General features: G+C 41.7%; 5 protein-coding genes across 7 annotated transcripts in view; 2 read left to right on the forward strand and 3 right to left on the reverse strand.

Moving 5' to 3' along the window:
- Positions 1-6,874, reverse strand: part of lrrc32 (leucine rich repeat containing 32) — a 10,447-nt gene extending 3,573 nt beyond the window's left edge. Inside the window, exons 1-3 of the mRNA XM_040151255.1 lie at positions 6,722-6,874; positions 4,093-4,186; positions 1-1,127 (exon numbers count right to left, since the gene is read on the reverse strand). The exon at positions 1-1,127 is cut by the window's left edge and continues 3,573 nt beyond it. Coding sequence (XP_040007189.1) covers positions 1-1,127; positions 4,093-4,186; positions 6,722-6,864 — 1,364 coding nt within the window. The 5' untranslated portion in view covers positions 6,865-6,874. The remainder of the gene's footprint in view (positions 1,128-4,092; positions 4,187-6,721) is intronic.
- An 8,990-nt stretch (positions 6,875-15,864) lies between these two features.
- Positions 15,865-30,503, reverse strand: mpzl1l (myelin protein zero-like 1 like). 2 transcript variants are annotated; one of them, XM_040149726.1, is made up of 6 exons: positions 30,384-30,503; positions 28,001-28,182; positions 23,816-24,026; positions 22,175-22,304; positions 19,131-19,236; positions 15,865-16,002 (listed from the first exon to the last, which is right to left on the reverse strand). In XM_040149726.1, the coding sequence occupies exons 1-6, from the start codon at positions 30,454-30,456 to the stop codon at positions 15,907-15,909; spliced, it is 798 nt and encodes a 265-aa protein (XP_040005660.1). In that variant the 5' UTR covers positions 30,457-30,503; the 3' UTR covers positions 15,865-15,906. The 2 variants fall into 2 exon arrangements, with proteins under 2 accessions (XP_040005660.1, XP_040005659.1); XM_040149725.1 differs by lacking the exon at positions 15,865-16,002 and having other exon boundaries at positions 18,790-19,236.
- A 3,690-nt stretch (positions 30,504-34,193) lies between these two features.
- Positions 34,194-71,106, reverse strand: rabep1 (rabaptin, RAB GTPase binding effector protein 1). Of its 2 annotated transcripts, XM_040150053.1 has the most exons (19): positions 70,958-71,106; positions 66,468-66,596; positions 65,983-66,186; positions 63,320-63,480; positions 61,398-61,517; positions 58,849-58,984; positions 58,145-58,323; positions 57,597-57,707; positions 55,773-56,234; positions 54,716-54,820; positions 54,373-54,489; positions 50,527-50,625; positions 48,169-48,309; positions 44,471-44,660; positions 44,228-44,239; positions 42,114-42,169; positions 41,186-41,284; positions 40,376-40,492; positions 34,194-38,279 (listed from the first exon to the last, which is right to left on the reverse strand). In XM_040150053.1, exons 1-19 carry the CDS (start codon positions 71,001-71,003, stop codon positions 38,178-38,180), a joined length of 2,586 nt encoding a protein of 861 aa, XP_040005987.1. In that variant the 5' UTR covers positions 71,004-71,106; the 3' UTR covers positions 34,194-38,177. The 2 variants fall into 2 exon arrangements, with proteins under 2 accessions (XP_040005987.1, XP_040005988.1); XM_040150054.1 differs by lacking the exon at positions 44,228-44,239.
- On the forward strand, positions 70,502-83,204 carry LOC120802344 (titin-like). Its single transcript, XM_040150055.1, has 5 exons — positions 70,502-70,549; positions 73,396-73,514; positions 77,484-77,532; positions 79,552-79,628; positions 82,375-83,204. Exons 2-5 carry the CDS (start codon positions 73,403-73,405, stop codon positions 82,800-82,802), a joined length of 666 nt encoding a protein of 221 aa, XP_040005989.1. The 5' UTR covers positions 70,502-70,549; positions 73,396-73,402; the 3' UTR covers positions 82,803-83,204.
- A 6,296-nt stretch (positions 83,205-89,500) lies between these two features.
- On the forward strand, positions 89,501-118,638 carry vps37d (VPS37D subunit of ESCRT-I). Its single transcript, XM_040151192.1, has 4 exons — positions 89,501-89,750; positions 95,415-95,586; positions 107,872-107,954; positions 116,972-118,638. The coding sequence occupies exons 1-4, from the start codon at positions 89,628-89,630 to the stop codon at positions 117,509-117,511; spliced, it is 918 nt and encodes a 305-aa protein (XP_040007126.1). The 5' UTR covers positions 89,501-89,627; the 3' UTR covers positions 117,512-118,638.
- Positions 118,639-129,592: the final 10,954 nt, after the last annotated feature.

Raw genomic sequence — 129,592 nt, forward strand, 5'->3', positions numbered from 1 at the left:
GCACAGATTTTCAGATTGTTCTGCTGGAGCTGCAGGTATAGGACACTTGGAAGTTTTTGAAACACTTGATGGTCCAGGGTGGTGAGGTCGTTTCCTTGTAAGAACAGCTTCTCCAGCGATGGTAGAGTGTTCTCCCCAAATGTCAGACTCTGCAGGGAATTGTAGCTGAGATTGATAATCTTCAAGTTGGGCAGAAAGCCTTTATTAGCGAGGGCAAACGAGCCAATACAGTTGTTACTCACGTTCAGGACTTCGAGTTTTCCCATAAAGCAAAAAAAGGACTCTGGTATGCTTTTGAGTTGGTTGTAACTCATGTCCAGGTATTTAAGTTGCTTTAAGAGAGCATTTGTCCTCTTTTCAGGACTTCCTGAGACGTTGACGCTCTGAAGGTGGTTTCGTGAAACATCCAGATATTCAAGCACGTTTACCCTGGGGAGAAATGGAAAGTAAAGCATTTTGTTTTCACTCAAATCGAGATAGAGAAGGTTATACAACTGCGATGAGCTTGCGCTTTGGAAAAGCTCCATGCTGTTCTTGCTCAAATTGAGCACTTTTAAATTATAGAGATTGAAGTCTGTGATGCAGGTAATTGAATTCTTGGACAAATCGAGTTCAGTCAGATGATGCAAGGAGTCAAAAGCTCCATCTTCAATCTCCAAGATGACGTTATTGTGGAGGCTGATTTTTTTCAAGGACGAGGATCCACTGAAGGTATTTTGTGCTATTTTGGTGATGCTGTTGCTGTTCAGAGAGAGGTTTGTCAGTGACGGAGAATCAGCCAGGAAATAGTCCGACATCCCCGTGTACAGCCCATTGCTTGAAAGATCAAGTGACTCTACAGCTGTAAGAGGCCCAATGTTGTTTTTGGAAAGAGTGAAAACATTCAGATGATTCCTGGACAGGTTCAGAATTTTTAGGTCGGTCATGTCTTTGAAGAGCCCCGGCTGGATGAAGTGGATCTTGTTAGAGTGAAGATTCAGATGATGGAAGCCAGTTTGGTACCCTAGAGTTTCCTGGGTGAGATTTTGCACCTGGTTGCGGGAAAGGTCGAGTATTTGGACGTCGCGGGGAAGGTTGACCGGTGCACCTCTGAGGCTCAGATCGCTGCAAAACACATCCATCTGGACCTACGAACAAAGACAAACACACAACTCTGATTATGTCGGCGTTCCGCCAGGATTGACTGACCATGACACAATGCAGACCAAATGTTCAAATTAGGTTGATTTATGAGTCAGCGTGCCTACGGCATGTTCTTGGCAGCAAGACAGTCCTCCGAGGTTTATAATAAGTTGTCCCGATGACAAAAAAACCTTTTACACTGGCTTTTTCTCTTTCAATTAATTCAAAAAGTTAAGTCCTATTTAGAGACAAGTGACAAGTGACGTAGCTCTCATTCTCCTCAAGTTCTTCAACCCAGATAAAACTTTTAAGAGAAGGATTTTTCAGTTTTAATAAAATATGCCTCACACCTTTATTACCAGTCCACAGTTTTCATCATATTCTCCCCCTTTTCCCTCAATAGTTTCAAATATTTAAGTCATTAAGTGTAGTTTATAATTGAAACCATATGGCTATGAGGACCCCCCACACACACACACACACACACACACACACACACTCCCCGTCCAAAAACAGCTCATAAAACTGTCTCTGTTTTCTCTCCGAGGTTTTAGCTTCTTGGCATAATTGTGGAATCCATAAAGAGTTGCTTACAAGCCGGCCATTAACAAACACACTGATTTATTCAAAAAGAAAACAACTTGTGTCTGTTATCAGGCACCGAGGAACGAATCTGGCATACTGCTGAGAATCAACAGAACAAGGATGATCTTTCCTCTGTGACTACTGTGAGTCACAGAGTTGTTATCAGTGATATCTTCACTGCCTGTGTGCACTGCAACTGCTTACATTCCTGAAAACCTTGGCAATCTAAACCTAAATCTTTGTGTGTATAACATGGGATTCATGTGTGAAGTGGTTTACAGCAAATGCCGTGGTAGTAATACTGTAACAAATGGGCTACGAGTTCAGTAGGAGGGAACCGAGGCAAGAAACCAAAAGCTGAAGCTGAAGTAAGGCTTTTCATAAAATAATACTGACATGGCCATCGAGCTGGTGGTCATTCCTCCTCTCCGTCCTAGACCGACTCTGGTGTAAACGATTGTGGACAAAATCAGTATCCAAATCCCTCTTTCGTGCAATAGTATGTTCTTAAGGTCAGCCGAAGGTAAAATGAGGCCTCGGCAGTCAGAGTTAGACAAATCAAGCGAGCATCCTCCAAATTTCCAGTCCTTCCCCAGAGACTCGACAGACCGCTACCACATGTAAAGGGAGAAATCCTCGGCCTGTCTTTGAGACACCCCGGGGTGCTGCGGCGGTCACTTCGGGAACCGCTGGATTCAGGGTTCAAGTCCGACCGGTAACATTTGTTTTTTGTTTTTTTTCTCCCTCTTATTATCTTTATTTTTGGCCTGTGGCAGCGGAGAAATGACAGGAAATGAGGCAGAGAGAGGAAGAGAGAGAGAGAGAGAGAGAGAGATGGGGAATGACATGCAACAAAGGTCATCAGGGCCGGGCTCGAACCAGGGATGTTGCCATTCATTGCCCGAGAGCAACGGGGGACGCCCTTGACCGTCGTTGTCTGTCAAGCTGCATCTGAGTCCTCTCGTTTCCTGTCATCTCGCTGCTGTGAGTTTTTCGCTTGCTTTGTATATTTTTGACCATTTTTGCAAACTCCCTGTACGTGAAAACCTAGTCGGCAATAAACCTGGTTTTCACCTGATTTTCTGATTCTAACGGAGGCGTGAAAATGCACAGTATGTACAGATTGCAAAGGAGGAATGATCACGGCAAACCCACAACGCTTTGAGTGCACTGAAAGCACCTTAAAATTTCTTCAGTGTGTGTATAACCCCCGTGTGACTTTTGCATGTCTTTTTGCGACGCGTATCGTCATTTCTAATACATGTACACACACGAATACGCGATGTACAGCATGCACGCCCCTGAGCGCTCGATAAAAATTATGCTTTTTTACCGAGGGCCTTCTACACTGGGCGGATTTCCACAGCGAAACCCTACTCTGTTTGAGGTTTGGACAATTACAGAAACAGTAGCCACCACATTAAACACAGCTGACGCATTATCAGTTCCTGATCAGGCTATTTATGGAAAAGTTGATTTGAAACAGGGTGAGAGCCTGTTTCATAAGAAGGCTCCCTTTTTCTTTTTTTTTATTCATCCTCTATGCGTCATTCATGTTGAATTCAGTGGATCTCTGACAGGATTCCGAAGTATGTATTACAGGTTCAGACCAACCGTCTGGTAAAGTTTAGGCGTTACTATGCGACTGGTGACACTCAACATCGCTCAGCGGTTTCTCCGTCGCCGACCGCCACGACTCTGTAGGGATTCAACCCGCGGACTCTTGGTGAAAGCCCTTGCGCACACTTGCCGGTCTTCGGTGGGACGCGAGCGTCCTCCAGCACGCACAGGATGTATGTCACGTTTCCAGTTTGGTTACAGCAATTACAACAAGAACCACTGCAGCCGGTCTGCGCGACAAAGCTAAACCCTGAGTCGTGACCCCCCCCACAGACACCCCGAGAAAAAGACGTACGACACGGTGATACGCTTGACTGACAAGTGACCTCTGCAGTCTTGTGTAATACAAAAACACTTTTTTTTTTTCTTCTCAGTCAAGCCATATAATGTTTCACCGTTGAAAAATGAAAGCTTGGAGGTCTGTTGGAAGCACGGTTCAAGAGCTAAAACCAATAAACCGGTTCTGCTCGGGTCAAAGGCTTTCAAATAAACTATCTGCCTATGGTTAATCTGGAAATACCTCAAGCACCTGATGGATTAGGTGCCTCATCTCAGTTGCCACGGGCAACCCGTAAAAATAAACTGGCACCAGATGAAAAAGCCCACACGTATTCAGTATTTATTTATCTGGAAATGTGTTGGAATGTGCCTGGAGGAGGCCATAAAACTGAGGCAAAAAAAACAAAAAAACAATTTAAATGCCAATGCCAAAGCGCTGAACAAAATTCTAGACGTGTGTGTCTCTGTTTACCAGGCTTTACTTACAATTTGGCACGGCGGGAGGCTTCGGGCAGGACTCGCGGATGCCGCCGCGCAGCTGACCAACAGCGGGAAGAGCAGCTGGAAGGCGGCCATGGCGCTGCAGCACAGAGAGTCCAGGTCACACGGGTTAGAAACAAATGAATGCAGGAAGCGTGCCGCGAGGTGATATGACTCTCGAAAAGGGAAGGAAGAGGGAAGTGGCCCTACCTACTATGTGACATGCTGACCTATGACGGTGGTATTTGTGCCCTGAGATACGGCAGAGGAAAGGGGCTTTCTGTTACTCGTAGGGTTTACAGCTGCCGAACTTGTAGAACTGAGAAAGGATGACTAAGCAAAATGGAGTTAAACCGTTTCCATCAGTTCTGAGTAAATGTAATCAATTCAGAACTGTAGGTTATTGTTTGGAAACAGAAAAAAAAAAAAAAAAAAAGCAGAGATTGTTTTCTCAGGCCTCGGTGAGTCATCTTTTTATGAGACGCAAGGTCGGTGCCTCGTTATTATGCGGAAACCTGCGAAAAATATTTCCTGATAGGTTCCCCCGAACCGAGCAAAACAACGTGTAACCTTGCAGAGCAAACAATGTGGGAGTAATTAGCGGCGTGGTAATGGCAAGCACCCAAGGGGCTGATAAGCACGTGGAAATTTACGTGAGCCGAAAGAGGTACTACAAAAGATTACCAGATAGTGAAAAGAAAAAAAAAGAAAAAGCCCCAGTCTGGTTTTTGAATCAGAAATGCTACAAGCTGTCGCTCTAAAAACTCGCCTACTGTTCACTTCAGGGTTGAAAATGCCAGAGGTTTAGCTTGGTTCATGTAAAACCTTCGCTCGACAGATTTCCTCCCGGACCGCGTGCAAGAGCGGGCCCGGCCGGGTCAAGACGTCAGTCACGGTGCCCCCTCGGCTGGCGCCCCTCAGCCAATGCCGACTCCGAGCGGACCAAGAGCGCCTGGGGCCGCATGAAAAGAAAAAAACAACAACACAGAAACGTCGCTCGTCCAGAGCTACTGGAAAGCATTTGGATTCGGCGGCGGCCGACAAATCACACGTAGAGAGAGGTGTAAAACAAATTTTTGCTCAGGGAGCACCGTGAGAATCAGCCAATTACTTGCCATTACTCTGCTGTTTAAGGCTGCATGGCCTCTTTGTGCAGATGCGGTGGGTTAAACATTTACAGTCTGCTAACACATTGTGGTTGTTTATCCACAGGCTGACAGCTCAATACTCTTCCTCTCCATCACAAACAACAAACGCTCTCCCAGCTACTGAATATTATTTTGAGGTACTTGTACTTTACCTCAGTATTTGCATTTTATGCCAGTTCTTCCTTCTACGTCTTCACAACCTTTAAGAGGTAAATATTGTACTTTCGACTCTGCCACATGTATCTAACGGCTATAGTCACCTCTCGGATTAAGATTTTACTTTAAAAAGATATCAGAATAAACTCGTACAAATGTCATGCATTTAAGGATCAAACCAAAAGCAAAAAAAAAAAAAACCTTGTCATGTTTCAGATGTGAAAGTCGAATTGAGTTGTTAGCAGTTCCCGAAGAGACATTTCTCCTTCCCTTAACTTCTCACGTGGTTTGATTTCAATAACTGTCCGAAGCCCCAAAGACTTTAAAATCATCCAGTATTTCACCAAGAGAAAGAGAAAGACTTAAAAAAATGTAAATGTGGATACAAATTCGCTTTCCTCTCCCATTAATCATCTCACGGCCCCTCAGACTTTTTTCGTGACCCCTTTGGAGGGGCCCGACCCCTCGGTTGGGAACCACTGGACTAAACAACTGAACTGTGTACAGAAGGTACTTAAAACTACTGCTACCGAAGCACTGAGGCGTCAGTATCAACAATCTAATGGTGCAGTTTGCAGTAATAAATCCGTCAGGGGGGACATTTCTCCGCGGAGGGAGTACTTTTACCTTTGATACTTTAAGTACATTCCGCTGATAACTCTCGTCTACCTCCACTGTCGGCCTCGTGTGGCGGTCAAGCCATTGCCTGGTCGGCTGTACCGTGCGGATTTGAAGCAGGTCGACCAGAAAGGCTTTATTTTGGCGGCACAATGACCTGCAGACTGTTTTAAAGATCAAAAATCCCGTTCACACGTGGAGTCATTTCACTCTGAGCGCAGGGCTTTTTATGCGTTTATGTATATATTTCAAATTCCTTCTCAGACAGGTTAATGTACAGGTGTTTACAACCACTGGCAGAAGAAGTATTTAGATCCTTTACTTAAGTCAAAGTAGCATTAACACAGTGTAAACATGCAGAGATATGATCTGAAATATGTTCTTACATCATATGTTGTATAAATAAAACCTTCTCTGCAAAGTAGCAATAACAACATCACTTCTGTCCTTTTACTTAAGATGGAGTTCGCATGCAGGACTTTTCCACGTGATGGAGTATTTTGATCCTGCCGTTCTGGTACTTTTACCTAAAGAAAAGGACCTAAGTTCTGCTTCCACCGCCGCGGTTGTACGCGCAGAGAGCAGCATCTGCTCCCCCACCCCCCCCACCCCCCGGGTACGGTCCGGTCCGGTCCGGAGCGTCCCCTGGCCGAGCCGCGCTGCCGCAACCGACCCAGTCCTCAGAAACTTCGGGTCGGGCCTCGCACATTTACCTCGCTCTCAGCCGACGGCCGATCTGACGGTCCCTCCCGAACATCTCGCTCTCACATCCTCGGCGCGCGCGCACACACCCACTCGCGGATCGATAGCGACCGGACGGGCCACGAGCTCCTCTCGGCTGACTCTCCCTCCGCATCGCACGTCTCCGGCTGCTGTCCAGCCATCACATCCTGTGAGAATATCCTGCATAGACCCCCCCCCCCCCACTCACTCTCTCACACACACACACACACACACACACCCACCACCCGCCCCACTGCTCTCAGGGAACTGCCTTATAAGGGGATTGGGAAGTCCAGTGCCCCCCCCCTCCAAAAATACCCCCTTTTAATCCAATAAAATTCGATGATTTCTAAGAAATACTTGGGATGTTCTCACACGCCAATCTCCATTTGGAATTTGGGGTATTTTAATATCGTTGACCTCAAAGCGGACTCGAATCCCCATGTGGTGTATTATCTTTGAATTTGAGAGTTTTCAGAAGCAACCTTTTATGGATGCATTTTTGAAAAGAGTCTATGTTTTTTGGATTCACACATCCCTTTCGAGACTGTGGGAGCAAGTCGGATTTGTCATGTGGCCTCGCTCGGGTTCGCCGTGCTGTAAACATACATCACGGTAATTACAATGAGTAAGACCGGTTTACACACACACACACACACACACACACACACACACACACACACACACACACACACACGGACAATAAAGTTCGACACGACTGTAAATCCGCCTCGACCCGCTGGGAAAGTGAATGGGTAGAAGAACGGCGGGGAGGCGGGGAGGCGGGGAGCCGAACCCCCCGGATGCTTCAGGGTCCGCTCTGCCGTGGAAATATGAAACAGGGGGAACACTGGGTTCAACAGGGTGAAATTATTTGATGAGGAGTCCGCAGTCCTGTGGCATCATTTCACGCCAATTCACACTTCCCCTGCCTCTCCACTGCTTATTTATTTATATATACACATGTGCATATATCTATAGATATGGTTATCTATATATCTAGATATCTATACAGATATACACATATATTTTTTTTTTTCTCTGATATTCCTTTTCTGGCTGGTTCACAACAACGAACAGATGTGCCTGCAGCCAGTAACGGAAGAACCACGTTGGTCCTCTGCGTTTGGTCAAGTAGCAGTAACGCGCCATACGGAAATAAAACGCTGCTGCGAGCAAAAGGTTGCGTTTCAGACTTGAGCAGCGAGTAAAAGCACGGACGCTTTATCCGGAAAAACGCGGACGAAGTATCAAAAGTAAAAGTACTCAGGGTGCAAGGGGTGGCCTGCGTCAGGGTGTCGCATTATATCACGTTACAGTGCATTACGCTGCTGCTGTATCATCATTACCGTGGATGCATTAACGTGTCAGCAGCATTTACTTTTTTTTGCGCTGCGTTGTAGTGCAGCTATCCGGGTACTTTTGTTCTAATCCACGGGGCCAGATTCACACCAAAACTACTGCCGTCGGATTACGCTGCTACGTAGCTCGAGCAAGGAGCGCGGCGTCGGCCCCCCGGGACGCGAACGCAGCGCGTCACCCGTCGGAACCGTTTCGCAGGTGGACCCGGCCGCGCCCCCGTGGGAAGAGACCCCGTCGGTCCCGCGCTGTTACGTTTGAGGCGGCTTGAGTTTATCGTGCAAATGCGTAGTTTAGATCTTTACTTTGAAATATAACCTGTAATTAAGTCTAATATGAGTCTCTTATGAGTACTGCAAATTATTATTATCAATAATGTATGAGGAGCATTTCACTGTTGTACCTGGTCGAGGTCGAGCTCATTTGAATTACTTCAACAACATCCCACGGAAGATAAGGACGACGGTCTCCATCTCCATCTGATGCGGATAAAAGCTCTGGTAAAAAAAAAAAAAAAAAAGCGAGTAAGTGGGCTTTGAGTCGGGGCGGTTGCCATTCACGGGTGGAGAATCGACTTTGACCTTTAAATTTTGGAGACAGGGAGACTGAACCTGCCGCCGGTGCTAACGTGAGAGCCGCCGAGTTAACGGATCCATCTCCATGACAACCGGGCCAAAAAAAAAAAACTTCATCCGACGACGAAGGCCGTGCGCTACGGTCGAAAGCTCAGGAAACAGTTGGCAGGGCGGGTTTGATGCTCGACTTTCCGCAGTACACTGTCGTTTAATCTGTCGTGTTCCGTGTTGATGTGTCGTGTGTGAAGCGTGAAGTCAGAGAAGTAACGTGCGACCAGACCCGTCAAATTCACGTAGCGGAGCAGAGAGTACAACATTTTCCCGCCGAGATTGAGAGCAGGAGGACGTGCAAGTACCTCAAACTGGTGCCTAGGTACGGTACTTCGGCAAATGCATTAGTTATTTTCCACATCTGGTTAAAAAAGGGGGGAAAAAGAGAATTTTAAAAATATGTATTGTAAATAATAAAATGGGGAAATGAGAAGAAGCCTCACCTGGTCTCTCGTCTACAGCGTCTCGAACATTTGTGGCAGGTTTGGTTTCACCTTCACCTTTGTTTCATCCTTCACTATGTTTTATCAATGGTGTCGTGTTCGGCTCTAAAACACACGCACACACACACACACACACGCACACACACGCACCCGTCTACCGCACTGCTCGATATCGCACATGAAGCGGACACCATATGATGGTTCCCCGGGGGATTGTCCCCGTTTACCGGGATTCCCAGACTTTTTGTTTCTCTTTCCACGGAGCTCAGCATCATCACTTGAGGTCGTCTGGAGGGTTTTTTTTTGTTTTGTCTTGTTTTTTTTTTGAGTCTCTTTTCCCCCCAGAGTTTTGTTTCCTGGAGGGAAACAGTGAGGTCAGTGGGATGTTGTCCCAACACATTAATCGGTAATTCGGTGAGGGAGGCGGGGAAGGACATTGACACGAGCGATCAAGATCCAACTCTGCCTCCTGCTGCTCAGACACCAACAATGCAGCGTTTATTCCTTTTACCTTTTCTTTTCTTTCCACTGCTACTGCTACTTCATTTTGTCCTGACTTTCCAGGAGTTTGCCTCACTGGCTGCTCGTAGCTTCACAGTCAGGTTTATATGCAGCGGTGGAAAGTGACAAAGTGCATTTACTCAGGCACTGAACTCGAGTTACTTGTGCTTTATCCTAACGTTTCCATTTTATGCTACTTTATACTTCTATTCCACATTTCGGGGGCAAATATATATCTTTTTAACTGCACTCCATTTATTTAAACTGCTTTCATTAGTAGTTACTTTGCCGTTTCTGACTTATTCTTACTTCCACTTCCCGGACCAGGAATAATTGAATTGGGCTTTAGGACTTTTACTTTCAGTTGAGTATTTTAACAGTACAGCATTTGTACTTTTACTTAACCTTTACTTCTACTTGTATCCTCATTTTCATGCAGACTATTTGTTATTGTCATGTGAAAATAGACAAAAAAAATGATATGACCGAGGAAAAATGCAAACATGACTCAAAATATTATGTTCTTGCCGGGATTAAATCATAACAACTAGGTAATGGTGTAACAGCTCGATGTGTTAGGAAAGAAAAAAGTGCATTAAGTATTAAGATCTGGGCTTGGTGAGAGTATAAGAATCAGAACAAACGCACAGATAATTGGCCAGGAATAGGTTTTATATATAAAATTTGAACAGTGGATACAGAGGCGATATTATGTTTATAAAAAAATACATACAATAAAAAGGAAAATAAATGAATCTTATCTTTTCTATTTCGAGCAGATGTTCAAGTTAGCTGATGAAATGTAAAAGGCACTAAATGTACAACATTCCAGTTTTAAGGACGTTAAACAGAGGCCAAGGTCATTCAGAGATGAACGAGAAAAAGGAAAAAAAAAAAAAATCACAGGGCATTTGTTGTCTTTGATATGCAAGACATAGTGCAGATTTTACAACATAACATACCAAACAATTCTCAAACAACACACAACTATTTACCATCGAAAAACACTAGGCACGCACTTTTAAGACTCGTCCGTGAGTGGAGTGAACGCCGCAGCCCCGCATTCACCCGAAACCTTGAAGACCCCAACACACCCTCGCGCGTGAACTCGGTCGAATCGGAAATCTTTCATAATTTATAGTTTACAACACAATTTCTACGACAGCACTAATCACGGCAACAAGTCACAAATAGGAGCAAAGTGACCAGCAGGAAAGGTTTGTCGGTATCATACAGGTTGTTTTCTTTTTCATTTCGGCGACTACCATGAAATACATGCTAACTAATAAAATAACAAACATAAACAGACAGAAAAGACTCGAACATTAAGATAAAACACACCTGGAAGACTACAGAGCTCCTGCATTATCTGGTGTCGAAGCCACAGTCAAGTCAAAATGGACCCGAATTTGAGATTTTTTTTTTTTCTTTAGTCAGAAGGTAGAAGGTGTATAAATTAACGATACAAAGTGTTCTGAGTAAATAAGTCTGAAATAAGTTAGAGCATAAACGAGCTGAAATGACTCCAGAGAAACGACTGGTTACATTTTTTAGACGCAAGTGTAAAATGGGAAAACGACAAGGAAAAACGGTCCAGAGCTGTGTGATCGTGTCAGGTGCTTAGAAATCACTGAAACGATTCCCACATTTACGAAAAAAAAAAAAAAAAAAAAACCACAATGTGACAGTAACTCGAAGGTTCGGTAAAAACACTCAATAGTCTCCAAAGGATGAAGCGTAAAGACTCTGTGTTCCCTGACTTCTAGCGCCACCTACAGCAAAAAAAATCCGGTAAACCTTTACTCTATTTAGTTGTAAGCAAATATAAAGGCATGTAAGTGTTTATTAATGTATTTGTCAGCAATTAAAACCTCCCCTATGAAGACATATTTTATATTACTACTGTGACTATATTGTCTTTCCTTTTGCTGTTTATACACCAGCCTCCACTCACGGGTGCCCGTAAATACATAAATACATTAATAAACACTGTTATCAACCGTTTATTAAATGTTCGTATACCGATTATAAATGCTAAATAGGGGGACGTGACATGTTGCAATGTTGAAGAAAAAAAAAAAACTCAGCAGCGGCTGAAAGCGTCAGCGTTTTAACAGCTCACCGTGCCGCGGTGAGGTAGAGGTGTACCTCAGGGCGTGTCAGTACGCTGTGACGCCGCCGGTGGGTGCGGTCAGAGGGGCCGCGTTTGTGACCGCACCCCCAACACGCCTTCGAGTTCGAGGTTCCGCGGTGTCAAGTTACTCTTTGACGAGTTAACGTACTTGGATGAAAGACACGCCGTATTCCGACTCGGGAGCGTTCACGCTTTAATCCAAGTCTTAGCCAGATACACGGCCTAAGTTGGGTTCTCTGGCTGTGTTGTGGATTGTGTCAGCGTTACTACTGGATTTTATTTTGATGTAACCGCCGGTGTTGGTGGCATTTGCACCGCAGTCTTGTTGACACTGCCTGTAGTGGGACATTCGCACTTCGCTGTCAGAGATTTTTTGCTTGTCATAATTTAAGAGCTATGACGCGAACGCGGCGTCAACGTCAGCATGCCAACGTTCTAGTTACAGAATATTGGGCACGTTAAGGCTGCACGATAAAATTAGCACGCGGTGAAAAATCTACAGGATGGAAAAGTTCTCTCTTCCTTTCTCATCCGTCAACTTTTACACATAATTGCCATCATGGCTACAGACTTTTAGTCCTGTGAGGTACATTCACATTGATGCTATCAACCTTAGGATAATGAAGCAATGCTCACCGCCAGTGGTTTGTGTTAAACATTCTCCATCGTGCATGTCGCTTAGTGGGTTTTTACTTGTTTGTTTTTTTAAATTTTATCATATAATTTCTTTCATGTTCAAGCAATGGATTTTTTTTTGGATTGAATATGAATGTGGCATTGAAACAAACATGGACTTAAAGCTCAAGAAATGTCACATTTAGTTTTTTTTTTTTGTTTTTTTCTCTCTGTACACACCGTTGACTGAAGACAGTTTAATTCTAGGCCATTTTGAACTAACAGGCTCAACACCTCCGGCAGGCACTGTACACGTTGGGAGTGTCCCGGCGACAAAAATAATTAAGACTAAAAAGAGAAAACCATTAAGCATGCCACCAACTGTCTAGAACTTCTACAGCAAACTACTTTCCTTCTCTGGAAAGACATCCACAGCCATGCCACACTGGAATGAGTTACAGTAAACAGCACTATATCTTACATGAGCGAGAAATATATACAAATACTGGTCAACATGGAAAGTTACTGCATTCGGAATCACAAGCGGAAGCTGAAGGCATTTAGACTGGTTGCAAAACAAGTATCATTCTCATAGGTAACAAACTAATAATTTTGGCTTTTAAACGCGAAGGAAAGTCATACAAATTTGGAATGCATTATTAAAGCTTAAAAGCATCTGAAAAGAACTTACCTAATATTACTGCTGATATCAGATATTTGGCCCATTAGTTTGGAAAAAAAAAAAAAAAAAGAGCTTTACATAATACATAGATGAAAAATAAGGATGGATATTTTCATAATAATCATTGTTATGTTAGTAAATTGCATGCAAACAGTGTATTTAGCATTTCTTTCGTCCAACAGATAACAGCTCCCATGTTTTCATAGGAGGACACATTTCACCTCAGTTGAACATTTTGTTTTAACATGCATATTTCAAAACGACTCGAAACTAATCTGAAAAAATGAACTGCCCGGGTAATTACCACTAGCAGCAAACTCCCCCCCCCCATTCTTTTAAATCACACTTATAACTGGGCAGAACACAACAATGTCCCTGGGTTGCATTGCCCCCGTGTTTAAATGCACTTTTTTTTTTTTTTGTTAAAACAAGAGAAATACAGACTCTCAGAGCAACAGAGGCAAAAAAAAAAAAAGAACATGTTCAACTGAGGTGAAAATCAAAAGGGAGGCAGTGTCTTTTAAAAGGTACCATAACATGCCAGGAGTTTACAGAGAACTGAAGCATTCACAGTAACACGATGTCAGATTGTTTGGTCTGTTTTACAGCTGGGTGACAAGTACCAAATTTAGCTCGTAGATGTCATTGTGACGGCATGCAAAGTTACTGAAGGCAATGTAAAATCTGACTCTACATTATTAGCCCCACACAAAACAAAATCACTATGGAACTTCCCAACGGCAGAGATGCACTGTGGCTTCAGCTCACAGTTGCACCAGCTGTGGATATAAACGCAAACGTAGCTAAGTTGGAATGTCTTTGAAAATTCAGAATATTAATATTATTTATTGATTTATTTTATTTATTTTTTACAGAAACCGGCTTCACCCGTAAAGGTGAGTTACAAATTGATCTAAGGTTAAAGTTCAAACTTGGCGTAACGCTGGACAGACGCTGTGCGGATCAAGATCACTCCGCCGCCGTGTCGCCTCAAGCAGAGATGACTTCTGTGACATCTGTTGTCGCACCCTACTGTGACAACAGATGAGGTGAGTTCGTCTTACTGTCTTCTTTTGACTGATAGTCGTATTTTACATGTTGCGGATGACTGCTGTGTTGACCCACACTGTGCCGCGACGGAGATCAAACTGAATTTTGCTGGGAAACAGCAGCAGCAGCAGCAGACTTCTCCCCATCGTCCAGACCATGTGGCTTGAATAAATATTTACTGGATCTGTCAACGGACAAAACCAATTATGGGAATTGTGATCGGTCTTTTGTTGTCTTGAGCGTAGATGCTGGATGTTTTGGACACGCAGAAGGGCTGATGAAAGCATGTATCAGGAGTTTACAAAAAACACACAGGATGGGTAAATTCCTAGGCGTCCGCTCATCTTTGGTGGGAGTGGTTAGAATCACAGACTGATAACGAAAGCAGGAGGGGGAATTTTCTTTGATATTTACACCCGGAGCAGACTGTTTGACGTAGACTACATCGCTTTAGATTTATGACTCTGACATGCATACTTGGTATTTGGGGGAATTTTCCGCTGCCACCAACACGTCGTTTGCAACAGAAATCTGTCACAGCTTAGGTGCCGCAGAGTGTTTTAGGAGTGTGTGTTTTTTTTTTTTTTTCCACCATAGACTTTTGCTAATGTTTGTTTGTTCTTAGTTAAAAAACACCAAATTACAGCAGAGGCGACTGATAAATGATGAGGTGATGTTAGTCGGACGAATTAGTGTCATATCATATAGCTAGTTCACATGTGATAGGATACGTTGTTAGTAGTGGTTTTCTCTCCCGTTTTATTTGAATGGTGCTCCGAATAAAACGTTAGTTTCTGCAACAATGCTTTAACTAGTGTTGACTTGGGTAGGATATAAGTACAGTCGGGAAAATGAAGCACGCCCCATGGAAATGGACTTTTTCAAAACATTTGAACAAGCAAACATTTGATCCTCTTTGAAACTGTCGAATTTATGAAAGGTGATATACTCAAACAAATGAGATATGAAATCGACTTTTTTTTTTTTGGTCCTCTTCATAATTTAAATAAGCAACGGCCCAGTCAAAGCCCAGATTTGAACCCTCTTGAAATGATCAATCTCAAGAGGAAGAGGAATACAGCTATTGATATTTTTGTTGAACAAACCGTTGAAAAAGCCGACTCTCCTGGCGGTTTTGTTTACGTGTATCACCTTCATCTGTAGGCCCTGTGCCAAAGACGATAAAACGTTTGCTTGTTCAAATAAGATGAGAAAGTCAATCATTTCCGCGGGGTGTGCTTATGTTTCACTTGACTGTAGCTATGACAGTTTGAGTTGACATTACGCTCAAACTTAGGCCGAAACTTGTGTTCAGCTGGTGCAACAGCTTGCAGAACCTTTTTTTTTTTTTTTTGTAGGCACAAAGCTACAATAATTAAAATTAAATATTTTTTACATGTGAATTGATATCTATGAAGGCATTCTTATTTCTCACTGTGTTGGAGAACAATTTGATGTAGTGTTCACTATGTTGGACGCTTTTGTTGGACTCTTTGCTTTTTTTTTTTTTTTTTTTGTCTTTGCAATAAAGCACATGGAGAAATTACTTTATCTTGTAACAGCATCATGCTTTCAGAGGAGAAGAATTAAAAAAAAAAAAAAAAAAAACTGCACCGATTATGTCCCTGTTGAAATAATCCCACCCTTCCCAAGAGCAGCTGATAGAGAGGTCTGATACTTCACTGTTTTTTTTTTTTTTTTTTGTGTTTTGTTGGTGTTTTTTTTTTTTTTGTTTTTTTTTTTTTTTTTGGTCCCCAGTTCCTCTTCAGTTTTTACGAATGTCAGCATAGACCACTGGCTCCATCTTATGGAACGAGTTTTTGCTGCCTGAGTGATCCAACTGGGCGTATATCACCGGGCCCTGGAACACAATAAGAAAAAAAAAAAGGCAGAGGGGAAAAGAAATGAAGTCAGTAAAAGACACAAATATATACTAATGAATCAGAGCAAGATGCAATAACCTTAATATATGTAGAGGAGCTTTGGTTTTTACCCTGGTACAAAATTTCTGAACTCATGGTTAAAGGTTTGCTGATAAGTTATATATTTTTGGTGTTTTTCCAGTAGCACTTCTGAATGGCAGATGTGTGCAATTTTATGTAAGGAAAGAGTTTCTAATAGAGACAGAGACCTGACTCTGACATGTAACAGCAAAAAAACACCTTCTCGTGCACACAGGTGATTGTGAAAAGTAGCAATCAGTTTGTTAATCGATTAGACGAGTGCAGAAAATTAATGGGCAAATATTTTGATGATTGACTGTTTTTATACAATATGTGGGAATGTTTGTGTACATGTATATGTGTATATGGTATTTTATTTTGTCCTTTGTTCTTTAACCATTTAATCTACAAAAATTTCACAGTTTTCACTTTGTCCTTTGTAAAGCACATAGTAATCACTGATTCTTCTAAGTGCTATATAAATGAACTTCGTTATAATTATCAATAAACTTTTTTTTAAGCTGGTTTCAGCTAATGAAATGAGACGATTCAATGTTTTTCTGTGTCATATATGATGGTAAATTGAATATTTTGAGGGTTTGAGTTGTCGGTCAGAAAAAAAACAAGCAATCGGAAGACGTCATCTTGACGTCCGGGAAAATTACAATTTGTATTTTTCACTGTTTTCTTACCCCTTATAGACAAAATGATTACTGAATAATTTAAGAAAATAATCTAAAGATGAATTGGTAATGAATATAATCATTAGTGGCTGCTCTCTTTTTGCTAAAAAGCAAATTTTGATACAACTGAAGTTTCATTTTGACATTACAGAATTTTCACCGAGAGAATATGGTATTTTCATTGATAAAGGGATGCACTCATCTTTATAGAATATTTGCACATCTAAATGTTCATTCCTAACATATTGTAAAATACTTGTGCTCACTGGTGGGGGCTGTTCTTTTATTTGTTTATTTGTGACTAATACTATAATTGTTTATAATTGTTTTTTGTTATAACAAAAAAACAACAACAAATGCCTAATGCTCTGATTATACAGGGCTCAGTGTTTCAAAACAGTAATAGAAGCAAATTCCCTAGTTGTTCCTCCTTAGATATAAAATGTGCACACACAGTGATTTTGGTTTCACAACTTTTAGCTTTATGGCTTTTTACTTGACCACAAACCTCATTTCTAAAGAAAATGTGGCGAATGCCTCTGTTCAGTTCCACTTCTCAATGCATCGCGAACGGAGACAAACAGATGGCGCCATACACTCAGACAAAGACACGTCAACTCGAGTTGAATGCGTTTCAACTTGAGTAAAAGAAAATTAGCGATTATTTTGAGTTTATGACTCTGAATGTACAGCTACAGAAGCAGCATAAAATAGAGGTTTTACAGGCAGATTTGAACATGAACTTCCTGTATAACAGTGTATCTTCAGTGGTGAATTCATGATGCACAAGTTTGTAACGCAGCAGTCCAGCCAATAAAGTCATCACATTTCTCAAAAATCCTGACTTTTTTGTCCCTCCTCGTCATCTTCACTAATATAGTATAGTATGCTGATCCCTCACTGTCTCATGTCCTGCCCCTGCAGCCTGTTTTAAAATACTTTACATCACAGAATCAATGATGCCATTTAATGTCACCTTTAAAGGACGGGTTCAAACAGTTTTCAACTGTGTCTTAAAACAACAGCTATGTAAATATAAATAAAAAAAATAAAAAAAACCTTCTGGTAATCATTCCTTCCTATTCATACTGGCCTTTAAAAGATCCCTTCCTAATGTGCTTCCAATGTAAGATATGGAGCCCAAAATCCACAGCCCTCTTTCGGTGCAAAAATACATTCCAAAGTTAATCAAATCAAGTGGATATCGGCCAAAGTTATAGTCTTTTTAGAATAGAAGTTCCTCTTTGTGTTTCCCTGTACACAGTGCTTCCTTGCTGCGTTGTGGATGGACATCTTTTAACGGCAAGCATGAACAAGAAAACTGGTTGCAGCAGGCGAAACTTGTTTCAATGTTAATATGGGCACCAGACTGTTGATGTAAAACACATTTAAAAAAAACAAAATGTCAACCTGTCCTCTAATATACCTTGTCTTTTGCCACGGAAAAACAAACAAAACAAAAAAAAAAACACTCACACCTTGTGCAACACGAGATCAAGACTGTGTATGTTCAGATTCTTATCCACCGTGCAATACTATCAGGGAGATGTCTGTTTGGTCCTAAATTCTTTCTGCAGCGGGACAACGGGCCCAAACATACAGCCAGAGTCATAAAGACCAATCTTCAGAGACAGGAAGACAAGGCCTGAAACAGATGGTCTGGGCCCCCGCAGAGCCCCGATCCCAATACCACGGAGTCAGCCTGGGATTACTAAATCCAAGGAAGAACTGAGGCAAGATCTCCAAGATGCTTGGAACAACCTACCAGCCAAATACCTTGAGAAACTGTACGTAATTGTGCCAAGGAGAATCTGTGCTGTTTTAAAGCCAAAGGGTGATAAAACCAAATATTTGATTCGATTTAGGTCTTTTCTGTTTAATGCACTTTTTAAAAAGTTAATTGATAAATAAATGAAAACATTTAAATGACAGTTTGTTTTTTTTGAAAGCATCCAAAAAATTACATCACTTTTTCAAAAGTGCTTAAAATGTTTCTGCAGTACTGTATGTGTCTTGTATTCCTGTTGTTTGTTTTTCTGTTATATTTCTCTCCCGGTCCTCATTCCTGGTACTTTCATATCATTTTACTGTCCTACGTCTCCTTTTATTTTCACAACTGAATGCTGCTTTTTACTTTTCAATAAAGCACCGTGTAATGTAGGTTTCAGTAACTACGTATTTTGCTTAAATTAAGGTTGTTACGACTGATCTGAACCAAGCACTGTTTATTACATTGTATCAGTGGACAGGGATAAAGCCGTATGTTTCAGGTGCATTCGGATAAACAACAAGGCCACATAAATGCAACACTTTCCCAGTAAAATGGTGGCAGCCAGCGGATTTCTCGGTCCCCCAGCTCCTACCTGTAGTGGACCCAAGGGAATGGTACACTTGGAGCCCTCCAGACCAGACTCCACCTTCTTGCGTGGCTGCGGAGCCTGAGAGCCCACGCTTTCGAAGGACGTGCATCTAGTTTAGGTTAAGGTTTGCCATCGTGTCGAGCAATCATTGGTGCACAGTCAACACAAATAATGGGAAACAAGACAAAAATAAAACAATGAGAGATGAGCACATGAAACACTGGAAGCAAACAAAGTGAATGGCAGCTCCCAGTGGTTTGACAGAGATAATGAAAGCAGTGACACACCCTGGGAGGAGACTAGAGTCGCACCAGCGGGATTTAAAGTACTATCCAACTGGAGCTGATGCAGCTTCCAAGTACTTGGTCTCAAATTTTAAAATGGAGCTAACGTAAATCCTCAAAAATGGCTGGGGGCTTCGTTTACCTCAGCGGCATAGAGAACCAGGCCTTTATTTGAGACAGCCTTACATTAGCAAAAAAAAGTACGTGAACCTTTAGGAATTACCTGCATTTATATATAAATTTGTCTTAAAATGTTGTCAGATCTTCATCTAAGTTACAATTATCAACAAACACAATCTATTTTAACTAATAAACAAATCATTGAATCATTCTTGTAAATATATATTGAATACATCTTTAAAACATTTACAGTGAAGGTCGGAAAAAGTACTTTAATGGTAATGACGAATAACAAAGCTAACTGGAGTCAGGAATCAATAAACCTGGAGTCCAGTCAATGGGACAATGCCTCGCAAAAGAGAGATCTCAGAAGACTTATGATCAAGAATTTCTGATTTTCATAAAGTCGGAAAGGGTCAAAGATTTTAGATATTGATCAGTCCACAGTCGGACAAACAGTCTATAAATGGAGAGGATTTAGTTCTGTGGCTACTCTCCCTAGAAGCGGTCGCCCGGGCTAAGATGACTCCAAAAGCAAAACGCAGACGCTCAGTGAGGTAAAAAAGAAGCCCAGGGCGACGGCTAAAGGCTCAAAGGAATCATTGGAGCTGGGTATCATCTCTGTTCATGAGTCTACCCTACGCAAATCATGGCGTATGGCCGCGTGGAGCGCGGCGTAATCGTTAGCTGCAGCGCTGCTGTTAATTGATTTGTACTTGGATTGATAACTGCATCAGTCCGTCCATTAAATTATTCAGTCCTTGGACTGTTTTAAAAAAACGGGTTATCAGTGCACCTCTATATATAAATGTATGTACAGTTAGAGAGGCTGTTTACCTGACAAACTCAACTTTGGCTATATGAGCTTAATTATGAGCTGTGGCTGTTTTTTCCTGTCATTTCAAGGTAACTGAACACCGTCAACAAAACACCATGAACCATTTTTGTTTACTAAACATGTTTCATCAAAAAAAAAAAAAAAAAAGCTGCTGATGGAGGTAGGATAGCTTGACAGAGACAGACGAGGAAGACGGTGCATAGTTTTGGGTGCTGGAGGCAAAATACGATGGACAATGATGAGACAACATGCTGACAACAAGCTAACTGAGGATGTTAATAGAAAGCGTTGCTGTGAAATTAGTTGTGTTTACACACTGTCATGGAGGAATGTGACTGGCACCAGTGCAAAGAGCAACCCCAAAGATCGCTGGTTCTTCAGCTGACAGGCTCAAACCATCCACCAGCCAAGCAGAAGCCTGCAGCGCCTTGATGCTAATTTCAACATCAATGGCAGCTCTCGTACTTATGGTTCAGTATGTTGTTTTCTCATTGAGAATGAATGGAGTGGCAGGAGCATGTTAGGTAGACATGGTCAAACTACCTCAAGCATAGACGGGAAAACTAAGTCTAGTTTCTGACAATGTTTTAAACAAAGATGTTATTAATTAGTAACAACACCAGGTCATCCAAACAGTGCAAAATGCACAGTTTTTGTCCAAAGGTAAACACGGAGACTGTGAACCCTGCTCCCATGCAGAAAGCGTTAGTGAGGTGTTACGGTTCGATGATTACATCTCTGAAGGAGAGAAAGAAAGATTACTGGGGGGGGGGGTGATTCTGGGATTGAGCAGGTTTCCTCAATCACAGAACCCATCCGTGGAACTTACCTTGCATTTCAACAATTCCAATAACAGCAAACATCTCTTCTATACGAGATTCACTTGCTGAGAGCTGAATTTTTTTAGACAACAGCAGGGCTCTGTGATGTAGCATCCTCATCACCTTTGTAATTCAACATTCATCATTCAGGAAAATACAATTTTTTAAGTGTTACTCATCTTGGTTTTCCCTGCTTGTAAAATAACACTTTAATTCCTCTAATTAAGACTAGTTAGTGTGTGTTATTTTTACAATGACCACGTGGCTCTTTGAGCATTAACTTTACACACGTTGCTGGCAACTATCAGGTTGTGTGACTGCAGTGAACTTTTCCTTTTAATTCATCCATTCAAATTGCTTTACCTACAACTTTTTATACAACAGTGTAACAAATATTACATTAAATTGACAATAAAAACTGGCACTAAAAATAAAATATATATATATATATATATATATATATACTTGTTCTGGTAACACATTACTTTAACTCTCCTATTAGGCATTTATAAGCAGTGTACAAACATTAAATAAATGGCTTATAATGCACTATATCGTAGTTGTACGCAGATATAAGGACATTCTTAAGTGTTTATTTATGTACAGAGGTTGTCAACGATTATAGCTTTTCATGTAAAGATGTTTTATATTAATATAACTGTGTCTTGTCATTTATTATCTGTTTATACTCCAACATCCACTCAACGGGTGTCCACAGGAGTCGCTGACAAACACATTCATAAAGACTTGTATCTGCTCACAACTACATTATAGAGTGTTATAGACCATGTATTAAATGTTCATATACTGCTTAGAAATGCTCAACAGGAGGCTCAAGGTAACAATTTTCTTGTGAGCCTCAAATTTCTTTCTGAATCCCACTCCTTATTTTTTTTTTTCGGAAGCCGGGTCTGCCGTTGTATTGCTGTAGCGGTGGTAATGTGAGATATCGGCCATAGTGGAAACAAGTAAGAAGGCACTCACCCTTCATAATCATGGCGGTTGTGCAGCACCCTCATGACAACGCAGGCACCTACAGCAATGAGGATGAGCAGAACTAACGCGCCACAAACTGCTCCAACTATAAGGGTAGTGTTGCTCTGAGGCAGCGATTCTGGACACAACAAACACAGAAGCGACAACATTCATTCATTCATTGTTCAAACAATAGGAACACTACTGCTGTACTGTAGTGTAGCAGATACTGTCCAGGGGGGTTTTGACTTCCAGTTTCAATCCCCAGCTGGGAGTTTCACTTATACCAGGCTATCTGCCAGCAAACAAAAGGTCTGTGTGTTTAGGAAAAATACCGAGGAAGTTATATAGTTAGAGCTAGGAAAAAAAAAAAAAAAAAACCAACAACCACATTTTGATAAATACACAAACGTGTTCTACTTTGGTACTGTACTGCTTTCTAGACACAAATGGCTGACAAAGAGCAAACTCTCCTCCAGAGGGTGGAGCAACCACTGATGAGCCAAAAGATAACAAGTCGTCACATGCACGCGTGAGCTTCATGTAACTGAAAACCCGTTACAAGAATGTACCTGTGTGACTTCTCAGAGTTGGAACGGCTTTTATATTTCGGGTATACCCGGTCTCACGGTGCTATTATACTGCCGGGTGTGTGAGGAGCAGAGAAGTTTACCTTGTCCTTGGCTGGAAGGTGTGTATTAACTTTTAATAGCCGGACACCTGTGACATAGATGTTTCGGGGGTTTTTTTGCTGTTCAAAACTAATGTGGCCATAATAAACTGTAGGTAAATACAACACTTTTATGCTCAGCTAATGATGATGGATCTAGTATTTTTTTGTGGGGGGGGGGGTTCTTAATTTAATTTTAAAGCTTTTAATACCCTTTAGGGTCTTTTTTGAGGGAGCTGAATTCAGTTTTTTCAAGACATTTCAAGACCTGCAGATACCCCGGCATCACAAATTCACGGTGTCCCAACCCAGCTGATTTCTATCCTATTCTGCAGCCTTTCACAGTTAACTTCTAGTTGCAGGTCTTTTGTTTTACATGACTGATTAACTAGATTTAGAGATGACTAAACTGAGATTTAGAGAAGTTTTAAAGGTAATACTTTTTGGTTTACAAGTAGATTTAAAGTGTGGTGCAGCAGCATTTTAAGATAAACCATGTCTTGCTCCTGGTTTTCATTAGGTGTTGCAACCCACCTACTGTGTCCAAAATGGCCCCGATCCAGTCAGTTACATTTGATTATAGTTACAAAATTGTAAACCTCGGGGAAAAAAAGCCACATTAACAGGGAAAAGTTCCCTCTTTGCCTGGAAACAGAAAAGATTCAGCACAGTGAGGCAGACTGCAGACTCAGACTACTCCACACACTGTTTTCTCACAACGTCCACACAGCATGCATGCGTGTGTGTGTGTGTGTGTGTGAGTGAGTAGGTGAACACATCTGACAAGAGTCTGGTAAAGGCCAAAATCCTGCTCAAATGGTACCAAGAAGCAGGAACATTTAAAAAAGCATCTTTGTATTCCTCTGTTTCTTAAAACACAGTCTCAAACTTCAACTGAAAAACAATTTAAATTTGTTTCAATGAATTCCGCATTCGGTTGGTTTCAGCGCATCAATTTGAAAAGAAATCTGAGCATTCACCTTTCACGACGACCCTGAGCTCTGTTCGAGCCGGTGTTCCAGTTATGTCTGGCGGGTTCCTCACGTCGCAGAAGTAGGTACCGTTGTCGCTGAACTGAGCCGGACTCAGCTGTATTGACACGTCCCTCTTGTTGATGTCTCCAATAAACTGCACTCTGTCTTTGAACTCAAGTGGTCCCTGGAATTCTCTCCCACTGGTTAAATAGAAAATCTACAACGGGAAGGAACATCGGGTTAAACCTCGTATACTGGAAACCCATCTACAAGTCGAAAATGAAACTCAAAACGGAAACAAAAACTCACACCTATCAATTAGTCGAGACAATTCACCATTTGTCTAACAAATATTAGTGAGCTAGTTAGCTAAGCTTTATCTAACCAGGAAATCTCACTGAAATCAGAATCTCTGCTGCAAGAAAGGCCTCAGTTCAAACTACATACACACAAGATCACAACAATAAAATTGATTCACACAAAACAACCATCATACACGCACACACACACACACACACACACACACACACACACACACACACACACACACACACACACACACACACAAATTAAAACGGTAACAAATATTATTAGAAATGTAAGATAGGAAAGCTTTAAAGTCTCTCAGAGGACTGAGTGTTTCTAACTTGTAAAGTGTGCTGAAGCTCACTCCGGAAGTGAGGTGCAAAGTACCGGAAACCAGTCTTCCCCAGTTCAGGGTTGGTACCTGAAACTTTTCAAGTCAACCTACCCTGTGATCTGGCGTCACGGTTTTTAGCTCTGAGCTCGGCCGAGGATGTTAAGTATCTCGTCAGCTCAGATACCTGGGCCTCATAAATGAAGGCGCAGGTATGCCGATGCCTTCTGGATGCCACTGCCGCACAGCCAAGCTTTTCATAAAACTCACAGCGGTGAGTGCAATAGCTGTCTCGTGTAATTGATCAAATGTTACTGTGGTAGACAGTGTCCAGTGGTCTGGACCAGAACAAATATTTGTAGTGACCTTTTATTATAAGGTATTCTATCATGATAATTTACTACATTAATTATTAAAGCTGCAACGATTAGTCAATCGACAGAAAATTAATCAACAACTATTCCGTTAATCAACAAGTTGTTTCTGATGATTTTTCAAGCAAAAAATGCCAAACCAGTCCCCTGGTTCCAGCTCCTCAGATGTGAAGATTTGATCATTTTATTGTTGTATATGATAGTGAACTGAATATCTTTGGGTTTTGGACATTTGGTCGAATATAACAAACTATGTGATTACATCACCTTGGGCTGTGGGAAATTATAACTGCCGTGTCTCACGATTTTCTGACATTTTAAGACCAAAGATCAATCAATTCATTGAGAAAATAATCGGTAGATTAATTGATCGTGATCAATAATAATGTTTAACTTCAGCCCAATTTATTACATTATTATAATTTATTTATAATTTTAGTTTCACAGTCAATGCTAAAACTCTGTTAGATTTGCACAGTCAAATCAATCCGATTCTGGCTTTGTGGACCTTTTCTCATGGGAGAACTTTTGACTTGTCGGATGTTACTAATAACATCAACAATGGCTCCATTTTACTGAAGTGTCTCAATAAGCCACGACAGTGTGACAGTGAGCCGGCATGAACAACACCGGGACCATGAGAATAACGCTGCTCTACGCAGCATTCGCTCACGCCTACCGTTGGCTCTGCAAGTGAGCTGAGGGTGCCGCGGTTAAAAATAAAAACAATTTGATTCAAGTGTCCTCAACACTAATCTGGCTCCGGTTCACACGGGGAGGCGGAAGCCAGAGTGTTTGTGAGGCCGCGGCCTTGTTACTTAGAGCAGTGTCAGCTGTGTTAACAGAACTCTAGAGGCAGTGTTATTTGTATTGTCATCATTTTTTTTCCTCACAGTCTGAGGATAACTTTACTCAGCGATGCAGTCCGCTATCACTTTCACATGACAGTAACAGTGAAAATATTATGAGTGTTATGCACGTGCCTGATATCATATGGAGCTACCACGTATCCTGTTTTCAGATCCTGCCAGCATCGGTTTAGCTTGACTGAGACTACGTCCACATTACGCCGTCTAAAAAGCTCCCTTTAAAAAATTTTTTCTTACTTTGGGAATGTTTTTTTTTTTTTTAATACAATTAAAGAAAAACAGAGAATGCACACAAGACAACTAATACCACTGCAGCAAGTAACAGAAAGAAAGGCAGTGGAGTCGAACCCAGAACTCCAGGAAAAAGTCCAAAGCTGCCAGTCCACAGCAGTAGCAACAAAACAGGAGTTCGCCCTTCCACCAGGAGGTCCAGGAGACTAAAACGTTGATTTTAAAATTCTATTTTTGTGTGAAAACGATTTTGCATCCACTCTAGCATTTCCAGCTCGTTTCTGTAAAGACCTCGATCCACAGTGACACACCTTAACGACGTAAAAACGCCTAAAGCTCCTCTTCTTTGCCAGCTGTTCGGCTGGCAAAACAACAAAACTATGCATGACAGCCAACATCTGGTAAGGAGGAAGACAGGCGCAACCCTGCTGACCAAATCATTATTTCACGGTCGTGACTTTGTCTGACAAAAATCAACACAAATCGAGATTAATGGCCACAGCTGTGCTGTACGATCGGCTATGTCGTCACTCAAAACGCTTGATCGCAGAAAAAGTTGGAGACACAAAGTTGTCTTCTTAACTTCAATGACACACCGCCGACTGAGTCCGGGTAGGCCACAGTGACAGTTGGTTACCGTTACTTTGCAGAGTCACAGTTCGTTGCACCTCCGTTCAGTCTCCCCCTGCTCTCTGTAGTCACCTATACCGAGTTCTGATACAGCTGAATTCACAGTATAGTCGTTCTCATTTACATAGTTTTCAGGCAACCGAAACTGAAACAGTGACTTAAAATCACTGCAGTCTCGTAAATACTACCTGTTAACCAGCAGTTATTCCTTAGCTGCTGCTCTGCGGTGCTTACACACTTATTTTAGAATTGTGGTGTGGTCTGACACAGAGACAGTTCGAGGTACGCGAAAGTCCTCCTTGACATTACTGCCACACAGTCTCCGTCCCTCAGTGGGCAGCTGCCGTCATCGTTTTTTTGCAAAATATCAGTTTTCCCTGAACACACTGAAACCTTTGGAAAAGTTTAGTTTTTGGGGTAGAAAACCGCTGCCTTAGTCCAGATGGAGGGACGGAAACGGAGGAAAAAAAAGATGAGTTTACAAATTTAACCGGCTTAGAGTTGACATACTCGAAGTGTCGACTGTCCGTGTGTGTGTTTTGGCGTGACTACTCTGCAAATTAAAAACCTTACGGCTTTGTCATTATGTTTGCGGGAGATCACAGCGGAGGGGCAGGCCCCTGCTAAGCTTGACTGATCTGTAAATACAAAGGAGTAGGTATTGTGGATGGGACACAATCCACAGTGCTCCCCGCCCAACAAACTTTATGGATTCAACCCATCCGCCTTTGCTCTCTCGGACAGACTGTTTACGTTTTGCTCCAAGTCGGACAAAATGGAAAAATTCCTTAAATGTGATGTGAAGCTCAGTTTAACGTGACTCTTTTAGATCACCTATTAATCCTGTATATTAAATATTATATGTGTACAGTAATTCTCATCTTTTCTGGCACTTCATTGTCTCCGATTCACAATCATATGTGCAATTATTTATCGTCACTGAAGCTAAGACAGTTTGAGCACTTGACAGTACATCTTAATTGTTTGAAAACGACATCTGTGATAATCACCAGTGCTTTGTGTCGTCAGTCTGCTACAAGGATAAGTAATAAACAGGAATACTAAAAAGCATCATAGAGGAGGATAGAGGATAGAGCAACAAAATAAATACCTGAAAGCGAAACATGACAAATACAGTTATAGTCACACGAGGTGGAATGGAATATGCATAAAAACAACACAAATAAAAGAAAGTAAAGTTGAGACGGCTGAAAGTGTCAATAAAATTGCATCTAATATAGTGCATTAATAAATGTCTGGCAGTGAGATTGTTTCAAAAATGAAACTGAGTGAAAAGTGTATACTGAAACCATGTCATCACAACGAGCTTAAACCCCGAGGAACAGCTGAGGCCTTTCTTCACATGTCAGTGCAGATAAAACAATCGCAGGAAAACATCCTGGAGCTGTGGGAAATCTTCCCAGAGCGGATGCGACCGGCCAGGACTTACCACGTACGGACCTTTGGAGAACTGATTGTCGGGCTGACTCGACTGAAAGCTCCAGGTAACTGAGGTGGAGCTGCTGACCACTTCATTGGACTTGAAGGTGCATCGAATGATTCCTGTGGTGCCGTTCTGCATCATCACTTCGGGGTCGGCATATATGTCGATCGCCGATGTTGGTTTTGTGACTGGAATAAAAAATACGTTTCCCGGTATAAGTTACAATTTTTAATACACCACGGTCCAGTGGGATGGGATAGACTGTGGGAAATACCTTATAACAGAATCTCAATGCAACATAACTGTAAATACAGCCTCACCATATTATAACAGCCCTGCATTAAAACAGTGCAGGGGGCTGTGTTGGTGGGGGTGTGTTGTTAAGGGACCGCTGAGACCATGAAATATGATGCAGAGAGTCCAGTTTGAGAAACAGATTAATGCGTTTAAGGCTTATCAAACATCAAAACACTGCCAGGGGTTTGTAATAGAGAGACTAAGTGAAACCAGGACTTCTGGGTTTTGTTGCTTAAGTAAGAAAATCTCATTCAAAATCCCATTGACGTTTGTAGCGACTTTAATAACTAAAGATCCAGCCTGGGTACAGTCTGAAGAGTGCAGCTCACTTCATATGTTTGGATAAGGACACTAGTTTTTTGAAAAGCGATCTAAGAGCGTTGTTCATTTAATATTTCTGTCCCATGAGGCCTTGACGTACACAGGCTAAAAACCTCACAGCTCGACAAGTCACAACCATAGCAAACACAGACACCTTATTTTCCCATCTGCTCCCACAACAAGAGGGTCCAACAGACCGGATGTAAATGCAACAGGAGCATAAGATAGCCCCCTTCCTCTGAGACCTAACTTTGTCCAGTGAACAGCGACAGAGATTTAGACTCCAGCAAATGTTGTGCATTTATCGGAAAAAGAAGCTGATATGACAGTAGCCAGTCATGAAGACAAACTCACAATATGAAAGAGGAGGAAGAGTTTGTCATCCATTTCCTCCTGTCAGAAGTTAAAAGCCTGAGATTCAAAGCAGGAAACCACCAGTCCAGTCCACTTCTCCAAAACTCAGGATATTGCTACCACTTATTTCAAAAAAGCAGAAATTTGCACTATTAAAGCAATCTAGTCTGGGAATGGCCTGTTAATGAGAGATGCGTGCTGTTGCTGGTTTTAATATCCAGTTTGTCCCTAAATTACAGGTAAAACTCCTCAGTCTAGTGCTACTTCTACAGTAGCTGAGTGATCCAGAAATGCTCTTAGCGTGATTTACAAAAAAATCTATATTTAAAAAAAATTTTTTTTTTTTTTTAAAAAGCCAGCCATTAGCAAAAAACGCTAGTGTTAGCAGCAGCAACACGAAGTTAAAGTCGAAGCGATTATTGTGCTTACAGCCAAGATATTACAGTAAATCTGGTTATTTTAAGATTCACTCTGGACAAAATCACATGCTTGCAATTGTGCAGATACTCTGATCACCGGAATACATAATTATATAAGACGGTTACATTACAGCCTGGGTCAGGAAAAGGTTAGCCAACGAGGAAATTAGATGTTTTCCTTTGGTCTTGAACGCTAAGATAGTCAAGGTAGGAAGTCTGGCTACCTAGAGCTGATGCGTTGGCACGGTTTTAAAGCCAGTGTGTGTTAACAAAATGCAGTCGCTGTTACTTAATAATAAAGACACACCGGTCTGTTAATTACTCTAAATAGTGTTATCCTGCCGATAACCGGTCATCTTAATAAATGACTATCCCCCGGGCGACACGTATTTCCCGTAGACCCTCGCCTAACGAAACCCCTACTGCAAAACCTGGCACTTACACGTCGATTTGTTTACCGTCCCAAGCAGCTGCAGGATGACACAAATTTGGAAACATTTTCTGTATGAGTAGAAGATATTCTTCAAATCGGCCTAAACCCAACACGCCCGGTGATTAGTATCTCAGCTAAATATTAACATGTAGCAGCTGGTTAGCGTCTCTACTTTCAAGGTTGGTCCCACCATCCTCTCCAACAGAGCGGCACAGCCAAGGGCGGCAGCCGCCACTCTGTACCAAATCTTATTCAGATTTGAGTCAATTTAGCTACTCCTTAATAGATCACCTCTAACGTCATATCATTGTGTGTCTAGCTAACGTTCCCGGGGAAGAACAATGTTTAAGGTAGAAGAAACTCGTCTGTAGCTATGAAGGTGAAAAAAAGTACATTAATTAGTAGGATTGTGGACAGAGGTTAGGGGTGTAGTTAGGTGTCTCCCGTACATGAGATGCGAGAGAACATCGCTAGCTAGCTAACCTGATATCCTAAGTAAAATAATGACCTAAAAATCAAACGTTTCCAAATTGAAATTTAATCCTGGTTGGGCCTCAACACTCACCTAATACAACACATAGCGTAAATCCAGTCAGTAAAACACGCTTGCAGATGGTATTTGGCCATTTTGGCTCCATTATGTTGTTGTAAACAGGAGTAGTTCCTCTGCTTTTTTTCCACCTTCTATCGTCCAAGTCGTTTCTTCTTCGTGGAAAGTCGCAGCGGCGGCTACACAGTTCCGAGTGCCACTGCTGCCCCCTGCAGGTTTCACAAGCGCCGTGACTGCCTCCAGCTGCAGCCTGCGCTGTGCATACGGGACGGATTACTGACCGGGCCTACCGTGCCCGGGCCCCCGGGGGGTCAGGGGGCCGCCGGACCAGAGCCTTAGTAGAGAGACTGTAAACATTTCTTTATGGAAAGTTAAACAAATCACTACAAAGAGATAAACTAATGAAAACACAGTGCGAAACAGTGCAAAGCAATCAAAGAGATGCCAAAACAACCATAGAGACACAAAAGTCTAAAAAGAGACAAAAAACAAGTACTGAAATATGTAAAATGACCACAAAGAGATACAAAATAAGTAAGACAAAGAGATCTAAAGCGACCACAGAGACAATACCAGTAAAATAGACTGAACAACTAAAAAGAGATGCAAAGAGACGCAAACTTAGTACGACTGGACACAAATTGACCAAAAAGGGGGATGCCACGCGAGTTTAAAGAGAGGCAGAATGACCACAAGGACACACAAAACCAAAGAACCGGACCCAGAACAAGTGCAAAGGGGTGTCAAGTCAACTGTGTTGATTTATTTTTAAGGGTCATTCATGCTGTCGAACTGCACCGGGTTTATACTGAGGGGGGCTCCTTAATTCCCATAAATGGGATGGATGGACAAAATCTTAGGAGCCCCCCCAGTATAGACGGTGTGCTTCAACTACTTCCAGCAGCAACAGCTCCAAAAAACCATTAAAAAAAATCAATCAACAACCAACAAGATTCAGTGAAAACGATCCTCGTGAGGGGAGGGTCTGTTGCCTGGCCTGCTGTGCCATACCGCGTTGGGGTTTTTTGTTTTTTTTTTATCTAGGTGTGCCTAATAAACTGGCAAGTGAGCGTGCGTGTGTCACGGCAATCCCTCTGAGTTCGTGGTCCAGTATTTCCTTATCCGGCATCTGACCAACAGGGTCTATTACGGTTATTATGAATATAACACAGCAGGGATGTGGGAACTAGACGAGTGAAGAAAACGCGTAGCCTTCCAACTGGCTCTGCCGCCGGGTCTTCCGCGATGGGCCCGCTCGCCCGGCGCCGGCCGTTCGTTCGTCAAGAGCGCCCGCACGTGTCACCGTCTGCGAGACCCTGCTCCGATGGCGCGCGCTGGGGGGGGCAGAGAGAGAGAGAGAGGGAGGGAGAGAAGGGGAGAGAGAGAGGGGAGAGAAAGAGGGAGAGGGGGGGAGAGAAGGAGAGAGAGAGAGAGAGAGAGAGGGAGGGAGAGGGGGGGCAGAGACAGAGAGAGGGGGGGCAAATAGAGGGAGGGATGGGGAGAGAGAGAGAGAGGGGGGGGGAGAGAGAGAGAGGGGAGAGAAGGAGAGAGAGGGAGAGAAGGAGAGAGAGGGGAGAGAGGGGAGAGAGGGAGAGAAGGAGAGAGAGAGAAGGAGAGAGAAAGAGAGACGGGGGGGGGCAGAGACAGAGAGAGGGGGGGCAGAGAGAGGGGGAGAGAGAGAGAGAGGGAGGGATGGGGAGAGAGAGAGGGGGGGAGAGAGAGAGAGAGAGAGAGAGGGAGGGAGGGAGAGAGAGAGAGAGAAAGAGAGAGAGAGAGAGAGGGGGGGCAGTGAGAGAGAGGGAGAGAGAGGGACAGAGAGGCAGAGAGAGAGAGGGAGGGAGGGACGGGGGAGAGAGAGAGAGAGAGACAGAGAGGGAGGGAGCGAGAGAGGGGGGAGAGGGACAGAGAGAGAGAGCGATAGGGGGGCAGAGGGAGAGAGAGAAAGAGAGAGGGGGAGAGAGAGGGGGGGGGTCCCCAGTGCAAGACGGCCGCGTTTTCATTCGGACTCATCGGGCAGCACTTTACAGCAAATACCGCTTAAACCTCATCGTATGCATCCGTCGGCTTGCTGCTCATGCTTCTCTCATGTATGAGTAAAACTACAATCCCCCTCTCATTTCTTTCTTGTCTTGTCTTGTCTTTTTTTTGGGGGGGGGGGGGTTGGTACAGTTTAAAGATACAACAAGAGGATTTGCATGCACGCACACTAGGACTGGACTGACGCAGCAAACTCTCTGCTGGAGTTTGACCTCCCGCGCGGCGTCAAAGCCCCTAAAAAGTCCAAGATTTGTACAGAACTGCTGTTCCAGCTTTCACTCCTCTCCCGGAACCCGATGCGTGTGCGGCTAATTTAGGCGCAACACTGACGGTCTGGCAGATTGCAGCTCCTCCAGCTCAGCTACTCTAACATTTGATTCCTTTATTTGTCCTCGAAGCGGTGCCCTTCGGGAGTTGCACGCTGGGGGCGTTTTGCCAAACATCGGAAAACACCGGTCTAATCCGAGGCGTAGGTCTGACGTCAGTCGCGTAGTCGTGACGACGCTTCGGTTCGGTCGCAGGCGCGCGGACCGACCGCAGCCGCCCCTCGACAGCTCAAGCTGCGGACTCGGGACTCAAAGAGTGGACGCAGAATCTTTTGACAGGTCCGATCCACATTTCAGGACCTTGCGCCTTCTCGTCGCCTTCTCTCGGGTTGAATTTTTAATATTGTGTTTTATTGCACAACAACACTGTTTTTTGGGGTTTTTTTTTTGGTTTTTTTAAAGTAATTTATTGTCAGTGTGTATGATGCAAGAACTGACAGCATATTACAGCTTAATATATATTTCGAGGTTGTGTATTTTCATGAATTTTCATTTTCAGTATACACGGGTTACAAAAATTACAAAAAGCACATTTCCCACAAGTCACCCTCTTCAAAAAAACAAACAAACAGTTATACCTAATATTCAGATTGCACAAACAAATTTGGGCTTCAAATGTGCTTTATTTGATGTGAATTTGTATTTATGCTAAAAACCAAGTAGTAAATGGTACACAATGTGAGCTTTCAGACCGTAATGTGTGTCTGTCACGCTTCAACTTCCACCCTGGCCACAAATTGAAACGCTAATCTCGTTTCAACATCTAACTCCGATTGTTTTTAGCGAATCGGCGTACAAATTGCCAACGGTCCAGCGATGTCAGATCAGAAATTACCCGATAAAAATCAACCCTTAAGCATGACCACAGCGAATTAGTGAATGTCTGCGGTGACTGGCAAGAATCTAAAGAGAGAGGAAGCCTCATATTAATACCATATGGGGCCACAAGTAAAACATTTGTTACTGTAATAGACCAGACATTAAATTAAGGGGACATTAAATGTCACCAGTTAAATGAAAATACACCAAGCCGATGCAACGAGGCCGACAGAGAAAAGTAATGTCCAGAATTCACACTGTAAACTTTCTGCTTTAAGTTCACCAGTTCTCGGTACGTCAGCCGAACACAACACAATCGTACAAGCCAGAGACGTGCAGTTTTCCGTCAGTGCGGCCCAGGCTCGCTTGCCCACACATCCACGCCATTCTCACGACACATTGCATGAATCTGCCATAAATATCGACTCAAGATGTCTGCAGTAAAGACATAGGCAACAAAAGGAAGTGTAATACATGCAAGTCAAAAAACAGTGATCAACATGTCCATAAACCATACAATTCCGCTGTATGCATGTACAGTATTATGTATTTTTGTGTAACATATACACATACATACATATATATAGTGTATCGTTTGAATCGCTATGCAAAGAGAATCCCTCCCTCCACTCGAGAAAAAAAAAATTTTTAATTTTTTTTTTTACAACAGGAGAAAATTGATTCAGCCTCATATTTTCCATAAAACCGCGTTTGCAGTCTCGTGTGTCCAACCGTTTCAAATGAGCGCACAACGCTGAGTCACAATCTTTACTCAGAGCCCACCCTGACAGCCGATTCCTGGGAAATGGTTCACATACTTAGAAGTTTGAAAACAAAAAAACTATTCTTTGGGGTTCTCGAAACCATATATTGTCTCTATCTGCACATTAGAAAGCAAAGTAAGTAGTTTCACAACAGTTGGTGCAGTCTCTCTGGTGCTATTGTTTGCCGTTTATGACTGATTTTTCACTCAGTAGTCTGTATTTGTCTCCCTCTGAACACTCAATATCATATTTCTCTGTGCACATTTGGACAAAATCATCGAACTCCAGGATTCGGTGGCAGCCTGAACGTTGAAAATGTAGGCGTGTAGCAGCTGGTAATGTACTACCTCTTGAGTTGTGTAAAAAAATGAGTGGTCGCCCATATTGGTCAAATGTGTAACTAGAACGGCATTCAGTAGTGGGCCTACGTCCGCCAAGGCCAAATGTTTATGAAAATGTCGGGGGGAAAAAAAAAAGTTGCCCTATCTTAGCAGTGCTGAGGGGAAGTGAGAAAAAGATTCCTGGATCTGCACCCAAGTTTAACGGGTTCCTCCCTGGCCCCGTGCCCCATCACGCCAGCAAGTTCGGTGGCAAATCGGTTCAGCACTTTTTTGTGCGTAGGCCCGCTGACAAACAAACCAGCAAACCAACAAACCAACAGACCAACAGACACGGGCGAAAAACATAACCTCCTTGGCGGAGGTGGTAAAACCTGGCACAGTACAGGAAGCCACATACTCAGACTGACTAAGAATCACCCCAACCCATACGACTTCCTGTTAATATTCTTGCGTTTATTTATTCCCTTCAGAGGAAAAAACAAAGAAACAAACAAAAACACAAACAAAAAAAGCAACAGGTTTTGGGGGGGGGGGGGGACTGGGCAGCCCTGTTTCATACCTCAGAAAACCAAAAGTCTCAGTGTAGCTGCTTAATGAAAGCCACCTGCGTGTTCCTGCAGCTCCCAGCCTTGCTGTGGTTTAGATCCTACCCCTAATCAAACTGCTTGAGTTAAATATGGATTACTAAAAAAGGGAGGCAGCACAACTGTCAATTTTCAGTATGGATTCAGGCTTCAAACACAGCCCTTGTGAGGTCGTCTGACGGGAGTCTCAAAACCCCCTTTCTATCCGCGTCATCAGTCGCGATGATGACGCGGATAGAAAGGGGGTTTTGAGACTCGCGTCAGACGACCTCACAAGGGCTGTGTTTGAAGGGCTGTGTTTGTCGCGTCGGACAATTTTTGGGACTTTCCGAAACAGCAAGTACAACAATCTCGCCCGCTTAAATGCAGCGATCAGCCGCGAGAGTGAAGGTGGTGACGGCAGGCAGGATTTGAACTTCCCTCTCTTGCCCCTCTTGTACAAGTTATCGTGTTGAGACAACAGAGACACCCGAAAAACAAGGGAGTTCTTGAAAAGGTCTTTAGACGTGGTTGGATGACACTTTGCACAGCCTAGTTTTTTTTTTTCTCGAAGCATACCATGGCTTTTGTGGCATGTGACCTTTCCAAAAAACCTATGAGTAGTCAACATCTAGGATTCGATTATGCTCAAAAAGAACTAGTTTGCACAGCGTGTTGTCCGACCACATCTGGGTTCAAGAGTGTTTCAGAGACGGAGTCAAAAGCTGGTCTTCGCAGAGAAATGGGAAAATGCGGTGATAGTTTTAAATGTGGGGATAAGGGCCCACATTTTCTGACCGTCTCTCCTGGAGGACGTTCGTGCTGTTGGGCTCGATTGTTCGCTCGAAAACGACGGGAGAGACGGACGTGACAATCACGCCATGTGCACAACGAGTGCGACATTATGAATGCCTTTAAGGAGACTAACTGCTGTTGAACATCCACCTTCGAGTGTCGCCACTCAGAAAAGGTATAAAACACTTTCGTCTTCAGGCGTATTCGGACGCCGTCGTACAAGCTGGTGCGTTTTGAAGCATTCTGAGACGTTAAGAGTCCATTTCTACGGGTCGGGTCGTGTTAGAAAGTTCCTCCGAATGGCCACGTTGAAAAGCCGAGTGAAAAGCCGGCCTTCATGGATTGGGGGGGGGGCAGTATCATTTAAATACGGGAATGAAGGCACAGATTTCCAAACAGTCTCTCCCGGAGGACATTCATGACGTTGCGCTCGGCTGTTCGCGTGAAAGGTTGCGTGAAGGAGAAAGGAAAAGCTCAAAACCAGCCTACTTCCTCACCCACACACAAGTGACCAATCGCTGCGCGGCGCGGGTGTGATTGTTGCATCGACAAGCGGCTGCGGAGAAGCATGCCGGCAGGTTTAGCCAAGTAGCAGTCGGTGAGTTACTGCACGACTGTGTTTTAGTGACTTCTGTACCTCTGCCGCACAGTTTGCGAAGTCTTCTCGGAAGATTCGGATCGTTTAGTTATTTTTTCACCACCACGGAACAAACACAGCTCATTCGTGGTTGGCTTCTAACGCGCTGACCCTAACACTTTCATTATTTACTTTTAAATCCATCAGAAACTTCACACACAACAGAAAATTCTTGTAGTGATGAATGAATTGACACACTATATTGTATATATATATATATGTATATATGTGTAAGAAAAGTCAGCTTTCCTCAGGTCGTGACTTCCCAGTCAGACAGGTAACTATTTTTTTGCAAAGAATCCACTCCTCACCTCTAAGGGAATAGTAGATTGGCTTGTTTGTTAGAGGCTAACTTTTCCAAACCTCCCACCATCCCGAGGCGTTTTCCCCACCAGCTACCACCTCTGCATTTGAACCTGACCCCGCGCTCTCCCTGGGAAGGATGGGACAGAAACACCTCGTGCCAGCCTTGTGACAGTGTGCTCTTCCATAATATTTTAAAAGCCGCCCACTGTAATTTAAGGGCTTTAGAATTTCATTAAGAAAGTCAATCCAAAGTCAATTCAAAAAGGCAATCAATAAAAGGAGCAAAGTGTGTATTAAAATCTGTTATTTTCCATTTACACTTTAATGTTGAAATCTCATCCTTTGTTCCCCTCAACTAACCATTTCTTTACTCCACATCAGCTGGGTTAACTAGTGTTTTCTTGACAACCAAGAAACAAGAGGGAAGTTGAAAAATAAAACCCACAGCTTTGAACATGAGTAATGTTTCTTCACTATTTTTCTGCAGCTTTTAAAAAAAGATTTCTGTCAGACGCTAAGAGCAAAAAATCAAGGGAAGATACAGTAGTGGATGCTTAAGAAGTGGAGGGTATTGCTCGTTTTGTGTCATGTTCCTTTTCTTGTCTATGCGAGTTAAGTTATGTGCAAGTATTTTCCATCCTTCATTGTGTCTTTATCATAGGTTGCACAGGGTGAAATGACCAGAACAAGGCGGAAAAATGCCACAGAAAAACAGCCAGAAATAGGGGGAGAAAAAAGAAACACACGGAAAGAACAAGTGAGCGGAACAAGGAAGCGATTATCAACCGCTCTGAGAACAGAAGGAGAAAAGTTATGCATCCAATTGTTTCCTATTGACCTGGAAAGGGAAGTTGCAGATGAAAAGTGCTGTAGAAGACGACAAACCTTTTTTGGTTGAGCTAATACAGAGTCATATCTACAGTAGAAACAAAACACAAACCCACAGAAAGATGGACTTCCACTCCCTCCGTCCACAGTCAGGCATTTAGTTATTTACATTTTTTTTTAGTAGTGTTCTTCTTCATTATTCTATCCATGGTGTGTTCCATGATTTATAATGTACACAAAAGCCCATGAGCATCCCATGCCATGTCTGTCCTTGTCCTTCCAAGCTCTTCCACGGTGGTTATGGGGAGGAGGAAGGGTCAGATCAATAATGTTACTGGGCCAGTGGTAGAGAAAGAGGGGAATGAAACTGAGGGCAGTTTTCATTCAGTGGTATCATGTCTCTGGAAGCTGGTTGATGTCAGTCAAGTTGGTGTCGTTGAGGATTACTCTGATTCGATCCAACGAGTCCGCCTGTCGTATTCGCTCCAACTGTACCTGGGGCCGTGGACAAACAAAGATCGATTCATTCAAACGATTTTGTCGGGAGAACCGGACCACACTGTCAGACAAACAGGGATGTACCGCGTTTAGAATAAATTCCTTGAGCTTGACACAAATCGAGACGTGGTCACCTGTTAAATATTGATGCTACGTCTCAAAAAGATTCATGTATTCAAATTTTAAACCACAAGTGGAATGGGGTGGACCGTGGACCGTGGGCCCAATCTGGTTCTCCAGTAAAAATATTTGGGGTACTTAAGTTTTCCCTTTCACGCTGCAAAACCTGCATTAGTACTAGAATCTACTTAAAGTACCAAAAGTAAAAGAACTCTTTCAGCATCATGTTTATTATATTACTGAATTATAATCATTGAGGCATCAGTGTGTTGTAACACCACGAAAAATGCCCATCACTTTATTCTAGGGCACGAGGGGACGTCATCAAATCCCATTTTTGCCCGACTAACAGTGCAAAACACAAAAATATTGAATTTACTACAATGTAAGATTTAAAAAAAAAACAGAAAATTCTCACATCTGATAACCTAGAACCATCAAATGTTTGGTATTTTACTTAAAAAACAACAATCAATTATAAAAAAAAGGTTGCTGAATAATTTTCTTTCAAATTATGGTTGCAGCTCTATATAATACATCAGGATTTATTAGTTGATTATATTCTGTGTTAATAATGCTGCCAGCAGACGTAGTGGAATGTAGTGCAGTAGAAGTATACAGTAGTAGAAAAATTGAAATACTCAAGTTAAGTACAAGTATGCCAAAATTGCACTTACGTAACAGCACTAGAGTAAATGTAATTAGTTACTTTCCACCACTGTTTGCTGCGAGTGAAACAACGCTACTGGCTTCATCTGTGAGTGGTCATAAGGCTTTCGCGCACCGGTGTAAATCCTCATCGGTGTGACCGGGTACGATCTAATAAAGACCCCACGTGAGGACGGGCATGCAGTCGGCGGCTACTGTGCCTTGTCCCGCACCAGGCTCTTTGAGCAGCACGTGGTGCTGTAACGAAGCGTGATTAACTCACCAGATGAACAACAACTTGGGCTTTAACTAATGATTACTGTCACCATCGACAAATCTGCTGATTACTTTCACCATTAATCGATTCATTGTTGGGTCTAGAAAATATCAGAAAACGGTGGGGGAAAAAAAATTAAAATGAAACTTTCCTAAAGCCCAACTTGATGTATTCAGATGCCTTGTTTTGTCCGACAAGCAGTCCAAAATTCAGATATAATCAATTTGATATCACATAAATATAATTTTATTTTCTATTACTTCTCTTTTATTGGTTTTTAGACACCATATTGTTTTTGTTTTATTTGCTTACTGTTTACTCATATGCTTATTGTGATGTTTCTGATTTTTTTCCAAATTGTACTTTTAGGCTAAATTAAACTAAATTTAAGTTAATTAGTAATTTTGCTTCATGTTTTAGTTATCAGGATATCTTATATTTGTTGCACATATACATTTTTATTTATCTATTTCAGTTGTTTGTGCACTTAGTCTTCTCAGCCTCTAGGGGTAGGCCTCTGTGTAACCCGTCAAGACTTTTTTGCCTACCCCTGCACATTGTGTTTTTATTGTTGTTTGTACTTGTTATTTGAAATTTGTATGTGAGGATAAATAAAGTAAACTGAACTAGACATAAGATAAAGAGAAGCAGGAAATTTTCAGATTTCAGATGCCTGGCCTTTTGTTTGGAGAAAAAAAAAAAAAAAAAAAAAAAAAACTTAAACGATTAATTGTTTATCAAAATAGTAGCTAATAAAAAAGGTAACCACAGGAAAATAATAGAAACCATTCCGTGTAAATGAAACAAGTAGCCCTTGAATTCAAACTGTTAAACTCCGCAGCTTTGGCTTGTTTGACTAAAACTGTTTTGTCTCTCACGGCCACAAATGGTTAGTGGTCTAACAGAAATGGTGTGTGTGTGGGTGTGTGTGTGTGTGTGGGGTGGGGGGTTTCCAAGGAAAAACAACAGTATCAGTGCTTTCATTTGACCATAAATGAAGCAGACCCGCGTTTATAATGTGTAGATAACGTATCTAGACGTGTCTTACCTGAAGAGTCTGAGAAAGTTTGACAAAGTCCTTCTGAACCTGTTCACTGACATCCAGCTCTGTTTGCAGCCGCTGAGCTTTGTCTCTCTCATCGAGGACCTGACTCTCTAGTGCACTCTGCAGTGAACACGCACACACAAGCACACACACACACACACACACACACACACACACACACACACACACACACACACACACACACACACACACTTCAATTAGAAAGGCTAAACGGAGTCAGTAACTTGAAATAAAAATTCTTTAAGAAAACATTTCAAAAGAACTGATATAAATATTCATCTGAGACACCTATGCTGAATAATTTAAAATGGTGCATTACTGACTGAACAAAGGGTTTAGTTTTATCGCAAAGCAGGGCACAAAGTGGTTCTGGATCTTCTAAAATGCAGTAAAATATTTACAACATATATAAAAGCTCTCTCTTGCATGGAAAGGACCTCACGCTCGGTGTCATCTTACATACCACCCGTTTTACTTTAAATCAGCAAGTATTACACACCACACCTCTTACAACATTACCTAAAGCATTCTCTATAAACTGTTGCTGTGACAGATGATAAAATGAGGTTAGGATTCTGTTGAAATATCAGCTGCTTGGTGGATTAGATGTATAAGATGGTGGATCCTGACAGAAAGAGAGTAATGTCGTAAGAGCTGTATAATAATAGGGCCAGTGTTGACATGACACCTGCTAGGCCCTGATATGATCGCCCACGTTTAAGACAGTAGCATTTTGAGTAGATTCGGGCGTGGCACAGGTAAATGGATCTCGAGACTGCGTCAGACTCTGACCTTTGCAGCGGCGAGCTCTTTGAGCTGCTGCTCCAGGCTGATCCTCAGGCCCTGGATGCTCTCCAGTGTCTCAGTCTTCTCTGCTAGGCTTTTCTCCAGCTACGCAAACAAGGTAATATACATCAGCACACAATGGTACAACAGATGATGCGATCTACCCAGAGTTTACCACTGGAGGGAGGGAAGTGTTGTCGCACTTAGAGGTGAACCGATTTGCAGGATCAGGTGCGATCAAGGCCTATTTTCATACTTGTGTTTTTTACAGCCTACACGTTCATAATTTGAATAATTTGAATTCTGCCGAGCCACCAGTGGTAGTATCAAAAACGACAGCGACGGATGTCCGCTAACGGTTGCCTATTCACACATCCAGCAGACACAGAGCAACATCAGCATTTATCTGGAGTCGTGTTCCGTGATGTCGTGACAAACTTAAATCCAATATTTACTCTCTGATTTACATTTTTTGATCTCAACCAATTCGCTAATTTTGTTAAGCCGTGTCACTCCCCTATTTTCCACCGCTGTATTTAAGTGTCCCAATTCTGAAATTAATTATGAAATTCATGCACCACACTGTGCTCTCAATTCTGCTTCCTACAATGACTTGAAAAATGCATTATCCGCAGCACGGACAGTGCTTTCCGCAAACAATCCCACAAAGCAATAAGTCATATTTTATGGATGTGAAAATTACGGTTGCGCAACGCGATAAGGGCACGATTAGATACAACAGAAGATTTTTATACCTTCCATGACCATGTGAGATATATTGACAGTCTTTTCAGAGGATACAATGACAGGCATGTACATTAGAGAAAGCTCATACTTCGGTTACATATTTACAATATAATTTTAGACATGTTTAGGAGCTCTGTAACTGAATCTTGTTTTCCCTCAATACTGCATGATATCAAAGAGTTAGTACCTGTTCCTTCTCAGCTTTTATTCGCTCCAGCTCTGTCTTCAAACTGGAGAAAGAAGCTGTGGGATGGAGACATCATTAGAGGATCATACAGTGCTCATCTGAATCTCAAAGCCCACATATCCCCTCTGGGAGAATAATGTAACACCTTGAAAAGTTATTTGGCTGGGTATGAATAATGAAATAAAGCTGCACCTTTTGTGAAGGCAGAGCTGCTTTGCTGTGTGTGTGTGTTTGGCTTGTGTGAAACAGACAGCAAGGGGTCTACACGATAAACCCTAAAAACTAACAGACCAACAGCTTTCAAACTAGTGTTGAACTAAAAGATGAACAACACCAACAAACATGAACCACTCCAATATTTAATGTCTATTTTGGCTTAATGGCTTTTTTGTGCGAGTGGGGGGGTTTGATCGCCAGAAATTAATTGGTTATTCTGATAATCGTTATATGTTATAGATGTTTATTCAAGCAAAGGTTTGAAATATTTTTGGTTTCAGCTTTTAAAACGTTTTTCTGATTTTTTTCTGATTTTCTGTGTTTTATATTCTTTATATTTAATATTATAATTTATGTTCAGTTTGGGGCTGTTGGTTTACAAAACAAGAAACTCAAAAATGTCACACTGTGCTCTCAGAACTTGTGTTTGGCATTTTTTTGGCATTTCTCAGTTTTTTTTTAGGACATTTCAATGGCTAACAATCAATCAATTAAAATATATTTCAAAAACAACCAACAGACTGATAATAATCGTTAGTTGCAGCCATAGTTTAAATGTCATGTTAGTGTTACACGAGACAGAACTGTTAACCAGTATAGAGTGTAGTCCTTTAGTAAACATCAACACATTTGTAAGGTTTAGGTTCTGAGTGCAAAATGCATCCAATCACACGTGTACTATTTTCCTAAGCTGCCCATAGGGACGGGTTCCGATCACTGGATCCATTTTGGATTCAGTTACAAGTTGGTAAAAAGCCCGGATTTGTTAAAGCTCCATGGCCAAAGAATCCCTTATTGAATCTTTCATTCTCTCTTAGATCTGTTTTGCCTGTTTGTGACACTACGAGCATCTGCCAAAAACAAAAAAACAAAAAACAAAAAAACAAAAAAACAAAAAAAGAAAAATCACTGGTGATGTACAGAAACATCAGCTAGGTCAGTAACACAGTTGTTTACAAGACAAACTGACTGACCAGGGCATACAGTCTTAACTTAAGTCTTCCAAAGTGTGGATACACTTGACCAAGGCAGATGCAACAACTGTGAAGTAGAACATTTGTGGAAGGGTACTCATGTCATAGGACGGGACACCTAGTACCTTGCTTAAATATGTATCTACTGTCGGTCATGATAAAGAAAGAACTTTTGTGCATTTTCTAAAACTTAGTGTGACCTGCAGCAGTGCTCCGACGAAGTTAGCCTTTGGACAACTTTAAGTGCATTGTGCATGCAAGAAAATCTTCGATATATTAAGTTGGTATTTGCTAAATGATGAAGTGCAATTAATATTATTTCCACTCAGTTTTTTTCACTTCTGTAGCTGAAGCACAGCCCTGCATTGATGATTAAACGTCATTTTTCCTTGCAGCAAAAGGAAAAGTAAGTCAGGACAGGACAGGGTTAATGAATGTCAGGTCAAAGCCAAACATTGTTTCAGCACATCACAATCCCTGTGGTTTAGGTATCTGTGAGAATTTTTTTAAATCTAAGATGTCTTCAGTCTCTACCAAACAAACCATCGAAAATGATTCAATGAGGGATTCGAAAGGAATCAGACACATTAAGCGGATTCGGAACTGGATTCAGATTCGATAAAATGTTACTGAACCCCATCCCAGGCAGCGGCAACAGTGTTACTTATCAGCAGGACATACAAAAATCCTTGATATAACAAATGAATTGATAGTGAAACATGTTATGACTCATCTGTGGAGGGGACAACATACAGTAAGGTGAATTATCCATTAATGCACATTTTAGCCATTCCAAAACAGTTCAAACATACATGAGGGAACGTGCTATGTTGTGGGCTCACTACAGTTATTAGTCTAACAGCTGTGCCATTAAAACACACATAAAAGCAATAAGAGTGAACTTGTTCAAAGTGTTTGTCATACCTTCCAAGATGTCTGAGTGACAGTGGTCAATGTAGAAGAAACAAAAGCAGAGACAGAAGAGAATGTAAAAATTGTCCAGAAAATAAAAAATGTATGCCGGATACATACCCGCAGAAGTTAAGAGTTTTGAAAACCGTTTGCTGAAGTTTTTATTAAAAAGTATTGGTTAGCGTTACCATATATCTGATCAACGGTTAGCCAATGACCAAACTCGACAGTTTAAGTTGACTAACTGAGTCTCACCTATTTCCTCCTTACAGCCCTCGATCTCCAGCTGCAGAGTGTCCTCCAGGTTTTCCTTGAGACACTGCTCTGCCTGGATCTGCTCCTTCAGAAACAGAATCTCAGCCTTCAGCTTCTCCTCCATGTGATCAGCAGACGTCCGTAACGCCACCATGTCGTCTCGCAAATGCAACACCAGGCCTTGTAGCTCCTGAAGCAGAATCAAACTACATTACAGGCATCAATGTGGGGTATCATCATCATCATCATGTAGCACAATTTGGTAAGAAAAAGAACAAAGCAAGAGAAAATCAATATGGAAGCAGTTCGGCAGACGGGGCTGAGACTTTATTTAAACGTTTGGTGAAAATAAAGCTGGAGAATGTGGCTGTATGCTGATGATATACACTTCTATATGTATATGGTGAAACAATTCAAACTAAATAAAGGTCTGTTAGATTGTATGCAATGTATTTACTATTACACCATAGAATACATCTGCATTTGCTGTTATTGGCAAAAAATGCGTTTATTATCTATCATCTTTATTAAGCTCCAGGGAAATGTTAGTCTAATCCTCACAATAAAACCCACTTTCAAAAGAAAGTAAAATCGTTGCTGCTGCGATAATGTTGCAGAGTAAAATCTTGTCTCATAGTACTATACACTGCTGTGCAAACTCAGAGATTCATTACTCTATTACTGGACTTCTTGGATGGTAATTTCAAGTGTTACTGTAACCAGAGGAAACATCCCCATGTGTTGTTTTAATGCAGGGTTGTTTTTGGTCTCACCGCCCGCTTATGCATCACTAAATTAAAACGTGTGCAGATTAGCTGTCACTAAATAGTTATACTTACTAACCGCCAGATGTAACTGTTGGGTGCCTAATTGTAAACTAGCAAAAGTTTAAATTACTTTTTTTTTTTTTTTAAATAACATAAATATGCATCAAATCACAAAAAGTTATGCCAACTCCAGCCTAAATGACCAAATCAGGTTGATTAATGTGCAAGAAATATGCCCCCCCCCATCTAAACTGTATGAATACTAATAAAACTAAATCAGAAATTTCTCCATTCATGCATGCATAAATAAAACAAAATACTACCTATATATACTTAGTTGGCAGTTTATTAGGTACGCCTAGGTAAACCTACTGCAGCGTAATACAACAGCCCTGCAATAAATCCTTCCTTAATGAAGGCTATAATGTTCAGCTTTTGTTAAAACTGTTTTAAAGAGGTGCTGATTCAGCTTCATAGTCATTTGGAAGGATGTAGTCTTTGGTGCCGTTGAATTGTACTGCATTATACAGAGAGGTGTTGCTGTTATTTAGGCTGCCCTCATAGATATAAATAGGTTGGGCAAAGTAATAGAAACACCTGTCAGTATAACTCAACACAATTCAACACCACCACAAACTGCAGCCTTTAACAAAACCACAAAGTGCAATCAACATCTCTCTAAAACAGTTTCAACAAAAACTGAACGCTATACCCTTCAAGTTACATCCCAGCTGTTGATGCTGCAGCAACTTCCTGTTTATACTGTTAACTGCTTTTGACTGGACAACACTATGGATGTTTCCCACTACTAAAGGTCTTTACACGCTTAGAAATTCCTTAGGTTTAAATGGTGCCACCTCATGTAGTGAATCACTAGTTCGAAACTAACCAGTAGTTACTAAGAAATTAGGAGGGACTTTAAACACAATTGTAGTAATAGATAAAAAAAATATCTGGTGCAACCCAAACCAGACCGTATTTAAATTGTAGTGGGCAAACAAGTGCATGACATCTTTCTATACTTACAGTATCTTAATGATAAATGCTTACAGGCACATTTAAAAAAAAAAAAAAAAAAAAAAAAAAAACACACACACACACAACAATGTGAATAATGAGAGGTTACACTGCATCAGTTTTCCAGCATATTGAAATCATTTGTGTAACTTGATACAGATTTATTTTATGTGTGCAGCTTTTTTAACCACCACCAAGCTGAGAATGCCACTTGATCATCAGCGCTACTCCACCTCCACTAAAGCACAGGCCCACTCTTTTTAATACTCCTGGAGCGTACTTCAGCTAGAGCCTATGAGTAACCGTGTGTGGGAGGAGATGCGTGCGTTTGAGGGGAACCTCCTGAACAGGGCATACAGTTGTAAAAACCACAGCATTTTCACCTTGCCAGACAGCTCAAAATGTACACCAGTGCCATTAAATACTGAAAATGAGCTGGTGGAGTCACAAAGGCATTACCACTGCGGCAATTAGCTTCAGAGTGCTACACTGCAGGGATTATTTTCTCCATAATTTGGTGTCAGTTTCCCCGCTCTCTATGTGACATGAATGGGTATACCACTGCTGATGCCGTGACAGTTTATAAATGGAGAGCAGACTCTTCCTAGCCAGAGCAGCGGGCTGTTTAGAGAGAAAATGGAGCACACCCGCAGGCATCGCCTCAAATGAATCCATATTATACTCAAGCAAATTTGAGCATGTTTGACCTTGGGATCAGTACGTGTGACAAAATAATCTCAACTCACGCTCGAGCTTTCAACACTGACTTACAGCTTTCAATACACTGTGTGCTATTCTCTGAAGAAGACTGTGAGATGCTGTGGAAAGCTGAAAAAAAAGAAAGTACGTAGAGCAAGAGTCAAGATTATTTTGTCACGCTGACGTGTTCCACTGTAAACCTGGATCACCCATGTTTGTTGACCAGTTGTGGAATGTCACTAAGTACATTTACTCAAGTGTTGTACTAAAGTACAATTTTTAGGTACCTTATACTTTACTTGAGGATTACTATATGCTACTTTACACTTCTACGTCATTGCATTTATTTGACAGATTTAGTTAATATTTACATTGTATATTAAGATTTTATGTACAAAGGTCAATTTAATATCAACTCAAACATGAAAATAAGATGTGGATTAAACTACCAAACAGAATTCTATTTGTGTAAAAGAATTAATTTTTGCACAGAACAAGGACTGTGGATTTTGTTCCCAAATCGCTTCCACTGAAATTGCTTTAAGAAGGGATCTCTCAGAGGCCAGCATGGGTCCTTTTTCTGCATAATGAGTACTTTTACGTTAAGTACATTTTGCTGATAATAGTTGTGTACTTTTACTTGAATACATTTTTTAATGCACGGCTCTTACTTGTAACAGTATTTGTTATGTGTGTAAGTTATGTTTACCAGAGGTGACTGCATGGCACATGATCAGATTTGCATTTGGTAAATCCTGATTTTATAGCACTTTATGAGACTTTTATCCTATCTTAACCTTGAATTTCTTATCTTATTGTATTATTATTGCTTCCTATTACTGCCCAATTCGACTAATCATTCACTCCAATAAATGATAAGGGCTGGTTACTAATAATATTATTATTATTATTATTATATTATCAAAACATCTAACAAAAGAAGAAAAGCTCTCAAATGTTGTTTAAAGCCAAGACGTTTTACAAGAGCTTTACAGATATAACATAAAATTGGAAATGAAATTCATTTAAATCTGATCAAATAATAAGTAAACAAGGTTATGAATCTGACCAGACTTTCAATGGCAGCTTTTTGTACTTGACAGTGATACCAGTGACACATTTCGGTTAGTTGCAAGAAAGGTTTGAGGCTCAGTGCCCAGCCCTTATACTGATGCTAACGCTGAGGCTGAAAGATGTGATTCAGGTTTCACCTACTTGCACAGTATTGGGCATCTGGAAGTCCTCTTGTTGCTGTAGTTCTATGTGCAGCCTGTGTTTTCCCTGCAGGCTCTCGTTGTCTCTCTGTAGTCGGCTTAGTTCATCTGCTACCTGCTCCCTCGACTTCAACAGCACCCCCTGTAATCAATCAATCAATCAATCAATCAATCAGTCAGTCAATCTCATCCTGTGCCAGTTTGTTTCCCTTTTTTACCTCCTGTCATATGGAACCAGCACCACGTCAAAACAGGGTGAAGAGTGACTCACCAGCCAGTGCCTTCTCTTTGAGCCACACTCCATCCAATTATCCCTGTAGAGCTAATATTTTGCTAGGTGCTGCACTATGACTCAATTCATCACAGTAATAAGACTCATGCTCCTTTACATCAAAGCAACATGTCGCAAAAGGAAAGTTTCATTGCTCTGGCAGACAAGTTTGTCACCAAAGACCTAAAAGTCTCATTGGTGCCTGTGCTGATACAGCGCGCAGCTGCACATTCATTACTGGGGATGTGTCTGTCTCAGATCTTCCTGCTTTTTTTCCATCTCAATTTGGATGATAATCTGCAAGAAAAAGTAAGTGCTTTTACTTTACCCAGCAATGCATATGGCAAGTTTTGCAGTGATGTACAGTGTACAGATAATGTACCTTTGTTTTGTGTCTGTTGTGGTGGTTGAGCGATTTTTTGGACATGCTTAATTTAACTGTAGCCAAGAGCTGCATCATGTCAGCAAATGTTTATGGTAATGAGGAACAGTGACGTTACGAAACAGTTCCCTTTTACCTCCAAAATGGGACTGGGGGTTTTTTTTTTGGGTTAAAACAAGATCTGGCATATATTAGACAAATGATCCATTAGTAGACCAACATAAATTCAATCAAGAACAATGTATATAATGGATATACACTTAGTTGTCAGTTTGTTTTAGAACTGATTTTAAGATCTCATTGTTGAGTCTTAAGGCTTCTTGCGGGCTCTCTCCGTGCTATATATTTGACCTTTTCGTCGCATACGAGCCAGCACGTAGCCCGTGATCCTCAGCCAGAGGTCTTTAATCTGTTCCCCAGGTGCAGCTGAAAACTAGAGGTGGCAGAGCCTTCAGAGTCGAACCCCGAAGCCATGGAACGAACTGCCTGAGGAAATCAGGTCAGCAGGATCAGTGACCTCTTTTAAATCTCTTCTTGAAACACACTTTTATCAGAGAGCTTTTCCTGATTTTACTTGATTGTTATAGACTGCCCTTTTGCTGGCGACACTGTAATTGGTGTTATTTTTTTCATCTGCTTATTATCTTTTCGGAAATTGTTTTTGTGATCTGCTTGTTTTGAAGTTGTAGCCTTACTTTGTAACATGGGTTAACAAAAACACTCTATAAATAAAGATTACGATTATTATTACTTATTATTAGGTACACCTAGATAAAACTAATGCAGTCTAATTCAGTCAGTCTAAAACAGTCCTGCAAAAAAAAAATCCTACCTTCATGAAGGCTGTAATGTTCAGTTTTTGTTTAAAAAGTTTTACAGAGATGTTCATTCAACTTTATGCTAATTTTGGAGGAAGTAGCGTGTGATGCTGTTGAACTGCACTGCATTATACAGAGAGGTGTTTCTATATTTAGCCTTCCCTCATTGATATAAGTAAGGTGGAAAAAATAATTAGAAACACGTGTGTGTGTGTGTATGTTACACTATGCTTCTAAAAAAGGGGACATTTTTGGATTCTTCTTGTTTTATATTTTTGGATTTTTCTTGTTATATAAAACAAGAAAAAGATATTAGTGATCTTTGGGTTTGGGGCTGTCGGTTGGACAAACCAAGACATCAGAAAATGTCAGCCTGGGCTCTCAAAACTTGTGATTGATTGCCATTTTTATAATATAGGAGTTACTTGAACTAAATACTTTATTTTACTTAGCAGTGGACATAGCAGTTTTTGCAGTGATGTACAGTGTGCAAATCTGTACATTTCTGTTGTGGTGGATGAGCAAGTTTTGGACATATTTAATTGTATTTTTACAAGTAACAACTGACAGTAACAGCAACAGAGAGCTTCACTGTATCAAGAAATATTTGTGGTTGGGAGGAACGGGGACATTACTGCCACAGAGGCAGAGAAAGGTAAATCAGAAACACTAACAGGCAGTACGCATGAGCTGCAATTCAGTTCGGCTGAATATCAGATTACAGAGCTAGAGCCTGTTGTCAAAACAAAATTGATATGCTCATTTGAAGGGCCCAATTCTTGCCAGCGCTACCAAAGTCCTGTCTGATATTAGACTCTGTGACGCGAGATCCAAACACAGCTGACAAAAACAGGCAACACAAGGCCAACAGAAGAATACGCCGCTCACCATCTGTTCCTGTGTGTTCCTCTTAGCGTCACTGAAGGCCTGTTGTAGTGTGCTGAGCAGCGTTTCTGACTCCTGGACCCTCTGCATGAGGGCGGACACCTACAACACAACACAGAGAAAAAAAAAAAAAGCATCGCTAAGACAAGAGAAAACCTTCAAGGCTGCACAGACAGTTATAAATATATACAACAGAATACAATTTATCTTAAGCCGGCGTATGCTTGTGCTTACGCTGTGGTCATTTTGATGAATGTTAGAATACAATGTGTATGAAAACCCAGAGGAAGTTAATGGCCCCTTGTGGTTTTTTTTGTTGGTGAAAATTCTTAATTTGAGAGCATGAGGACATGCAAGAGCTGGTTTCAGGTCATGTGCCGGCTGTGAAAAGTGCCACAGCTGTGACATCGGTCTAAAATTAATCCGAGGTTTGCGAATGGATAGGCGGCACTTTCACACTTTGAAAAAGTGTTTGGTCAATGACACCGCAGAAACAACATATTGCTCTCATATGCACTGCAGGGTCCTTGGACGTCGCTATCAGATCATTAAGCATGATAAAGAATTGTTTTCTTCCTTCTTCCTGCTAGTGGGATTGCTGCTTTGTACATTAAGGTGTCGCACTGTGCAAGTCTTACAAGTTAAGACCTAGAAAACACCTTCCTAGGCAGGAACCGGGCTCTATTTTGATGACTGAAGGTGCAGAGTGAAAAGTGCATTCGAGGGCTGCTGCACACCTTTGGCCGTTTGCTTTACTGGAGGCCTGTGGTGCACCCGGGGTGCACATGGCAACAGTGTAGGATGAGGAGGGATCCATTATCACACATTATCAGTGGCCATTTTGGCGGTTTGTTAGGGACCATTACCAGTCAAGGCCAATTACATCAGGTCCTCTCATCCCCTCTAAAAGCAGCCCTTTTGCCACTGTGTTGTACTGACGGTTGGGTAATGTCTGAAAATTCATTTCCTGGGAGGAAACGTCAGTAATATTCTCTTGCTGCAAATGCCAATATACAACAGCACAAATCTGCCCGGGCCAAGTTTAATTCACCGTTCTGGAAATATTGAAAGCCCAGCGGTCACCACATTTGATTTTTTTTTTGGAGCCGGGGTAACCACCACTGGCGTTCAATAAATGATAAAAAAGCAATATTAAAGATCCCCTGCAGACATGTCTTAAGACATATAAAAATACTCTGCTTGGAATAATCATTTATGTCTGGTGTGGTTTTTCCAACAGAAACTTCATGTGTGCCCTTTTAAACATTACCAAAATTACATCTAGTCCTTCCCGCTCATTGAAAAATCCATAATGCAAAATCCATTCTCTCTGTCTGCGCACTGGAGGCTTCGAGTTTCCACACCACAGCGTGTCTAAGTTCCATACTGAACCGCGGTTGGCTCTCACACTAGCTGGGATGTAATAAAATCCTGCTCGTACGAACTGAGATTGAAGGTGAGCACAAAGATGAACGTGAAAACAGCCTTCTAGTGTCAAACTCACAGAAATCCTCCTGCACTGAAGCCAAAACATCCAGGTGAAAGTGACAATATGCAAAACACATTTTTGAGTGGAGGGGGGCTGTAAGAAACTGGTCTATTGTTTTTCAGATGTCTGGTCTGAAATTTGGTCAATTCAATCTAATTCAGCTGTGTTTAGAAAATGATTAGTCAAATAAATGATTACTCAACAGAAAATTAATCAGCATCTATTCTGATAATCATTTCATCGTTTATGTCATTTTTCAAGCAAAAGTGTCAAAAAGGAACGGGTTCCTGCTTCTGAAATGTGAGGATTTGCTACTTTTCTTTGTCTTATGTGATATCAAATCAATCATCTTTGTGTTCTGAACAGTTGCTCAGAAAAAGCAAGCAATCTGAGAATGTCTCCCTGAGTTTTACTAAATTATAACAACCATTTTTCACTATTTTCTGACATTTAATAGTTGAAAAGTTTAAATCGATCAACTGACAAAATAATAAGCGGACAAATCAATAATTGACAATAATCATCAGCTGCAGGCCCAGCTGTGTTTGTATGTAAGAATAATATCGCTGCTGCCAACAATTTCTCATAAACCCGTTAACCGCCAACAAATAATTCTACAACGAACTGCTGTGTCTTGTCACAACACAGTCGTGATTCTGCTCCAGCACATTCTGCTCATCATCGCACCCACAGGTCTAATAATAAAATGCGAGATGTTTCAGGCTCGAGTTTTGTCAAACCTGTTGGAAGAGAGGATTGTTCATGCAGCTGTTGCCCCGGCAACCTGCTGTTGTTGGGCAAGGAGCGAGGACTGATGGGAATGAATGGTCCTCAGCGATGTACAGTGCAGAGCAGACACAATTTTAAATTGTAATATAATATATACATATATTTTTTTTTAAATGGAGGTTTTTGAACTGTGTTTCCCATAAATCCTGTTCATCTTTTTTGCACAAACTGTCTGGAGAACTGAGATATAACCGTCCAGTTTGACGTCTACAAGGGCACGTAACTTTGTACGGTTATCTTGCAATTATTTTGGGTCTAGTTGCTCAAGATTAAATCAAGGCAACCAGTGGGTCTCACATGTGTAATAACACTTTCACGATGCTGCAAATCACTCAAATTAGAGACCGCAGCTGGAAGACACACTTGCTGCTTTCAGAGCCCTAAATAACTGGAATAAAACCAGTCCTGTGAATCGAATGTACCAACTGGCTAAAGAGTGTATGAGAAAGTGAAGAGATAAGCAAAGCACCAGTTAAAAAAATCGCTGTTAACACATCTCTCTGCCCACTACAGCAACTGAAGCAGCGCACTGGAGGGGAAAAGGGAAAGGGAAAAAAAAAAAAAAAAAAACCTCACCATGCCTTTGCAACAGTAAAGGTAACGCACACTCCGACACAGATGCTTTCTGCCTTCCGCTGAGTCAGTGCACCAGACGTAGGCAGACGGCCTTTAAAAGACACAGCAGGCACTGGCATAATGAGCAACGACCAAGCCGGAACCAGCTTTCATGACACTAAGACTGTTAAACTAACCAACTACATGTGAGGGACGATTCCTCTTCACATGATTATTTCTTATTTCTTTGATCCAAACCTTTCAACCTTTCAGAGGACTTCAGTATCTCTGATGTCCACCGTGAATATTCGCCTGGAAATCATAGAAAATGGATTTTCCTTATACCAGCAGAACTTGCCTGGGAATCAACACACTTTTACGTTTTCCTTAATATCAAAGTAACCTGGTGTACATCCGGTGTACATCCAATGGTGCACTGCAAATAGGAACTGCTAATAACTAATTTGGTTTTTAAATGGTGCCAATTTGCCAAGATGCAAACAAATATAAGCTATAAAAAAAAAAAGGGAATCGAGTTGTAGCGCACTGAATGCATGGCAAAATTGTACTTCCTGTGTACATCCCCCAAAGCACTGCAATCTTAGCAGCTTCAGTTCCAAAACCTGCTGGGGGGCGCAGTCACCTCAATTACATCAGAGCGGGGGCCCACAATAGCGGATTTTGATTAGACCTCGTGCCTTAAGGAAGTCCTGCAGAGTTAATGGGGAATTTAACCCAGAGGGAGACGGCGAACAAACAAATAATGTGGAAAGCCACTCAAACGATAAACCAAATGACTCATTTTCCTCTAGCTATGTTCAATGCTGTCAAATTTAATTCGAGACACACTGAAACAGAAACCCCTCCATAAAAAAAGTACAGGTTTTAAGTCTGAGTCCACACTGTCAGCTGCACATCCAAGCACTAAACCAGAGATCTGAATGGAAAAGAATCAACACAATCATCATTTCATTTTTGTTGCTATGAAGTTATTAATATAATCACTGTTTCCAGACCTTAGCAGCGGTCTCCTCGTTGCCTAATTTGACCGAATCCTCCAAATTCTGTTTCTCGGTCATCGTCCTCTCCAGCTGATCATTGGCTTGACGCAGCATCACCTGCAGTTTCTTCACCTGGAACAGAGTGAAAGGGAGATTCCCCCTTGTGAACAATTTTTTGTCAAACTGCTGATCAGAGGAAACAGAAAGTAGCTCAGTTAAATTACATTCCATCGTGTTTTATCTGTGGACTGTGGCAGTTCAGTCCACGCAATACCACACTTCTAAAAACATGCATGGTTTGATGTTAACAAACATCCCTGTTAAAAAAAGGTATTAACTTGACAGCAAAGACATAAACCTGATCTCGTGTCTCTGCCTCTTGTCCTTGGATGGCCTGCAGCTGCTTCTCGTAGTTGGAGCACATATCACAACGTCGGCCGAGCTTCCTCCCGGCGTTTTTCACCTGGTGGAAAGAAAAATCAACAGAAATTTTTAAAAAACGAAATGAAATGAAATATTTTTTCTTCATCTAGTACTATGACAGAATACCAGGAAGAGATATGTAGGTATTTCCAAGAAGTAATTGCCAAAATATGGTCTCTTTTTACTAGGAAAAATACCTGAGGGATCCTGGGATTTACAATGTATAATGAAACAAAGATGCCGTTTCCAAACCTCATTAACACTCCCACTGTCTATGACAACTATCATGGATATGCTCCAACCTTAAACTGCTGTTTTTGCAATAAACTGATTTAGCTTTTCACTGAAACAAATTTCTCAGTTGATCCAACCTGCAGACCTCCGTCCCCAAATCAGAGCAGTTGGACGGATTTCATAAAGGCATTCAATAGGTGAAGCACCGAGTGCTCAAGATAGATCTAACAATACGCTCCTGTTTCTCAAACTACAAAATAACATGCTTAAATGGCGGCATGTGATGGATCTTCCTTCTCTGCCACTGCATACAGTAAATAAACTCAGATGAGGCCTATAACGATGGTTAGACACCCTCACAGGGTTGCTCGGACGTAAGACTAATAAGAGGACATGCTGAAAAACGAAGAGGATGAAATGATTCTGTGAGGTTGGTGCCACCTCAAAGACGGTGTACTCTGAAGAAGTATTGTTGCTATATTAAAAAGACATTACTATAATCTAACAAATACTAAAGAATACAAGAGGAAAATTAGGCTAAAATAAACCTCATTTTATGATTAATCACCCGCAGCTCTGTAATCAAACTTAATATATGGCGAGAAATCCTGGGGAAACAGTGATATAATCCCAGGAAGTAATCAACCCTTCAACCCTTCCTAGTGCTGTATAAATGCAATGTCCTGCCATAACCGCATTTTACCCCAGCGGGGCATTCAAACTATCAAAACTTCTCTGGAAAAGCCTCGAGGATGCACCTCTTGCTGCAGCAGGTTCCACTCGCTGTCGCTGACCAGCCGGTAGCCTGCAGGCGGTAAGAAGGCGGTGTCGGGGGCGTGGGAGATGCTGGACAGCAGCGACGCTGTCTCCTCCTGCTCAGGGGTCATGGCTTTGATGGCCTTCTCCTGGTCTTTAGTCAGCAGGAAGTGGCTCGCTGTCAGCTTGATCGAGCTGATGGATGAAGTTTCACCAAAACTACTGTCTGTCATCCCGCAGTCGGCCCCCACCAAGGGCCCAAAGTCCGACTCGTCCAAGTGGCTGGCCGACTTGGCCTTGTGGTTTTGGCCACCGAGGCCCTGCTGGGCAGACAGCGAGGAGCCGAGGCTGTCCGTCGACTGAACTCTCCGCAAGTTCTCTTTGTAGGGGTCCATGGGGCCCCCGACCACCACGTCAGTGTCTAAGGAGTGCATTGAGCCGTGGGCACTGTGGTTGGCATGGGGCTGAAAGAGAAAGAGCAAATAAAGTTCTGAGAAAATTATAAATATTAAACATCCACAAGAGAATTATTATTGCTGTTTATTCAAGATGAAGATGAGATGACCGAAAAGCAAATGGGATTTTTTTTTAAAGATGGGCAGACACTATGTTTTTTTTTTTTTTTATTAATCTTCCACATTGGGTTAACTAACACTACATGTTTTAAAAGGTAGCCTGTGGAGTTTTTAGATTCTAATGTAACCCCATGAACCAGTCGTTTTATAAGCGGATCCCCGTTTTCCTTCTACTTGTTTGCACACAAATGAGGACACGCGTGCACGTGGTTGACCCAACACGCATTCCTGCCCGTGGTCTCACACTATTCCCCCGATCTACGGGCGGTGGCAATGCACCAAGAAAAGGTGCCGCAGCAATGTGGCAACAAAAGCAGAGAAGAAGCAAGCAACTCAACGTGGATAGAAAAAAATGCAAGTTGAATATGAGGAAGGAAATACATTCAATAACTTTTTTTTTTATTATTCCAAGTATACATACAATGTGTTTTCCTGAGTAACAGGGTACCTTTAATCTGCCTGTCTGCAAAGCCCAAATGTACAGCTCCTATGCTCACGCTGTACAGATCCGAATCAATCAGCTGATCAACAAAAGGGCATTCACACTGAACGTATTTTGTCCACTGACCATTCCCATACATTTCTATTCAAAGAGACAACCGTGTCCTCAGCGATGTTGACAAAAAGAGAGAGGCAGCGTTACTTTGTGTAAATCTCCTTGGAACAGAAATAAGAAAAAGAAATATATGTGGAACCGCTGATGGCTGGGACACGCCGACTGCGTGTCCCTGCAGGAAGGTTCAGTTTTATTTCTATCACAACACGGTCCGAGTCAAGAGTACAGGAGGACGCAACATGTAAAGTACTACACTGTACAGTGTCTGGCCTGCTTAAAGGAACTCAAGGCCATAAAGTTAGGAAACCCTCTATACATAAGAGTGGTAGGTTTTGATAAACATACTTTAACAGGATACCAGCAGCCTCTTAAAATATTTAGCGATAAGATCAAATATATGCCTGACTACGTGACACTGAGATTTGACTAATTAAACTGTATTTGAACATTTTCTTTGGCTTAAGAATAACCTTTAACGCAACTTCGACTGACATTGAAAAACTCTCAAACTGCCTCTCCCAGTCAGCTTCAACTTTAACAGTCAGGTTTAAACTGACACGAAAGGACAAAAGTGAAGTTGCCACGCTGCCTGTTTGACGATCACATTACTTAAAGGGGAATTTAATATGATGCAAGACGATAATAGCCTGCTCCGTTCTCTCTGAGGGACATATTGAATTACATGATGCTCATACCTCCTCAACGCTCATCCCGAGGAAAAAGTCCTCCAAAGGCTCGGTGTTGTCTCCCCCATCGTCCTCGTGCAGCTCTTTCACTTGGCTCAACCTCTCTTTTTCATCCTCCTCCTTGGATGGAGAAAAAAAAAAAAAAATTAATCATACTGTTGTTTTTTCACATATTTATTTTTTTCCCGGCCACTTTATTAAGTACAGTAAAATCTAAGGCAATCCAATACAACAGCTCAGCCACAAATTATACCTTTACAAAGACGACAGTGTTCAGTTTTGATGGACACTGTCAGAGAGGTATTAATTTAACTATATGTTTCTTATTGAGGTTGTAGTTTGTACTCAGTTGGAAAAGATGGACCGAACCGGTTGCTTAATCTGCTGACTGAACACTGCAAAAAGAAAAAAAAAGAAAAAGAAAAAGAAAAGAAAAATGATGAAATGACATTTTTGCTCACACTGTAAAAGTCTCCCTTTTCCGAGCTTCTCCCGAGCACATCCCTTATCACTGCAAAGACAGTAAACTGGACTGTTTTACGTTTTCTTGCGTGTACCTGGTCTTTCTTCTTCATCTCCTCCACCTGGCGGAGCTGCTCAGACGACAGCACGCTCTCTATCCTCTGCATGTCCCTCATGAGGAGGCGCTGGGACTCCAGGAACTGGTCGTTGGCCCGCTGCCACGTGTGTTTCAGCTGATTGTGCTGCTGCCGCTCCAACTCCAGCTTGTGACAGACTGAGACGGCACACAGCAGAGAGAGAGAGAGAGAGAGAGAGAGAGGTGAAAAAGACGGCAAAGGTGGAAACTGTACTGTACTATACTGTAGTACAGTAAGAATATGTGTAGTAATACAAACACTGCATGTAAATGTGTCTACAGTTTATAAAGGGGCCAACTTTCACAATTTTAAAGTGACTTATATTTTGAAATTTGGATTTGTGCTCCTTTAATAATGTAAATAACTCCTGCTGTTTAAGTTAAAAAAGACAGATTCATAGAAAAATAAAAAGGGTTAATGTTTGGCAGATTGTATACATGTCAAATTTACAAGATTCCTCATATCACATTAAGGCACGTGAGACAGAAGAGAGTGGAGCTGGTGTGGACCGCAGCATCAGCTAAAATGAAACTTTCTGTCCCGAGAGACTGAGGCTGGCTAAGAATTCACAAACTGCACTTCTGACAACTCTACCTGTATCCAACCTGTCGTCGTTTCTTTGATTTATCAAAAGGACTTTCATAAAAAGCCTAACAAAGTACCATCGTGGAGCTCCTTCCGTAGTTTCTCCGCATCTTCCTGGAGGACAGATTTCTGCGTGTTCAGCACGGCCACATACATCTCCAGATCTGTACGACACGACTTCTCAGCCTCGAGAACGTGATTGAGCTCTTTGACCTGTAAGAGAAAATCAGAAACGTGCAACACTGGTTTAGTTTCTTTCATCTTTTAAGCCTGTAATAGAAATTTCTCCATCAGGAGCCGCCTGTTTAATGATGAAAGCTTGCTCCTCTGTGGTGAAGAGGGAGAGACAACTTGAAGCAGAAACAACTGATTTTTTTGGCCACTTCCTGGCAGTGGAACTGACGTTAGCATTCATTCAGAGTTGCCTTCAGTGTTGCTGGATTGAGGCTACTCTTCGTTTGACTGGGTGGGTAAAAATGGTTTTGGGGCAGCTTCTGATAATCTGGGCTATCTTTTGGACCATTTGGGTGGTTTTTTCCCGACCAAAAGTTAGGCTTTGTTCAAATGACTCTGCCCCTCCTCCTCTTCAATTAGTACAGACTTATAATTTAAACTGACAGGGCATAGGCTCAATAGGCTCGACAAGCAGTTACTGATGTGACAGACAAAACCAATGATATTTCAGGTTATTACAACTAGGCTGAAGTTTTTTTCCCCTGTTTAAATCCTTATTCAGTCAGCACTGTCATAAAAGCTTAAAATCTTTTGTTTATATATGTGAACTTTTTACGCTGAATGTACTGTCATCTAAAAAAGTGTAGACCTTGGATTTGGGTTTGCCTAAACTGTACAATAAAACATGAAACAAGAGACGAGACGCACGTCCCAGGACTTGAAACTCCATTAAGCATCTGACGTGAAAAGATGGGCTACTTTCTTGCCGATTGGTTGGGTGTGAGGGAATACTCGCTCTCCTTTTAGCTCTGCTTTGGTCTCATCGAGAGAGAGAAATAACGTATCTGACTCTTCGGCTGCTAAATCCTCTGCTCTGTTCACCAGCTAGGTACGAACTTTGTCTGTCTGGTGTTTGGTAGCACAGAGCTTTTTTTGGTTATATATATATATAAAAAAAATTTTTTTTAAAAACCCCATCTGCTGTGCTCGATGAAAAAAATTGTAGTAGGCTTTGGTCACCTTTAATTCATCTCAGTTAGGATGGATTCAAATGGCGACAAGTTGTCGCAATAAAATATCAAAACATCCATGAAAACGTCCGGCGTCCCCTCTGCCCATCTGTATGCTCCTGTAACACTCAGTTTCAACAAAATACGCTTAACACCACACTGCTTTACAAATATCAGACGCAACGGTCAACAAGTCAAGTTAAATCACTATCACCTGTGAGAAAAGCAACTGCTAACATTTAACACGCGCTTTTCACACCAACTACTGGTGAGTACTTACAGCACTAAAATACATTTTAGGTGCAGTATCATTTTATTTTATTTTTTTGTCCTTGTACAGAAATGAAATAGATCCTTTTTAATGAGTGTACAAATCATGAGATCACTGTATAATACTATTAATTCTGTAATACTCCATAAAACTCTTACAAGCAATACAAAGATCGAATCAAAGACTTTCACATGGCTTCCGCGTGGGTTCACCAAGTTAAATCTAAGACTTTTTAAACACCATTTTATTACCGCATAGAATTAAATTTAATATCTACATAACAGCCAAAGCATGAAAAGTATAAAGTAAAGCCAGAAGGAGTGATAAAACCTAGAGTTATTTACTATTTACATTAATTTACTGACATCTATATCACATTTTTGTCAGTGCTTCACAGGTGTATATACAACCGTTTCTAATAATACAATTAATTAAATTAACCAATTAAAAAATATTTATTTGTATATGAATCTTACAGGTCAGATGTTCAGAACAATGCCAGCAAAATGTCAAACACGAATTAAATTCAATAAACCATCTTATTACCTAAAAAGAATGTAATAATGCAACAGCCTGTCACATATTTTTTTGTAAACCTTTTACTTACTCTATATGTTATTTACTCTAATATAGGTACTTTCTGAATGTCTTTCCGTGATCACAACATAGCATAAAAACTTTTACTCCTGAAGTCTGTCTGGGACATTATGTCCTACAGACAGTGTGCTGCTCAGATCTGTCCCGTCCACTGATTCCTTCGAGTCCAGACTCAAAAACGCACTTTTGTTCTTGAGCGTTTGGATCCACGTGATGTGGTTTTTTTTTTTATGCCTTTGACTATGTTTGTTGATGGTTGCCGTTTGTTATATGGTTGTTTCGTTTTTAGTCTTTTGTTCCGATTTTATTGCCCGAGTGTTTATTGATTTTATACTAAACAGCGCTTTGGTCAACTTGCGTTGTTTTAAAATGTGCTCTATAAATAAATGTGGCTTGACTTGACTTGACTTGCACTGAGGGAAGGTACATAAAAATCCTGCTAATATAGTGAACCATTTCAAATTCAGTTTTCTTAGGAAGAGCAGCTGCCGTGCCTTGTAATTATAATTCCTAGTTAACATCGTCTGAAGCATTTAATTTTCCACACTGAATCACCGGCTTAGTGCTGACTGACCTTAGAGGCCTCCAGTTCCTTCACGCGGTCCTCGGCCGTAGTCAGTTTGGCTTTCAGGGCTGCGATCTCCTGCTCCATGGGCATCACCACCGACCGCAGCTTCTCGGCATCCTCCTGGGCCTTTAAAGGGTTTCAAACTCCCGCATTAACGAATGTATATAGCCATACCGGTTACAATTCCTAGATACAATTTCCTTGTACAGCTGTAAAAACAGAATATAACGTTCTTACAGAGACTGAGACTGTGCTTTGGTCTGATAACATCCAAACAAAAGAGATTTATGCTGGTATAATTCAGTCTTTACGTGGAAATAATTCAGATTGATACAAGGTAGAGAATTATACCCAAAAACATGGAGTGATACTACAGCGTCCCGGAGTTAAAATGACTGGAGATCAGCAAAAACAAGACTTTCAGGGGCTGTTAAGCTACTCTTTAAAGACACAGTGAAATGGAGAATACATTTTTTCAAGCGTTAAATCTGTATCCCTGTCGTAATTGTTTAGTTGTCTCTTGGTTTCTGTCAAAATCAGTTTGAGTATCTATACATCAAAATCTCAAAATGTCTTTTCTCCTCCTGTAACACATTAAAATATTTTTGAGGCCTCATCCTGAACTATACATACATTTTAGCGATGTAACAATTTATTTCTCAATTAATCCATTAATCTGTAAATGGTCTGTAAAATGTCAGAAAACAGTGACAAGGTCCCGTTAAAATTTCTTGCAGCCCAACGTATTCACATATCTTGTTTTATTCGACCTATCAAACCCAAAGCTGTTTACTATCATACATGACAAAAAAAAAATCATCAAAGCCTCACATCTGAGAAGCTGAAACCAGGAAATGGGTTTAGTATTTTTGCTTATAAAATGACTTAATAATTAATCGATTATCAAATTTGCAGATTAATTTTCTGTCAAAGGATTAACTGATTTACTGGATACATTTATCCAGTAAAAGGTGATTTGGGGCGACTAGTTAACCCGTCCATTATATAAAAGCATTCTTTACCATTAGTTTGTGGCTCGTAACAGCTTGCAGAGCAGTATCATGGGATTGGATTTTGGTTGAGTGGAAGCTTTGCTTACGTTTCCAAAGAGCATGATTGCGGTCTGATTTATTAATTTCTCAATCATCCTCCACGTCCCGATCTACAAAACGCCCACAGTCCTTTACAGCTCCGTATCGCTTTATATTCGCTAAGCTACGCCCGCCTTTGAGCGATCCAAAGAAATCTGAAGGATCTGAGATAAATCTGTCTTGTAATCTCACCTCGCCCACATATTCGGTTTTACTCTGAAATATGTCCCATTACAGAAGATAAAGACACTCTACTGCTGTGTCACTGGAACTTCAAGAGTAAAATCCAAAACAGTCTGGTGTCTCAGCGTAGTCTATACATGACCGGTTCAGTTTGGCTGGAAACTGTTTGCTGCTTTCCATTCTGTGGGAAATCTGAATCCATTTCATAGACACTTATTGTTGGCCATGAAAATTGTTAAATTTAAATGAGTATGATATGAATATCAGCCACCAGCAGCCTAAATCTTAAAAGCCCCAGAATGAATTTTGGCATCGACCTGCAAAAATTCAATATTGGTCAGCAGCTAGAAAGCAGTGCAGCCGGCTCAAGTACGTGACACATTTGCGAGCTGTTCTCAGGCACTCATCTTGTTTCTTTTTTTTCTAGGGGGGAAATTCAAGCAGAAAACGTGTGAAACTTCAGACTGCATATCTGCACAAAATATCAGCTCTGCAGCTTCACACACAAAAAGAGCCACCAAACCGCAGACCATTGATTTCCCAGAGCACAGCAGTGAAGAACACTGTTAGTGCTTCATATAAAAGACAGACACAGCAGACATGATGCGAGTATATTCCTGCTGTAAAATAAAAAAAAAATAAAAACTGGCCTACTTTTTTCATTTCATCCTCCAGGTTTTCCTCCTCCTGGCCCTCAGTGAGGCGTCGTCTCAGGTCACCCAGTTCCCTCTCCATTGCCTCGCGGTACTGGTTCCACTGGGCCCGCTCCTGCTCCAGGCGCTGGTGGAACTGGACCTCATACTCACACACTGTTTCTGTGGGACGGCAGAGAGGAAGCATACAATTAAAAAAAGAACACATACTCATAAATCATTTAGGCCAGCATGAAACCCTAAAGTTGGTTCTGTTTTCTGATACTGAAAAAAATAGGTACATTCTTTTTGATACTTAATTCAAGATATCTACAGTTTTTCCTAGAATATTCCCTTATCATAGCCACGTAAACATCTGCAGTATAAAAGCTATCGATGCACGTTGCAATGTATGTAGAATATGCCCGTTTATTCAGTCTATAGCTGGGTTTGTAAAACCAGACAGTTGCTGTAGTTAAACTTGAATTCACGAACACTGAATGTTACAAACTTCCAGTGGATACGATTCAATATGTAAGATGAAACAAATCTTTACATATTCTACAGTGCACATGCTGAAATTTCAGGACTGCAACCAACTATTATTAATCTGACAAATACTCTGTTGATTATTCCATTAATCGTCAGAATACAGTTAAGATGCCCAACACCAGTTCTCAGAGCCAAAGATGACTTCTTTAAAACGCTTGTTTTGCGCAAAAAATTATTCTTACTGAAAAGATATTCAGTTAAGTTTCTTATTAAGACGTATAAAACAGGAAGTCTTTACATTTGAAGGGCTGTAACCAGCATATCTTTGGCATTTTTTCCATGAAGAATTACTCAAACAATCAATTATCAAAATTGTTAGCAATTATTTTTCGTCAAATTTACAAATCAACCAATATTTTAAACTCTATAAAATGTATTTGTGCTCATCTATTCTCTCTCTACTTTCATTTAGTTTTATCTAAGCATTTCCGACACAAGCACTATCTTTTTTTTTTTTTTTTTTTGCTGAGGGCACATATAAACTATGCAACAGCAACAACGTTACGAGTTCACTGCGTGCCACATTGTGCGATATGGGCCCAATAATCTGGTCTAATCTAATCTGAACTGATCTTGGTCTGAATGTGCGCCAGGCAGCAGAGCCTCGACTTTAATCCATGTCAGGCGGTACAGCGAATGTATCCTGTATCGCAGTGCTGCGAAGTAAATACAAAAATAAAGAAATGCACGTGTCACAGCCGAGATGTCGCAATCTCGACATTTCAGTAAGAATTTTGACACAGCATGTGTTGGGTTGCCTAATAATCTAAGACCACCGTCTCCTTCGACGGCTGTCAGTTTTCATCTGGTACAGCCTAAAACGACACAGTGTAAAGGGGACTTGGCAGGCGATGATCATCGTCACCGTACAAATGACAGTATTTGTGAACAGGTCTTTTTCACAGGAGACATTTTGACATGTCACAGTAGAAAAGGCACCGGTATAAACGATAAAATGATTTTTAAAAAATGAATGATGGTTGACATTAGAGTAGCTGCTTTGGTTTCAGGGACCTGGTACTGTGCAGGCAGATTCGCCGTCACACTAGCATAGTTTCCATTTAAATTTAGAGAAAAATTTTAACCAAATTTCCGGGAAATGCGTAAAAGAAAATGCAAATTAAAGTGCGTGTCTTTCCGCTGCTGTTATGTAAATATTAGGCCAAGATAAGCAGCTGGTGGCATTAATTCTCCGGTCAGGTGCCATTAGACTGCTGCAGAAGAAGAAAATTAAAAAGAGACTTGAGTCAAACGTCAAGTAATGGGGAAACTGTGTATATGTCATTAATCTTTGTCTCATGTATTATTCTACTCATCACTCCACACAGATCTGATGACTGCTACAATTTTTTCGTCTTTTTCAGTGACGCCTGACTTTTCAGTCACATGCTTCGTGCACGTCATGACCTATTTGCTAAGCCTGTCCAACCCACTAATTTCTGGGGTTTTCATTCAGGTTTCTCATGCAAAAAAACTGAAAGTGAGTCTAAAAACATCTGGGTGGAAAGTGTCACGGCTTGCTGGGACACTTGAATAGAACGGAGCCGTCGTTGTTGTTGTTATGCGTAACAACTGTGGCTTCCAAACTATTGGAAAAAAGTAAAAATGTCTGCACTGACGCGTGTCTGTGTGCCTCGCTACCCCTCACCTCCTACACATCGGCCACTTCTCCGGTCTCTTCATGCCACGTCAAATGAAATGTACGGGAGGGATCTTAACTGTCTCGCTCCCTTTTTCTGTCTCAGTCTCTGCTCTCCTCACTCACCCAAAATACAGACCAGTTTCTCTTGTCCACCCATAGCAAGCAGTGTTATGGTAAGGACGCATGTTAAATAGAGAAGTGCAACTCTGCAAATGAACACAACTGCATAATTTCACACCAGCAAACATTTGCCAGCTAAGATCAAATCCCCCTCGTCTGGCTCTAGACGGCTTCATTAACGCTCATAAGAGCGCTCATAAATATGTGTATAATAAATGTTGTTTATGCCAGGAGGCAGATTTTAAAGTTTGATTCCGTTGAAAACCAAGGAAAATTTGGTGAAGCTTAATAATGCTCTTTGTTAAATGATACTCTAGGATTAGAAACAGAGGTTTTCACAGCGCAGTGACATTTAGGAGTAGCTTAAGTACCTTTCATGATGGCCTGCAGCGAGGCCACCTCTTCCTGCCACTGGCTGCGGACCTGGTCGATGGCTTCCTGCTTGGTGTTTTCCGACACGGTGGCCACGGCTTTGATGGTCTCTATCTCGGCCCGGGCCTGGGCCAGCTGGGTCTGGACGGAGCCCAGCTCTGCCTGGGCGCCCTCCAGCGCCACAGTCTGCCTCTTCAGCTCCTCTGGAGAGGGACAAGACAGATCAAAGACGTCATCATGAACGACGGAGGAGAGGCAAATGTGCAATTAGAGAAAGAAGTGGGAGAGACATAAAAAAAAAAAGCACAGATCAAGAAAAAGCCACAAAATGCTGGTGTTATTACTCAGGTTTAGATGTGCTTTATGAGTATCTCAGATAGAGACCTTATTACTTATATCAGGTCTTACGGTAATGGTTCATCTGGCAAAGGAAGCTAGAGTATGTAAAATTCCAGGGGAGCTTGTAGGATTATGGGATCCGTACCTTCCCTCGTCAGGTAGAGCTCTTTGAACTTGGCTCGTTTCTGGTTGAACTCAACCTCCAGCTGCTGCTTGAGCTTGATGAACTCGGCCCTTTCCTGCTCCAGAGCTGCCACTCGCTGCTGGAGCACCTCTGTATGATGGGGAAGAAAGAAAACACAACAACAACAACGACGACGACACAGGACCGTAATTAATCAACCCGTTAAAAACATATAGTTAAAAACAAAACCATAAAATTAAAAGGCAGGAGTGTGTAAATTTTTCATTAGGACTCAGAAAAATCAGTAAAAATTCAGAAGTAAGAAAAATCAGAAAAATACTGAAAACAAGTTTGGTAAACAATTAATCATTTAAGTAAATTTTCAAGCAAAAAGGCTTAACATCCACTGGTTCCAGCATCTCAAATGTGAGGATTTGCTGCTTTTCTTTGTCTTCTGCGATCAGAAGCTAAATATATTTGGATATTATTGTCTTTTTTTAGGACAAAACAAGACATTTGAAAACTTGGGCTATGGGAAATTGTGAAGTACATTTTTCAGTATGTTCTGACATTTTATAGACCAAACACCAATCAATTAATTGAGAAAATAATAGCTAGATTAGCAGCCCTAATTTTACGTACCTGATTTAAATAATTAGTTCTCCAACTGACTTCTATTTTCATTATCGATTTATCTGCCGATTATTCTCTCTATGAATCATTCAATCTATAAAATGTCAGAGAATGGTGAACAGAATTTGCGCTTTGTCAAATCAAAATAACGCTCGTATGGAATCATTTTCATAGGTGTATTTATCCAATAGAATTGTTTAATGCAGCAATTCTTTTCTAATTTTGAAGTCTTAAACAAACTAATATACAGTATAGTGATGCCTGGGACCTCAGTCCTGACTTTCAGGATCATTCAAGCATACGACAGGACAGCTAGTTATACAATAGCATTTGTAATAGCTAGTGCACTATTAGTCGACTAAATAATTGAACATTGCCACCTTCGCTAGTAATATCTAATATTAATATCTTATCAATATACAACGCTGGTCTGGCAGTATTTTGATCTAGAAAATGAAAGTAAGGTTGCATGTATAACCAAAACAATTGGCTAACCAATATGACATCACTTCCCAGCAAACGCTGTGATCCTGTTTAGGTCCCAATTAAAAACTGCGCTCATTTCAACTGTTGTCTGATTGTTTTCCTACTTTTAGAGTAGTCGACTAGTCTAAATTTAAGTTACCGTTTAATCGACTGAGAAATTAGTCCCTATTAATAACAACACATACCAGGGAACATAGCCATCAAGCGCAATTATTATTATTATTTTCTTTTTCTTTTTCTTCCTTCCTATTATTCCAAAACTTGAAACTGATTTAAGTCTTCCAAACTGGCCTGAAGTCACAGGTTTTTCCTACATCTAGTGCAGCTTACATTGTACTTTTTTCCTTTCTTATTTAAAAGCAGCGGACCGAGACAAGCAATGATATCCTCAAACGCAGACAGACGCACGGAAACATTTACTAGAACGAGCAGCTGTGCAGTTCAGCACTACACAACCACGATCATGTGATAGATACACAACTTCAACTCAAAACAAAAGGCTTTACTTTTACTTTACTGGTTTTAAAATACCAAAAATCATTCAGTTTCAGGATGCACCGCGATCACATGAATCACTGTGAAAACAAAGCCAGTAATTAACCCATACAGCTTCAACGTCCAATTCACAGAGGATGCAAAAATGGATGAAGCACAATCTCGCTCCTCTTTCCAGCTGTAACACAAATGTGGCAACGTCTTGTATCAATATGCTGAAGCTTACTGACAATGGACATACCAAGGGAGAGTAGCCTAGGAAAGATAGTTATAGATCAACACATATAAACAGGGTCAGTGTAGACACTTGCACTGTCGCCTTTGCTGATTGACTGTGGATCAAGATTTGACTTTACTTCGAAACACTAGTATCATCTGCAATAAATCTATGCAAACTACGCTGACGCTTTCTGCACCATCACCTGATAAAAGGTGGATCACAGTGAGTTTTTCTTTCTACAGCATCTTTATAGATCAGTTAGGGCAGAAAATAACGATGTTTTTTAGTTAATCTGTTTAGTCTAAAAATGTTCGAACATATTGTAAAATGCCCAACACAATTTCCTTACACCTAAGGTGCCGTCATCAACTTGCCTGTTTCCCCTAAACAGCACTTCGAAACCTAAAAATACATAGAGTAGGATGAGGAAAGTCAGAAAATCCGTGAAATTGAGAGGCCGGAACTAGAGAATATTTGGCATTTTTGCTGGATAAATGACTTCATCTGGTTATCAACATAGTTGCAATATAGATTAATCGAACAATGAGACATCTGAAGATGTCATCTTGGGTTCTGGGCAATTGTGATGGATATTTTTCATTTTTTATAGACCTACCATTGATCTATTAATCATAAAAACAATGGCTAGATTAATTGATCACTGAAATAATCATTATGGTCACCCCTAGTTTTATGGACTTGATTGACACGCTTATCTTCATTATCAATGAATCTGTCTACACACTGTTAGAGCAGCAAGACGAATGTTCTTTCCGCAACATCATCATCTCAAAACCCGTCAACCTTTATGGATTAATCAGGGATGAAACTAACAATGGTTTTCATTATCAATATATCTGCAGAATATTTTCTTGAACAATCGTTTAGTCTACAAAATAATACAAAATATTAAAAAACAATTTCCTAACACCAAGGTGCCGACATCAACTCACTTGTTTTACTAAACAGCATTTCAAAACCTAACAATATTCAATTTAATATAGAATAAAGAAAATCAGTAAATCTGTTAAATTGAGGAGCTGAAACTAGAAAATATTTGGCATTTTTTGCTGGATAAATGACTTAATCAATCATCAATACAGTTGCAGATGTGGGGTCTTTTTTCGCAACTGACTAATCTATTAATATAATTGCTAAACTCGTTAATCGAACACAATCTCACAACCTGCATTACACTCTGCTGTAACTATTACAATAAACTCCAGTTCTAAATATTGATCTGAATGGCCAAAAATCGATACCTTTTCAATGGAAGCTGTCTTTCTATCTCTACGTCTGAGCTGTCGAGGCAACAGATTGCAAAACAAGTCAAGGGTCAGATGCTTCAGGGTTTGTCAACGATTCAAGATGATAAAACTCGGTAATGAATCACTCATAAGAATGACACCGTGTTGAATAGGGCTCACCCAAACGATCAAATGGAGAAACTGCATGTGGCATGAAAGTATTTTGCAACCCCAGACGGTGCCGGTTGGAACTGTGATTTGTGTGACTTACAAAAATCCCATTATTTCGTGATGCTTCCATATTTCCACAGCAGTGAAACAGCAGACTGAAAATATGACCTTACTTCAGTCCCGAGGATGCATGTGGAAAGATCTTTCCTGCCGTAGCAGTGTCTGTAAATCTAGATCTAGACGGCTGTGATCCAAGCGAAACCTATAAGGAAAATAGGGCTACAGCTAACGATTATTTCCATTATCAATTAATCTGCATTAGTTTAATCGAGTGCTGTTTAATCGTTTTCTCTTGAAAATAGTAAAAATGCCCCTTATAATTTCTAAAACCCCAAGGTGACGTCTGGTTTTGTCGGGTCAAACAGTCCAAAATCCAGAGACATTCTGTTCACTATCATGTTTGACACAGAACTTTTTTAAAATCCTCATATCTGAGAAGCCGCAAACGGCTAATGATTTTGCATTTTCTGCTTCAAAAATGACTAAAAATGATTCACTTATCTAAACAGTTGCAGGTTAATGTAGAGCTTTAAAACAAAAACGACATCCCACAATTGTACTTACTGCATAATTACCCAGCAAAACTTCCACACCCGCTTACATCAGCTATATTTACGGGTACAAACTAGGAATTTTTAATCTGTTTCTTGCTTTCTCCCACAAGATTTAAATCTCCACTCACTTAAAGCTACTCCCAGCAGGACCCCGGGATGGTCCCCGGACCTCTGTTAGAGAACCAGAGGGAGAGCGCTCCTGAGGATCAACCTCCTGTATTATGGTCCGGCCCCTGGGTGAGTGTGCAGGCCACACACGGCACATAGTAATGGACTGATAAGACCCATATGACCCGTGTTAAAGACTGACCGGGCTGGGCCAGGCGAACAGAGGCCAGAGACGACCTTTAGATCAAATTAGTCAAGACTAGCCTCAGCTACGAGCTAACCTGCTAGATAGTGCGAGTGGTAAACAGAAAACAGCACTGGCCCGGTTATATTAGTATGCAGCAATTCGGCAATATGAAGATTTAGAAACAAAATAACGTGGTGTTAAATGATCAATATGAGCCAGTGACAGGCAGTGACACGTCGCCCTGATGATGCTAACTAGCTAATGTTGTCAAGGATGCAGAGGCCGCTGGCTTCGGGGCTCCCAGCCCTCAACACCCCCGCCACAAAACTTCACAGACGCAAGAAATTTACCGTCATGTTGGGACGACAGAGGGGATCCCGAGGCCTCCTCGGCCATGGTTTCCTGAGGGGGGGCTCGAAGCAATTACCAGAGCAGTGGGATAAAGCAGCTAGGAGTGCCCAAGAAAACAGGCTAACATCACAACTGCTGTGTTAAGCTAGCGAGGGGAAGGACGGCGCTTTCCGGTTGGGCTTTCAAGATAAAATCCATACCGTTTCAGCTCGGCAACGGCCGTTTCTAGTCGTGACCACGGATGGATTGGTGAAGGGGCCTGCCGGGCACAAGCCCAGGGGAGCCCGAGGAGTCAGGCGCCGCCAAGGGGTCAGGGGGCCCCAAGGAGTCAAGGGGCCCCTGGATCAGAGCCTCCGCGTGAAGTGACTGTGAACATTTTTTGCTTGAGAGTCAATCAAATGAGTACAAAGACTAAACGACTAAAAAGAGACACAAAACAATAAAAAAAAGGAGCAAAATAGAGACACAAACAGATAGAAAACTATGAGTATACTTTTAAAAAAGGACTACGAAGACATGCAAAATGACCACAGAGATGGACAATATTAGTAAAAATGCATACAAAACAATCAAAAAGAGACACCAAGTAAGTAAAAGTAGCAACAGACACCCAAACGACTAAATTGTGATGCAAAACAACTACAAAGAGAGACAAAATGATTAAGTATAGATTCAAAACAATCAAAAAAAAGACACAAAATGAGTAAGAGAGGACACAAAACGACATGTGTCTCATGTGTGGCCCGTTGTTTCATAATCCACTGATGCTTGTAACATGTACAACAACATATAAAAACTCGAACAATATTCTTTAACGTCAACGTTAACGTTATAGCAACATTGTAACATCTTTTTTTCACAATTTACCGTTTTTGGGCCAATGTTTTGAAGGCGGACTGCCTATTTCCTGTAATACGCTTACTAAGTTTCGGTAGCTTTGATAATTCCGGTTTCACCTTTCAAAATAAAAGTAATTTACAGCGAATTCTTTTTCTGAGAAGTACAAAGTATCAAGTTCTGCTTTCGAATTCAAGTTTTGTTTTGACTTTAAAGTTTATTATTCTAAGCAAAGTTGAAATATTGACTAACATAACATATGAAACTCATAGCCCACAGTTCACGAAAACAAATTTTGAAAAAAGCACCTGCACAAGAAAAAAAAACAAAAAACCCTAAAGCCTGTTAGGTGGCAAAACACATGAACTGAAAATGATGAACAAAATATTGCTTTTGATATCTTTAACGTCACAGAAGCACGGCAAATTCTCTCCCTTTCAAGTCATCTCGCAGATTTGGTTGATTTGGTTAACCCTCCCAGACATCAGCAAACACACACACACACACACACACACAAAATGTAGTCACTGGAGCATGGCAAAGGGCGGAGATAGTCCAGTCTCGGCCCTGAAGTTTCTTTCGCTACCGAAGAAAAGTTCAAACCGTCATGCAAATACAGCACATAATGACTCTTGTCGTCTCCTATGTGGCCTTCCACTTCCATCCTCCATCCACTGAGACCACCGGCCCGAGTTAACCCAGCTGTGAAGCCATCAGCTGTTCTCAGAAATAAAAAGGTAAGGCACATTCTGAGTGCGTGGAAGGATGAGGCTGATGTACGGTTAAATAAGACGTTGGACTTGAACGAGCCGTAAAGATCCGTAAAGGTCTGTCATCTAAGTGTTTACAACAAACAGCACCGTAGTGTTGTTTAAGATGAGGGGGAATAACAGAGGGAGAAGTGTGAAGAATTTTACAGTTTTTTTTTTTTTGTGCGTCCTGTGTTAAAAAAAAAAAAAAAAAAAACACACACACACACACACAACATCACAATATCCAGCAGGGCTTCATTCTGAATCAGCATTTGTCAGACTTATTGGGAAATGGCAGGAAGCTGTTGCAAGGAGAGGATGTGGGGCATACAGATAAACCGGGGGGGGGGGGCGCATTTTATATCATTCTGTTCATAGTGATAAGGAGATAAACAGTCCATTTGACAGCTACTTCCCCCTTCTCAAGACCATGTCAAGCGAGGGGCTCAGACGCCTCGGCTGAGCGGAGAACCGTCCGCAAACGTCTCGGCTCGGGGCGAACTCCCTCGCGCTTTGATTGGCGCCGGTGCCGAAGAACGACGACTTACTCTAGGGAGAAAAAAAAGAAAAAAAAAAGTTGTGCCAAGACATTGTCAAGAAGCTCGTTTGATTCTCACGACGCTATTGTAAACTACCAAAAATAACCCTAAGGACTTAGTCAACACACAAAAAGGGGAAGTGGCGAATAGTCCTCTTTCCGATGCACAGCTCTCTATACTGAAAAGCAGCGACTCAGGGGCTTTTCTCTTTATGAAGTGCAAGGTGTCTGGGCTTTGTGTCTCCCCCCCCCCAGTTTGTTTAATGCGATACTTTTGTCCCCTCTTTAATCTTCTGTGGCGCTGAGAAAGGAGGCCCATGGAGCTTTTAAGGAAATACTTCTGGGCGCTGGTGATATTCGGGATGATTTTTGTGAGCTGCATGATCAGCCTCATCTTCCTTCTCATCAACAAGTGCATATCCAGGCAAGGTAAGCTGGAGCTCGGCTCCACACGTCTGTCCGTCGACCGGATCATCTTTCTTTTTTTCCCTCTCCTCCTCCCTCTCCTCCTTACACCTACCCACCAGACCGATGCTCTAGGCGGATCAAGCATCCCCAAGTGACCGAGTACAACCTTGCCACTTCGTACTTCTACTCCACTACATCTCAGAGTATTGTACTTTTTACTCCACTGCATTTCTCTTGACAGCTGCACTTACAACCGCCTTTTCAGATTAAGATCATTATTACTTACAGTATTATTAACAAATACGTTTTGCCCCCCGGCAGTTGTAAATTAAAATTAGTTCCACTTTTACCAGTGGGAACATGTTTGTTGAGCTTCTTAAAAACTATCAGCAAAGAAAAAAAACTAAAGAATTCATTTGTGTATGTGTGTGTGTGTGTGTGTGTGTGTGTGTGTGTATATATATATAACTAATGCATATATAGTTATAATCCCATTGTGTTATTCTGAAATGACAAATTTGCTTAATGAATACTTTTAGCTCTGATACTTTAAGTATATTTTGATGCTAATAGTTATGTATTTTACTCAAGTGAAATTTTTAATGCATAACTTTTACTTAGATTATTTTCTACGCTGTGGTTTTTTTTTTTTAAACCAAAATTAAAAAAATAATAATAATAATTTTAAAAAAAAAACGCCACTTCTCTTCTTAATGGTAAACATTTTCCCAACAAAAACAAAGGCCAACAAACAAAAGCTTGTCCACCTAAATTTACAGAGCAAATCCTGAAAATGGGAAAATTCCCCTCAACTCATGTTTCACGTAATGAGGAAAAAAAGAAAAAGACTTTGCAGAACAACAGAAGTCTGTTGGTGGTGGCCTAAATACATACGGGTTCCAAAGATCTTCACATTCTCTCACTTACTGCAGATAGTTTGAGGTTTATGTGCTGACATTTTGAGATACATGCCATATGAAGATGTGTCATCACTCTCAATACGATGTGGGATAAAGAATCGTTTGGCCTGCGCTTTGCCTTATTAAAAAAAAAAAATTGATGACTGTTGTTTCTGTACTCTGTACATAGGTCATCTATTGTGTATCTATCTGTCCTGAAGGGGCGATCTGTTGCTCTGTGAAGGTTTCTTGCCCCCATCAAAGTTTTTTTAAGGGGGGGGTTCTTGATCCAAACAGGGAGTGTGTAAGAATAGAGGGTTTTGCAGGCCGTACAAGCCCCCAAAGCCCTTTGAGGCAAGTTTGGCGATTTTTGTGATTTCGGACCACATAAGTGAACCTGACCTCGACTCAATGTCACATGATGCCGTTACTCTGGAAAAGCCACAGACTTCGCTCTGAGGAGTTTTTCCTGGAACCGCGTCTCTGGTGAAAAGTAGTTCCAGTGAAAACAGTGAAAAATTCTGCTGAGCCACAGTTGTCAGATATGACTTGACAAAATAAAAAATAAAAAATGAATAAAAAGTGAAATTTGACTGAGACTTAAAACGTGACACTACTGTGACTCAGTGCATTTTGGAGCACATGTAATCGACGAACTGCCACTACTAACATTATTAACTGTTACTGACAGTATAGTTCTGTTACTAATACTGAAGCTACGTCTACACCTGACATACCAACTATATCTGCTATTACTGACACTATCATGAGATAATGGCCACAAATGATAAGGACTCACGTTCCACTGACAGATACCGCTTCCCACCAAAATATTGTGTGCCCCTCTTTTTTTAGTCACATCATAATCATAATAATCATAATCAAACTGTATTTATGTAGAGTTTTTCAGAACAATGGTTACAAAGGGGTTTACACGAGAAAACCTGATAAAAACAAACGATACAAGGATAAACTCAACAAGACAGAAATCAGTAAAGCAGACAGATTAAAAAAAATAAAAATAAAAAATCTAAAGCATATGAAAACGTAATACAATTTGCAGCATTGAAAACAAACAAACAAAAAAAATATTTTCACTGGTATGTGGTAATGCTGTAACCCAAAAACAGGACATATCGCCGCTACTCCACTGACAATTGGTAAAAGTTCGAGACAGTTCACCTTTATTTAAGCTCGGTAGGCAGAAGCAGGCAAAGGGCAAACAGAGGGCCAGGCCAGGGCACGGGCAGTGGTCGGTGGCGGGCAGGCACATAAACCGGGCTGGAGGCAAAAGTCCAAAAAACAGGTAAGAAGGCCGGAAAGCACGGCAGACAACCTGGAAGGGGCGTGAGTGGACGTGGGCCGGTGCAAATACTGAGAGCTGGTCAGGGAATTGGAAACAGGCGAGTAGACGGACGGGAAAGAGTCAGGCGGCGGAAAGGCGGGAAAGCCGGGGTTACTGCAGGGCAGGAGGGCGAGTGGAAGGGTCTGGAATGATAGGAGAGTTTAGTAATATGGCGAAGGCAGGCGGAGAATGAATGATTGAATGAATGAACTGTGACAGACATTACTTCTTACATTAAATTTAAAAAAAGTAAAATGTACACTCTGACCGATATGTTATTATGGATCACATTGTTGGATCGTTAATACTGACGCATCAATGCTAAAGCAGCATTAATAGTCTGAACGGTAACTAGCGACTGCAGTTGTCAAGTAAATGTAGTATCATACAAAGTGCATTATTTCTCTCTGGAGTGAAGTGGAGTAGAAAGCTAACAGTCATCACCTCAGTGACAGCTGCCTGCAATAGGTGGTTATTTTCCAGCATAATCAGTGTGACCCGGTGGAGAGTGGTGTGTCTGAGGGATACAGGTGTGGCGTACTTCCACAAACCGGTATCAGTGGTGGTGGAGGTACACAGATCATGTGCTTTAGTAAAGGTTGCGCTACTCCAATACGAAAACACTACATTACAAGCCACAATTCTGCATTAGAAGTGTCACTTAAATGAAAGACTGCAAGACTTATAATCAAAATCAAATGTAAAAGTACTCGTACTGTATAAAAATAGATCACATTACTGATCCGTCAATGTGTAAGTAGCATTTTACTGTTGTAGCTGGTCAATTAGCTCTACTTTAATCTATAACAGTGCGTCATATTTTAAACTCATGATCTGTAGAGTAGCAGGAAATGGAAGTACCTCTGTAAATGTGCATTCCACCGACCGAATGCCACCTAAAATACTTGGCCTACAAATTCAAGCATGTGCAATTTCATGTAAAAGGCAAACTTACGGTAAAATGAAGGGAGCAGTGGACACTACTTTCATTTTCAATAGCAATAACTACCCGTTTTTTAGTTAACCGGAAAAACCAATAAGGTAGGCTGCAAATCTACACCACAAGCCAGAATAGGAAGGGAAACCAAAGCATAGCTGACTGTCATTGTAACGGTAAAAAGTATTACTCTGGGAGGTTCACTGCAAAGCAGAAGAAAAACTATCATGCTTGTATGAATTGCTATTATTAGGGATACCCTCTGGATTTGATTAGCTTAGATGAAACTTTAATGATCCCTGTGGGGAAGCTGGGCCGCAGCGGCAAAGAGAGGGGCTTAGTCTAGAGAGGAGAGGGGTATTAGAGTATGGATAAACGTAGAGCAAATAAAGGGAGCACAACCGATAATCATGAGTAATAGCACATCTGGAGATAAAGGAAGATTGTGCATATGAAAGAATGAATAATGTACGTATACTGTATAACTAGTAATAAAAGCCTGTGTGCAAATGCGAATATTTATTGTTAGGTTTTCTCTTAATTATGTCCTATTTAAGCTGAAAGCAAACAAGGATCCTCATTATACTGTCTTAAAAAATCTTAATAATAATAATAATAATTATTATTATCCAGGCTTGGCCCCTGCTCAGTTGTTAACGAGCTCACTGAAATAAAAGCCCTCTTGTCTTTTATAATACTTGAAGATTTGACATCATCGTTGACATTTTTTAAAATTCGGCTGCAGAGTTTTTCTTTTTTTTTTTCTGTAGCTTTAATCTAACTGCCTTTTCTCTCTTGTTCTTCCACAGAAAAACACAGAATCTCACTGCTTCAGAGAGAATCTCTCTTCAGTGTCAAGTAATACATCAATATATGCACTGTATTTTTCTTATTTAATACTGAATGCCCGGATTTTCTCTGGATTATTAAAAGGCTCATTGCGGTGTACTGTGTAGGAAAAGTAATTGTCTGACATTTTGGGAAAGTGCACATTCATTTTCTTGCTAGGATTTAGATAATTGATACCGCTCTCATATCTGTCAGTTACATATGGAGGAGGAGGCATAAAATCCGTCTACCAGCACCTCTAAAACTCACCGATTAACTAATTAAGTTGTATTTTATGTTTTGTTTAATCTGTACGAAAACCAAAGCATTAAAACAGCAAACGACCCTCGAGCGAGCCTAATTGTCAATAGCCATGCTAGCCTCTCTACTTGTTCTGTAGAAGAAGGTGAAAAGCGAAGAAGTTCAGAACACAACCATCCTAAAAAAAAAAAAAAACGTGTGACGTTTAACCCACAATTGCGGAGTTACCCGCAACTAGGCCTCAGGGAAAATGTTGTGCGTTGGTGTCTGGAAAAATGACAAAAAAACATAATTTTTCAATAATTAATTAATACTGAAATGTTTGTATTGTGACATTTTAAAATAAAAACTCAACTCTTTACGACTTTTTACTTTATTAATTGTAAAATTGAAAAAAAACTTGAAAAAAAGGCAGCCAGGGCCTGGAATGGTGGTTACAGCTAGTCTGCTAAACTAGGCTGGAAATATTTTAGCTAGAGTAGTTTAGCTGCTTTTATTTATTTTATTTTTTTTTACATCGGTAGCTGCATTTTGCTCCTGCTTCATATGGAATGATAAATTTAGTGCCAAAATGGTGGGTGATCAAAATTGATTTTTCAGTCGCAGGAAAAAAGGTAGGAAAAGGTGGCAAATTTAGCGTAAGATGAGGCCAACAGGTTAGCTATCTCACCAGCTAGCTTAACTTAAGGGTGTGCTTTTTAGCTCCGTTGTGTAGTTTTACAAACTTTACATGTGTACAAATTGTGCACTTCTATGACGTGATAATATTTTATAAGGTAAAACAAATGTCAGAAAGTGAGATCCTGCTCTTAACACCATTTTGGCTGAATGTGTAGTTACTACTTTTTACCTTTTAGTTTTGTAGAGCAGTTTAGTAGCTCGCACAGCCAACAGTGGTGTGCCAGCTGTAAACGTGCTAACCGATTAGCTCGCTAGCAGTCGTGCTAACTCAGCTATTGGTAACGTTGCCGTCCCCTTACAGGTGGTATAGCAGTCCGTCGAGAGTCGGGCACATAACCCCTGTAAAAGAATATCGTTTTTGACGCTTTGGTTTTTTTTTAAAAAGATAATTTGTTAAACCGTGAGCATTAATAGGTGCTGGTAGTGCTGATAGGTACCATTCGAGACACTCAAGCTAGCTGCTTCCCCCCTATTTTCAGTCTTTGTCCTAAGCTAAGCTAAGCTAACCTAATGGGCTAAAATACTTTATCAGGATTCGTCACATCCTGATGTTTCCCCAGCTAACTTCTTAAGGCGTTCAGACAGAAAGTGAAGCAGTGGTAGCTAAGTAAAGTTGTGTTTTATCTGATTGTGTCAAATTTTTTCCGGGTCAAGTGATTAACGCACAGAAAACCTCGAGCATGGTTGTCGTAAACACTCTTTGAGAGATGTATTGGAAATCATGTAGTTATAGTCACAGTTCTAAAATACTTCTGTATATTTTTTTATGAAATGTAAGAGAGAACCAGGCAAACCGTTTCCCAGTTTCCAGTCTTTATTTATTTTTTATATTAGTAAGGGACCATGTACAAGATCAAACATAAATGTTACCATTTGATGCATTGTGGAGTAGTAGTGTAGTTACTAGAGCCAATTTTCACCGGCACTATCTTATGCTAAGCTATGACCGGCTGCTGGCTGTAGTACCGATCTTCTCGTCTGACTCTCGGCAAGAAAGCGAATAAGCATATCTCCCAAAAAGTGCAGCTGTTCCTTTAAGCCAGGTTCTCCACACTGATCCTGACTACAGAAATATTTGCTTGAACGTTTCTCTTCTCGACTTCTCAGGAGCAACGAATACCAGGAGAGAGACCTTGAGGCCAACATCCCTCCTCTACCTCCTCGGACACAGTTTCTCACAGCAGGCAAGACTCTGAATGGATCATATTAGGCAATACTTCCCCTCTAAAAATCCCCCCCTTCCTCTTCTAACTAAACCACACGTCCGCCACTCATTTTTTGTACCACATTATCACAAGAGCTGGATACAGAACCTCGCACAATCTGCCATTTGACCGTGACCCAAAATCTAAAGGGAGAAAAAAAAATAAAAGGTGTGTGGGGGGGATTATATTTGAGGTATCACATGAGTTTGGCTTAACAAACCAAACAAACATGACCACTGATGACAATAAAATTGGACCAAATAAAAGGATTTGAAAAACAACCCTCTGTGAACTAAACTCAGATCCAAATCCAAACCACTTACTAATATCACTCTGTAAAACCCTGTATTAAAAAAAATGTTACTTGGAAAATGTACTTTAAAAGTAAAATTACTCAGTGCAGAAAAATAGCCCCTGTGATTATTATACGTTATGTCATTACATTATCATTAGTGGCTGAGATGCAGCTAATTTTTAGACTATTTTACTATTTTCATTACGGATTCATCTCCTATGACTATTTTCTTAATCAATCAGTTGATAGCAAAAAATTCAGATAGTAATCAGAACTGCCTGTCCCAATTACCCAGAACCCAAAGTGAAACCTCCGCAGTACTTTTTTTGTCCGGCCAACAGTCCAAACCTCAAAATGATTAAATCAAGCAAAAGGAAAAGCAGCAAATCCTCACATTTGAGAAGCTAGAACCATGAAATCTTTGGCATTTTTACACGAAAAATAACTTCTAGGATTGTCATCAGAGTGGAACATTAATTTTCTGCTTCAGCTCTAATTTTATACATTATCGGGAAGATTAATCCATAACAAAGCATCATATTTTATAAGTTCTTCATATGTTTTATAATTAAAATCTTAATTTGTAAAGTAACTATTAACTTTAGCAAATTAATGTAGTGGAGTAAAAGGTGCAATATTTCCCCCTTAATTGTAGTGCAGTTAATAGTAGTAGTATTGAGTGTCATAAAATGAAAATACTCAAGTCAAGTACAAGTACCTCAAAATTGCACTTAACTTCAGCACTGTAGTAAATATGCTTTGTTACAATCTACCACTGATTCTAGTGCAAGCCGAGGTTTCTGAACCAAAGCCCGTCGCGCACCGTCGAATCAGACTGAGTGAGAAGTGTAGATGATATCTGACGTACGATCAGAGACAGGATTCACATGCTTATCTTGAACCACCTTAGAGGTAAAAATGTGACTAAAAGCACAATATGAACATTTTTTGTTAAAGAGGGAAATCAGGTCAAACAAGGAAAGTGCCAATATTTTTACAAATCATGACCAAAGTGCGGTATTTGTTCGGCACTGTAACTGCAACCGTAATTGTACCACGAGCTGTGGAGGGAGTAGCTTTTATAGGAGGGGTAACTAACCTGCTTTCTACATAAATACATTTTAATACAGTAAAAATGTATTAGCTATAGATGTTGTCATTCCCTTACAGGCTAAAGCATCAGTCTTACAGACGATGCTATAATTGAAATAAATCTGTAAGATAACACACAGAAATAGGAACATTCAAGTACTGGGCAAATACAACTTTATCTTCAGACCTTTATGACAAAACTGGACACTTACATTAGCATATTACTGTTAGCAAGGTATGAGAGAAGGGTCCAACTTAATGGTTAAATTGTCGTGTATTTTTATGGAATACAATCACATTAAATTTTGCGTATCTTTAAACCAAGACACTACAGGCAAAAACATTATTTTTCATGCATTTGATCTTCCATAACATGTTCCCTTTCAGACTAGTGGAAAGAAAAACTTCCAAACACATTTACGTGATTATTTTACTACACTTCGTCTATTTGCGTACCTAGATTTCTCCTAAATTCACCACAAGTTAGCGTCCTAGCGCAACATGCGGTATCGCAATCGTTGTCTGCACTGTCCCATCACAGGTATCGTTGTAAAGCTCTCTCTCTCCTGCACAATGTTACGGGATCCAAACACATCATTTTTCATTTGCATTGTCCACAGTATTCTACATGGAATTTTACAATACATATCTTTCAAGGCTGGTTTCTTAGAATTATTTTTTTTTCTCATACTCTGACACCTCAGTCCTTTGATACACCAAACTTTCCAATTTTATTCCTATCTATATTCTTAAGGTTTTTACAAGGGTTTGTTCATATATTATTCATAACCTGATTTATATAACATTTTATTGCTAAAAACATGGCAAAAATAGATTTTTTTATGGCAACTTAATGTATTTTTTCATATTTTTGGATTGATAAAAAGAGATATCCACAATCCCCTCCGTAAAAACCTTTGGCTTTAATATGTCAACAAAATTAAACAAGAACTTTAAACCAGGCTTTATCCAGCGTTCTGTTCTGGAAATGTATGCAAATTGCATATTTAATTAGGTAACGCCTCATTTGCATGTTTCGACATAAAATTTCAGAAAACTTGTAATACAAAAAATAATTGTTTTAGTGTAAGTAGTAAACTGGGGAAGTTTCATGGTGATATCTATTAGTGAAAATCTTTACCCTATTCACCAGTAGTGTCTTGTCTTAAAATCGACTCACGTAAGTCTTGTGGTCAGTAGGTCATATTAGATTAACTCATACAATAAGCCAATCAAATTGCTATCACACTGTCCATTATTGCGTCAATCAGTCACCCCAAAACTACTTTGTTATACTCTAAAACATTATAGTGAAGTCTTTGCAATTTGTTGTTTCAGAGGCCCAAAGCTATGAAAACCTGGCTGAGGTACCTGAACACCAACAGAGCATTGATGACTATGAACAGAACACCGACGATTATGAACAGAACATTGATGACTACGAGGAGGCCCTACCTGAATACGAGGAGGCCCTACCCGAATACGAGGAGGCCCTACCCGAATACGAGCAGGCCCTACCCGAATACGAGGAGGCCCTACCTGAATACGAGCAGGCCCTACCCGAATACGAGGAGGCCCTACCCGAATACGAGGAGGCCCTGGATGATCAGCCCGACTATGTAAAGGTGGAGGATGAGAAGCAGATCCTCCCTCCTCTTCTACCGTACCAGGATCCAGATCCAGCAGAGGACAACGCTTCCACAGAGGACTACGACGACATCGGAGACGAAAACCAGGGTGAAGAGGATTACGACGATGTGGGATAAAACCACAACAGACCAGGAGAGAGATTAACCCGAATGACACTCTTGACTTTCTCATCTGGATCCTGCTGAGCAGAGAGATCAGAACGACTTTGCCTTACCATAGAAATTTTTTTTTTTTCTATTGATCATTTCTATTTTTTAAGATTATTCATGAACGAGGAAATGACAGATGAAATTATCTGTATTTCATTTGCACCATCTTAGCGAGGAAAGCACAAAGAACGGTTCTGAAGCAGCTGAAACCTGCTCAAAGTGTAGGTGGTATTCAGACAGCCGGTTTGATCTTTAAGAGGTTTGATTCTACTCGTGTTATCTTCAGTCAACTTATTTTATGTGTCAACATAAAATAACAGCCTGTTTATGGTTATTTAACCAGCTGTACTTGACAGTCAACTAGCAGATAGATGATGATATGGTGTCAACAATCGGTCATTTGCCAGATTACTTTATCTGCTGATCAGTCTGCTGGGTTAATTAAAAAAATTTTTTTGTATGTTTCAGATTTAAAACCTCGTTTTAAAATCTGGATAGTTAAACAAACTACTCAGACCTACGAACTACTTCCTTCTAAAGTAAAGGAAGCAGTGGCTCGAATATGGACCAGGAGGTGGCATCTGGTTGAATCCTCACTCAACCTTGACAAACGAGACATTGTTTGAAAACATAAGGTTTTACAGTTCTCTCCCCAAAAAAAAAGTTTCTTTTTTTTTTTTTTTACAGTGTTTGTGCTCCTGTAAATTTTGTTCAGCATCACTAAGTCTAATTCTGACTCTCTGACAGTAAACGCCAAAGAGTTACCTACCAGCGGAGACCGGGATCATGACTGTAATAAGAGGTCTTCAACACCGGCAACTGTTTTATTTCTGTTATGTCATTTTCATGCTTGTGCACAAAAAAGGGGGGGCGGGGGGTCGTGATGAGGTTTTAAGGGTGGAGAGAATAAGTTTACTCGAATAATAATTCATTTAAACTCGGTGACCCCTCACTGGTTGGCAAGAACAATTCCTCTAACTGCAGTGACGTAAACTCGCCGAACGAAGACCTCCCTTCTCATACGCCGAAAAGTGTTCTCGTTAGATTTTAGTAATTTTGTTTATGTGTGGAGTCGTTAAGGCGCAGCGTACCTTTGAATTTAACCAGCGTCCGATGGCTTGTGCTGGCTGAGGTAAGCAGAAAAGTGTCGATTTTAATCTGGAGATGCGATGCCTGTGTAGCATTAAAGCAGCATAGTGCCATGTCAGTCTGGGTCACTGGAGTCTGGTCAGAGTAAAATGTATCCAACCTTAATGGTGAAAACCTGTAGCTGTGTTTTTTTTTTTATATATATATCATTGCAGGACTTAAAGATACAGTACAGTGGTCATTTTGGCTTTGAAGGATAAGCCTGACATATCTTATTTCTCTGTGCCGTACAGCTTCATTAAACCATTAAAAACGCATCAGCGGTCCGCACTCTTGCACTGGGTGACAATTTTTCATTTCATACACTTTCCGTTACCATGAACACACAAGATGTAGTTTATTTTGACTCAATCCCACATACAACGTCCCGCTGCCCCGAATACCCACCAGGGCACCAAATGTGTATTAATGCGCGGTTGAAAATAGTCCCCAACAAATGCACTATTGACTCCTGTTTGAGTATCGTTTGCTACAAACTACAGTGCCCTGCTGTTTTGTTTGATTATTTGGCCTTTTTTTTTAAAACTCACTGTGTATTTTTGACACTTTTTAAAATATTTACATCTTCCGTAGAAACCGATGGGCTTGGGGCAGGGTCCTACAGGTAGGGGGGGGACCCGGAAAAGTATTGAGAGACGATCTAACACACTGTTGTTTTTGGTCTTTTAATGTGATTCGTTGACAGTAACACCAATATATGCCCTGTCTTTTAATAGAACCTGTGCAATTGGGCAATGTGAAATGTCTGCTTACAAAGTTAAAGGCTACATTTGTTATTATAAAAGGGATTTTTGAGTGAGCACATACTGCAGGTTGCCTTTGCATAAAACGAGCGTTTCTTTTGCATAATGGATGCCCGCCGAGAACTGTAGACTCTCTGATGGTTGCCTCTTCTCCTGTCGCCAGACACTTGGAGACGTGTGCCATCTCCCGTCGATCGATCCTGCAACTCCTGCGCAAACACACCCCCTTGAGAGAAGCTCGCGTGGCAGATATGCTGTCTGTTCCTTCAGCACCACGGCACAGAGTAGCACTGCCTCGAAAGGGAGCAGAATGGTTGTTCATTCACAAAAGTGCACATCACAACCAAACAGTCCGCAGTCTTCCCATCACTATTTATTCTTTTATTTTATTTCTTGTGAATTGACAACTAACCTAAGATGAATTTCACATCTTAAATTCTCTCCTGGGCATGAACCAAATGTAAAACTTAGGCTTTGACCCCTCTTTTTTAAATATTTGAAGCTCCTCTGAAGCCCACAATACATTTCAAAAGCAGAACACTACCTAAAACCTGTCAGAGCTTAAAGAAAAACAAAAACTTGTTTAATATCCTTTATTTGACAATGAATAATATATATTCTGTTTTTGGGCGTAATTTGCCTCATGTGATTGTCTTTTTTTATTTTGCTTCTTTGCTTGTTCTCTAGCCTCATGCTGCTTTAAGTTTGTAGAATTTTCTCAGAGGATTATTTTAATTTTCTTAGCAGTCTCTTTTAAGCCTTGTGAGTTCACTTATCCAAACCGATTGTGTATTAAAGCTAATAAATTATGCAAAACAGCATTCTTGTCTCGAGTTATTGAGCAGATCATAAGGGAACAAACTGCTGTTTTAATTAAGGCCTGTACTGTAGTTGCAAAGAATTTAAGAGTATGAAATTGGCAAAATGATCCATGGGATGTAAAGATGGTTCTTAAGGCGTTTGTCAAGCTCCTCGGCTGTGAAAAACATACCCACAGATTGTTAATACCATCTCCTACAATAATCATTCACATAATCTGGGAGACGAGGGGTCTGTTCTGCAACAAGTGACAACAAAATCCTTCCTATAACGTATTGTTTGGTGGTATTATGTACAACATTATTAGATTGTTAAAACTGATGCTTCACTGTGTATGCAGCATTTCACTTTCGTAGCTGCTTGAGGTGGAGCTGGTTTTACCTACTTTATATACACTCACCGAGCACTTTATTAGGAACACCATACTAATACTGGGCAGGGCCTCCCTTTGCTCTTAAAGCAGCCTCAGTTCGTTGTGGCCTGGTCTCCACAAGAAGTCGGAGACATTTGTCAGCTGCACGTTCATGCTGCCAATCTCCCATTGTACCAAGTCCCAAAGGTTGTTCTACTGGGGAGGCCACCGAAGTTCACTGAACTCATTTTCATGTTCACAAAACCAGGTTGAGACGACTCTTGCTTTGTGACCTGGCGCATTATCCTGCTGGAAGTAGCCATTAGAAGATGGATAAACTGTGGCCCTACCGGGAAGCACGTGGTCGGTAAACAACACTCAGACAGGCTGCGGCATTCAAACCACGATTGAATAGTATTAAGGGGCCCAAAGTGTGCCAAGAAAACGTTCCCCACACCATTACACCACCGCCGCCGCCAGCCTGGACTGTTGACACCAAATTCTGACTCCGCCATCTGCGTGCCGCATTACAAGTCCAGATCCATCAGGCCAGGCTACATTTTTCCAGTCTCCAGCTGTCCAGTTTTGGTGAGTCTGTGCCCACTACAGCCTCAGATTTCTGTTCTTGGCTGACTCGGGGTGGAACGTGGTCCTCCGCTGTTGTAGCCAATCCGCCTCAGGGTTGGATGTGAAGTGCATTCTGAGATAGTTTTCTGCTCGCCACAGTTGTAAACAGTGGTTATCTGAGTTACCGTAGCCTTTCTCTCAGCTCCGACCAGTCTGGCCATTCTCCCCTGACCTCTCCCATCAGCGAGGTGCTTCTGACTGCAGACCTGCCGCTGACGGTTGGATGCTTTTCTGTCTTTCGCCCATTTCTGAGTGAACTTTAGAGATCGGCAGTTTGAGAAACACTATAACCGGCCTGTCTGGCACCAACAATCCTGCTGCGGTCAAAGTCACATTGTTTTTCCCCTATTTTGAAGTTTGAAGTGAACATTAACCGAAGCTCCTGACCTGTACCCGCAGTACTTATGCTATATATATATAGGGACCTTTCTGTACTCTTTGCTCTTTTGTTGAAATAATGGATAATTTTACATCAATGGGCCTCGAACGGTTGAACGAAACCATTTGAGAAGTTTAGAGGAGAAATGTCTCTTTGGTGGAACTGCTAGCAATTCATACGAATCTGAAATGCATGAGGGTTTCCAACTTCATATCTTATCTTTTATAAGGAGCCAAAAAGATTGGAAACGACCAGCCTGATATTTAACACTGTATTGTATTTTATAAGCTCATCGTCTGTTTTTCTTATGTCAAATCATGCCCTGAAAAGCATCCAGTAACTACAGCTGTTAGATTAAAGTATAGGGATAAAAGTACAATATTTCACTCTGAAATATAGTGAGGTAGAGACACAAAATAGCATAAAATTAAAATACTCAAATACAAGTGCCTCAAAATTATACCTGAGTAGGTCTTCTGAGTTGTTTTCCACCACTGCCTAAAATAGATCTACAGTCTAAATATCACATGGAAACGCTCGAGCCTCGTTTGGTGTTTGCAGACGTTTTTGTTTTTTTTTGGGGGGGCCTTGAGCACAATTTCAGTTTATTTTAATCTCCATCCAACCATCCATCCGTTTTCACTTTCCTTTTCACAGTGGTTGCCTCGGGGGCCCCCTGGTGGCTGACCAACAGCCCCGTGGCGCCTCCCGGTCAGCTCACGAGCTGCGTGCGCGTAGGCTCACGTGTACGCCCGCGGCTGAGTCCAAAATATTAGATTGTGGACACGGGAGGGGGGGGGTACACAAAAACCATGTGGACATGTTTATGACAAAACGCCCAAAACCAATAGTTTGGTGACCTACATACATCTAATAATCCCTCACCCGGACCACATAATAACACACTGTCAGCCATCGGCCGCTGCCTCACTTGGTCCTGAGCCGTTTGATGGATACAAGTGGGTTTGGGTGTAAGGGGGGGGGGGGGGCTCGTCCCAGGAAGGGGGGGGGACGCAGGCCAAAAAATAAAACCAAAAAACTGTACCGGGAAAGCCTTGGGCAGTTCGCGCGGATGAGAATAGCTCGAACACGTGGAAGCCACTTCAGCAAAAAAGCGATGCTAAAATGTCATCTCGAACACACGTCGTCTTTTGCGCTCGCAACTTTTCTGCCTTCGCCTCTTCGCGGTCCCCTGCCAGGGGGGAAGAACGAGCTAATAACAGGATGGAGATTATTTCAGCTTTGCTATTTGAGCATTTGTGGGCAGTAAACGTCTGAAAAATGGTTTAAAACGTACAAATGTCGTTATAATTAGATTAAAAGACATTTTTTCTTAGACTTTATTACCGTAAAGCCCTTGTTAAGAATTGTAACGTCTCCCATGTAAACATATTTCATGCTATTACAGCTGTGTTTTACTACATTTTTTCATTCTCTGTTTTATTCAGCAGCCTCCACTTATGGGTGTCCACTGGACGACTTATAGTCGTTGACAAAGGCTACATTATAATTTGCAATTAACGATTTATTCAGTGTTTATGTACTGCTTATCAACGCTAGATGGGGAGGGGGGGGGTTAAAGTGTTGACATTATTTCGTTGTAAACAACTAATTGAAACAGCACACCTGTTTACATTTGGTGTCGTTCAGTCAAAGCTTTAAGGAGAAATATCTGTTAAATCTTGTTTACGACCCTGTGGTTTTAAAGAGTGGCCGTGCTGTTGCTTTGAGTTAAGAGTCTCTCAACATCTAAAATGACGGCAAAGGAAAGCTTTACTTTGTCAAGAGGACTTTAATTTTGAAAACAAAAACCTGAACCGGAAGTTACCTTAAAGCTAAAGGCAGCTAACTTGATACACACACACACACACACACACACACACACAGTAAAAAGGCGACAGTCGGTGACGGTCAGTTATTTGATAGTATTAATAAATATAAAAGAGAAAACTGTTCCAAAACAGAGTCTAAAAAGTTTTATTTATGCGACGACTATGTTATTATGTGATAAAAACAGCTTTTGCCTCGTGTTGATCGCCGGGGGGGATGTAGCCTTTGTGTCAAACATAAATAATGCAATGGCTCATAGAACCTGTATGAACTCTTTTTATAGCAGCAAATAAACTGTAATAAACAGCAGGACAGAAGAGAAGAGAAGGGAATAGAGTGTAAAACTGTGTTTAGCCCGAGAGCAAATACGGTTAACATAAGGCACAATATACTAGTAAGGGGGGGAAAAAAACCATTAAAATACTAAACAAAGCATTAAACATTACAACATAAGATAAAGTACCGTTGCAAGGTTTGAGGCTCTTAATGAGTAACGGGTCTTGTGTGAAAGTAGCAATGCCACTGTTTAAAAATACTCTGTTACAAGAAAAAAGTCCCGCGTTCATTATCGTACTCAAGTAAAAGTATGTTATCAGAAAAAACAAAAAACAAAAATGTACTTAAAGTAAAACTACTCAGGGCTGTCATTATTATTATTATTCTTTCATCGTGGCCCACTGCATGGCATTTATTTTGAAGGTGTTAACAGGAAGTCTGACGGTTAACGGTGTCCCCCCCCAAACCCCGCCCCGCCCCCGCCCCCCCCGGCTCGACGCTGTGTGCGGGGCAGATCGCATCGCATCGCATTCCGACGCGAGCGAGATGTAACCGCCGTGGCGGAGCTCACGTCCCCCGAACCGTCCCCTCAGTCGCAGTTCGGAAGGGGGTGAAAAATGTCCGGCGCGAGGGAGTCCCACGCTTGTCCCGACGGCTACAGGGCTCTGAGCACGAGCGAGCTGAGGGAGCTTCTACAGGACGACGACAAAATGGACCGGATCATTCGCCTCAATGAGACGGTGGGTGTCCTCCGTTCCCCAAGGAACCAAAGTGCCGAGAGGAATTCGCGCCGTATTAACGCCTCGTTTTATCTCCTCTTTCATCTTTAACGACGCGTTTCCGTCGTTTTCCTGCCGTTTTCCTTTTTTTTTTCTCCCCCCACCCCCCCTTTTTTTTCTTCCCCGTCGCTGAAAACCAGCGTTTGGGGGTGTTCTGGGTCATCACGTTTGTTGTGTAGTGTGTAACGCAAATCCGCTTTACATGGCTCATCGATTGTCTGCGTGGCGAGTAGTCGGATATTCCAGTTCGATTCCGACACCAAAAAACAAACAAAAAAACCCCGGTCTCCTAATATTTGCGGTCATTTATTAGCCACTGGACCGAGGGTGAAGCACGGGGGGGACGCATCCGTGCGGTCCGCGCGAAGTGATGATTTCAGCCCCCACGAGTGTCCTTATTGTGCGGGAAGCGTCCGTGTAGCGTGGCGTTGGGAGCCCCCGGGTTTCGGTCCTCGCGCCGAACTCCCGTTTAAACGTCTGGCGGTGTAGAGTTTTCTCCATCCGCCCGTGGACCCGCACACGAGGCGGGAGATGACTTGGAAAAAAAATTCCGGCGTTGCCTCGGCACATAGAGCAACAGCCGGCTGGACAAAAAAAATTGCAACTTTTACAGCCGGGCGACCTCACCGAGGACGTTCATTTCACATAAAAGTGTGCGTTTCTTGCCCTAGGCTGCCTGGGTGTGCTCGATCTGTGCCGGATCGAAGAGCCGGTTTCTGAGTTTTAGAGAAAAAACATCCGGGGGCTGCCTCTTTCACGTGTGCAGCTTTGCGCAGACACATAGAAAACAGAAATTTGCCGGATTTTTTTTAAAGGAATGCGACGTGCATTAGTTTCCATGTCAAACGTTTCGGGGCTACATGATGACCTTCCTGGCGTCAAGCTATTCTCTCTCTCTCTCTCTCTCGCACACACACACACGCACACACATCCTTCTTTAACTTTATTCCTCAGGACCCGCCATTGACATTATGACATTCCCTGCCCCCCCCCCTCACCCTAACCTTAACCATCACAACCCAAACGCCTGAGCCTGACCTCTACCCTAACGCTGACCCAAACCTAATTCCAACCCGAACCCCAAAACCAAGGCCTGACCCTCATGGCAGCCATTTAGACTTGTGGGGTCCAGCATTTTGATCCCCCCCAAAAGTGTCGCACCCCTCAAATACAGTGGGCCCCTGGTTTTTTTCGTACCCTATGAATATATTTGAACAAGCGCTCGCGCGTACACACACACACGCGCAGTCTACCAGGGGTTTCCAAAACTTTTTCAAGGGGCCCCATTTTTCATTAGATTTGCCTTGGGGGGTTGCTCAAACAGAATTGACTCCTAGTCGGGATTCATTAGGCTATAGAACTGCATCGGTGTTTCATAGCTGTGGGTGGGGTGACTACAGCAGTGGGTGCAGTGAAACGTAACCGGCGTGGGCCAGTCATCATCATACATGTTCTCACTGTGCTAACATCCAGCGAGCTAAATAATTAAGAAATTACAACTGTTCTTGAAATAACTGGTCCCCACTTTTTAGAACCGCTGAACTGGACCTTTGTTTGCTGTCTTCAGCTGCAGTCTTCTTCCTTGATTTATTGAGACAGCACAAGCTTAATGTCGTTCGATTTTTTGCTCAGACACAAAAGGAAGGCATTACTTATTTGCTCGGTTCTTGGCGAAGGATGTGACATTTGAAATCTGGCTCTGTGAACGAATTGGGTTGATGGTGCCAGAGCGGTTGATTCTCAACAAGAGGTCATTCAGCTCTCCCCCGGGGGACCGGAGCAGAGTGACTCAGAGCCACAATCCAGAGTGCTTGGGGCTGTTTTAGCCTGTGTTCACCCAGGGTCCCATTCGTCTGTCGCTAACTAATAATATAAAACTTGGGGATTTGCTCCCACCGATGTGCTCTGCAGGTAGAATATATCAAAACACGAGCCATGTGTTGTCATGGCCGGCTGTTAGTTGGCTGCGCAAACCCATGATTTCACAACCCGTCTCTCATCTCCGTATGAGCCCAGGGAGCAGAGGGCTTCATTAATCTCATGTTAATGATGAGTGTTATGTAAACCACTGAGTTTAATCATTCATAATGATTCATTAGCATGAATGGTACAACCTGCTTGGCAGTGTTCCTGTTATTCTCATTAATGACTGTCCACACAAGAGGCCACATGTCAGGTCATTGGTATTTATAGTACAGTGATCTGAAACATCGGGTTTTGTTGTCACTGCTATAGAAGCTTCTTCCCAGAGTCAAAGTTTTGGCGTGACTCCTCTAACAGTCGTGCAGATTGGTGGATAAATATCTTTATAAATCCTCGGGGGGGGGGGGACCCAGTTTACAGGTAGAAATCTATGGTAAAAGAACAAAGATAGACAAGACTCACTGTAACCTCAAATGCACTGCATTTGCAACCCCCCCCCCCCCCCGCTGAGGCTTAGGTGATTCTCAGAATCGCAACAACAAAAAGAGATTACGGTGGGAAGTCATTACAAAATGAACACGAGACACTTCCTCAGTGGGTGTTAAACCTCAGTACATTTTTGGTACAGACCTAAAGTGTCTGCAGAACCGTGTATTGAAAACTGTCAACTACTGAAACCACTGAATGATTTTTCAGATTCATAGTCTTGTTTACTAATCCTTTATCAGACCGGCCTGTATTTAAATCTGAATTTTGTGTTATGAGGCTTTGATATTGAGGTTAAGTTCTTGTATGGCTGCTTGTGTTTGGACATCGTTTAAAGGAATTGTTCAGCATTTTGAGAAAAGCACTAATTCACTTTCTGGTGAACAATTATAGATAAGAAGAAGATCAAAACCACTACCATGACTATCTATTAAAATACAGCCAGCAGCTGGTTACCTTAGCTCAGCACAAAGACTGGAAACAGGGGGGAACAGTTAGTCTGGCTCTGTCCAAAGAAAACACAATCCACTTACCAGCAACTCTCAAAATACATTATATCTCTTTTGTTCAATCTGAGCTAAGAAGAAATGTAAAAACAACAATCCGGTGTTTAAACTTTAACTCAACTTTGTGTTTATGTGTGGTACAAACATGTGCTTTTTTAAAAATGTAGACCACACATACAGGCCTGTAGTTCAATGTATAGAAAATAATAGCACCTTAAATCACAGCGGCAATATTGGTAAGAAAAATTGTAATTAGATATTTTCCTCATGTTGTTCAGCCTTGGCACTAGTATCAAACATTTTTAAAAATACCCAGCAGCCTTTGTCATATGAAAAAAACATGTTAATGAAATCAAGTGGTATCACAAATCTATGATATACAAGAGGTTGGGCGAATGGGGGAATTTTCATTTAAACCTATAACAACATATCATAACACTGATCTGGTGAGCTTGTAAGCAAATAGTTCCTTTTTTCGACATCTAGTAGACATGGAACAACATTATCATTCGTTCAGAGTCAGGTTTCTGGCCACCTGGTGCGAGTAACTTCAATACACACTCTCTTTTAGCTCTGTTTTTGGTCTCTACCGACTCCTGAGGGAAATATCTTGCTTTTTAGCTGCTAAATGCTCCACTACGTTCACCAGCTGGCCTCTAACCGTGTCTGTCTGCTGTTTGGTGCTGAGCAGGTAGTCTACAGTGGGTTTATCATGGCTTGTTTGCTGAAAACAGCTGCCTGCTGTGGCTGAAAATGACGCTATGTGAGAGGTCAGAGTGAACCAAAATAGTAAATTCGCAGCCCGGAAAACCAAATACAATGAGCTGAAAGATGCTAAAACACTCCACAGAGCTAAGAGGAACCTCAGAGTTTGGAGGTGATAATTCTCACCAGGAGCGACCCCTTTCAAATTGCACGCAGTCGTTTGGTACATATTTATAAAAATATTGATGGTAACTGCTTTAAACTCATCCCAAATGGTGCAAGGAGAGAGATATCAAGCTGGCCTTCCACTAGACACTTACAGTACATATCCTTTCATTTCAGCGAAGGCCTGGTGTTACATGAAGGATTCTCTTTCATGGAAAAGACATTGCACCCAGTCAGTTTCATCCGAGGCTGACTCTAAATTGATGCCTTGGGTCTGCAGAAGCCTCATTAAGCCTGAGCCTCATTTAAGATAAGAGAGAAACACCTATTTACTGCATCTCATGTGGTCAGACACGTCGAAACGCAGAAAACAACAGTGCTGCTCCTCGTCCTCTCCTGAGTCTCCTGAGTGCTCCCCAAGTGTGATTTGTCAGGGATGGTAAACACTATCAGCTCTGTTTTACAGGCCATGTATCAAAATCAAAAAAACATTTACTTCCCAAAGACCGCAGCAGTTGTTGTTTGTTAAACAGACTATCCAAAGCAGGAAATGGAGTGTCCGTTTTGATTCCTGTTTAAGGAAAGGGGATGGACGATTGGGCTGTAAGCCTGAAACGAGCTGTGCTTTCTTTATTCCTTTGAATGAGCAGCAGATCTGTAGTATCTCTTTCTGCCTGCACAGCCCTTCATTTGACTACAGGGCACATTCTGCAAATTCCTCTGAACTTGGGACTCATACATCCTTTTTGATGATCCGTAAAATGTGAGACAGATGCACCGTACAACACTGGACTCAGTGAAATGGCCTTCAGCCCCAAAGTGACTGACTGTGGAAAGAAAGCAGTTGAGCAAGAAATGTATCCGGCTGGGCAGAATCGCAGGAATGCTGAGACTGATGGAGTAGTAAAAGACGATTCAGAGGTTTGCAGTGTGGAGCTCACATAGTGTCAGTGTTTGAGACGCCAAACCGTTTGTTTACAATAGTGTCATCACAGTATTGTTTGGCTACACTTATAGGGAGGGGCAGTCATTTGAATAATTTATAGTTTTTTTCATGGTCTAGTGACAATGTGACATTCTCCAGCCCTCCCCCATAAACACTTACCTCAATCAGCATGGTGCCTACATTTAACAAAATATCGAAGCCATAAAAAGTTTTTTTTTTTTCTTGACACCATTTTAAGATTTTAAAGTTATAATCCGTAAGATTTTGATTATATTGAACCAATCCATGGGGGGAGGGGGGGCCAAACAACCAGTCGCTTACTTTCCCACCTTCAGGCAACTGAGAGTCGCCCATCAACCTGCATGTGTTTGAACTGTGGGAGGAAGTCGGAGTAGCCGGAGGAAACCCACTCAGGCACGGGGAGAACATTCACACAACTCCACACAGAAAGGCCCCCGGCCGAACCCGGGTTCTAACCCAGAACCTTCTTGCTGTGGGGCGTCAATGCTAACCTCTGCACCACCGTGCCTCCCTGTATTAAACCCATTTTTGAGAAAAACATCAAATCCTCATATTTGATAAGCTGAAACAGCAATGATTTGAAATATTTGCTCAAAAAATGACTAAAACAGTTATTCATTATCAGAATAGTTGCTGATTAATTTTTTATCTATCGATCGTTGAAGCTCTAGCAATAACGTATGCCCTCCAAAATAAAAGTCTCTGCCATATCCCTGTGTATGGTACAGGAACTTCTAATGTCCAGTTCACACAGCAACATACACACAACTACACAGCTGTATCACATCCTTGATAAACGTATGGACCTTTTGAATATTCAACAGAAAAAAGTGATTTCTAATCAGACCTTTTTGACTTTTTACTTCTGTTCAGTTTCAGGAGCTTCAAGTGGACAGGGAGACACTGCTGACCACCAACCGGAGCTTGGCCGAGGAGAGCCTCGCCCAACAACCCCGCCTTAATAACGGCAAACTCCAGTTGGCGGACAAATACCGGGAACTGTCCAACCTGGCAGCCACATGCTGGGAAAAACAGAGTCAGCTTGGTGAGTTTATCCCACTCCCGAAGAGACTAAGGGTGGGGGGACGCCAGTGGGCGACCACTGTCGGGACGTATTGTACGTCAGGAGGAGTTTGGTGGTGATGACAAGGTCACTGGTTCAAATTCCAAGACTGGATGGGGGAATGTGTCCTGGCTGAGTGAAATTGAAGCTCTGAAAAGGCAGGAATTTTTAATTTTTTTTCTGATGATAGGACTGCTTTCTATCTGATCTTAAACGGCTGACTATCACTGCAGTCCTTTTTTTTTTTTTTACTTAAATGGCCACACAGCTTTCATGAGGTTTTATGTAGCCTGCAATGAAAACAGACCAAACCAAAAGAAGAAATCGCAGAAAGCCCAAGAAAAGCCGGCCTCCTAACCACTTAAGGTTAAAACTAATTATACGTGATATCCCACAGTGGCTCCTCATTGTCTTCCCTTGTAATTGCAGTAAGACACACAGCTTTCGTTACTGCTCCATTTGAGGTATAGAAAGCAAAAAGAAATGTAAATCACTTTTGACTCGGTGTGGCACTGCCACTAGTTCGGCGAGTAAGGGAAGTTTCACATCAACTGCTTCAAGTGCTCAGCAAAAGCCTCAGCATGACTGGAGTTTGGTCATGGGAACGAAATGGGGCATATCAAATGCCAGCAGGAACCTTGCAGCAGTTGTCAAGGAATTTGTGGGGTGAAAGGGGTCTTGTCTTTGTTTAGGCAAGTCATGCTTTTGACAGGGCAGCTACGGGGCAGGAACAGAGGATGTCTTCTAAGCCTTGGCCCTAAATTTTTTAAGCCTCATGGGCAAGCTGTAGAAATTCCTTACACTGTAAGAGGTGCTTAAAAAAAAAAAATCCCTCTGCATTAATTTCCAGGGGTAACGTCAACTGCTACTTATTTATAACTGCGAGTGTAAGCTTTAACGGAGCAGGCCCAGTGCTTGGTTTACCCTCATGACAAGGCAATGCCAGATTTCTGCCTCAGCTGCCGGCCAGTGATGGAGGTCGGGGAGGAATGTTAAACTTCCTGTCAATGTGTGCGTATTACACAGATGCTGTCCCACCTCCCCAGCAAAGCAGGATGGGTGGGGGTCCGTCCTTCCTCTGCAAAACATCTGATTTTCATTTGGTGCAACAAGAGAGAGGGGGGGGAAAAAAAAAGTGGATGAGGAGGGTTTCCTTGAGGCGAGTAATCTTAGCAGGGACAAACGGTGGAGTGGCTGAAGGTGGACAGCTGTATTGTTTAATACATCCTGCTGTTTGGTGGTCGGATCTGTGACCAGAGAAAGTTGGCAGAGTGTGTCGTGGTTGTGGTTCCCAGGTGGAGATGAGACCTTGAGTGTTTCTCACATTATTGGCATCTGTTTTCTCTCTGCTTCATCCTGCTGCTACACTAGTTGCTAATCGTTGGCTCTTACTTTTGAGTAACGATGCGGTAAAACCCATGGTTTTTGTTTTTTTTTTCCCACCAAAACTGATTCGGATACCCAAACCTGGGGTATCAGCTGATACAGTGTACTGATGGATACCAGGGATCTTGTATCCAAATTTAAGATCTGTAAGCCTCTGTGTAATGAATTGATGAATACGGCTGGATATCGGTCTGATCTCCAGTTTCGATTTGATGTCGATTTACAAAATCCAGAATTGATTCATTTCAATGTGATTCTTGATGATTCAGTTACATCAGATAAATACCAATGTTGGGTAAAGCACTTCTCAGAATCTATCCTGGGAGCTTAAACTCCTTCTACATTCAACAAGTGAGCAACACTGGTGTTTCTTTGAATATAAAGTGCACATTATATGCTAAATTGTAAACACATTTCCAGGATTTATTTTGCCTTGTCTGAGCACAGACAGGACAGAAACTGAAAGTCTGCTCATTAATTCATCTGCACTGTTTGTGTTGACGAGACATCGCCCCGTTATCTGCAGGCAGCTGGCTAGCTGGTGTTCGCTCCCCGGGGGCAGGGACAGACTGAATAAATTAGAATCCACACACTGTTCAGTCGATTTCCACGGCGTCGCATCTCATGGCCAGAGATAGTATCTCCCCGACAAACATAAACTGAGAGCTCAGATCAGCTGGCAGTGTGCAGAGTATTTTTTCGGTCTGTCCCTCTCGTAGATGCGATCTCTAGATTCACTGCGCAATAGCCAGAGTCAGCTAACCATCCTGAATCACGAAAGTCCAGTAAACTGCAACAGGTCCACGTAGACTTAATTATTCACGTCACGGTTTACAAGACTGTCGTGACTCAAGGCGACTCAGATAGCGAGCTGTCATCTACGTTACTGGGTTTAAAGTAAAATAACATTTTTGTGCAAGTTGTAATAACTTGATTTCCACAAAGTAGACATTTTACACATCATGCAGCTCTAACTGACGCACTTACAACAAGTAACCACTACATATACATAACATTTAGCACAGATGTACATGTTTACTGAGGAAATGGGCAAATGCAATCGATTTTGGGGTTTAAAGAATTGATACTGGATCATTCACGTTAAAATCGGAAAATCTTTTTTTTTTTTTTTAATCTGGCTCTACTGATTAATATCTTGTGTGTGTGAGGTAACACGAAGCTGTAACTATGCATCCTCTCTTAACTAAAAGGGGTTTGATACACAGTCCTTTTTAGGTTCGTTCAAGTCTTCATTATGGCATAAGGTTGATGAAATTGCGCATTACAGTGCACCAACTGCACCTAATTATCTTCCGATTTACAGACCCGACGAACACTGCGGAGTTGCTGTGATAAACACTGATCAGTCAATACTGCACTACTGTCCAGCCTTTGTCCGAACTGCAGATCGAAAATGCTTCACTGAACATACACTACAGTATATCCTACCCACTTTCAGGTTTTATGGTAACAAGCAGTGTTGTTACATTTTATTTAGTCTTGAGGCCCACGTATTCTTATACTGTAATGGACAATGGGCCAAATGTTGACAGCATCAGATCGCTTTCAGTTATTTTCAGCACGGCCACAGTGCTATCTAAAACATCAATACACAGATGTTAAACTGGGTGTCGCTAATTATTGATCAAAGAGCAAGAGTTTCTTTCTAGATTTTGCAGTTTATGTTTATACAATTAGAAATTCATGTTAACACAGTAAGAGATAACGTTTTTTATACCAATATAATTGACAGCAGCTTCAAATGCACTGCAGCCACAACATACAGTAACCGTAACTTGTTTTGAGTTATGTCCGCAACTAAAGGCACACATCCGTTTTCACAAAATAAGTGGCTAGTTGACTGTGTTTATATGCCCATGTGGCCACTGTTTACTCAGTGGGTGTTGATAGGCATTCTGCGACTCTGTGCTGAAACAGATGTGGGGGGAGGGGGGGCAGGCTGAAGTAAACTAACTTTGCTAAATCCCTCCCCTAAACTGCTGTACAGTCATAGCTTAGCAACAGCAACTAGACACGGCACACCTGTCAAGTCAAGGGTTGCATTGACATTTGGCAAATACAAATTCAGAAGTGTAATGATTTCATAGAAAAATATTTTAATGCGTCCACGCAGGCAACAGCCGTAACTGGAGGCATTATGTTTTCGGGTTGTCTGTCCCATTCTTGTGATATCTCAGCAACCCCTCGGGAGACTTTCCTCAAATTTGGCGCAAACATTCAATTGGACTCAAGGATGAACTGATTAGATTTTGGTGGTCAAAGGTCAGAGGTCGCCGTGGCTCCAGAAAACACATTTTTGGCCATAACTCAAAAATCCATACACTAAGTATGACAAAGTTTAGCACAGATGTCTTATAGGATAAATTGAAGTGATGATATTTTATATCCAAACTGTCAAACGTCAACTTTGCTGTGACATCATTATGTTTTTCTGGCCATTGTTCAACGCTGTTAACTGAGGAACAGAAGGGGAGATTGTGACCAAATTTCCTGCAACTTGAGTGTTTGGCGGAGCCAGACAACCACGAGGCAATGAGTCTGCTCTAACATACACTTGATTTAGTGTTACTTCAAAGGCCAGCAGCATTTCACACTACATTATTTTGTGGGGTTGAAGGGTTACATTAAAAAACGAGCCGCATTCACGACTAACAAGTCCACTGTGTAGTGTTTCCCTGCCAGGTTCTGGATGCTACTATATCAAAGTGTAGGCTTAAGTTAACATTAAGCAAGTTTTACACAATTCAGCAACTCCTGTCGTTAACGGAGATAGCATCATGTTGGCCAAAGAAATCGGTTAGCCCTCATCCTAGAAGCCTATTCCCTTGTGACATTAAACGTGAAACATACCGTTTGAAAATACAAACAAAAAAAGCTTAAGAACAGTGGTTTCAGTTTGGTCACATCTACAACGGGGTCCAGCAGTCTGAGACGAGACCAATTTCCCATTCAAGTGAAAAAAAAGAATTAAAACTCAGCCGGAGTGTGCGTTTTCAACCAACTTATGACAGGACTGTCGCTTCTTCAAGGATTGTGTTTGAACTAATTCAAACACAATCCTTAGCCTGTATTGGTCTCTGCTGGACCAAAATACAAACTACTTCAAATGCTCTGTTGAGATTGTAAAATTAAAAAATTGTAAACTTAATTAGCTGGGTAGCCACAGCTAATAAAATCTACCTGCGAACAAAGTTGACAGCTGGTAAGGAGACATGCTCTTGTTTACTTCTGTCCAGTGTTTTCCAAAATTACTAAGAGTTTGATGGCAAATCTGTAAATGTTACTATAATTAAAGTAAATATGTGCTGTGCACATATAGAAAATTTGGGAGTTGTACCAGCAGTAACTGAGCGGGCAGGCTAATACACAAAATGGCTTCAGAAAAGATTTTAACATTACAACAATGTAATGTTAAACATGAAAATGAGGCATGACTTTGGCAGCTTTGTAACAGCGTTAACACCATTTGTCAGCTCAGGAAGCAGAACAGCCCCATGTTTGGCTCTTGGCATCAGTTTAGTGAAACTATTGTAGGTAGGCTGTGTCACATCATTTGTTGCTATTGAGTGTTTTTTCAGCTGTTTGACTGCTGCAGTCTGCTGACAACAACTAGACTGCACCTTTTGTCTGTTACAGTTCTTCCTTAATCTCCTGTAATCCACGTGACGATCAGAGTCTCACATTAAAGGATCATGAAAGTGCAGAAATGATGTTCTTGTTACAAAACTAATTATTTAAAAAAAAAAAAAAAAAAAAAAGATCAGGTTGAACCTTGACTCAGTGACCACACAGTCAATTCTCTTCACACCCACTCGCGCAGCACAAACAGGGGTCAGCATCTGAAGATCCTACTGCGGGGCTGTACTTCCTGCGTCTTATTTTCATACTTTGATTTGTGATGGTGGGTGTGTTCAACAAAGTGGGATTTTGGATTTGTTTGTTGTCATCATACCAGATCTGAGTGAATAGAAGCTGTGAGAGAAGGCTTTTATGTTCACTTCCTCTGGGATTGTTTCTATCCGGCCAGCCAGAGAACAAAGTGCATATGGTGTCTATAACTAAGCTTTTTTGTTTGGGACTTTCCATATTCAGATTTGAATAGTCAACATTTAACTTGTGGGCTATAAGGGTGTAAGAGAGCAGAATGTTCCCTTGTGTTTCTCACGGTGTGTGATACAGACTGTGAGCTGTAGATTTAGACATTTATGAGGTGTTTTGCTGCCGCGACAGATTCAGTTTTTGAATCTGAGTTAGCTCAGTGTCTGATACATATTTTAGAGATTCGGAGTGAAAGAAGTGGTGTCAGAGGATACATGGAGCCAGTAAAGATGCTGAGGGTGTTACTCACAGTTGGTAGCAGTTAGGTGAAACTGTCAAACTGACAAAGCACGCGGGTAGAGTTCCTGTCTACTGCTGCAGAGATGCAGGGTTCAGTACAGACACTTTTGGGTTATTTGTGCATCATCTCAGGGAGCGCAGCTGGCCGTGTTACTTCACATTGCATTCATTTGGCCAATGCCTTTGTCCCAAAATGACACACAATGGATATATTCAAACTCAAAAGGAACAAGAGCTAGATGTTAGCTAAAGTGGGAAGCGCAGCCCTCCCAAATAAGCTCTCAAAAGTATGCTCAGACAGCTGCAGTGTGAAATGCTAAGGGCTTTGTTTCTAGCCATGCTAGTGGCGTGGCTCTGTGGATGGCATTGTCGATTTGGTCCATCACTTTGGTCCAGACTGAAATGTCTCAACAACTGTCGGATGGATTGCCATGAAAGTTGGTACAGACGTTCATGGTGCCAGGACAACGAATCCTACTGACTTTGACGTTCCCCTGACTTTTCCTGTAGCGCCACCATGAGGTTGACAGTCATTGTTTTGAGTGAAATGTCTCAACAACTATGAACTTCGTGTCCTTTGACGTTTCATCTAGTGCCACTACAGGTCCAAAGTCTAAACTGTCCAATACAAACTGCTGGTTTATGACTAAATATCAGCAAAACTTACGACATTCCCATCAGCTTCAGATGTACTTTGTGTTTATTGCCAATTAGCAAATGTTCCCAGTCTTACATGCTAAACAAAGGTGGTGTACGGGGTGAATATTACACCGGCTTAACATCGGCTTGTTAGCACAGTCATCCTGAGCACCACCTCACAGAGCTTCTAGCATGGCTAATACTCTTAGTCATGTTTTTAAGGAAATGAGATTGAAGTGAGTGCAAGCTTGGAGTATCAAGCTGTAGCCTAAAAAGGTGTGTTTGAAGCAATGGGGATTTAAGTTTTGGGATAGCGTGCAGCCTACACAGCCCTCCGCTGGCCAACATAGAGTTAGGGGTGACATGGATGAGTGCGCATGGGGACTAGGGCTTTCCATATGGGGGGGGAAACAGGGAAAAATCCTGAAAATAGAATGAATATAAATCTGTCATCTGTCAATCTGTCCGCTTGTAGAAACGTGGGTTCTGGCAGTAGACAGCTCTCTTGAAGCCAGCATTAATCCTATGAGCAGCACTGACCATGACTGAACAGGCTGAGGAAAGCTCATCAACCCACAGAAACTCAAAACGTCCAAACAGCTGAGGAAAAAAAGAGGCTAATCACACTGTTTGATTGACGGGACTCACCGAAGCTTTGAGTACATTGATGGAACAGATGGTGGAAAATACTCATTGGCCGATATCATCTATCATTTTCATTTCAGATGGTTTTTTTTCTCTTAGTAGTAGCGAGTGTGGCTCAAAAACAGCACAGGGTTAATCTCGGTTTGCAGTGCTTCACAAGAAGCCGTGAAGCTGTTATCGCACTTGTGTTGGATATAACAGAAAGGCTCTCAGGTTGCCGTGCTCTGGCGGTGGGGTAGAGAGGACAAACATGAGGCTGGAGGTCCTGCAGGGGTGTAAGTCACCGCTGACTCGCTGGCTAATGTTCAAGCCTCGGATACGTCCATGCCCTGCATGGTCCCATCTGTTATACCATGACCTATTTTTGTATTATCAGCAGCGGATCACTTGCTCAACTCCTCACTTGATTTCTCATAACTATTCAGTACGCTGGAGTTAGCCAGCGTTTGAAGAGGGGAAAGAATTGTATTCATTATTATCGACCAATGGCATTTCCATGTTTGCGTTGTTTCCAGCTGGCGCTCCATTAGTCAGCCTCATTGACATCCAACAGCCTGTGGCCAGAGACGACGTTAGCCGCAGGTCAGCTCATTGCTTAGCTGTCCAGACCACATACAGTATTTACTGTCTTGATTCACTCTCACCGCTGATAGTGTCATTTTCAGCAGCAACAGGCAGCAGTTTTCGGGGGGGGGGAAGCTGCAAAAAGCCACTGTGTGTGCTGACTGCTCAGCACCAAACGGCAGACGGACAGGGAATGCTGGTGAACGCAGTGGAGCCTTTAGCGGCTGAAGAGGCAGATATTTCCCTCAGGAGCTGGCGGAGACCGAAAAACATAAATAATATCAGAGTTTTTTGACATCACAACTAGGTCGGAGTCACACGCGGTCCAGTATGAAAAGCGAGGTGTGGAAACTTGAACTCTGCAGCTCACAGACTCGGAGAACGGACTATGCAGCTTAAAAAGGGGCCGCCTTGTCTCCAGTAGTTCAACTTTTGAAATAAAAAATTCTGGATTTTTCAAAGATGGAGGAGGAGTAGATTTTATTTAAAGAATTTTTTAACGAACTAATCGAACTTTTTTTTTTGTGGAAAAAGTATTATAGTATTCAAAGTATTATTCAAAGCAGAGTATTTTTTATAGGCATAGAGGGGATCTCAGAAAGCCATAAAGGGATCTTTCTGGCTTTCAAACAGACAATTCTGTTAAAGTTTCATAATAACTACGTTCCAACGTCAAAACGACCAACATGTGTACATATACACGATATATCAGACCTTTAGTAAGTAAGAATAGGCAGGATGTTATGAATACTGCCCTAGGTAAAACCTTGTTATTTTATATGCAACCTTTTTAATGTTGTCCTCAAACGGAACTCAACATTAAAATACCTTTTTTTTGGTGCTGTACACATAATGAAAAGATTCTTGTCGGCGTATTATGTTAATACAGGTTATTTTTTTTCTCCCAACAATACACATGCTGTGTGTTTATTAAAAAAAAAAAAAAAAAAAGCCTTTTCTGCTCCAAATTAAATGTTGTACAGTCTGCACTAGAAGGCATTCGTGTGGTTGTGCATGAAAAGCAACTGAAGTGGTTATAAATAAGAAATGGCAGTGCCTTTTGAGATAAATTCAAACCCTGCCTACTTCAGACCTCTGCACACCTGCTCAATCACTATGTGAAGTGATTGTTTGTCTCTTTTGTAAAATGACAATAATCTGATAAGCACTTCCTTTGAATCCTTTCATGACATGAAACTAACCCCTGCCTTTGACTGTATTTATCTGATGCAGTATTAGGTACACATGTGTCACGAGGCTGCATTTAGGGACCAGATTACAACAGAAACAGGTGATTTTTATGAGAAGCAGCAGAGCCTTTAAAGTGGACTGACTTCAGTTCCTTTCTGCTGCAACCTGCAACCTAAGACAGAGGCTATATTCTCCTGTTTTCCCGGAGGACTCTAGTAGCCTTGGCAGGGTCTGATAACATGTTGACATCAGCTGTTTGCTGCGAGGTTGCTGCTCACCCCACCGTGCATTCACAGTAACAGTCACGTCGATCAGTGTAACCCACAGCACGACTCCTCCAAAAACGCAGTGTCGGTTTTGCCTCCCCCGTATCAGATCACTGTGGAGGATTTTAACGCTGACCTTAAACCTGACCCGACCCGACACCTTGACAGTCGGGGCTTGAGGGGCATCGGTGCCTGACAGTCGATCCGATTATTATGTTGCAGGAACAGTCTCTCCAGATTTTAATGACTCAAGACCTGTCGCAGCCCAGCAGCACGGTTTTTTGAGACGTGTTTGATTTGGTTGGTCCCTTCTAGAGCCGTGTCACAGTGCAGAACTGAAATACGAGATCAAGGCTGGTAACAGGCAATGGTACAGTCTACCTCAGAGGGCAAGAGAGAGAAAATGAAACAGAAATTCCTTTTAACTCCAATTTACAAATATGTTTTATATAAGAAGAAATATCCAACCCTGTCTCATTCACCCTGATAAGTTACATTTCTAATAAAACTATAAAATTCCAATGTATCTGTATCTAACCCCATACTATAAATATTTTAACTGCAGTTAATTATTATTTTCATTACTAAATCGTCAGCCATTTTTTGTAGAAATTCATAATTTCAGTTGACTAAACGTCCAATCGATCGTTCACTTATAACTAATAAATTTAAGTGGTTTGGAAACACTGTTAGCTTATTCACATATACTTCCCTAGCTTGCCTAAGGTTAAACCTCCCCAGAAATTCCTTCTGTTTTCTGTTATGAAAAATAGCAGTTGGGGCTGTGATTTGTCTTTTTATACGTGTGTCTTCGAGGTCTTCTAAAGGCAAACCACGACAAAGATATGTTCTTGGGCTGACTGTTTGTAGTACAGCAAGAGATGTCATGAAGGAGAAGAGCTGACACAATAAATGACTGAATAAAAAGAAAGAAAAGCTCATTTATAGACTAATAATTCCAAGTCCAATTCCAACTTCAGATACATTAAAAGAAGTAAAAATTCTGATTTGGATAAACCCTTAAGACTGTTGTTTCAGGTTTTCTCAGCGTTTTTTTTTTTTTTCACAGCGCAGAAGGTCAGTTCTTAAGTCAAAAAGGGGCTTTTTTATAGGAAACATTTCCCAGCCAAACCGTAGCCCACACTGTGCTCAAGCAGTGTTTCTCTTTTCTAAGGCGGCACCAGCAGCAGCGCGATTACCTCGACTCCTCATCGTATCATATCAGCTGCCAGGCAAAACGTGTTACTCCATCACTGACACTATTCGCTCCTTGGTGCAGCGCTACGCAGCATTGGCCCCCAGGTCCACTACCCCCACTCTCCACCTCCTAATATGTAGGGCACACGCAGCTGCTCTAGGAGTATTTGTTTGCCTGGCTGTCACCTCACATTACACCCCCATCTCCCAACATCTGCTGCGTGGGGTCACGAACAAGGCCATTGCTTAATGCATGCTTGTTTTTTACTACATTAGAGTCAGTGTTCGCACAACGGCAGCCAGAAGGATGGATTATTACTGCCGAGGTGACGGCGTTACAGTAAACAGAGCGTGCTGTGAGACATCAGGGGTTTGTTGCAGCCATAATGTTTTCTGCTCAGAAAGCTTCTTCATTTTAAAGTGGATTTATCACCTCTAAAGATCCGGGTGAACTATTTGACTGCCAAACTACATTTCCGTACTTCAGTGACAAGCCGGGAACATTTTAAAGAGAACATCTTGACTTGAAACGCAGCAGCCTGCACAGACTGTCCATTTTCTCTCTATCTGTCGAGATAGGGGAAGAGATTTCCCTCGAGGGCTTAGAGTTATTAGAGTCATTACTGTGACCTTTATTTGCCCCTCAGTTTCCACCCAACCCGGTCTGACTTGCGGGGCTTAGCGTGGCTCTCGCGGCATCTCTTGCAGTGACAAGACACACTTTGCAGTCAGCTGGGTCAAGCTTGTTCATAATGATGACCGACCGCCATCCCCAGGGGGTGAACACATGCTGTGTATGAGCGCTGCACTGGATACATATTTATCAGGCAGGATGTGCCTGTTTCTGCTTGTATCTGTTGGGCGTTTGTTAGACATGGGATTAGTGGCGCTTCCTGTATGCAAGCAAGAATGTTTTTTTTTGTTTTTTTTGTTTTGTTTAATTTTTAATTTATTTTTTAGCTGAATCCACCAGAAATCCAATTAAAAGTCATATTTTAATGGATAATTGGGTCTTATTTTCATAGTTTATTGATAATTGATTATTGTTTAGCAAGTATTTTTACCGGCTCCCTTAAAAGTACGCCCAATCAGCTATTGGCCGTTCCTGTTCGCAATGTACTGTACCACTGGATGTACAGACAACTATCTATTAACTGATAGAAATGATGGCCCGAACTACAAAAATAAGACCCAAGTTGTGATAAAGAATGGAATTATCCTTTTTAAAGAAAAGCATTCAATATTCATCAGCGTCTCCGCTCAGTTTGCTGACCGAATGTGTCACAGTGACAGAATGATTTCCTGTCAGTCGTCATGTCGCCGCTTGCTGGCTCCTGAAATAATGTTGATATGAGCTCGTTTGAATGTTCTCTGGCAGATTATATTCAATGCCGTTTCTTATGGTTTTGTGAGCTGCCGCTCTGATCTTTTTGTTTAAGGCTCCTTGTTTTTTTTTTTTATTGTATTGACATGGACATAAATAATTCAAGTGTGTGTGTGTTTGCACGTGTGTGTGTGTGCGCGTGCACGCACACATGAACAGTAAGCTCCCGGCTTTTCTTGGCGAGGCACAATGTCAAAGAGAGCTCTGTAAAAAGAGCTTGATGTGCTAAATTAAGACATTTAGCCTTTTTTTGGTTAAAAGTTTTATAGATTTTTTGGCTGCAAACAGGAGATAATCTGAATGGTGTATCTGAGAAAGTAATATGAGGAGATGGCAAAAAATGAGACGCTGAAGTGGATTTCAGTTTCGTGGTCAAAGAAAACCAAGACCAGCCACCCAAAATAGCGCAAAGTTGAATATTTACAGCCCCTGTTTTCCCTTTTTTCTCGCCAAAAACTGTCCACCCCATCACCACCACCTCCTCGTCAGCACATACCCCGAAGGCTCTTTGTGATTTGGAAAATAATTTTCTCTGCTGCGGTTTCTCGGTTACTGGATTTCTCCTCCAACTCCAGGGAAGTCATACGTCATCTTCCTCCCTTCACATGCATCAGTGATGTTTCTTTGTCATTGCAGGGGCTCATGTCCAGAAGCACAGCCTGCAGACAGTGCAGAACCTCCTGCAGGAAGAGGTGGCACGCGCCGAGGAGCATTCAGAGGTAAAAAGACAAAACCAAACAAAAGCTCCTAAACAAGAGCTCTTTTCTCTTGTTCTTGCTGAGAATAAAACAGTCTTTCATCACCTTGGCAGCACAGCTGTGGATGATTCCTGAAAAGCCTGCAGTCTAGCTGACAGCCCACCCACTTCTGTGCAATCTGATCCCTAAAGACACGAGGAATATACATATAGTGAGCACTAAAACTAAACCCACCTCCATCATAGCAGCCTCTACAGTAACCCTTATATACAGTATACTCCACATGTGTTCTGTCAGTTCTGCCCTCAGATGTTACAGTTTTAAGGATTTAGGCACAAAAAACTACCCACTTTCTAACTTTTCTCTCAGGTACCATTCTTGCCTCCTCTTGGGCATGAAGCCCAAGTTCAGCAAGTGTCTCTGCAGCACTTAATACTGAGGACAGACCGTAAATGTTTTGGTCTGAATCGAAAGCCCTCTAGAGAGTCTGTTTCTCCAGGCGAAGAGACCTTGTGAAATATTAGATCATTTCACCTTTTCAGGCCTCTAAATCTCTCTCAAATGACACAGTCTGAGAAGGAAGTATTGCTCTTTGTTCAAACTGCTCACAGCGCAAGCCCATATTAAGGCCACGAACCTGTGACGAGGGCTCAGAATCAGACGGTGCTCCATTTTAAACGAATCGTTAGATTGAAAGACTGGTGCTGTTCTCATTTTCTATACGGTAAATATGAAGCTTGGCTTAGTGTAACATATTGTACTGCGTCTCGTTTGTTCAGTCCACACAAAAAAACCAAAGTGTAAATGGCAAGTTGCAGTTTTCTGAAGGGTTATAGAGCTGCACTTAAAAACACACGACCCCTGTAAAACCACAGCGTGTCATTTTTACACTTTTCTTCTTGTCTGCCCAGATTAAATAAGCGTGATATGTAATGTGTTAATTAGTGAGCTTTAGAGATGCTGGTAGACAGATTTTTCCCGTTTCCACGCTTAATGCTAAGCTAAGCTAACACGCTGCTGGCTGTAGCTTCATATTTTTCACACATACATGAGAGTGGTATCAATTTTTCCGTAAAACTCTTAGCTAGAAAGCAAATGTTTCCCGAAATGTTGAACTCCTCCTTTAAGGGGCCACAAGGGCTTGGTTGGTTGGGCAGAATCGATCAAACCAAATCTCATCCACAATATCGAGTATAGTGGTCGAATTACTGATCCCAGACAGTTGTACGTTAATCACAGGTTGCGGAGTGAATTTAAACCATCAAGTATGGAGCTTTATGAATAAAGGAAAATGTAACGTACTGGCAAAATGTCCCAAAGCGAAAATCACCAGGTCCAAACACATCTCATGCTCACATGAGCAGCTTAGCTTCGATATCAGTTTTCCTGCTTTGTTTTTACATTACAAAGCCAGATCTCAACAGAGCCTTAGTGCCATCTATCCGTGAACGTACTGACGCTTTGGTTTTATTTGCAGAGGGTTTGTGATGTCTGCCTCTACCACAGCAGAGTGGAGATGAACGTTTTGTTTGTGGTGCTTAAAGCATTGAAAAACAACATTTGAAGAAACTCAACAGCATCATGCTTTTTTGGGAAAAAACAGTTTTCACAGTGTTTTGCTTCTGCTGGAAATATATTTGTACCTTTCAGGAAAGGCTTTAAAGACTGACCGGCCTACTAAAAATAGTTTATCTTTTGACCACAGTGCATTTATAAATGTCAAATACACCAAGCTGTGAGAGGAGGATCATGATAAGATCACGACTGTAGCTTTACGTCAGCAACAACACAAGCGGCACAGCACAAAACCTGTATGTTCATATCTAGGCTCACACCTGCATGTGCTCGGTGACAGTCGCCCGTAGGCTCGCACCGCGTAACTTCCATCACAAAACTGCACCGGTTCTCCGACATGCATGTACTGACATGACAAGTGTGCGTGCGCGCAGGCCGCACACACAGCTGTGGTTAGAAAACTCCTGTGTTTCTTTTTATAATTCCGTCTCATTTAGGAATAGAAATCCCCGGACCTCATTCTGTGTGTGCTGTAGAGATTCCTGGACAAAGAAAACAACATCTCCTAATTATGCGTTCTTCAGTTATCTTCGTAGACATTGTTTACTTTTGACTTAGTTTGTGTATCTCTGAGGGCGTCAGTCATAATAGCCTGCTCAGTCAGCTCGCGGTGGATTATAGGCGGATTTTTCACAGGTAGAAAGAAAACACGGGGAGAGAAAGGGCACAACATGCAATAAAGGTCTGCGGGCAGAATCAAACCGTGGACCTTGGGTTGTGATATGTGCCTCTGAAGCTGTGTTCATTCATTGTATAGATGTACTTTTTTCTCTTTTGAGTAAAAATCTGTAGCCAAAAAGGAGGAAATGTATACTTTATATTCTTCAGTTTCTGAGCAGCTACTTTTTGCATGACATGATGAAAATTCGATGTCTTCCTCATAAATCGCTGTAGCTGTACTTTTACTTGAACCAACGTAAATATGATTCCTCTTCCAAATTCCCAGCACCGGCTGTTAAGTTCGTGTAGAGCACGTCTAAACATGACAAATGTGCACGTGCACAAATTATAAAAAAACATAGCCAGCTCCTTTTCCACATTTTGTCCGGTACAAAGCTGTGTCTTTTGAGTCTCTAGTGCATGTACAGGCCATTTGAATCCAGCAGTGGAATGACAGACACTGCCAATCACAAAGCAGACGACTCTATAGAGAGGTATATTATTCTGTAGCAGACTAAATCACAGCCATAAATAGCAACAAAAATGGGGTTTGATATGATGAAAATCTGAAGGAATTTAACTTTAAACAGCTTAAAAACTTGGTGTTAGCGACCCGTCCAGTCAGAGGTCAGAGGCTAAAGGACCATTTCTGACGTTTCTCCAAAGAACTTTTATCGTCACTTCATAACACATAACAAATGTATGATATACATATATATATATATATAAACACACACACACTATAACAATTAATTTGAAAGTTATTATAAATGATAAATTTTAGTCTCAAAAACCAATGACTTCTTTAATTTCAGAAGATGAAATCATGTTACCGTATGTATATACTACCAGTGTTTGGCACGTTCCTGGTACGTACATAAAAACATACCTGAGGACAGTCCTCGCTGGGGTAAAATAATGTCTGTTATGTTTGAGCCGCCTGATCGTTTATCGTTCTCTTTATGGTGTGCACTAGGCACAGAGCTTTTAGCTGCACTCTCACAGTGATTCATAACATTCACGAACGTGAACGTGAGGCACAGATCCTGTTTAAAACCCTACATGCTCCTTGAGCCTCGATCTGGGCAGTGAGGGAGTCTTGTTCACAGATGAAATCCGTGCTTGCTGCTCCGGGCTCAGATTGATCCGCTCAGCACACCTCCCCCACCTCACATGGCTCCGATCAATGCCTCGATAGAGCAGCTGGCTGCGGATTGATTAAAGAACACCCGGCACAGGCCAAACGACCGTGCTGAATGACTGCAGAGAAAACACCTCAGTACGGACATATCAGTAAATATGTGATAGAGGGGACTCTGTTTGTGTGGTTTCACAGTTTCAGATTTTATAATGAAATAATCCCACATCCCACTGTGAGCAGGTGTACGTTTAACCAGGTGGGACTTAGTAGACCCGAATCAACACAGAGGCACATACATCTCTCTACAGTCTGTGCTCCATCTCCTCTGATCTCAGACATTTTTCCTCACGCCCTCAGAGGGACGTCACCGCTTCGGCGGAAAACTGTCTTGATTTTCTTGATGGTTCCTCAGCGACAGTGCCATCAAATCCATCTCCTTCAGAGTTCGGATACACTCACTGTAGTGGCGCCCTGACCGTGAAAATCTGAAAAGGTTTTGTTTTCCTTGCCTTTGAAGACTCTGGCCATCAGATTCTTCTTCTGTTGCCTCAAGTCAAGTAAGCTTCCTTATTAGGAGGATTCCTCGTCAGGCACCAACACGAACCAGAATATCTGATAAAGGAAACTAAACTTAAACTTGTTGTCCTCAGCACTCGAAGAAAGCACTCACACCAGGGTTGCCGTGGTTCAAATCCCCCTTCCGCCTTCAAACAGAGCTCGTTTTACTTTATTTCTGCAGAGATGATCGGAACTGAGGGCGCACAGATCAGACTGGTTTAGGTTTTAACTCTAGTTCCTAGCCTCGTTTTCCTAAGGGTCTGCCTGGTTTTGTGTTAAAGCTGTTGGACGGCAGCCAGGAGGGGGCTGACGTTGTTCCCTGTGTTGGTCTTTTATCGTTCAAACTGGATCAATGTATTTAAGGCCCAATAATTAAGGACTCTCCAGCAGAAATCTTGCCGCAGCGCTGGGCTTCTCTTATTTCCTTCATTTAATAAAGTAAACCAGATTCTCTATTTACTTGGTGTGTCACTGATCAGGTTACTGTGAATGAGTTGCAAGGAGACGTTAAGAAACTGTGTGGAGGAGGCGGAATTAAAATAATAATAATAATAATAACTGGATTTTAACAAGGATTCATTTTGTTGACATAGACTGATGAAAACTCTGCACTTATCTAAATAAATGCTGCTTCGGGGGCAAAGTTATACCAGGGTTTAATAGCATTTTCATCTATATATCAAAACAGAAAGGCAATAACGGAGACAGGACGATGCACCCTGTCTGTCTGTCTTTATATACGGAGAATTTCATTACACACCGGCAATAAAAACATTCTATTTTAAACTTATTTGCTTAAAGCAGTAACCATCCCAGTTCTGTCATAGGCAGACACTGACACTGACTAATAACCACACAATAACAGCGACAATAACAACAGGAAAAGGGCCACAGACTTGTTGAGCGAGACGCAAAACATCCACCAGCGAAAACCGCACCATTAACGTAACTTTAAAGGTCAGATGATTAACGAGTTTGTCAGCTGACGGCACAATAAAGTTGTAATCCTTAAGATTTCGGTTCAAGACCTGTGGTTACTGGTGGTAATGCTAAAAATGTTTTAATGATACAAGTAACGGAGTTTAGTTTGCAGATAAGCGTTTTTTTAACATCAAATGTGCTTCGAGCAGCTACTCTTTACTCATGACGAAAATTTGACGTCATCTTTGTAAATCGCTGCGGCCACTCGAACCAACGCACATATGGCTCCTCCTCAGAATGTCCAGCCCCGGCTATTCGGCTGGTCTAGAGTACATCTAAACACGACATATGTGCTTGTGCACAGATTAAGTGCGATGTGTGGGTCAACCAGCTCTCGTGTTCCACATTTTGTCCGGTACAAAGCTGTGTCTTTTGAGTCCCTAGTGCATGTGCAGGCCATTTGAATCCAGCAGTGGAATGACACTGACACTGCCACTGACAAAGCAGACTACTCTATGGGGAGGTGACTTATGAGTGTAAATATATTTAGTGGCTGTAGCAGCACAAATGCCGGCCGTAAGTAGTGTCAAAGCCCCGGGTTTGATACGAACAAACTGATATGAACACAATATGTAGGAACAAACTGAATGTGTTCATCCGATAAAGTTGGATCTAGGGCTGCAGCTAACGGTTACTTTGATTGAGAAAATATTCAGCAGATTAATCAACAATTAATCACTTTGTCTATAAAAATGTCAGAATATTGTGAAAAATGCCAAAAGGTGACACATAGAAGTGTCTTGTTTTGTCTGAACGACCAAAAAAAAAACCCCAAATATACTCGGTTTACTGTCAAATAGCACAAATTAAAGTTGCAAATGCTCACATATGAGAAGCTGGAACCTGCAAATATTTGGCGTCTTCGTAATAAATGTGACTCACAGTTGCAAGTAATTTTTTTTTTTTTGGCTGTACCTGTATCTGCCATTTATCCTCCTCCATAAATGCCAATGTTAACCTAAGAGCAAATCAGCAAAAACGTACGAGTGCAAAACTCTTAATAAGCTGCTCCTAAGACATAGTTTAGTAATGTTTCTGCACTGAAGACCGAGAGGCAAGAGACGTCTCATGAGGCATCGGGCTTCTGTCAAAACCCAGAAGAAAGAAGTTAGTGTCTTAAGATAAAAACCCCGTCATGGTTTATTCACAAACAAAACTGCATGACCCAAAGAGAAGCTGCAAGTTTAATGCCGACGTCAAATTCAGCTGTGGCTTTGTGCCTCATTTTTATTTCAGAAAGAACATGACACACTTCGGTGCAGAGTATTCTTTGTATACCGCACACGAATGTAAACGAGCGTTGCCTGTAACAGCTGTTGTACTGTGTATAGGCAGTAAGGCCGATAGATTCACTGCGACCTGAGGTTGTTTAATGGCGGCCACGCCAGCTGGTGAAGCTTCGCACGTCACAGTTGAGGGGGGGAAGACACAGTGGAACGGGAGGCAATAAACCGGAAACTCCGCCAATCGCACGATACGGTCGACCAGGGACGGGCGGCAAATTAATGGGAGGACAGCGAGCGAGGCTGCGTGAGAATTTACACTGCAACAAACATCTGCTTTAACATTTGGTCTCGGATTTTCTCTCAAAATGACTTTTCTTAAGGGATAAGTGTGTCAATATTCTGTATTTTTCTTACTGTCGATGAGTGACATGGGATGACCGAAGCCAGCAATGAATTGATCCTACCAACAGGTATTTTTCTGTGTGCCTGAAGCCGGATCCACCTCATCCCTCCGCGCCATTGAGCTCCCCGCCGATGCGCTTTTTACTCCTGTTTGAGTGATTTTAGCTAAAAACTACACTGCCCAGCTGTTTTGGAATTTTTTTTTTTTTTTTTTTTAAGTGAAACTACACATATGTGAGGGGATTTTAAAGATTAAGCGCGTTTGAGGCTGAGAGCCACAGGCAGGGATAGGGGAAGTCGGAAGGTATTGAGAAGCAGATTAACACTGTTGGTCTTTTCATGAGATTTATTGACAGTATGAAAAATACAGAATAACACCGGCTTGGTTCGTTAAATCAAGGAAGATTCAACCAATTTGTTGATAAAGATACGATCAATACACTAGTATTAAGACCATTTACACTTAATTCAAGATTTTTAATCAAATTAACTCTCATTAGAAATGATCTCCTCACCCACTGGCAGATTTTTTTTTTTTTTTTTTCTCACTTGTGTCAAGTAAAGCGAATTTTATTACCTGTTCATATGCAGTTCACCCTGTGCACACTGCAGCACGTACAGCATGTTTACATGCACAGAGGAAACCAGGTCACTGGAAGAAATCCGGTTACATTGGACATACAGAACACATTTAGAGCTGAAGCAATCCATTAGTCAATCAACAGAAAAGTCATTGTTACCATTGTAACAATCGACCAATCATTTAAGCCTTTTTTTTTTTTTTTTTCCAAGCAAAAATACCAAACGTTTGATGGTTCCAGCTTCTCAAGTGTGAGAATTTTCTGCTTTTCTGTGTAATAAACTGAATGTATCTTTGGTTCTTGGACATTGGAAGACATTACTTTGGCCTATAGGAAATTGTGATAGGCATTTTTTTTTTTATTATTCTCTTACATTTCATACACCAAACAATGAATCGATTGGTTGAGAGAGTATTCATCGGGTTGATTGATAACTGCAGCCCTAGAATGAACTACATAATTTAACTCAGTTTCCAGTTTTGGTCCAATAATGGACTTTTTCACTCCGATGACTTTTGCTGGTTTTCACTTGTTTAATTGTCATTTTTTATGGAGGGTAATAACTGACAGATCAAGCAAGAGGCGTAGTGATTAATCACTTAATGATCAGTTAGGTGATGAACTGAAAGTTAATCTGCAACTACTTCAAGAATCATTTGATTGTGGCAGTCAGATTTCAAGCAAAACTGCCAAATATTTGCTGGTCCCAGCTACTCGAATGTGAGGATTTGCTGCTTTTATTTTTATTAATAAAACAGGAAACAAAGTTTTTGGGGATTTTGGCTGTTTGTGAGACAAAACGAGACATTTCAGTTGGTCACCGTTTGGCACTTTTCACAATATTCTTGCATTTTATTGAGAGAGCAATTCACTGATAATGAAAATAATTAGTTAGTTGCAGCCCTAAATCCAACCATATCAGATGTCAATTTGTTCCTCTCTTGTATTGTTTGGATTCATAAATGGCAATGCCATAAAATTTGGCCATTAGTAGCGTTTTTTATTTACTTAATGCAGCGAACTAACAGAGTTATGAGTCACATTTCATGTAAAGATGCCAAATACATATATTTGCTGGTTTCAGAACTAAAAGTGAGACTTTTGTGACAGTGGATTGTGCTGCAGGAAGCTCATCAACTCATAATGGGCAAGTGTTGATTTCTGCAAACTCTTTAAATTAATTACTCAGTTGGTTTTGAATAGATTAGTCCACCCATCAGTTCTCTTCTGCTTATCCAGGTCCAGGTCATGTTAATGTATTAATTATATTACTAGGGAATTAATGTTACGTACAGCGGGGAAGCACTGACAAAAAAAAAGTGATATAAATGTCAGTGAATGAATGGAGTCAGTCTATAACCGTGGGCCTAATTGTCCCTACTGGTTCTCATCATTCTGTGACCAGTATGACCCCGAGAAATATCCCTTCGTATTTTGGCCAAGGGCCTCCAACTATTTGCCCACATGAGCATGCAGAATGGAAAAAAAGGACCAAAATACAATTAAATGTCTGTTTTTAATTCCCAGTCCTGTGTAAAACTGAATCAGATTTGGCTTAAAAATAATTACTGTGGTTTATGCAGTGATTTGCTTCGCAAATATAACTTCTGCTCTCAGTGTGCAGCTCGACCAGACGAGGCTGGGAACACACACAGAGAAAGATCACACGGCTTTCAAGCTTTGCCAAATGTAACAGTTGCTGCACATGGACCATTGTTAGCGGTGTAAAATGTTCTTACAGTGAAATATTGTAGCCGACAAACTGTGCCAAAGTTCATGGGTAAATATTCCGGAGCTGATTAAATCCTCTTTATACTGAGAGGAGTTTGTTTGAATGTCTCCCTGCGGTTGGACCTCCCTTTGTGTGTTGTCCTGTCTGCTGATGCCGGTTTATTTGTCTGCCCCGCTTCACAGGAGCTGCTGGAGAAGTTCATGGAGGGAAACGTAAGCCTGGATGAGTTCTTGGACTCCTTCCAGAGCTCCAGGAAGACGTATCACATCCGCCGGGCGCAAGCGGAGAAGACGCAGGAGATCGCTCAAGCCAGGCGGCAGCCGGGTAAAACCAAGAGAGCGGAGGAGGGTCGAGTCCCGGAGGTGAGAAAAGACTCGGAGCAGCCTCAGGAGCCTCAGCGGCCCAACGGCTTCGTAGCGCAAGGACCTTTAAGAGTGTTCCAGGTACGCTACGGCCTCACGCCGGCCATCCTCCTCCCCCACTACCCCGTGTCTCCATCTGCCTCAGCCCCAGGCCATCAAAGTAGCACCCCCCCACCTGAACCCCAGCTGGGGCAGACCCACATCCTCAGCCCCAGCACCCCACTTCCAGGACACGCCCAGCCGGTCGGCCTCAGGGTCATCGGACAGCTCTCGGGGGGCTGGCCGGCTAACGGGAGGCCGGTGAGGGTGCAGCAGCTTTACAGGCCGAACCCCCAACAGCCCGAGCCGCCGTTCCGATAAAAGCTCGAGGGGGGTGACGAAGAAAAGCCGGTTTGAGGGGTCTTCCGAGACGTGGAACCAAACAGTGGCTGTCACAATCATGTAAGCAAAGACTGATCCAGAGGCAGGCAGCGCTGCAGACGTCCGTTTCTGTTCTCCATCCATGACACACAAACGTAACCATCAGAGGAAGACGAGCAGAGCAGAGATAAAGAGCTGGCAGATGACAGAGACAAGGAGGACTGGGGATGGGGTTTGATAGCCAGTTCCGTTTTGGATCCGGTGAAATACTCCGCATTCGCTAAGCTCCAACCCTAACAAATCTCACATCAAATCTTTTATCTCGCCTTGTTCTTTTTCAGCAGTGAAGAAATGGAAAACGTATAGACTGGATAAGGATAAGGAAGTTTTGAGACCATAAATAAGTTAAACATCCTCACAATTTCCTTGTGCAGTGGCAAAACAACACACAGACTAAAGGTAATCTGGGGAAATATTGACTGCGATGGCGGAAACAGTATTATTTTTTATCGTGTTTAGTCACTTGGTGTAAGGTATTAATGTGAGGACATTTCATTTTACAACATAGTGAGTTACAGACAAACCTCATTAGACAGATAAAACAAAATATGCTGCAAAATCTGAATTAAACAAAAAATACAATTTCAAAAACACAAATAGCTTTTTACATACAATCATGGTAAAGAGTTCAACAACCTAAACCAACACAATAGATGTTTGAAAATAAATTTAACCTAAACTTAATGAGGCCAACAGATAAAAATTCTTAAATACCTCAGAACATCAACAGAGATCACTGTTTTTCTGCAGAAAAGATTTTAATTCACAGAGACACCACATTTTGCAATTAGCAGCTCTTTTAGCCAGTTTAGTGCAGACTTCAGGCATTCTTGGGGGGGGGGCGTAGCTGTTCACACTTTTTCGTGGGTTGAATGTACACAGATGAGGGTGGCTGTAAACCAAAAAGGGCTGTATAGACGAGTCCTTAGTGCCGCCGTTACTGCAGTGGCAGAGTGAAAACGCAGACATTGACGACGACGGTTAAAGCAGAGATGTTTGGGTTAATCGCTGCTGAGTCTGTGTAAATGTGGAAGTTATTGGGTTTCAAAACACTAGTCTGAAATTGGTCTTCAATAACGTAACACTTCCGTCCGACCCCCACAGTCTGGATATTGAGGTAGCAGAGCTCAGCAGGAATTATTTCTTGCCATCTCAGTATTCAAATCATCAAATATGCATTTGATGCGTTGTAATCGGAAGAAAAGCAGAAACGCGCATTACTGTAAAAGTAGAATTTCAGCCAGGAAAGTCGCCCCTGTTCGCCGCCTGGTAAAACTGAATTACATTTGTTGAAAAGGTCGAAATTTGCTGATTAAAAACCTTCATGTTACCGGCACTCGATGACCGTATTTCACTGTATGACAGGCTCTACGGGATCTCCCGGTCAGACATGACAGTGGTAAACGTTGGGTCTACAAGCGAGGCGCCGCCGCAGTAATGGCAGCCGGTCCACTTCTGCCCACAGCTGGGATTCGTCCGTGGGTAGCAGCTTCAGTCTTTGGAGTAATTAGCTGGGGAAGTACAGTAGACTACAGTTGTTGATTAAATGGATCAGACACACATACTCTGCTGCTCGGGTTAATTAGGCTGCCACTAAAACTGACGCCTCTTGAGTTGTCTTTGTTCTATTCTTTACTTAGATGAGATAAGATGAGATTCGATACGGGATTCAGAGGGATTCAGATCGTTGGCTTGAAATAGGTAAAAAGCTATCGAGCCCCATCTGAGCCCCGGCTGAGGACGTGAGCGTTTTTATTTTTAATTTCTATCGTATTTTTTATAATTCACAGTGAGGGATGTGAGGCACACGGTTTGTGAAGCACATCTACAAAAAAAAAAAAACAACAACAACAAAAAGATCTCATTGATCATTCGTACAGCTGAGGACAGCGAGAGGCATTTTGAGATGCCAGGACTCATCGGAATGAACGGCGACGTCGATAAAGTGGCGTTTAAAATAGACTCTCGCTGTTTTTCGTCCATCAAATAAGGCAAAGACATTCGTACTTGGAACCAAGTTTCCAAGATAATGAATGCTGCTATTAGATCGTTGCAGAGCAAAGTTTAAACAGAGACCTACTGCAGGGCAGAGCGACGTGGTATTTATTGATAGTTCCCAGACTATAGCCAGTCAATAGTATTTGCAGTGTCATGTGTGGTGGCATCGCAGACGATTACCCAAAGCCGTCTGCCTTCTTCAGCGAATTTCACAAACAGTGTTGCAGCTCACACATCAGTGAGCGATTTATTTATTCATGTAAATCCTATTTTAAACGGCTGACTTCAAAGCGTCTTGTTTACCATGCTAAATGAAGAGCTGCTTCTCCTTTCAAGGCAGCCCGGTGTTTTTATTTCTCCCCCGAAACTCAGGCGCAGAGTGAGGGGAGTTTAATCTCCACGAGAATGCCGCCGCTCTGCGAGCCCACAGTCGAAATATAAGGTGGCTCCTCTCATTTCGCTCTCATTTTTCTCATTATCCACCCTTCGGCGTTTTAAAGGGAAAAGCTTTGGATTGTAGTTATAATAGTTCTGCTCTCGAACACCCATTTTGCTCATTAATGACTCATACAAGTGCATGCTTACTACAGCTCGACAAAGTACATGAAAATGCCTTTTGCAGGCCAGTGCCCAGTTGCATAAATCGTCTTAAGAAAATATTCTTACGTATTAAATTTATATTGTAAAGAAAGAGTTGTTCTAATTTAACTTATGTCATTTTCATAGGAAACATCTTTAAATAAATAAGTAAGAATTGTAAATAGAGGTTTTTTTTTGTTTTGTTTCGTTCAGTTTTTACAACTTGGGTCGCATTTTCATAGTTTTCCATCATTTCTATCTAATAACACTCAGAGAGTCAACTGCTGAGATCTGTAAATGCGGCTACGTCGCTAAAAAGAAGCGAGAGTGCCTTTTTTTTCTGTTTTTGTGTATCTGTGTATCCGTTGTGTTTTGATTTTGGTGTTCCTATTTATTGTGGATAAAAACTGGAAAAGGTTGAATAAATTTAACCACACAAAAAAGACGTCGGACGGGGACGAGAAAAACGGACAGACCGACCATCAGACGGGTTGTGGAAAAATAAAAAGGTGAATAAAACTATTACCCAAACTTTTGCATTTACAACCAATCTGATCGTCTGCTTGTGTTTCTTGTCCAGTTTGAACAGCTTTTAGCGATACGTTGCCGTGTTCGCAGGTCTCAGCAGTTACACTGGTGAGTACAGCGTTGGTATAACCGATAGAAATGATGGCTTGAACTCCGATAATAAAACCGAGTTGGTTTGGTTTTTTCTTTTCTGTTTTTTAAGGTCAAACATCCTTTTCAGTAAAAAAAAAATAGAGAAATACACTCGAGCTACCTGTATTCACGAGATGTGAATGTGCAAAAAAAAACAAAACTGTACAACCCAGAGGAGGCTAAATTATTTTCTGTTTGTTTGTGTGTCTTCAGACTGGATGATAATTTTGGAGTCATATCTTCTCTTTTTCTCCTCTTCAGTCCAGTTAAGCCTGATTTTTACCAGACCTTTTTATTGTTTTTACTTTTTTTTTTTTTTTTTTTTGTGTAGACATTTTTATTTAATTTCGTGCCTGCAGCCACAGGGTTTTCCTCCCTAAATCAGTGAAGGACGACTCGCCTTTTTAATGTTGGCTCATCTGAGCATAAAGCCTGCAAACAAGGGAAAAAGCAGCTGGTCTGGCTCTGTCAAGCAGTAACAAAATCCACACACCAGCAACTCTGAAGCTCACTAATTAACAATTCATATCTTGTTTGTTTGATCTGTACAAAAAAACAAAGTGTTAAAAAGACGTGTTGTGGTTTTACGGCACGGTAACTTCCAGGAGTCTGCAACCAACGGTTATTTTCGTTATCAGTTAATCTGGTGATTGTTCTCTCAATCGTTTGGTTATTATTCGTTTGGTCTTGAAATGTCTTGTTTTGTCCGACTAACAGTCCAAATCCCAAAGTAGTTCAGTTGAATATGATGTAAAACTGAGAAAAGCAGGGAATTTTCATGTTTGAGATGCTGAAAACAGCTCTTGTTTGCATAAGAGATTACTTTGATTAATCGTTGAAGCTCTACTCTGTTTACTGCCTGGCGATAAGACAGGTAAAGTCACCACAACGTGTCTTTTTTCCTCTTCAGTTTTTGTACGGAGAGAAATTCTGTTACCTTTGGACAGAGCCAGGCAAACCGCCCCGAGTTGTTTCCAGTCTCTATGCTAAGCTAAGCTAACGGCTGTGGTTTCATATTCAGAGTGCAAGCATAGGGCGTAAACTTGTGATGTGACTGGGCACTGGCTCCAACCAAACATGCAGTTCTGTGTCCACTCAGGGTCTTTAGAGGAAAAAAAAAAAAAAAAAGCAGTGCTGCTTCTTAACCTGTAGCACAAATGGACCCGGGGACCTCGTACCCATGGATCTCATGATAACCCCCCGTCCAAACCCTCCACACCTTTACAGGTTTGTGCCAGAGAGACTCTTACCACGACCATAACGGTGACACCGGATCACCTCTGACATTCCATCGTTGTATTGAGATTCAATCGAATGTTTTCAATAATAATAATAAAAAAGGTTGTAATACTGTTAGCGCTCGCTTCATTTTACTGGTCCCGGCTGGTTTCCTGTGAACTTTCCTCATAATTTTTCCGAAAAATGACCTGGTATGTGGCTTTAAATTACAAGGATATTTCCAAGAAAGGCCGACGTAATTTGCTGCTAATTATGAGGGGGAGTGGGGAAAGTGTTATATGGTGAAGCCATTAAGTAATTGCTCCTCTGAGTTTTTATCAGTCCTTGCGATTAAAGACTCACAAGAGTCATTGTCTGTCATTAATTTGAACCTTTCGGCAGAGACGGGCTTTCGTCTGACTCTTCGGGTGGAGGAGAGCAATCCTTGAGGCGCCAGTGAAGCCTGCCGGTGCAGGTCCCGATCTCCGTTCGGATAGGCCTGGTGGCCGGTGAGTCCTGTCCCCCCTAAAGAGCACGGCTGGGGAGATCCTGCCCGCGGTTTTTACAGCTACTCTCCACTAAAACTACTCTCTGCAGTTATATAACCAACAATAACATAAAATGAGTCAGTGGGACACATTTTGAATCTAATCAAGAATTAAGACTCTTTGTTAGTCTTTCAAGGAAACTCAGCCTCTACATAACTTACATAAATCATATCTAAGTACCAGGAAATTTGCTGGAAGACCCAGGACCTGTAAAATAAAGCGTTACCTAGGTTTTTTTTGGGTTTTTTTTTTTTAAGTGCTGTCTGAATCCACCTTAACCAAAATTCATTCTATTCAGGCCAGATGATTCATGTAAGATTGGACACTTATGTGTTTGAAAAATCTTCAAAATGTAAAGTGCTTGTTTCTGCGACTGTGATTTGGTTTGTCCAGTCTGTTATATTGGTTTGTGTGTGTGTGTGTGTGTGTGTGTGTGTGTGTGTGTGTACGTGTGTGTCTTTTTTCTATCAGGGACTTATCCCAGCAGCCTTCTTACAAAAACAGAAAAACAAACAAGAAAAAAAAAAAAAAAGAGCAACAATGAAAACAGAAAAGTGAATGTTGCTTTCAGAATTCAAATTGAAATAAACTGCTGCCACTCGCTGAGCAAAACGCCCCCCGACAGCATATCAGATGATTTACATCGCAGTATCTCAGATGAAGGAGCCGGGGCCGCGGGCGTTCGTACCAGATGATTGCGAGCGATGTCAGAGCCGATCAGCGCTGCCGACAGTGAGGATGAGCTAATAATATCCGAGTCGACTGAATTTTCCGTCTCTGTAGGGAGCCGCGGCAGCTCACGCGTTCAGCGGCTACACTGCGGAGCATGTGACTGGACACACGTAGCTGTCAAAACCTTTCAGAATTTAAAAAAAAAAAAAAGAAAAGAGTTGAAGGAAGGAAATGTCAACTTGTAAGGATTTCTGATCTCCATTGGGGGGGGGTTTGACTGAGCTGCCATTTGAATGCATGGTGTTGTCTTTTGTTTTTTCATCTTGGTCATGTAATAAGTGGCTGGTATCCTCCTTTTTTAACTGTCGTTTCCAATTAAAATGATGGTTAACTAAACTGCAGGGGCCTCATATGTGAATTGTTTGTGGGTTTAAAGCAAAGAGGGCAGAAAAAAAAAAAAAAAGAGGGAATAAAATGCTTGAATTCCTCATATTAAATGATCTGAATGTGGAAGAAAAAAAGCATGTCAGCCCGACACAATGAGGCAACTTCTTATGCCTACACGGTGAGACTGTCGATAGTTCGTGTTAAAGGAAGAACCTCAGCGCCCTGATCCTGAATGCACGTTGTCACCTTGAGCCTGTTCAGAGACGGCCTCGTGCTGCACGACACGCGGCTTCGACGGCTACGGTCAAAATGATCTGAAGGATCTGAAGACACAGCTTGCATTGTTTTTTCAGACTCTTGGACCAAAAGGCCGGAACGAGGCTCTGGAGTCACGGCGAACTGTTTCAGTTTCCCGGACACGGGACGGATTGGCTGTTCTTACCAACATGATACTACGCCACAGCACTGTCTGAACTAAGTACAAAGCGCTGGAAACCAATCCCGATTCATGCGCTGTTCAAAATGTGAGTTCTAAAAGGCTTCACAGTAAGTTAAGTAGGTTACAAATACACAGGAGAAGTCAAATATATCTCAGAGCTCAACGGAGGCAGCAGCGGCAAACAGCTAACGCATGAATAAAATAAAGCAGAATAAAAAGTAAATGAAATCACTGCTAGGTGGCGGAGAAGCGGCAGGTGGGGACCCGAGAAGAGGTGGCAGGATTAACTCGAGGGGCCCTGAGATAATTAGAGGGGGACGTCCACCGATGTTTACAGGTCTCGGGGAGTTACTGCTGCGTATGTTGAAAGAACTACAAGTGCAATAAAAAAAATCCGGGGGTGTGGAGTTAGAAAGCGCCGCGCTCAGCAGAGCCTCGGTAGCCCGCTCCGCATCCCTGCTTGAGGCTACCGGCTCAGGGCAACAGAGGCCGCCGCCAGCACAACGAACCCGGCTGTCTGACTGAACCGTTGGCAGTCAAGTTGCATTGTGGGTAACGCCAGGCGCCAAGTTTTGACGAGGAAGAAGAATGTGTGGAAAAAAAACAGACGACATTTCTGGTTCTGCTGCATCGATTTTGACCCTTTCAGTTTATTGTGAGTCCGACTATGTTACAGGAGGAGTCAAATTCCTCACACGTTTACAATCTACAGTGTTGTAATTAGTATTGATCGCTCCGCTGCAAAAGATGCACGACAGTAGTCGTTACTTGGTATCAGGTGCCTTGAAACAACACCGGATCCTCCACGACCACGTGTCACAGCTTTACTCATTTAACGCCCGTGGAAGCAGACAACAAGACGCCACAGATCCCTCCAAGCCTTCGGTTCGGAGGGATCTGCCTGAGCGTGCCGCGGCGAGCCCGGCCTCGGCGACTGCACGCAGCTCTCCAGAGGCCCGGACCTCAGTGGCGGCTCCCGGATGTACCCGTGGTTAACGTTTGCCAGGGCGGCCGGGCCGAGAACACGCTGAATTTAAAATAAGACCGCGAGACAAAGGGGAAGGAATTAAACCCATCACCAGTAAACCTGTCCATTCATTCCTCTTTCCATAAGGCAGACTATAAAAGTAAAGCCGGGGGGGGGGGCTGAATGTCGCATTAGTTTGGATTTACAGGGGCAATAACTGTTAGATGGGAAGAAGAATAAAGGCACGTGTCTTAATGGTAGCAGGTGTGTGACTGGAAAGTCACTGGTTCGTATAACTTGTCCAGCTGGGAGAGGAAGCGAGGACCATTCACGGACACCTCCGTTAACCGTCCAGGAGGTGATGCTCAGCATGGAAACCTCATCCCTTCGCTAAGGGGGCACAATAACCGGTAAAAAACGCGTCCTGCAGAACAATGTGTCCGATCAGGGCTTTGTGGGTCATGTCATTTAGGGGGGAAAAAATGTGTGTTTGAATTAAAAACACTGCCTATGTATTTTAAAAGTAAGTTATTTAGAGCCTGGGGCGCTTCCTGTGGGAACATATTAAAACCAGTCTTTAGGAGGCAGCTGAGCAAAAATTCATGCTAAAATATTTATATCAAGTACATTAGGCCATACTCAGCTTCTCTGTGTGTGTGTGTGTGTGTGTGTGTGTGTGTGTGTGCGTGGCTGAGAAGCGACTGTCAATGTGACGAACATTTTTGCTGGCAGGTGACCAGCTGGTCAACTGAGACTGTCTGATCTACTGAAACACCATTAGCATCAACCGTTGTGTGTGTGTGTGTGTGTGTGTGTGTGTGTGTGTGTGTGTGTGTGTGTGTTTAACCTCTGAGCCGCACTTTCAGCAACAATAGCGTGAAGAGGGTTGCGCAACATTTCCTTCGCTGTGTGAAATTTGTCTTTTTCACCCTGGCTACACATTTGCCGTATTGCCACCGCTCTCGTTGACCCGCCGGCTCCACCACTGCGCGCCCCGCTGAAAACCCGCCGCCAAAGGGCAGGTGGCGACGGGGCTGGTGCAGTAGACATGGTGCAGCCGGAGAACTGGCGCAGACCAAACCGGCACTGGAAGGAGACTCTCTGTGTGTCTGGTAGAGGTGTAAATAAATGAGCAACTGTTTGCAAACGCTTCAGCCAAAGGGGCGATAATGTGTGAGCGCTGTGTGGCTCTCAGCTTGTTGTGGAGTTTGCTTCTTTTTTTTTTTTATCCCAGCCAAAACATAATGTCTGGCTCTGATGTCGGCACACTGCGCGTTATGTTTACTGATGGGTCATCTCAAGAGGGCTGCAGCTGAAAGCCGGTGGCAGCTGCGAGGCGACACTGTAGAAGACTTAACAACATGCAGTCAAATCCGGCAGTTTTGTTTGGGAGATTTACAGAAATTTACATAAGCAGAGTGAAAAGTGCTGTTTTGAGCAGACAGACGCAGCTTTCGGTCTCACTGGGAACCGACGGGGGTGGATGAGCTGCTAGAAATGAAAGCAGGGCGGTAATTACACAGCAGAAATAGGTCTTAAATGAAAGGTGGCTCCATTAGCCACGCTAATCAATTAATCATTTACTAGTTAATTAAAAAAGCAGCACAGTTGCTCAGCGGTTATCACCGTTGCCGCACAGCAGGCAGGTCCTGTAATAGTCGTCTCTGAGTGCAGCTTGCTCATTCTCGGTGTGTTAACGTGCCGTTTCCTCCATCTCTGTCCTAAAATATCAGGTGACTGGCAGATTTTTTTTTTTTTTTGATTGTAAGTCAGAAGATGGGGGTTCCTACTCAGTTTATTTGGAAGCCACGTGGCAGTCATCTGGGGCATATTTCAGTACATGACGCGATGCTACTGAAATGTCCACATGAAACAAGAGTGCCACCGTAAAAAAAAACACTCCAAACGTTCGGATGTCAGCAGGACGCACGTTTAACGCACCGGTGAAGTAACATAAATAGTTTGAACCTCGATTAATCCACAGGCTAAAATTAAAAAAAACTAAGGCTGTGAGTATTATCATTATCAGTTAATCTCATAAGTATTACAATTTTTTTTTTTTTTTTTGGTTAACTGATTAACTGTTAGTTCTATAAAATGCCAGAAAATTGTGAAAAACCCCCATTTACAATTCTCTCTAGCTGTAGGTGACGTCTTCATGTTGCTTGTGTTGTCAGGACCAATAGTCTAAAGCCCAAAGATGTTAAATTCACAGAGTTAGGAAACTGAGAAAAGTAGAAAAATCCTCACATTCTAGGATATAAAAAAGAAAAAAGAAAAAGAGAACGTTTGGCATTTTTAGCCTCTCTACCAGTGACGGACATGTCAGTCGTCCTTTGGTCCAGAATGAAATATCTCAACACCGGTTGAATGGATTGCTGTGAAATTCGTGGTCCTCATTCGTGTTCCTCAGAGGACAAATCCTACTGACTTCGGTGATCACCTGAATTTTCCTCCAGCGCCACCATGGGGGCTTTATAAAATTTTTAATTTCTCTATACAACTATTGGATGGATGAAGTTTGATATTGACATTCGTTTTCCCCCGAGGATGAATAATAAAAACTTTGATGACCGTGTGCTGATTAATTTTTCTAAATGATTAATCGTATCGGCATTGTAAAAAACAAAACAATAAAATTTACTAACTGGAGATTCAGTCCTCGTACTCTGGAAGATTGCTAGTAGCCGTCTGTCAGTCAACATTATGAACGTGTGGGTGTTAGCGTGGCGCCGTGGTTCACCAACATGTTCTCGTCCCTTATCAGGTGCTATCCAGTGGGACAATGACCCACAAACTTGGCGTGTACCCTGAATGGTCTCGGTGGTCAGTGGGCTGTACGCAGCCTCTCGTATGAAGGGTTCCTGGTATGAAATTTCCCAAATCATCCCGTAAGTGCGATGTACTGATGCACGTACTTCAATGCTGATTATCTGTGAGGCCTCCGCGGCGTCGAACGCGACCGATCTGAAGGACGCGACGGAAATTTCCCTAAATGTCTTGCTGTACGAAAGGTTCTGCAGTCGATGCGTTTTTCTCTGACCCAAATTCAAGGTCAAGCGGGTTAAGTGGAGGCTGCTGGGAAAGTCCTTATGCATGCTCGGCTTTATATAGGTAATGTACCCATAGATCATGTTGCTGACATCGTACTGAGGAAGACTTTCGGTGGGATGACGTCCCTTGCTACAGTGTGTGTCGTGCCAACGCTCCCCAACATTCAAGTGACCTTAAACAGCGTGTTGACGTGTGAAACGATTTCCATTTGCTTCCCACATGGATCCAGGAGATGTCAATAAAATACATTTGTCACTCTGACTGAACTTGTCCCGAGTGTTTTGCCCTTTTTTTTTTTTTTTTTTTGTTGATTGTAATTTTTCTTCTGTCATAGCTGTGGTTTCATTGAGCAGCCTGTACAAATTTAGCCCCACTGGATTTGTCAGAGCCGTGGCGGAATATTTGGGCCATCGTTACATGAACAAAACCTGAAATTATGACATTAAAGTATAAAATTTTGAGGAAAAGGTTGTCATGTAAAAGAAAAGTCATAATTTTTCTGAGAAAAAAAAGTCATTTTTGAGAAAAAAGTTGTTCTATCTTGAGAACAAAGCGTTAGACTGGGGAGATTAGACTACATGATTCTCGACTGTCCATATATTACTGTACAGTTACCATCTTTCCTTGCAGAAGACTTGTGTTTGGGCTGAAATGTCACTTTACTACAACCAGTATTCAGTCTGCTTTACTAGGCGTTTTTCTTTCGTTTCACAAAATATTTTTACTACGTTCTCAAAATCAGTCAAACATTGGTTTTGCAGAGGGCGGAAGTCGTGGCATCACGTCCGGGCTAGCGTCAGTTCCACCAACTAATGTCGCCCAGCGCAACCTCTCTTTCGTTTCTTTCATCAGCAAAGTGAAGGAAATGCCGCTCAAAAAAAAAAAAGCCGAGTAAAAAACAAAAAAAAGAAGCCAAAATCTGTCAGAGAGATATGATAGGTAGTTGGCTTTCAAAAATCTACAGTTGGGTATTTGCTTAAAAAGCAGGTGTGTACAGGAAAAGTAGAAAATGGCAAACGAGCCGGGAGACCGAGGAGCGCAAGTCTTGTTGTTGAGCAGAAAATCAATTGCGTGGTGAAGAAAAACCCCTTTCTGACTGTATGATCTCACTGGTGCGGGCGGACATGTTTCCTCGTCAAAGGTCGTGAGACGACTTCATGACCAGGACCGCAGAGGATTCGCCACAGGATGCAAACCCGGGGTAAACTACGAAAACAGGAAGGTCAGGTCAGGCCGCAGCTCACAAAAAGAAACCGGTAGAGGTCTGGAGCAAAGTTCTGCGGACTGATGAAACAAAAATCAGCCTCTGTCGAAATTCTGGAAAGAGGAAAGTGTGGAGAAATAAAGGAGCAGCTCGTGACCCAAAGCCCCCACCTCATCTGTCAAACACGGCGGCGGTTCTGTTACGGCTTGGGCGTGTATGGCTGGAATGCAGCGGTTTACAGGAGAGCAAACTGTGAGCTCAGATTCAGACAAATGCATCAAAACCCACTGGACGA

This window comes from Xiphias gladius, chromosome 17, assembly GCF_016859285.1.
Source record: "Xiphias gladius isolate SHS-SW01 ecotype Sanya breed wild chromosome 17, ASM1685928v1, whole genome shotgun sequence".
Classification (NCBI taxonomy): domain Eukaryota; kingdom Metazoa; phylum Chordata; class Actinopteri; order Istiophoriformes; family Xiphiidae; genus Xiphias; species Xiphias gladius.

What these genes read in the sequence shown, in the direction of transcription:
- vps37d (XM_040151192.1), top strand. Translation starts at nt 89,628, where the DNA reads ATGTCCGGCGCGAGGGAGTCCCACGCTTGTCCCGACGGCTACAGGGCT. An exon ending in TCATTCGCCTCAATGAGACG is followed by an intron (nt 89,751 to 95,414) that starts GTGGGTGTCCTC and finishes ACTTCTGTTCAG; the next exon opens with TTTCAGGAGCTTCAAGTGGA. An exon ending in GCGCCGAGGAGCATTCAGAG is followed by an intron (nt 107,955 to 116,971) that starts GTAAAAAGACAA and finishes CCCGCTTCACAG; the next exon opens with GAGCTGCTGGAGAAGTTCAT.
- rabep1 (XM_040150053.1), bottom strand. Translation starts at nt 71,003, where the DNA reads ATGGCCGAGGAGGCCTCGGGATCCCCTCTGTCGTCCCAACATGACG. An exon ending in TCTGTCGTCCCAACATGACG is followed by an intron (nt 66,597 to 70,957) that starts GTAAATTTCTTG and finishes CCCATCATACAG; the next exon opens with AGGTGCTCCAGCAGCGAGTG. An exon ending in AGATGCCCAATACTGTGCAA is followed by an intron (nt 44,661 to 48,168) that starts GTAGGTGAAACC and finishes ATTCTGCTTCAG; the next exon opens with GAGCTACAAGGCCTGGTGTT.
- LOC120802344 (XM_040150055.1), top strand. Translation starts at nt 73,403, where the DNA reads ATGGAGCTTTTAAGGAAATACTTCTGGGCGCTGGTGATATTCGGGATG. An exon ending in CAAGTGCATATCCAGGCAAG is followed by an intron (nt 73,515 to 77,483) that starts GTAAGCTGGAGC and finishes GTTCTTCCACAG; the next exon opens with AAAAACACAGAATCTCACTG. An exon ending in GAATCTCTCTTCAGTGTCAA is followed by an intron (nt 77,533 to 79,551) that starts GTAATACATCAA and finishes TCGACTTCTCAG; the next exon opens with GAGCAACGAATACCAGGAGA.
- mpzl1l (XM_040149725.1), bottom strand. Translation starts at nt 30,456, where the DNA reads ATGGAGCCAAAATGGCCAAATACCATCTGCAAGCGTGTTTTACTGACT. An exon ending in GCTCAGGGTCGTCGTGAAAG is followed by an intron (nt 22,305 to 23,815) that starts GTGAATGCTCAG and finishes TGTTGTGTCCAG; the next exon opens with AATCGCTGCCTCAGAGCAAC. An exon ending in AACCGCCATGATTATGAAGG is followed by an intron (nt 19,237 to 22,174) that starts GTGAGTGCCTTC and finishes AACCTAAACTAG; the next exon opens with ATGCACGTCCTTCGAAAGCG.